Source organism: Panthera leo, chromosome A1, assembly GCF_018350215.1.
Source record: "Panthera leo isolate Ple1 chromosome A1, P.leo_Ple1_pat1.1, whole genome shotgun sequence".
NCBI lineage: Eukaryota > Metazoa > Chordata > Mammalia > Carnivora > Felidae > Panthera > Panthera leo.
This window is the reverse complement of record NC_056679.1, coordinates 57755205-57899383: the sequence shown is the minus strand read 5'-3', so window position 1 is coordinate 57899383 and position 144179 is coordinate 57755205. Positions and strand designations below refer to the sequence as shown.

The window sequence follows — 144179 nt, the reverse complement described above, 5'->3', positions numbered from 1 at the left end:
TATACCTTGATATTGTCTCAGGAATTATTTGCTGCCTCTAAATTCAAGAAATAATTTTTAGAATATTTATACCTCTGGATAATAACCATGTGTATGTTAACATAATATTTCAGATGTGAACACTGGGAGAAGTGATACATGACATTTACTAAAAGCTAATGTAGTGAATATTTACTATGGGTCAGGAACTGTCCTAAGTGCTTCACATATTTTAACTCATCTACTATGCACTTCATTCTGTTATTATACTGATATGAGCACTCTGGCCCTTAGGACCGACCTCCTATACACCCAGAATATGGTTCACATATTGGGACTGTTGACATTACATACACATGAAGAGGGTGTGGAATACTTTATTATATATGTAACTGAAGTCTCTGGGGAGAGCAAGGCAGTTCTCTCGAGCAGACCCAAAATGTCCTGAGAGAGCACATGGAGGAGATGGCCTCAAGGTTTTTATTATGCTGAGGTGGCAGGGCTGAAGGTGAGAGTTCCTGACAAGAGCAGGGGCTTTGGGTCTGAAACTTCCAGCAATGCCAAAGGATGCAGGACATGGCTAGGCTTTCTTAGCTTGTGTACCTGTGGGCCTCAAGGCAGGGAACAGTTGTAGGAGGCCATCGGATATATTTCTTTTAAACTTAAGAGAGAGAGATCATCAACAAATAACTAAATGGAGTTGGTACTCCCTGTAATTCCATTATATAAAATCACTCAAGAAGAATATACAAATCAAAGAGTTAAAGAAAGGGTTACAGGGAGGGATCAAAAGGATGTTAAAGGGAGAAAGCTGGGAGATACTAAAAGGGAAGCAAAGACAGGGAAAATGATTCATCATAAACAAAACTGGGAAGAAAGGAAAGGCAGGATAATAAAAATTGAACGTTGTAAAAAAATATTTTATGAAATACCATTTAGTGCAGACAGGCCTAGGAAGATAATGTTCAACATTAGTAATTTTACTGGAATGATAGATGTAGAAATAAATTTTAATTTTAGGAGTCAATGATTAACAAGCAGTTTGAAAAGGAAAAGACAAATCAAATTATATTTAAGGAGGACATGAGTTTGAGAGAGAGATTTCCTGTTTCTACCTCCCCCTTTGGTATATCTTTGTACTTTGAATAAGTAATTCATGGTTGTTTCAAATATTAGAACATACAAATTAGCAATCATTCTAAATTCTATACTCAAACCTAAGCACTAGTAATAATTTGTCTTTCCTCCCATCCAAGTACTAACCAGGCCCGACCCTGCTTAGTTTCCGAGATCAGACGAGATCGGGCGCGATCAGGGTGGTATGTCCGTAGACTAATTTGTCTTTCCTGATACACATTCTCATTCATGGAATCCTGTTCCACATAACTGCTCTGAAATTAGACACTTGTGTCAATGTTTCAAGGTCAATAGGTATTGATACATTATTATTTTAATAGGAGTCATATTATTACATTGTATTATGGATACATTAACATTTATTCTGAATTATGTCTATGTATTATTCTCCTGAAATGTACCAGTTCTACATATACACTGGTACAGAATGTGTTATTTTAAAAATAATTTTTCTATTATATATTATGATTATATTAACAATAATTATTAGTTTATTTTCCAAGAAGGCTGCCAAATAATACTAGCTGAGATTTCCAAAGTGTTATGTATTAAGGTAGGTTTTAAAAATATACCATTCTGGGGCCCCTAGGTGGCTCAGTCAGTTAAGTGTCTGACTTTGGCTCAGCTCATGATCTCATGGTTCATGAGTTCGAGCCCCACGTCAGGCTCTGTGCTGACAGCTCAGAGCCTACAGCCTGCTTCAGATTCTGTGTCTCTCTCTCCCTCTGCCCCTACCCTACTAACTCTCTCTCTCTCTCTGTCTCTCAATAATAAATAAACGTTAAAAAGTTAAAAAAGATGTATATAATTCTGTAAGATATTATTTCCTTTGCCAAAGGTTATTCCAAATTCTCTTTTTACATTTTCAAATTGTCTTTTTGCCCACTTTTGTGTATTTTCAAAACTGTGCTGAATTTTCCAGATACTGTTTGTTTTGGCAGAAGCTGGAAAATCTAAGCAACTTCACTCTTGACACAGAGATGTTGATCAGCCACAAGAAGTACAAAGAGAGCCAGTCACAAGTAGACCAGTGAGGATCACTTGAGAAGTAAAGGAGAAATGACTATCTGTGCTCAGAAGGCACCACAAGAAGAATGCTGGGTTTGGGACTGGAAAAATATGACCCTGGTATCTTAGAAAAATTGGTATCAACCTACTTTTGATTTATCAATGTAACAGTTTTTCCTGAAATAATTACTTTCTTAATTTTAGTCAAATAGAATTTATTTTGAGATTTCTTTAATTCATGGATTTTTTAAGGTTTCTTTTTATTTATTTACTTTTTGAGAGAAAGAGAGTGAGTGAGAGTGAGAGAAGAGAGAGAGAGAATCCAGTGCAGACTCTGCACTGTCAGTGTGGAGCCCAATGTAGGGCTCAAACTCATGAATGTTAAGATCATGACTTGAACCAAAATCAAGTCAGCCACCTAACCAAATGAGCCTCCAAGGTGCCCCTGAATATTTTTTAATGTTTCTTTATTTTGATTTTGGGAGGGGGAAAGAGATAGAAAATACCAAGCAGGCTCTGCATTGTCAGCACAGAGCCCAAAGTGGGGCTCAACCCAAGACCATGAGATGGTGACCTGAGCCTAAATCAAGAGTGGAACACTCAACCAACTGAGCCACCCAGGCGTCCCTCATTCTGAATATTTTTACCATAGAGATGATTGTAGCCAAATGTGACAACTTTAAGTTTTAGATGTTGCTAATCCTCATTAATTAACCAGATACAAAGCTTAAATATTATATTTGTTAAACAAAGTGTTTCAATGAACCTAGTTCTAAAGTCTTTTTCCCCCTATTTTCTCAGGAGAAAAAAAATCAACTTATTCTCAAAATGGAAACAGTCTTTTATATTATAGGTAAAAACAAAACGAAACAAAAATGATTTGCAAATACTCTCAAGTAAACTCAGCATTTCCAAGTAAAAATCATCAGACAAGATTTCAAAAGACCAAGTATATACTCAATAGTTTGTTATCTAATATATACAATGAATCCTATATCAACTAGAATTGAGTGGATATAATTTCTTTTGTTCTCATGGCACAGACATTTTAAAAATTAAGCAGAGGGCAAACTGCTGGCTAATTTGCATTGAAAGCCAAAATAAAACTATTGTTTTAGTGTCTTTTTGTGTGAAGTAAAAAGTAACCTGATAATTTCATGGATAAACAAAGGTATGAATAAAATATGTATTTCTATAAAAGCGAACATAGTTTTGTTTTAAATGTTACTATAATTATCGAATTTATATTTTTTTCTTAAAAAAGATAACAGTTTCTCATGGTTTTAAACTACCTTGAATATTATAAATCTCTATATTAAACAAATTAACAATGTATGAACGCAAAGCAGTCATGACAGTTTTGGAGAGGATCTAAAAGATTTGACTTTTATCAATAGGGCATCTGGGACTTGGAAGGACGCCAAGACATGCTAGCTACATCTTGACTTCAAAGTAATTATTCATTTTTAACAACCCAGTGCCAATCAGGCATCAATGAAGAAAATAAAATCCTGCTGTTTTACCAATTTATAATCTTTCTAATTTCAATTTTAATAAGAAATTGATGTTAAATGTGAGAAAAGAAGTGTCTTCTTCATAATGAAGTCTGTTTGAAATACTGTTTGAAAATTCTTTGTGTCTTTTTTTACGTATTTACTTCAACAAGATGCAATGACTTTCAAGTCTTGATAAACTGTCCATTTCCCTATGGTTGTTTAAGAAATCAAAAATCAAATTTGTGAAAGGTACAAGACATCTCATGATAATGGATGTAACAAACAAATGAAAAAGCCACACTTCTACCTTCTTGATAGCAACTTAGAAGCTTTTTTTAGGATAAGTTTTAAAAATTCCAATACAAGTTATGCTGCCATGATCAATGTCTGAATAGGTAGTTGTGTTTCTTTAAGCTGAAAATGCTCCCTGCACAACATGAAAATCAAGTGTGTAAGAACATTAAAATGCATCAGCTTAATCAACTTTGGATAATTTTCCCTGAAAAGATAGCATAAAAATATATTTAAGTTGACTGAATCTTTAATCTTCTGTACTGTCCTGATCTTTAAAAAGCATCAAAAATAGACTCCATATGACTTCCTCTGACCTTTAAGTAGCATGAGTTGGTGAAAAAAATACTATTTTATTTGCACTTTACATATATAAGAAAACATAAATTGACATCTGGCTAGCAAAATTGAGAAAAAGAGAGTGTAAAAATAGAACACATTTTAACAAAGAAAACTAAACATCTTCTGAGTACCTTAGCATTTTGGATCACATGCAGGATTTTATTACCTGTCCAGAAAAATATCACCATATAATTTTTTAACAACCACATCATTATTATTTAAAAGTAACTGTCACAATATTACTACCCAATTAAATATTATACTTCTGCATACAACCACAAAAATCTGTGAACTGGGTAATATTTTATTCTTATTTTACTAAAAAGGAAAAATGTATCACAAGGAAGTTATGAAGGTCACATGAAGTAACAGAGCTAGGATTCTAGAATCCATGGTTTTATGTGCTACCTTTCAGATTAAATCATGCTTTTTCTTTCTTTTTTTTTTTTTAATTTTTTTTAACGTTTATTTATTTTTGAGACAGAGAGAGACAGAGCATGAACAGGGGAGGGGCAGAGAGAGAGGGAGACACAGAATCTGAAGCAGGCTCCTGGCTCTGAGCTGTCAGCACAGAGCCCGACACGGGGCTCAAAGCCACAAACTGTGAGATCACGACCTGAGCCGAAGTCGGACGCTTAACCGACCAAGCCACCCAGGTGCCCCAAATCATGCTTTTTCTTAAAATGAAAACAAAACATACCAACATGACTTCGGAGCCTAGAGTGATCTTGTTTCTGTCCCCCAACCTCCTTATCTTCATCTCACATGGCACCCTCTAGTTATCCAACTTGGTTGGTCATTTAGTTTCTCCAATCTCTCGTATTCCTCCCACCTTGAGGAGGTGAACACGCTGTTCCTTCTTTCCATTGCATTCTTCTCAAAGCCTCTTTAAATTAATTATTTCTACTGCCCTGTCTTTCCAATCCAGGATTAAAAATCACTTCCAAATAATAGCCTTTCAAGAAATGCTCTGATCCTCATTCTAATTAAGTTTTATTTCTATGAATTTACATGAATAGTTTCCTTATCTTAATAGTGCAAATTTAAATTGCAGTTATGCATTGATTAACATGATCAATGTATAATTACATTGAAGAACCGCTCAATAGAATGAGACCTTTATGAAAGTAATAATTTTTGCCTATTCATATATATCAATATAGTTGGCATATTGTAGGCACTCAATTGGTATATAATGGTGAAAAAACATTGAATATTTTGATGCTATATACAATTTATTAATAGAAAATATGAATGTAAATATGCATTTAATGATTTATTCAATAAAAATCAAATAATACACTAATTTCATTTTTTAGATTTCTTATGTGATGTTGCAAGTCCTAACTCTGTATCTAAATTTTTTTCTCAAGGCTTTATGATCATTTATATAATCCTTTGATATCAATAAAGAAATTCTCTTAAAATGCTCTTGTTATTTCTCTTCTGGCATACACTAGAGGACTTACATTGTTAATTAGAATTTTACTTATAAAGAGAACGAAACAATACCCACAAGAATTTTTTCAATAAATTTAAAACATCCTTGCTTCTGAATATTTGGAATATATGTTCAGAAAACTTTATTAAAGGGCACTGATCCTTTAGATATACAAAAGTACATAAATAAACATATCAGATACTTAAAAATATTTAACACACAATAATTTTTCTGATTTGGTATGTTTGTCAACTTGCTTTAATATCAAACACTCCAAATAGTAGAATCTGCTTGTACCTAAAAATCTGTTTTCCCCCTTTTCCATAGTACTGAATTTATATGGGCACATAACCTATCCAGAATACAGATCATATGCCTCAGGTCTTTCTGTTTGTATTGCGGCAAGGTGTGACTATATTCTGGCAAGGGATATAAATGGGATTAATGTGTGTAATTTCCTGGTTGTTTCCTTACTAGGTAGAATTCTGCCTTTTATTTCCTCTTTTGCCTCCCACTGGCTGCTGTAAGCACCAGGTGGTCAGCTATCTTATACTGTGGGAATGAGAGACATTCCATCAAGATTGTGAGGTTACAATAGAAAGGGAGCTGGACTCCAGATGACTTCATGAAGCTGACTGCCTTACTAGCTCAAAATTTCACATGGCAGATGAATCATTTCTGATTTTTTTAAACCACTCTTATTTGGGTCTCTATCACACTCAGCTGATATCATATCATAACCCATTCCCCATTAATAATTTTGCAAGTTAGCAATAAAATGCACATATACATTTTATTAAATATTTCTCTTGAAGAAATTAAGATCATTCCTAGCTTGGCTTTACTGAAATCTTTATTTTCTTAGTTATTGGTAAACCTATAACTGATTGCTAGAGTACTACATTTATTCTTTTGCTTATATAAACTTCTCTCAGAATTTTTTTTCTTTATGTGTTCTATTAAATATTTTATGTTTTAATAGTGTTGGGATTTTTCTAATCCCTTAATTCAATTCAGTAGGTCATAAAATTTCAGTTCTGGCTAATAAATTCCATCCATCCTCCAATGGCATTAATTAACTTTGGAAGATGTACTCTTTTATTATATAATGAAAGTCCTGGATGTGATGTACTAGGTGGAGAAGGAGTCTGATATATGTGGATTTAGTTTCACCTTTACTCAAAATATGGTCTAGTATCTCACTTAATATCTTGTATCCCAATCTTTTTTCTTTTGTAAAATAATGTAAAGCAAGCATTTCTTGGTATAACTTCCTGAGAGAGGGGCTGTTCTTCTAGGCCCTTTGGAAAGTGTAAAATGGAATGTAAAAAAAAAAAAAAAAAAATTAATAGAAAAAAGAATATATGTAACTCTTCAAACTTTAAAACTATTGAATATTTATCTTGGATATGGAATTATAAAATAATGTATGACCAGTAAGATAAGAGATATTTAAAGATAATTTTAAAAGCTAATAGTTCCTATACAAAAAAATATTCCATTGAACTTATTGTTATATTTTTAAAATATATAACAAAAATAAATTAACATGAAATTTATATAGAAAAGAGTCACCAGTGGTGGTAGAGGTTTGAGGATAGTAGAGGTTCAAAAATAATCATTGTTGATGGATCCACATATCTATTAACAAAGGAATGTAGTAGGAATGCTGTGATTTTAAGGACTAGATATCAAGATAAATCCAAGATTTTTAAGGCAATAGGCTAGCAGAGATAATTTCAAGTGAATCAATTTCCAGAATCTCAACACTCTTTCCTAAAAGGGATCTGCCTGAAGTGTTGCCTTTATCAATTCTGCTTTCCTAAGTCTTCATTCACAATGATGCTTCTCTTTCTACAAAAAACAATACGAAAGAAAAATAAATAGAAAATACCACATACCCATTCTCAAAATTAACATGATGCATTTCTGGACCCTTCGAGGACACAAAGAAGCAATGTGCTTCCAAAAAATTTTCCAATTTTCCAAAGGGAGAAATATTGAGCGGGATAGTAATTGATTTCATAAAAAATGGCAACATCATGGCAAGACTCCATGCTTTACATAATACAGCGCTATATTATAATCAGAATTCAGAAGTTAACATGCTTATCACTCAAGTGTGTATTAACATTTCTATTTGAACTGAAAAATTAAGTAAGATGTTTTCTGACAGAAAGGAAGTCTGATTTAGCTAATTTGTTTGATTATGGAAGCTGGCCTTGCCAATTAGTTCTTATGTGAGACATTTTCTGAACATTGAACAAGATAAATCGGCAACACTAAAGTATTAATAAAATTTTATTTAATACATCATTTACTATACAATATGCAGATATTACATCTTCATAATTTATAAATGTGGGAAAAATGTTAGTCATTCACTTAAAGATGTGTGAGGGTTTTTATGCTTATTCATGATTCTATTGTGGAGCATGAAAGTAAAAATTCATGAAAGCCCTTAGTATAGATTTCCCTTTTATCATTTTGGTGTTAGTGATGGTGTTGGTAATAGTAGTGCCTGTTTGTCAAACATCATGATTTATTCCAACAAAATTCAGCTATTAAGTTGCAAGCAGGGAAAAACAGAAGAGTGTGCCTACCCATGTTTGGATTTTTACCATAGAGGGCAGTGAAAAGAGGAGCAAGTAAGGTCAGGATACTGAGAATGACTAAAATGACTAACAGTTGTACATAAATTTGATAGGCAGAATGGATACGGTGAAATCTGGGATCAAGTGGATATATTTATTTTTTTAAATAATTTTTCAATACTTATTTATTTTTGAGAGAGAGAGAGCGTGAGTGGGGGAAGGGCAGAGAGAGAGAAGGAGACACAGAATCTAAAACCAGGCTCCAGGCTCTGGGCTATCAGCACAGAACCCGACTCGGGGCTTGAACTCAAGAATGGCAAGATCATGACCTAAGCCGAAATCGAACGCTTAATCAACTGAGCCACCAAGGTGCCCCAAAAGTGAATAGATTCCTGATGCTATTACATAATGTTCATGGTGAGGAAAGGGGAAAGTTAACAGAAAGCTGCTTTTAACCCTTAAAGGGCTATTTCTGTCAGTGTTCTCTCAAGGTGTAGTTGCTGGGAACATGGTTTATTCATACATCAGGGTGTGGTAATTTAAGATCATTTGGGATTCATTGTCAGCAACAGTCATTAAGATACATTAATTCTTTTAATTATCTCATATTACAGGCTCAGAAAGGTTCAAACAGCTTATTGCCTTTTAGAAGGAGGGTTTAACTTCCTAGGATAAATCATCCTAGGTAACCACTTTACTTTGACAAAATTACAGTTTTCTTTTGAAAACAATATGCCCAATAGAGATAAAACAATAAGTAAATAGATCTCATCATTAGACCTCACCTCATCATTAGAATATAAGGAAGATTACTGTTCTCCTGGATAAGAGGAGAGTCATGGAAATTTAAGGTCCTTGAAGCTACAGTTGAAAACTTGTGAAAATAAGTAGGAATCTCAAAAGACTACCTGTGCCATAAAAGCCTATATAAATTGATGATTTCTCCAGGAAAGAGCAAATGAATATGGTTATTTTGATCCAAAGGGACACTACAGAGAGCAGATCTGCAACTGAAATATATGTAGTCATAGGTTTGAGCATATAAAACTATAATGAAGAAATACAGATTCTAAAATGACTTTCTATGTGTTGCCTGGCTGCCTCAGTCAGTAGAGCATGTGACTCTTGGTCTTGGGGCCCTGAGTTCCAACCCCTCGTTGCAGGTAGAGTTTATTTAAAAAAAAATAAACAAACTGGCTTTATTAAGGGGTCACAAATAAAGAACTTTCCTATTCAGTAACACAATACCTATAACCTTATTAGAAAAATGGGCAAATAACTTGAATAGATATTTTTCCTGAAAAGATGTACAAAGGGCAAAGACATGAAAAAAATGCTCATCATCATTAATCATTAAGGGAATGCAAATTGTACCACAATGAAATAAAATTTTACACAGATTTGAATGGATATAATCAAAAAGGCAGACCACAACAAATCTTATTGAGGGTGTAGAGAAATTGGAATGCTTATGCACTACTTCAGGAATGTAAAAGGCTTTAAACACTTTGGGAAATAGGTTTTTAGTTCTAAAGACAGTAGAGTTACCGTAAGACCCACCAAATCCACACCTAAGTATAAGCCGAAGAAATCAAAACATATGTAACATATATCTGTACAATTATACAAAAATATTCATAGCAAAATTTTACTAATAACCCAAAAGTGGAAACAACACAAATGTCCATGAGCTGACGAATGGTTACCCATACTCTGAAATATTATTCAGTGAAAAGAAATGAAGTACATGTTACAACACAGGTAAATCTAGAACACATGCTACACAAAAAGCAAATAGTAACAAGATACTGCACACTATATGATTTCATTTTTATTAAGTATCCAAAATAGGCAACTCTATTGAGATAGAAGTAGATTAGTATTTGCTTAAGGTCTAGGGGAGTATGTTTTTTTGTGGGGGAACAGGGTCAGCTACTATATGCGGGGTTTTGGGGAGGTTATAAAAATATTCTAGACTTATTTTGTGATGACCATTTTATAACTCTCTGAATCTAAAAAATATTATATTTTACAGTTTTACTTCAAATAATGCAGACCATATTAAATGGTTATATGAAATAAACTAAACACTTGCATTTAATATTTGAAAATTTTGCTCCCTAAGTTCTAAATTACCTCTTAAGAAATAGTTTGTACCCATCAAGTTTCCCAAATTGGCCGCTATAATTTTATTTTTTTAAATGCTTATTTATTTTTGAGAGAGAAAGAGAGAGAGAGAGAGAGAATGCAAGCAGGGACGGACAGAGAGAGAGGGAGAGAGAATCTCAAGCACAGAGCCTGATGTGGGGCTTGAACTCATGAAATGTGAGATCATGACCTAAGTCAAAATCAAGAGCTGACATTTAACTGAGTCACCCTGGCGCCCCTGGCGCCCCTGGCCTTTGTAATTTTAAATTATCAATGGTTCAATTAAAACATTTAAAAAGTAAGTATAGAAATATGGGTTATAGTATGAGTATATTAGTAGTTGGTTCTGAAAGGAGCATAGACTAAAACCTGGACTGAAACAGACACATTTAAACAGTCACTAAACAAGCTGGTTATGACTTTGTGTCTTGAGTCTCTTGACCTAATAGCTGGGCCATTTTCACTTTTATTTCATTTTCATTAATTGGCCTTTTCACCCAATTAATATTCATTTTCTTTCAGAAAGAAAGTATTGTTAAAGAGGTCTCTCTCAGATTCATACGTTCACAGACAAAACAAAACAAGTTTACAGGAAGTCTTTATAAATTTTGGTAAGTGACCTTAGGTAATTTCTGACTGAGGAATGCTGGTATAAAAAAAAAACAACAACAAAACTTTGACTTTTTCAGTCATCAGGTTTGAAGAGTGGGCTTGTTGGAGTCTATTTCTGTCTTCTCCCTAATGTGCTTTATTCTTATAGACTTTAATAAAAAAAGACAAGGACAGAGAAAAACAAACAATAGTGTCCTTGACAAAAAAGTAGTTTTCACATCTGATTTGATGATTAAAGAATCTTTCTTTGTAAACGGTGTTTTTTTTAACTCAACCTTTTTTTAATAGAGGATTTTTTTCTTTTTGAATTCAAAAACACAAAATTAACTTAGTATTTAAGGAGACTTGATACATACATACATACATACATACATACATACATATATATATAAAAACTTGGACACAACAAAATTAATTAGACTTATAATATTCTGAAAGATACTCAAGCCAGATGCCCATGGGCTTACAAAGGAAAGTGCTGTTTTTGTATTAAAGATTTTGGGCCATAGTGATAAAGAGAGCTTGACTGATTCTCTATGGGCTTACAAGATGTTAAAAACTGGCTTTCCAAAAATAATACTTAAGCAACTTGATAATATTTGAACAATCATACACTTAATCATGTTATACTATATATGGAAAAGTTGAACATTTTTATGTTTATTAAAATAGAGTTTGGGGAAGTTCCTGAGATGAGCAATAAAATGAGCAACACTTATGTACCTGGGCAAGAGTTTCCTGGAATAGTACAGTCATAAATCATATCGATGAAGAAAGTAGAATGGTATTTGTAAAGCCTGCTAGAGTAAACCATGTTAATGTAGATATAGGCTGAGTGGAGTACACAGTTTTGGTTCACATGATAAAAGAGAGAAAATAGTCTGGAAAGGTAAAGGTTACAATACAGAAACACAGACTATAGTAAATAGATGGGTATTTTTGAGAAACCCTATAGAAAAATGTAGAACAAAATACATTGAGTAAAATCTATGAAAACGTCCCACATTTACCTAGGCTCCTTGAGGTCCAGATATTCTTTTTTGTTAACCTTTATGACACTGCATTTAGCACATACACACACACAACACACACTAAAAATACATTTGAATCAATGAAGATTAGTTTACCTCATGGGGATGTGAGATGCACCCAGTGCCAGATAAACCACAGCAGCAGAAATTAACTGTGGGCTGTCCATTTAATTTATCATTATGGAAGCTCCATAAAAAATTACTGATTGACTAGATAACATTAAAACTGCAAGACAAAACTTTAAATGCACATTTCAGAAAATGTTTTAAAATACATTTTGGACTCTTCTCAGGTTTCTTGTATATAAAATAAAAACAAATCTTTATGGGATTATGTTCTTATTATTGTTTATAAATTCTTCAAAAGCAGATGTACACTTTTGTACTATGCTTGAGATTGGATACATGGCAAAGCTAAATAAAGCTACAATTAGTATACAAAATTCCCATCAACTCAGCACTGAGAAAATGCCTAATTTTTACCTTGAAAATCTACAAGCCATAATCTCCAAACTTCTCTCATGGTCGGTTATCTTGCCTTTTTCTTTCACTTCTCCTTTTCACATATGTGTAGGAGAGCTAATTTAATTCACATGACCAATACATTAAGCTGATATAGTGGCATCGAATATGTGGAAAACGGTGAAGTAAAAATAAAGATATTGTACATTAAGGAGGGCACTCGTTTGGATGAGCACTGGGTGTGATGAGTCACTAAATTCTACTCCTGAAACCAATACTGCACTCTATGTTAACTAACTTGAATTCAAATAAAAAAAAAGAAAAGAAAAGCAGAAAAAAAAAGATACTGTACAAACAAAGCATTCAAAAGAGAGCTGTGAATATGTGACAGCTGTCGCAGCAAAGCACTGACAGATCAGTGAGAGGTCAAGAACTGTCTTCCAGGCAGAAGTCAGAAAAACAACAACAAAAAAGAAATGCAGTTCCACAGAAACAGTGGTTGGGGAATGGGGACCATGTAACAATAAATCTGGGGAATAGGCATTTGAAACTAATGAAATGTCATAGTCATATTAAAACTTCAGAGATAAGCATTATATAATACAAGTCACTTTAAAACATATGAGATTGCATATGAAACAAAAAATTATATTTAAATTATCTCTTTATTCTTGAGCAAAATAGTTCCATTATCTTTAATTCAGCAAACTCTAAAATGCATTTTCTGCTTCATTGCAATTCACTGCAAATGGCCCAGATCAACATTCTGAAATTTTAAGTAGATTCTTTAGCCTTCTAATAGGATTTAGCTGCATGACTTCAATATCCAAATTTCTGCCTCAGTGAACAATAGCTCAGAGTTAAAATATTAAATAGACTAAATATTAAACACATAGTTTCCTGAAGGACAAATATTACAAGACAAAATGCTTTCGAAAAGAAAAAAGAAATAGAAAGATAGCCTGCTGGGTAATCAGTTTCAGTATTTTGACCTCTCCAGAGCAAAGTGTTTATTCAAATAATTTAGCTCATTGTTTATCTTTAGAAGCAATATCCTAGCAGATTTATCTTCTGATGTTCATAGAGTGATAGGTAAAAATAGATTCACTCCTTCCTCTACTTATCCAATTTATACTGTAAGTACCTTCAGCTTTAAAATGCTGTCAAACAGACATACTTTGAAAAGGCCAGGAAATAAAGCCATAGTCTCCGCAGTTTTTCTGAATGTATTGGAGGCATGCATGGGCTTTGGTATTAGAGACACCTGTTTGGCTCAAACATTTAGGAAAATACTTAAACTTTTTGAAGCTTACTGATCTCATCTTTTGAATGATGTTAAAAATTCATACCTGTCTTCCCTTTTTGCAGAATTTAATTATAGGTATCGTGAAAATCTAATAAAGCGTTTGGGATAGGCTGGGGGGGTGGTGTCAAGAATGTTACTTTTCATTATTGGATTTTACTCCATAGGTCAGATAATGAGAATTAAATTAAAGTAAATCTCAAATAAAGAAAATTCTATTCATAATTTTTGGACAAAAATATCCAAAAGAGTAATTCAAGTAATATAAAAACATTCAAAGAAAAACATTTATGACGTGGTTATAGAAGCAGATATTAGAAGGAAATAAAATTTTATATACAATAAAAGATTACACAGGAAAATAGTTATAGGGAAGGAGAAGAATCCTAACAGATTTAAAGGGATGTTCAAAAAGATATTGGTAATCAGATCTTATTAGATCTAGAAATATTCTTTTATCCTCACAACTTGCTTTCAGTCATAAACCCGAGTATTAAGTCTTATACAGCATCTGTACAAGTTTAAAGTTTACTCATCTTTTAGTGCTGCCTCATCCATGACGGTCTACCGCCTAGGATACCTCATTCTACCTGGTCTAGGAATAACATCCACACTTTACTCCTATATGGATTTATAGATCTAAACTCCTAGAGAGAGGGATCCAGGCAGGCCAGGTTGATCTCAATTCCTCCACGTTGCCTAAAATGAAGACTGGTATGCAGCTTCACAGTTGGCAGACAGTGATCCCTGTTGGTCTTTTTCTATAGCTTGTGCCGCTACCTCAGACTCACTCCTTTGCTATTTTTATTATTTTCTCCTGCTTTTGGATTTTGGTCACGGCCACGCTGAAATGTGACAAGTACCCTCACTCCAAAAGTTTCCCCGGCTCCTTATCTAAGTTGGCCCATCCTTCTGTAGTTATTTGATTTGTCTTTACTTCATATGACTCTGTTCTAGCTGTAATACTTTATATATGTACACAATAAGATCTATTTAATAAAATTTAGTGGCCTGAAGGAGTTAATAAGCATATTTGGGGAATAATAACTCACTTTTCCTGAATCATATACTCTACATCACATTGGCTTATGACTTCAGATATTCTACTGTCCAAACAATCTATGTAAGACCCACAATCACATCATTTTAAATACAATCCAGTGGCATCCTGAAGTCCTACACTATTTTGTAAAGTCAACACCCAGTTCATGATCAAATGTCTTAAGAACAGAAACATTCAAAATAAATAATTGCTTTTAAGGTTATGTAAAATAACTATAGTGCATAATAAACTATTCTAATTTTGCAATATTAATTTATATTATAATTGCTTTGAAATTTAATATATTAATTTTTAATACTTAGTTATTGGAATTTCAGTGTACATCACTTCTCATATGATATGTCATGGTGTTTAAATTATTTAAGTGATGGAGTATCAAGTTTAGTAAAATAAATGTCTTTTCTTATCATTGTTTCATTTTAGATACAAGTTTAACCATTCAAACCAAAACTATCTACTTCTTCAAAATGAAACATTTAATACTATTCTCTCTTTTACCAAAAATAATAGAATTATTATTAAATTAAAGATCCTTAAGTATGATAATATTGTATTAGGTTTTCCATCATTTGTTTTTCAGCTACATGTTTTTGGTATTGAATAGCTTTTAACCATTGAATTCTGGAAAATTGCATAATCATCTCTAATAATGTGCTCCTATTAAGATAATTTAATTTCCATTACATAAAACCAATCACAATTAGCACAAAAAGCAAAATTAAGAACTTTAAAATATCTTGTTCCATGAAAAGAGTTATGTTGATAAACAATACAGTTAAGAACAATCAGAGGGGGCAAAGCATCACATAATCCACTAAATGAGACACTGGAAATATAGCATCCATGGACATAAAGTTAGGGATCTAATGTAATCTTCATAAGAACAACAGGTTTGAACTCAAATTTAATTGTGCCTTATAGAACTCAGAGTATTAAACTAAATTGAGGGAATTGTTGATTTTTACCTAAATTAACTATACAAATTAATTTTAAGGGTTTTAGATATTCAAAAACACTTTCTTTTGTGTTGTTTTTATGAATTTATAAAAATATTCTGTGTCCTGAATTCAACTAAAGCTATAAGGGAGAAAAGTAGTGTAGAACTATAGTAATTTAAAAGTAGGATGGGACACACACATTTTGCTTTAGAGCATATAACCTAAATCTGTAATTATTCATAATAAATTTAGTGAACAATTTAATTTCTTGTATGTGACAATAACTGAAGCTACAAGTAAATTGAACTGAAATCTTCCAAGTGCAGAATGATGTAAATAAACACCCATTTGTTTATTTTACTACGCAATTTCTCTGGTCAGTGCCATGGACATATCTATTGAAAGACCAAATTTTGCATATCATGTGATTATTTTTTATTTTTTGTCATTTTTACTTTATACAGTAGCTCTGTTCCTTTCTTTTAAAAAAATATATATTCTTCTCATTCCTTATCTCTGTCTCTCTCAGTATCATTGAGGTAACTATTGAAGAATGTGTGTATGGAACAGCTACAAAAGAGCTTGGTTTGGCCACTCAAGCATGCCATTAAATAGAGGACAGAAGACCACAGTCTAGAAAAACCTGCAACTTCACAACGAGTCCATAATTATCTGAAAAATATAATGAGCCCACACAAGTGGGCCATAAGTGTATTGCAAAATAACTTTTAAAAGTTAATACCTTTTTTTCACAAATAAATAGAATGATCTTATCAAATATTAATTCCCATCATTACGACAGATTGAAGTATATGTGAAAGGTATTTTTCTGAATGATAATCAAATTATAGAAATAGAAATATATATATACTTTATTATCAATATTATATTATTTATTTATAAATTCAAAAATTTATTTTTCTCTTTTGTTAGAGTACAATATTTATAAATGAATTATCGCAGGCCATAACATCATAATCATAGTGATCATGGAAGTGACTAGTGGTTTTAAAATCCATGAGCTGATAATTCCATAAATTTGAGTTAGCTGTTGTATTTTGAATTTTTTTAAATGTTTATTTATATTTGAAGGAGAGAGAGAGAAAGACAGTGTGTGAGTGGGGGAGGGGCAGAGAGAGACAGAGACAGAGACAGAATCTGAAGCAGGTCCCAGGCTCTGAGCTGTCAGCACAGAGCCCAACACTGGGCCCGAACCCACGAGCCCTGAGATTATGACCTGAGTTAAAGTCAGGACATTTAATCGACTGATCCACCCAAGCGCCCAAGCTTTTGTATTTTGACTAAATGAAACTGAATGTTAAGATTCACAAGCATCATTCATTTTGACTCTTGAATACACAGGGCTTTCTTCTTTGCCTTATCCATCTATATTTATTTGAAGAAGAATTTATTTAGCAAAAATTTAGTTTGTATATATATCAATTGATCATTTCTACCACTATTCCATGAGCTACAATCTTCCTTGGAAAATCTCAACCTCAATATCCAACCAAAGAATGTCATCACTTGGATGCTTATTGTAAAAAACAAACAATTCCAAAGTTAGCTTTTGTATCCCTGCCCAAAACATTTCCTTCATCTTGAATTTTCTATAATAAACTGAATCTATCTTTGTCTTTCCTATAGGAAATTATTAGTCATAAAAGGAATGAGAGAATTACAACTATGTGTTAGCTGACTGGTGATAATATCTGGAATGGTGAATATGAGAAAAGTGAATGTTATTGCTGAGTAGCCAAGGATTTTCCAAAAATCACATATTTTGCTGTAGTTGGGAAAAGTAACTCCAAAAATAGGATATTCTCAAAGGATTCTCACAGGCCTTTCTACATGGGTGTGTGTGTGTGTGTGTGTGTGTGTGTGTGTGTGTGTGTGTACGCATACGCATTCCTATAAAATAAGTTAATGTACCTTTGTTTTATGGTATTTTAAACTTGTATATGTTTTCTCAATTCCATTTTCAGTTGGTCTGAATTAAATGCTTAAAAGACAGGACTAATTTCGTGAACTGTCTGGAAAAGGGCTGAACAATTTCCTATTTCTATCCATAAAGATGACATTCATTTAATTACTATTATAATTGTTTGAAATTCAGACCCACAAAGCAAGTCAAGGAATATAAACATATTAGCTAATAATTTTTGTTATCAAAATAGGCAAAATAGAAAAGAATAGATGAGTTTAAAAAATATGAATTTATTTTTAAAGCTATTAAAATATTAACTAGCTGTAATTTAAAACATCAGGGAAAAATTAAAAATAAAAATAAAAATAAACAAAATATCAGGGAGTAACACACATCTATATTTTTGAGAAATTTATACCAATTAAACTTTGATAAATAACAGAATCAAAGAGTCCAAGATAAAAGCAAATTCCATTTAAGGTTGGACTGGGAATAGACATTTTCTCAGTCTAGTACATGGCTTTTTAAAAAAGAATTGGAGGCAATTAATTTAGAACACAGAGGTTTACACACTTTTTCAGTAAAGGGCCAGAAAGGAAATATCTTAAGTTTTGAAGGCTTATGTGGTCTTTTTTGGCCACTATTCACCATTGCTATTGAAGCAGGAAAGCAGACAAAAACAATAGTAAATTGTGTGATTCCCCTCCCTGAGTGTTTTGTTTTGTTTTTTTAACAAAAACCAATTGCAAGCAAGATTTGTTCAACAGACCCATACTTTGTCAACCCTTGTAAATTATTGAGTTTTATAAATAAAGTTGCATACAACAGTGTTAATATTTACATCTCTTTAATTCCATTATATTTATAATTTTTTATAAAAAATATTTATTTATTTATTTATTCATTCATTCATTCATTTAATTCATTCAGTGTATTCATTTTTGAGAGACAGAGACAGAGTGTGAGCAGGGGAGGGGCAGAGAGAGAGGGAGACTCAGAATCTGAAGCAGGCTCCAGGCTCTGAGCTGTCAGCACAGAGCCCAACACAGGGTTGGAACTCACGAATCCTGAGATCATGACCTGAGCCAAGTCAGCCGCTTAACTGACTGAGCCACCCAGGCACCCCTAATTCCATTACATTTAAAACAACTTACTGAATGGAGACAATTCACTCTAACTTCCTCTCTCTTGGCAGACAGGAACATACACATAAACAGAGGCAATATACAGTGCACATTTGTTATGGCCACATACTGTAGAACCAGTTTGCTCAGGTTTGTAATCCTATGTCCCAGACATTACCTATGTATGACTTTGGTAAAGCACTGCAACCAAGTTTGCTTTTTATACCCTATAACTTCATGCTAGTGAAGTAAAATGAAAAACAAAAGTATTTTGAAGGGGATTCAAAATAAACAATAATTTTTGCAAATTAAAATATCAGTATTGTTGATTATCCTAAATGCCAAAATAGTATAAGAAACCCAAAGTAGTATTTTCAAAGATATATTTTTCTGTTATAGTATCCATGAACATAAATCTGTTTGAAATATAATAAATTCTGGTGACAGTTTAATATTGGCAAGGTAATACAGTAACAATTATTTCTTTCTTAATATATTTTCTAGGAAGAAGACACATGTCTTATGAATTAGCTACATGGAATTTATTAGTGGAATTAATTAGAGATGGCATTCAGTTAAAGTCAAAAAAGCTTTTAAGAAAAATCTAATATTTCATTAAAGTATTATAAAACAAAGGCAAAGTGATCCAGAAAACAGTTTCTAAATATTCTAAACACAGGAGAGATTTTAGCTAATAAAACATATGTGTGTGTGTGTATATATATACACATACATGTATATATATATATATATATATATATATATATATATATATACATACATGAATATGAATGAATGAATGAAAATAACACCAAATGATATGAATGGGAATGCACAAATCTTTAGTATAACTGTATAAGCATATCAATTATGTAGCTGTTAACTATGTTAGATATAACTAAATTTGTCGATAGTTTTAGAAATAACACCAGCAAAAATATCATAAAAGTACAAAGCAGATATAGATACAGAAAAGAAAATTTTGTGAAATCTATCTTCTGTGAGATATCAGGTTCTGACCATGTGACCGAAAATGGAACACTGTAGGACTTCCTTTGTCTATGTTTGTCAAATCTTTCTGACAAAATTTTATGTGACAAACATTACTTCTATGGGTAATATCAGAAGAAAAATCCATTCTGAGGAAACACACACACACTCACAAACACTGCTTTCCATCAAAAATAGTTGAGACTGATTCATGTATTTTTAAATTCTTCCATTTCTGTTAATCATTAATGATATTGTTGCTTAAAGAGATACTGTATCCTCACTTTGCAATTTCCTTTTCAGTTGAGTGCACAATCTATATGTTCTTTTTTTTCTTTTTAATTTTTGAAGTTTATTTATTTACCAGAGATAGAGACAGTACGAGTGGGGGAAGGGCAGAGAGAGAGGCAGACATGCAGTCTGAAGCAGGCTTCAGGCTCTGAGCTGTCAGCACAGTACCCGACATAGGACTCAAACCCAGAAACCATGAGATCATGACCTGAGCCAAAATTGGACATTTAATGACTGAGCCACCCAGGTGCCCCCGTATATTTTCAAAACATGAGAATAGGCAAACATTGGTTTAATATCAATGCAAAAAATCCAAATGGTAATAGCAAATTAATATATCATAATTGGAAGTTACAAAATGTATTAAGTTACAATTTTATTTTACCTAGTGATGCATTTTTAAAATTGTTTTACCCCTTTTAACCTAAGTTATCTCACTGTTTTGGATGGTTCGGAACAATGAGATTGATCTAAAAGGAGTGTGTGTGTGTGTGTGTGTGTGTGTGTGTGTGTGTGTGTGTGTATCTTTTAGTAAGGCATTCCCTAAAAACACAACTTAAGAGGAGCTTGAGTGGTTCAGTCAGTTAAGGGTCCCACTATCCGAATGAGCTCTGACAGCTCAGAGACTGGAGCGTGCTTCAGATTCTGTGTCTCCCTTGCTGTCTGCCCACACTGCTCACACTCTGCCTCTCAAAAATGAACAAATGTTAAAAAAATAAAAAAAAACCACACACAACTTAGGCCATTTTTACATAAGACTGAGGTCTAAAAAATTAAAGATTATTATTTCAAAAGGGTAAGAATCCATATTCTTACCCTTAAAATTTCAAAGAAACATTAAGAAATTTGTAGTTAGATCTAACATAAAGCTAACAGAAATCTTTAACTCCTATAAAAATTATTATAAATAGGATAAGAATTTTTCTATTCTTAGAAAAATTGATGTAGAATAGAGTTTGAATTGAAATGAGGAAAATGTAGACAAATACAGTTCTAACAGAGTTCTAAGATGTGTATGATAAAATATTCTGAGTCTAACAGATTGTGTATCATGAAAATTGAGGAATTTTTATACCCAGAGCGTTCGAAACAAAAATCTAGAGGAATAGTTTTGAAATTTTAGGAATTTACCTGCCAGGATTCAACATGATGGCAAAAATAAAAATAAATATAGGATAGGTCCTGCACAATGCAATATATTGTATTACAGAGCATATGTGTGATGCAGATTCATTTCCTATTTGTAAGGAACAAAACTTTTATTCAACGAAATAATTTTTAACGTCATTTTCCCCCCTGTGGTTGAAGATTGAAAATTCTTTGTGTTTTTTCAAATAAAAGAAACATGAAAATTTTCACTGTGGTAAATACATATATTTAAATATAAGCTAATAATTCATACATCCTTCTGTTTTTAAAACATTAATAATGCTTGTTATGTCACCTATGTTTATAAACTGTAATCTATTTTATTTGAACCACCTTTAAAATGTTTCTCAGACTCTTCTCGTTTATTTATTTATTTATTTACTTACTTACTTATTTATTTATTTATGTTTTAAGGTTTATTTATTTTTGAAAGAGACAAAGTGCGAGTCGGAGAGAGCAGAGAGAGAGAGAGGGAGACACAGAAATCTAAGTAGCCTCTAAGCTCCAAGCTATCACCACAGATCCTGTCGTGGGGCTCAAGCTCAATGAACCATGAGATCATGACCTGAGCTGAAGTTGAACGCTCAACTGACTGAGTCACCCAGGTGCCCAGACTCTTCTCTTTTAAAAATGAATTTATAGATACAGTTTCCTCCCTTTATCATGGAAAAATCTTAATAAGTACAAATAATTTGGTGTTCTTTTCTTTCTTATAAGAGTGATTGTATTGGGGATCTAAAATATATTCAAAATAAACAGTTTGAGAATTGAAAAGGCAAGAATACATATATCATTGTATATAAAATAGACAAATGCAATATTGACAAATATGTGGTAATGCAGCACACACACACACACACACACACACAAACACACACACACACACACACAAAAGAGTTGAATAATATTTTACCAAGCTAAAAGTGTATTGAAATATAGAAAAGTGTTCATTCTAGGAACTTGAGGATGTTATAGGTTTTTAAAAGTTCAAACACATAAATGGAAAGAATAAAAACAATTAAACAGCAGGAAATTCAAAAGACTATAATATTGGTAATATTTAGATATTTGATTAAGTGGTAATCATAGGATATTGTCTTTTCACCACTCACATGTCCATCTAATTGAATCTATTTCCACACAGTATTTTTTCTTTAGTGGAATGTCCCATTTTAAGCCAAATTATATGACCCTTCTGGATCCTGCAATTAGTCTACATTTTTGGACAATCTTCACCTTCTAAGTTATGAGAGTTCTAGATATCCAAATTTATTCTTGTATTGGTATTTTTCAGTTTCACTTCAAATCAATTTATGTGTTTGTGCTTAATACATTATTGTTTCCTCTACATGTGCCAACTTCATGTCTTTCCTGTCTTTGAAATCTTCCTTAAACTAGCTGTAAAACAGACTTGGAAAAAAGCTTAAAGGTTCAATAATATCTTCATATAAATTTACAAGAAAATGGTGTATATTTTCTAAATTGGTTGCAAAGATTTTTTATAAGATCTCTTCCTTTAGAGACTTAGTAGCAAACTCTTCCAAAATATAAGTTCATGTTAACTGAAAAGATAATTATAAGTAAATTACACCTAAGCACTGCACATGTTATATTTGTAATTCCTTCTCTTTATTATTATTAAAGAAACTAGTAATTTTTTATCCCTCCAATCACTATGTAAAATCTTTACAGGATTTTGTCTTAATTTTCCCTTGGAGATAATACAGACACTGTGTCATAATAAATTGATCATATAAAGCTGGATTTTAAAATATATATATTTTGGGGGCACCTTGGTGACTCAGTCAGTTAAGCAGCTGACTTTGGCTCAGGTCATGATCTTACAGTGTGTGAGTTTGAGCCCTGTGTTGGGCTCTGTACTGTCAGGTCAGAGCCTGGAACCTGATTCACATTCTGTGTCTCCCCCTCTCTCTCTGTCCCTCCCCGGTTCGCTCTCTGTCTCTCTCTCTCTCAAAAATAAAAAATTAAAAAACTGTATAAACATATATATTTCTTATTTTGTTTTGTTTTGTTTTAATTATGCCCTGGAGTTCGACCATACTCATCTTCATCTGTGGCCTCTAATACTTGGGATGCTAATGTGAGCAACTCCCATAGACGATGGAAATTCCTGGAATAAGACTTTTAACACTCTCTTCTCTCTCTCTCTCACACACACACACACCCCTAAGATAAAGATTGTTGTTTTTAGCAGGAAACAAGATTCTTTAGAATTCTTTTCTTTGCTTTTCATTGGGTTTAGCTCTATTAACACATTAATTTCATGTTTATAAGTCAATGTTTATAATAGTTGTTAAGGTATGAACTTCATTGTTCAACCCTGGAGATTATTGGATCTATGCTTTTCATATTTTTCCCTTGAGACTGCGGGAAATCATTCTCAGAAACTAAGAACAAACAACTCTCAAATTTCATTGGCTAAAATGGGGTGTATAAGCTTCACTGAACCTAGATACACAAAATGATGATTTACTTATTACTCAATGTATTTTGTAATATATTTACAATATAGATTTTATTTTATTTTTTTAGCTACACTTGGTATAAATGAAATACAAAAAACTGCATTCATTTAATGTATACATATTGATGAGTTACTACTCAGTGTGTTTAGTATATGCTGGCTGACGCAATTTGCTAGAACTTTATTCTGTTTTTTTTTTTTGTTATAATTCAATTATTTCTTTTAGCTTCACTGGTAGCTTCTAATAGTTAAGGTCCTATTGTGAGCAGCTCCCACAGACAATGGAAGCTCCTAGACCATGACTTTTAACACTTCCTCTCCATTAAAAAATGTAGATTGTAATAATTACATGATGAAATCATGGAAATATTTTTTCATTGCATAAGTACTAGCTGACAATTCTTATAGGAAAAGTTTTGTGTTTATGTAATTTTCAAATATGATTTACTCTTTCCATGCCCAGGATATTAGGATATATAGAATATTTAAAATATGACATATTTATTCAAAAGAAAGGAATTATAATTCATACTAACCATATAGAACACAGACCTCTTTGACTTTGTCTAAATTGATAGCACATTTTGTAATAGGCCAATGAAGTCTGTGACCCAGACATCAACCCTTCTGTGGAATCTTTTGAGGAAATAGCATAAAAGCATTGATCATAAAGTAGTATTATTGGTTTCATGATGTCAACAAAAACCTTATTGTATCCATCAAGTGTAGAGTCCACAATTGTATAAAATGATGGACTTACTACATCTTATAATGTATATACCAGTGTTTATTTTCAGAAAATAGGCAAATATAAACATTTTAATCAATAAAACAGTATTGAAAGAAAAATATTAACATACCAGTATCACATTTGAACAATTAGATAACATTACTTCAATCATATGCTTAAATGCATACCTGATACACATTTTTTAAATGTTATAAATTTGTTGTGTTCTATACAAGAGTTTATAGAAAGGTGAGAAAGATGACTGAATTAGAATTATAAGCTGATAAATTTTCAAATGTCAAAAATTTGATGAAGGAATTGCATACTATTTATGAGAAGGTAGAAAGTACATTCTTCCCTGGCATTAAATGAGGACCTGAAAATATAGGAAAGTTTAACAAGAAACAGTCTTAAAATATCACAGTGTGATGTCTCTTTATGGTTCTATTCAGTTTAAACCAAATTAAGAATGATGATAACAAATTCCCAAAAGTCCGTAACCCCCATGCCTGCCTAATTGGCTAAACCCTGTGAAAATGCGTAACTCAGAATTTGTGCAAAATAGTGACTAAATAACATGAATAATAATATAATTCAAGATACGTGTTTTTAAATTTGCATATGTCACACTTAAAAGAATAAATTATTGACTGCATTATGCTTCAGAATTCTCTTAAGTAAAATTCAGAAATGAGTCCCTAAAAATTCAATACAGGGCCTTTCTGGTAATGTTCAATGATGAAACCACCATGATTTCATTTGTTGTGAGTTAATTATTTAACTGCTTTTCCTGATTTTCTGGTTGTTTTGTTGCAGTGAATGGAATTTATGGAAAGGCAAAAGAAGACAGCTGGGAGCAAAGGGGAAAAGAAATAGAAATTTCAAGTAGAAGAAATGAGAGATTACATCATGTTTGGATACAGGACATTATTCAGATGACATAAATCCAGATTAGCTTTCCTCGCTTAAAGTATTAGGCAAGGATAAGGATTAACACTTATGACATCTGAATAAAGTTGGTTTCTTTAGAACACTGCTTTGGTAGTTTGAAAATGACATATTAAAGCTGCCTATAGTAAAGTATATACTTCAGTTATTGTAAATACATTAAGTAAGATTTCTTTACAAATATTTTTCTTTTCTTAATAAATCCTTATTACTATCTTGATCCAATGAGTTCCTTTCTTTGTTGCCAACTAGTATGTAAGAAAGGAATTTACTGTGTCTTCTTTAATCTCATCCAGCACATAAAGCTAAAGATCTGAGACTTCCTCAATTAATAATAGTCAAAGAAAGATGTTGCCAAACTGATTTATGATGTGAAAATTATGTCTAACAATACAGAGAAATTATAGCTGCAATATATGCTTCCGTTTCCATAGAAAAGCTAAAGTCTAAATCTGTAATCTCTTGATCTTTACAACTATTTTAGCTTCTGTCAATCTTGCTTAGGAATGCACACTGACCTGATTTTAGTAGTTGATTATCTTTATTTCTAATGCTAAGGTGGATCACATATCCAAACTTGACCTAGTTACATTTGGCATAGAAGGTACTTACTATATATTGGTGTAAAATAGTTAATAAAGCCATTATGACTTTTCTTCCTGGATGTTCTATATTTTATTATCATGTGCATTTTAAAATGAGAGAATGGAGAACTTAGAAGGAGAGGGTGATGGAATTCTAGTAATGTGAATATGATTTGAATTAGCGTTACAGCATGTTTTTGTTCAATTTGTAGTTGAAGAATAGAGAGAATTCTATCTTATTACTCCATAAAAGAGAAAAAATATTTCTCAATATTTCTTCCCCACCTAATCTCTGAAGTCAGTGCATCAATTTTGTGGTGCTGAAAATTATATTTTTTTCAGTCATTTTCTGAAGTGCGGCAGCAATAATAATGGGCCTAATTACTGAAGCAACACAAAATTATTAAGAGCTTGAACTGTGAACATGAATTGCAAGGGTTCAAATCCTGCTTGGCAATCTCTTATTTGTATAATGTCGTGCAATGTACTTAGCCCCTCTATATAATAATTTTATTATCTAAATCATATATTAAGAGGTTCTTCTGCTTGTAGAATCTGAATATTTTCAATATGCAAAACAAATTCACCACATTTGGAATCACTGATATTTCATTCTTTTTGTTCCTCAATGATATTTTACTATATAACTTTTTTTTTTTTTTACTTCATTGTCTTCACTAGAATCTTTATAAATATTTAAGAAAACATTCTGTTGCATGGCTAGGCTGGTAAATGCCATTTAGGCTTTCTACCACCAGTAAATGCAACACTGTTGGAGCAGTATGGGCTATTTTCAGCTCCTCCTTTCTGGGAAACCATCCAAGGAACACAGGCAGTCAAAGAGTCATTTTGAGAAGACTAAAATTTTTTTTCCCATAGAATCTGCTTCCACCTATTATTCACACAGAGTCTTTCAAGACCACTTGTTACATGAAGTCCTGCAATACCTTTTTCTTTCTCTATCTTTGTATTGCTTTTTAAAATATTCTGACCCATTAAAATAAAACATTGAAGACTGAGAAGAAGGTCTGTGGTAGTAGGAAATTATAAATAAATGCAGATACAAATAAGGCAATAAAAATTCATGTTTAAATAATTTCAATAATATTCTGTGGCAAATATAATTTTTAAAATATTTGGAGCATCAGTATATATAATACTTCATGATTCACGAGATTAACTTCATTATAACTTTGGTAAAAGATAAAACCAATAGGAGATAAATAGGACAAAAATAACGGTCTCATTCTTTGGGTTATGCATTGGTGCAAAACAAACCATTATACAACTTAGTGACTTCAAATAACCATTGCAAGAATTTATTTTTCTCACACTTCTGATTACATAGCAAACTACTAAAATAATCTCTTCATTAAGAAATTAAACAGCAAGTCATTTCAAGTGTTAAATTATGTTTGTGGAATTCCTTAAATAGTTTAGTCTGGAGTTCTTCAGATAGTTTAATAGGAAATATCTCTAACACCACAGAGCTATTTTTTCTGATAATAAGACCTCATTTTTCCTTCTTGAAGAACTCCAATGTTTAGTGTGTAAGAAAGTATATGTTCATTCCAAATAGTAATTTATTTCTTATGACATTACTTGGATTATTTTGACATTTTCTATAATATTTTCTTCACTTCCATTTTGTAAAATATCATTTGTTCTGTTAACATGATGTAATCCTATGACCTAAATCAGTTGGCTGATAGCAAGGTATATAATAATAGAATATTTCTATATTAAGGCATTTTTTCATATCCATATTTTATTTTAGAATATTTTAAAAATGCAATTAACTACCACACCCTTGTTAACTTTTTAGAGAAGACACCCCTTTCATAGATTTTGTGTATTTAATATTTGAAACGATGCATGGTTATAAGATTTGGCTCTTGACTTTAGCAAAGTTGTGATTTTGGTTTGTTTTTTTCCTCATTCCTGCTTCCTTTTCAGTAGTTTTGTCAATATTTGACCCTTTCTTCATCTGAGGTATTAATGACCTTAATGCATATCCATTTCTTTTTTAGTCACAAACTTATTTAGCATTAATAAATATTGATAGACTAATTCACACTGATTATCAGTAAGTATCAGTAATATCTGGTAAGTGTATAAATAAATGAAGCAAATAGTTGATAATGTTTAATATTTTTCCTATCAGCTATCTGTGGGGCCTGCTCCATATTACATCATCCATATAAAATTTTACTGATATTATATCTATATCTAGTGTTAAAATGTTGAAGGCATGCTGTTTGTTTTTCAGTTGCAATCATTTTCACTTTTGCAGTTTTCTTTTAATTATGGACTAAGTGATTTTTTTTAATGTCTCATAGTTTTATAAGTCATTTGACGTTTCTGTGGAACTCTTAAAAATATGTCTAACATTAAATGATAAGCTTTTGTTTTTGTTTTTGTTTTTGTCAGGTGATGTTTTAAGTAAAAGGTAGGGATATATTTTGGGGTGGACGAGTAATTATTCTGAGAACTCATAAATTATCACATATTTTGGCTTAACAAATGAGCCTTCAGCCAAAGATTAAGTCACTTACTCTAAATAGGCTAGATTTTTAGCAGAATCTGACATAAATTCTGAGAACAAACTGATGGTTGCCAGAGGAGACTGGGTGAGGGGATGGGCATAATGGGTGAAAGGGAGTGGGAGGTACAGTTATGGAATGAATAAGTCATGGTAATTAAAGTCACAGCATAGTGGTTAAGGCCAATGTTATTGTAATACAGTTGTATAATATCTGATGATAGCTAAAGTTGTGATGAGCACAGAATAACATATAAACTTGTTGAGTCATTTTGTTGTATGCATGAAACTAACATAACATTGTGTGTCAACTATAATCAAATAAAAAACAAAACAAAATAAAATAAATAAATATAGGTCAAATTATCTTCTATAAATAGGTGATTTTACCTATTTTTCACATACAGTGCAATTAACCAATGTAAACATGGGATTTCTTAGTATTAAAAATGGTATTTGTTTTTAGAAGTATTGGTGATGGGGCACCTGGGTGGCTCAGTCGGTTGAGCCTCCGTCTTCGGCTCAGGTCATGATCTCACAGTTTGTGGGTTTGAGCCCAAGCATCAGGCTCTGTGCTGACTGCTTGCTCAGAGCCTGGAGCCTGCTTCAGATTCTGTGTCTCTGTCTCTCTCTGCCCCTCCCCTGCTCACACTTTGTCTCACTCTGTTTCTCAAAAATAAATAAATGCAAAAAAATATTTAAAAAAAAGAACTATTGGTGGTAATTTTGTTTAAAAATGTTGTGTTATTATTGCATTGATTCTGATAATTAAAAGTTTAGAGAGAAGAAATATCTTGTGAAAAAATTTCCATTAAAAAGAAAGTTATTTAAAAGATGGGTATATCAATTCTATTCTAAATGTAGGGATTGGATAAGTTTATTTTTTAAAGCCTCTTCTCATATTCTAAAATTATGTCATAATAGTTAATCTTTCAAGAACAATCTACTAAAGTTTTTTTTTTTAAATCTATTTGTATATATCCCCCCCCCCAAAGAGATGTTAAACTAGATGAAATTGGGGCAATTGCAACTTTAGAAATTCACCTGTTAAATTTAAGCCTGGGAAATATATATTTCTGTTTAAGATATTGAAATAAAAACAATAATTTAATACAATAAAACATTCTTCTCCTTTGAGCACCATGCATAGAATGTGCATGGATCTTTATTTCCTTTCACTTCATCTAGCCTTCTGTGGAATTCTATTTAAAGCCAGTGTGATCTTTATGTTCAAATCAGCCCTGCAGGGCTGCTGAACAAAATGAATAATGAGCCCAGTGGGATCTGACTAGCTATGTCTCGGTTTGTCATGCTGAAAATTAATTGAGAATAAAGAATTTGCAATAAAACTACAACTTCCGAGTGTTGGTCTCTACTGGTAGGAACTGACAAATGTAAAATAATGTGCTAGCAGGATATAAACTTAAGTTTATCTTGTATATAGCTTTTCAAAAATGATATTTATATAATTTTATAAACCTTGAAATACTAGGTAAGTGAACAAAAGGTGAGTCAATTTGTTCAGCAAAGTATAACAAGGGTAACACTATTTTTAAAAACTATAATCTGCTAAGTATCCAAAGGCTATGCATTTACTATTGCCAAAATCTGAATGGAAACTGAAAACGTAAACCATTAACTATACTCTGCCAGTAGCCCAGATGGTTTCTGTCATATAAAGACAGGAAAAAAAATGTGCATATTTGACTAAAATTTTGTTTTCAATTAACTGATTTATGGTGGTTGAAACAGTAATTATATGCTTGAATTTATGCAAATTTAATTTTACCCTGATTTATTCAATACTCAGTTTTGTGTATCACAGAATTTGAAATTTTGTTTTCAATAACAATGTAATCAATTCATGGAATACAAATTATATATGCAGACCTATATACTCATAAGAAAAAATAAATCTAAGATCAATCAAAAAACATTTTCATGTGGACAAGAGAAGGGGGTAGCTACTTGTAAGTATTACTTTTAACTCATTTTCAAAAATTCATATATATTTGCTTTTTATTAGCACGTTTCTATTTTTGAAATGCAATATATGAATTATTATTTTAAAACATCAATAAAGTAACACACTATTAATGAAATAACAAACTGCTAATTCTTCTTTGCTATTAAAATAAGACCCACTGGGGTAATTTTCAAAATGTTTAAAATGTTTCATGAGTATTCATTGTTTTAAAGGAAGCCTATGTTTGTAAACACATTTTGTGTATATTCATGCTTTAGGGAATCTCATAGAGCCATAAAATAAAACAGCACTTTTTTAGAAAATTTAATATTGCTTCTAAACCTTTATTCATGTAACAGAAACATTTGCTTTGAACTACAGTTTCAGAGAACTTACTAATGTAGTCATTTTCTACCATAAATGCAACTTTCTTTCAAAGATAGAATTATATTATGGGTTATTTTCTGAAATACATTGTTCCTTTTTCCTTTCCTTTTGGTTTTAACTTTATTTACTTATATATTTATCAACAATAGCTCTACTTTTAGGTGAGCAAAGATGCACAATGTTATTTTTATATGTACATTTTACATATTTTTATTTTTAAAATTTAAAAATCCACCGATAAAAATTAGTTTTATATGTATCTGAAAGCAGAGTATTTCTGGTTATGTTGATAGTATAGAAAACTGCTCATGAATTCAGGATCAAATCTTTCTCATTATTTTAGGAATAAGTTGTCAATTCTAAACAAATGCCAAGATATGCTCAATATCTGAGCAGGCCTAGAAAATATTTAAAGTCCTACAAAATAAAAAAAAAATGTTGTATTACTCTACCAACTTCCTATCTGTAGTAGAAAATAATAAAAAATAATAAAATAGGTATATGAAAAAGCAAAAAAAAAAAACCCCTATCAGTTCTCATCATGATTAATAATCTAGTTTTATATTTTATTATGATGACCTAAGCATGTGTTTAATTAGATTATTGATCATTCAAGCTCTGTCTGCATGTCACTGGGGGAAAATATGGACCAAATGCAATATATAAGAATAGTTTTCAAGTTTAATATGTTTCCTTCACTTCCATTTAAATCTTCTTTCTTGGCCAATCCTGGATTGATATATTGGAATATAATATAATATAATATAATTGATATATTCCAATGACAAGTAGACAATAACAAGTTTGCTAGAGCTTCCTGTTCCTTTATAGCACGTAGTTGCAATATATATAAATTTGGGTAATCTTCATTGTAGTAATATAATATGAGTGTTTAGGCTAATAGCATCTATAAAATGCCTATATGGTCATTGTGAAACGTTTTTTTTCTAAATCAGCACATTTATAATTTATTTATTGATAACTACTAAGTAATAGATAACATATTTGTTGTTATAAATATAGAAGATTCAAGAAAGGGGTATATTTCTGGATTGTCAGAGGAAGGACCTACAAAAATGGTATTCTTCACGAAAGCATTAAGAACCAATAATGTCAAAACCAATTCTTCCAGAATACTATTAATCAAATGCTTACAACAATCTGAGTAACATTCATTCAAGAAAATGCTTGAACCTGAATAATAACGGCAATCTTAGTAATCTTCAATAATTACAACAAGACTTGTGATATTTTAACTTGCTCTCTCTCCATCCCACTTTCACCAGGAGTTCCATGGTATCCTTAAAAATCAGCAACCTAGGTCTCTGGAGAAGCCAAAAGGGGTTTGGAACTTTCCCCTAACGATCCACATAATATTTTCTCTATTTCCTTAAAAATTCCCTGGAATAACCCAATTAACAGAACTTGTTCTTTACTAAACCTGACTTAAAATCTATTTAGTGGGAAAAAAAACTCTATATGAGAGAATTTTTATGAAACAATCGGCAGCTATCAATAAACACTGCAGCTGTCTGAAGCAGTATTACCAGTTGTAGTGCTCAAGAGACTAGCCAAAATCAAATAAACAGAGAGGTAAAAAAGAAAAGAAAATCTGGAGAATGATATGCCCACATGGAGCTTTGAAAGCTCTGACAGATTTCTGGGAATACAGAAAGTCATGTGCATGTGCTTGGTTGTGTGCATATCTGGAAAAACCTGAGAAAGCACTACTCTCTCATTTCTGACAGACTTGGAGGTGTTGTACAAGCAGAAGGAAAAGGGGTAAGGCAGACATGGAAAATTCCAGAGCACTAAAGTGTGCCTTGATACCCAGAGCCTCTTGGCAAAGGTGGGAGACTTATTAATTGAAAGCATTCAAAGGAATCTCAGACTAACCAACTTCAGAGAGACTGTACTAACTACACATAAAAAAGAATATGAACCTTACTGAATTAATCTTGCAAAGTCAGTAAACAAGCAAAGGGCAGTAGCAGCAGTAACAACCATAACAACAGAAACAATAACAAAGCACAAGACTTGAAGGAAATCTGATTTCCAGAGTGGTCTAATTCAATTTTAAAATGGAAAAGAATAATTTTATGACACCAAATGAGATAATTTAGATTTAATAAACACATTCTGAGAAAGACGAACACTTCTGAATTGGTCTCAAAAAGAAAAAAATTGGATAGACTTATAACTAGTAGAGATTAAATTCATAATTTTTAAATTTCTCAAAAGACAATCCCAGGGTTATATTGATTCTTTGGTAAATTCTACAGGATGTTTTAAAATAAAATACTGTCAGTCCTTCACAAAATTTTCCCAAAAAAATGGAACAAAAGAGAATATTTCCTTATGCAGCCTATGAGGCCAACATTACCCCAATACCAAAGCCAAAGACATTACAAGAAAGCTGAAAAAAATACCACTTAAAAGTAGATTGTTTATATACCATGACCAAATTTTATCTATATCAAGATTGCAAGATTAATTTAACACATGAAAATCAATGTAATATGCCTTATAAATATATTAAAGGTAACTATAAGATCCACTCAATGCATACAGGAAAAAACGTTTGACAATATCAAAAAAATTTAATGAAAAATGAATTCAAGAAACTTGAAATGTAAGGGGCTTCCATCAACCTGATAATGGATATCTACTCAAAATTAACAGTTCATGTCATACTTAATGGTGACATACTAAAGGCTCTCCCACTAATACCAGGAATAAGCCAAAGATGTCTACTCTTTCCTTTCAACATTGTACTGAAGGTACTAGTCAGAGCAATTAGGCAAAATAAAGGAAAGGAAAATTTATTTCCATCTAAAACAGAAAGGAAGAAGTACATCTGTCTCTATTCGCTTTCTTTTTTTTTTTTTTAATGTTTATTTACTTTTGAGAGAGAGAGAAAGAGAGAGAGCGTGCATGTGCACAAGTGGGGGAGGGGCAAAGAAAGAGGCAGACAGATTCTGAAGCAGGCTCCAGGCTTTGAGTTGTCAGCACAGAGCCCGATGGGGGGCTTGAACCCACAAACCATGAGACCATGACCTAAGGTGATGTCGGACACTTAACTGACTGAACCATCCAGGCACCCCATCTATCTCTATTTTCAGGTGATATAATCATGTATATAGAAAATTCTAAGGAATCCACAGGAAAACTTTTATAATTAGGAAACAAGTTTGCCAAGGTTAGTCACAATATCAAAATATAAATATCAATTCTTTTTCTATATATTGGCAGTGAACATTTTGAAAATAAAATTAATAAAACATTTCCATTTGTAATAGCAGTAAACATATTAAAATACTAAGAATAAATTTAACAAAAGAATAAATTTGACAAAAGGTGTATTTGATTTCTGCACTGAAAACTCCAAATCATTGCTGTAAGAAATTACAGACCTAAATAAATGAAGAAAGAGCCATGTTCACAGATTTAAAGACTTAATATTGCTAAGACTGTAATGTCTTAAATGAATTTATAGAACCAATATAACTATCAAAAATTCAGCAGCGTATTTTGCAGAAATTGTCAAGCTGATTCTAAAATCTGTATGTAAATATAGGGGACCTAAAATAGACAATCTTAATAAAAAGAATCTTAATGAAAAAAAACAAAGATGGAGGTCCTGTACTTTGTGACTTTAAAATATTTTACAAAGCTACAGAAATTAGGAAGTGTGTAGTACTGGCATACAAATTTACATATAAATCAATGGAATAGAATGGATAATCCAAAAACCATCACATTTATAGTAAATTGATTTCATCAAGGATGGCACCATAACTCGTTGGGGAAAGTGCAGTTGACATGTGAAAAACCCAGTTTGAACTGTGTGGGTCCACCCACATGCAAAAATAGCTCAATAACTAAATTTTGGGAAAGTTAAAAGTTATAGGCAGTTTTTTGCACAGGGGGTAGGGATCAATGTCCCTAACTCCTGCATTGTTCAAGGGTCACTGTATAGTCCTTTTAACAAATATCTTTGAACAATTTGATATCTACATGCAAAAGAATGAAATTTAGTTCTTGCCTTATGACATATACTAAAATTATTGTAAAATGGAACATAGGCCTTAATGTAAGAGCTAAACTTTAAAACTCCTAGAAGAAAATATGGAAATGAATCTTTGTGATCTTATGCTATATGATTTTTTAAAAATATAACACCAAAAGCACAAGTGAGAATGTATATAAAATAGATCAATTAAAGTCCTCAAACTTAAAATATTTTGTGTTTTAAAGGTCACACCAAGAAAAAATGAAAGGACAAACTATAGAATGGGAGAAAATATTTTAAGACCTATCTCTGATAAGGTACTTATATTCAGAATATATAAAGAACTCCTACATCTCAACAATAAAAAGAAAAAGAGTTAAATGCTCAAGGGATTTGAATACTTGTATGCTACTGGTGGAAATGTAAAATAATGCAGTCTTTTAGAAAACAGTTCAGTGATTCACTAAAAGGTTAAATATGCTACCATATGACCCAACAATTCTACTATAAAGGATATACCTGAGATACCTGAAAATATATATTAACACAAAAGTTTGTACATAAATATTTACAGTGGCATTATTTATAATATTCCCAAAGTGGCAAAAGCCAAATGTCCATCAACTGGTAAATGGATAAATAAAATGTGGTATGTCCATACAAATGGGATATTATTCATCAATTAAAAGAGATATGAGGTGCTAATGAACTCAAGAATTCGTAAGATTCTTGAAAATGTTATGGTAAGTGAAAGAATCCAGTCATCAAAATTCATATCATATGATCCTATTTATATTAAATTTCCAGATTAAGCAAATCCATAAAGATAGAGAGTACACTAATGATTGCCAAGGTTTTCATATAGAGAGGAATTGAGAGTTGCTACTAATGGGTACAGGCTTCTTTTTGGAATGATGAAAGTGTTCTAAAATTCAATATTGGTGATGGATATCCAACTATGCTAACACCATCTAATTTTGTAGATATAAATCAAGGTGCAAGTAAATACAAATAAGTAACATTTCAGACAGGTAAATATTACCCAACTGTAAAGTTTTAGCAACTTTGTACTTTTAGTGCCAGATAGTGATTCATTTTTTAGTTTTTCAGTTATCAATATTAAAAATTAAGTGTTAAACACCAAAAACATAAAAAGTATATACAACTCAGAAGTCAGATGGAGGAAGATTAAAAGTATAGGGGCACTTGGGTGACTCAGCTGGTTAAGTGTCCAACTGTTGATTTCAGCTCAGGTCATGATCAAGGTTCATGGGATTGAACCCCATGTCAGAATCTGTGCTGACAGTGTGGAGCCTGCTTCTCTCCCTCTCCCGCTCCCTGCTCATACTCTCCTTCTATCTCTTAAAATAAATAAATATTTTTTAAAAGTATAAAATATTACTGCAGAAATAAATGCAACTACATTAGTGGTCTCAGTATGCATAAATACATTAAAATTGCCAGTTATATTATAAAGACTGCAAAATAGACCAAACAACAACAAAACTATCTGTAAACTATTTCCAGTGGCATACCGAAAAATAAAGAATAGAAATGATAAAAGTTTAAAAGATGGAAAAACTGGTATTAAGTAGAATTTTATTAAAAAATAGATGTAGTTAAATTAATATTAAACCAATAGATCCTTTTAAAAAGGAGTACTAGGGGAAATGTTAGTTACCACACGAAGACAAAATGAGTTACTCATTAGTAGGCTAGAACTATTACAAACTTGTATCACATAACTACATAGTCCCAGAAATTAAAGGAAAAAACATAACATAACTAAAGATAGATGTTGACAAATTCATATTAGAACTATACCATTCTCAGTAATGAATAAATTATCAAAAATTAATAAATATATTGTCCTATATTTATTTAATGAATATGTGTAATACATTTTGGTCAAAGTTAGCAAACATTCTTTTCAAAAACCAATGTAACAGTTAGGAAAGATACCTTTTACCCAGCCACAGAGCAACTCTCAAATTTCCAACAGCAAAAATAATTGTATTACTAAAGATGGTTTTCCTAATTATAAATAAATAAATTAAAAATCAAAACCATGAAAATGCCCATCAAAATAGTAGCTTTAAAATAAAAAATAAAGTTATAAATAAGTTTTGTAAAAAGAGGAAATCCATTAATTTATATAATGTTCAAAATCTTGTGGGCTTATTTTGTTTTTAACTTTTTTTATTAGTTTTCTTTATTTTTGAGAGGCAGAGAAAGACAGAGTGTGTGGGGGGGAGGGGCAGAGGGAGAGGGAGATACTGAATCCTAAGCAGGCTCCAGGCTCTGAGCTGTCAGCACAGAGCCCAATGTGGGGCCCAAACTCACGAACTGTGAGATCATGACCTGAGCCAAAGTCGGAGGCTCAACCGACTGAGCCACCCAGGCGCCTCGTGTGGGCTTATTATTAAAAGTACGAATTACTGTTAAAGCCTTTCAAATTCACTACCATACTTGATCTCCATTTGATCTTCATAACCTTGTGAACTACATTAGAATTACATTGATCTACACACAATACAAAGTAACAAGAAAAATTTAAAAACGTGTAGACAACATGAATTTAAATAATCCTGAATGTTTAATAAAAATATTTAATTAGAGTTCAGGAAAAAGCAAGTACTATGTTTAGTGACTGGACAGAGATGGACACACAGAAACATTTTCTCCATTCCTGAGTGCTAATTGTGTGTCTGGCACTATTATAACTGTTTTACCTTCATTATCACATTTGGTATTCATAAGCTACATCATGATATTTTTGGCTGTTGGCAATAGCAAAAATGAAAAACAAAACAAAACAAACCTCACATTGGCTTAAACAAGAAAAATGATTTCCTCACAAGCATGAAAACCCTGAGATTGCAGAATTGGCTTAATCCAGTCTCTCAGCTGTTTACAGATAAATGTATTTTGTCCTTTTTTTAAATATATATGTTATATATTATATATATGTGTGTGTGTATTATATGTTATATATGTTATATATATAACATTTATATGGTATATATGTTATATATACAACATATATGTGATATATATATCACATACATGTTGTATATATATGTTAGCTTGAGATGAAATTATGTGCAGCTTGATCCCAGCATCAATCTCCTGACAAAATGAAAAGGAGGAAAGAGAAATTTCCTTGTAGACCTCTACAAGTGGTAGAAGGGAGTTTCTATCTTTTTTTCTTTTCCTTCTCCCCTTCCTTCCTTCCTTCCTTCCTTCCTTCCTTCCTTCCTTCCTTCCTCCCTCCCTCCCTCCCTCCCTCCTCCCTCCCTCCCTCCCTCCCTCCCTCCCTCCCTTCCTTCCTTCCTTCCTTCCTTCCTTCCTTTCTAGAGAAAGAGAGAAAGCAAGGGAGGCGCAGAGAGAGAGGGAGACAGGATCTGAAGTGGACTCTGTCCTGACTGCAGGGAGCCCAATGTGGGGCTCAAACTCATCAACCATGAGATCATGGCCTGAGCTCAAGTCAGACTCTTAACTAGTTGAGCCACCCAGGCACCCCTAGGAGGCACTTTCTTACTCTGGAACATCCAGCAGTCTCATCAGGACAACTTGGTCCAAACTTTCAGCAAGGGAAATGAGAGTATCTCCTAAAACCAAATCAATTATCTATCCCCTCCAGGTGGGAATGACCAAATTCCCCTGATTGGCCACGGTACCAAGGACCCAAACTAAAATTTGGTTAGAAAAGTGGTAAGAATGACTGGATGGTGTATAATCATTTAAAACTACCCTCTACGGGGATTTTTTGTTATTATATTTATATTATGATATTATATTATTAGTCTTACTATCTCATTTTCCTTTATTGCTGAGACTCAGTTTTCAAACCCAGACTGTTCACACTAAAACTTTTTCTTCACCATATAAATGCGTAATACTTTCTAATTACCAGTCTTTCCTTATAGGAGGATTGATGAATTCTCATAGATAAGTAAAGGCTAATGTTGATGTTTTATTCTTCATAATTTCTTTTGTCTCTGGTTTATCCCTAGGATTCAGACTGTCTCTGAATATCCGTAGTTATCAGAAAACACTGTATCTCAAACAGAAACTTAGAATTTTTACTACGAAAAGGTTTGTGCCACAGCTGCTCTTCTGAGACCATGACAGAGCTTCAGCTTTTTGCTTAGTTTGCTTGTTCCCAGTATAATAATATGCCATGTTCAGTTTCCCTTGGGATTTCTTTTTTACCGTCTCTTTGGCAACTTCTAACAAGTTTCTCTGTGATATTTTATTACTTTCATCAGTAAAGCAACATGGCTTTCTTGCTCATATACAGCCGACCTACAGTCATATTGCTATTGACTGAATGTTTTTGTCCCTCCAAAATTATGTTGAAATCCTAATGTCCAACGTGATGGTATTAGGAAGTGGGGCTTTGTGGGAGTGATTTAGTCACAGGGAGGAACCTTCAAGAATGGATCAATGCCCTTAAAGAGAGCTCCCTTGCCCCTTCTGCTATACTATAGGAAGTATGACACCCTGCAGATGGTCCTCATCTAAGCATGTGGCAACAACTTCAGCCTCTAAAACTGTGAGTAATAAATTTCTGTTGTGAATAAGATATTCAGTCCATGGAATTTTTTTTATAGCCACCTAAACGAACTAAGATACAGTTGGTAATACAGTCAGAGATCTCATGAGTGATTCTATTGCTTCTCAAATGACCCCTGTTGCTCCCCTAAGCACAGAGTAATAGGTCTGGAGGACAATTCATTTTATGTATCTATTCAGTCTTTTTAATACCTTTTGATATTAACTATTTTTATTATTCATACCTTCTTGAAAAACCAGGATCTCCCTCAGTATATGGAATCCAGGTCTGAGAACTGGGCCTCATCTAGAAATTGGACAATAAAGCCACTTTTTCTTGGAGTAGGTTCTTTCAGCCTCCTCCTCATCTAGTGTTGATTTTGTTTTGATTGTGTAAATTAAGTAATTTTCATGTTTTGGTAGTTCAGACTCCTCTTAGATGCTAGGGTAAACTTGCTGCTCATTACAATAACTGCAGACATCTTAATTCTGATTTTTAAATACTACCTGTCTTCTGTGTTTTATAATTCTATCACTGTGTTATATAATTCTAATACTAAAAGGGTACTCGGTACCACAGCACCTGTTGCCATCAGTCCTTACCTATAAAAGACAGCTATTACTTAACTTCTCAGAGATGATGGTGACCCTCCTACTGGTGCATCCCATGATGTTTTGGTAAATGTATCTTTCCACAGAATACAGTCAGCATATGGGTTTTCTGAATATAGTATATCCCTCTAGTATGTCCATTTCTCCAAGACTTATGATCATTTCCTTCAATCTTTTCCAAGGAAATTGTTACATTTATACTTCAGTTTGTGTATACTTCAGTTTGTGGGCTTTTCCAATCTTCCAAAAGCCACTTGGTAGTTTAGCACTATCTCTCAGGATCTTCCCAGCTTTTATAATGATTCAAAGGAGAATGCTCCCATATAGATAGACTCTCTTGGTCAAATTTATCATCTGTTCTCCTTGAGTGTGAGTCCTTAATATCCAGCCCCATCATATATCCTCTTGGCTCTTTGTAAGTTCATATGTTTCCTCAGTCATGCAGGACAGGACCTTTGGAATATACTTACTTCCTCTTTTAGTAGGCCAAATACTTCCCAAATAGTATTATGTTGTGATATAATTTATTGTCCAGCAGAAACGATAAAGGAGTTCTGAAGGAGGTTGAGTGCTGCCTTGAACGTAAAGACCTCTACATTACTTTTAAACATAAAGGGACAGAATGTTTCTAAATTCTGATAGGAAGGAATAGACACTGGTGCAAATCCAGAGAGGGCACCAGGAGTTACCAAATCCCCCATCCCAAATCTCAGGGTTCCACTCTTTCTCAATCATGTCACTGATGTTTGTGTTTCAGACTTGCTGGAGTTAAAAAAGCAATCTTTGGGGGCTCTTGGGTGGCTCAATTGGCTAAGCATCTGACTTCGGCTCAGGTCATGATTTTATGGTTTGTGGGTTCAAGCTCCGCCTTTGGCTGTGTGCTGACAGCTCAGAGCCTAGAGCCTGCTTCAGATTCTGTGTCTCCCTCTCTCTCTCTGCCCCTCCCTTGCTTGTGTTCTGTTTCTGTCTCTCTCTGTCTCTCTCTCAAAAACAGATTAAAAAAAATTAAAAAGCAACTTTTTTAAAGCTTGGCCAACTTAATAATTAAATCATGGGAGTGATTCTCAATTCTTCTGCCCTTCAGAAAATTGCTATATTGTCATGGAGGCTCAATGGCTTTCCCTATCACTTTCAGTTTGTGACCAGTTTGTGAGTAGTCATCCTTAGACTTTATTTTTCTTGTAAAAGTTTTAACAATTGAACCAGGACAGCATTCCAGATGCAGTAAGTACACCAATGGCCATTATAGGACCCACAGTGCCATGCAACCAATTATGCAGCTGTAAGATTATGTTTAAAATTTTTTTTAACGTTTATTCATTTTTAAGAGACAGAACACAGCATGAGCAGGGGAGGGGCAGAGAGAGGGGGAGACAGAATCCAAAGCAGGCTCAGGGCTCTGAGCTGTCAGAACAGAGCTTGACATGGGGTTTGAACTCACTGGCCGCGAAATCATGACCTGAGCTGAAGTCAGACACTCAACCTACTGAGCCACCCAGGTGCCCCTGTAAGATTACATTTTAGAAGTGACATCTAGGATGACTCATGATATCTACTGTCATAAGTTAGGGTCTCAGAAAACACACTATAAGGAAGATATTTGCAGGCATGGGGTTATTAGGGGAATATTCCAAGAAACTACATGTGTGAAGGTTATTGTGATTGAAGCAAGAGGGCTCAGTTTTATCACTGGATATAGGCTGCCTGTAAGAGCAATTCACTTGCAAGCTGTCAGTAGTTAACACTCCAAACAGCTGGGAAAATAAGAAGGCATCTGGGCAGCCCACCACTATGCTTCCTTTTACACATAAAGGTACTTTTTAAAAAAAAAAAAAGAAAATCAGTAAGTTCTCTTAGTCTTCTTATCTCTAGGCCAAATACCGAAGTCTTTTAAACTATATTATAAGTTGTTTCAGGACAGAAAGCATTTATATTTGTTTGCTCATCACAGTTTTGAACATGGTATGTGTCCAAAACCTATTTTTATTTTGTTAAAGAATTCACAAATATTGTGACTCTTTTCACTCAAGCGTTCTCTCTGACATTCTTATATGTAAAATTCTTGACCATCTTTCACATTCTTATAAATAACACTCACTGGTCATTCTTTCCTAATTGACATCTATTTTTTGTTTGATACAGCATAACATGCTTCTTGTGTGACTGTTAATGTACTGTCTTATTATCAGTTAAAGTTGTCATTATTTGTACATATACTTGAGATATAAAATACTGTATACTTTGTGTAAAAAACACGTGTTTACTGTAATTTAAGCAATGCATAAAACCACAAAGAATGAAAGAAAAAATAAATCTTACTACTCAGAATTAACAATCTTAAACATTAAATGAACATACAATTAGAATATGTATGTTTAAAATATTGAATGCATTGGGGCACCTGGGTGACTCAGTAGGTTAAGTGTCCAACTTCACCTCAGGTCATAATCTCACAGTTCATGAGTTCAAGCCCCACATAGGGCTCTGTGCTGATAGCTCAGAGCCTGAAACCTGCTTTGGATTCTGTGCCTCCCTCTTTCTCTGGCCCTCCCCCGCTGGCGCTCTGTCTCTCTCTCTCAAACCAAAAAAAAAAAAAAAAAAAAAAAAAGTTAAAAAAATTTTTTTAAAAAAGAATGCATTTTTAAAACTTTCACATTAAGGAAAAAATATATAAAATGAAGTACAAAATCTTAAGCATACAGAAAAGTGAACTTCTTTGTCAGTATACTCCCATGTAACCATGCCCTAGATCAAGAGATAAAGCAAGAAATACTTTGTATAATGTGAGTTAGGACAAATATTACTTAAATTCCAGTGAAAAGAAATTAATGGAATAACATTGAAAAATATAGTAAATTTTTTAAAAATCTATTTTAAACACTAAAAAATCTTTAAAAATCCATTCTAGTATTAAGAATAGAGATAACAAAACAATCAGGATTAGAGTAATTATATTTCATAAATTATGTTCCAGTATTAGATGAATTCAAATACAAACATTATATAAAAGATGAGGACACTAAAACTTTCACCTGTCTCCCTAATTCTCCTGATTATCCTCTTCAATGTTGTTAGTTATATAGTAAATATTATACCATAAAATTTATAACATTTACATCTTGTATTATCATCATAAACCCAGAATTGTTCAAAAATACTTCTCTACATTAATGACATTGTTTTATAACATATAATTTTTTCTAAGAGGTGCTATGAGCGATGTTCTCCTAAATTTAATCAAGGTTCTATTATGTTTGTCTCTTTACATTGCTTGATATTCTGGAGGGTTTCTATTATACTTTCATATCACACATTCTTTACCTTAGGATTTTGTAAGCATTGTCCAATGCTTTTTGGCACTGAAGTGACTTTCAAGAAATTTCAAGACATTTTCCTGAAAATGAAACTTTTCAAGAATGCAATGAAATATAATGACTTTCCTTCTTATACTACGTGTAAAACTTTTCCTGGATGACTAAATAATATTTTCTTCATTGTTCAGTTCTAATAATTTATGTAGGCATGCCATGTGGTAGAACATTCTATGTCTAATATGTATTTTTATGATACTTATGATCAATAGGACATTCATACTTCTTCCTGAATACCTTAATCTCACTACTTTATTTATTATTATTATCTTATATATATTCATGCACACAATTTATAGATTTATTACAAACTTTATTTCTGGATCGTGTTCCTACATCGTAACTTTGGAAGTGATTTCTGTTCTATTTATCAAGTTGTCTAATTTGGTTATACCAATTATTCTTACCATTGATTATATTTTCCATTCACATGTATTATCTTCTTCCTGATATTATTTAGCATTTTATGCCTATTTATTATCACGCTTTCATTAAAAGGGTCCATAAAAACTCAACTGAATACAATAGTACATGTTTATTTTAGCTCATACTTCTGTGAGTTGGCTAGTGATTGGTGATCTGAGTTGAGTGATCTTATCTTCCTCCTGAGATTACTGGAGCATGAGACATGTTCTTCTCATGGTGAGAGAAGAAGCCCAAGGAGGTAAGTGGAAACATGGAAGACACCTTAAAATCTAGGTTTAAATCTGCCTAGGAGTCAAGGAGTAGGAAAACAATCTTGGCATCTTTAGTGGGAAAAATTGCAAATTAAAGAGTAAATATAGGACAAAGAAATCTGACCAATGTTGCAATCTGTCATGGAATATTTTCACCTATATTTCCTGTGATTTCCTTATATTCCTTTTCTGTTAGTAATCCCACTTCTATTCCTTTCTGATTTCTACTAATAGATTCATCCTTAGTAATATTAATTTCCTCTGCTTTGGGTCTTTTCATTTAATTTTATTTTCATCTTTTCTGAATCCTTATATTGATAAATCCATATCCTTAAATTGTTTTCCATCTTGAAAGTCATGTGGATAGTTTCCTCCTATTACTTTAATTTTGCTGGGTGTGGGATAGGTGGAAAGAGGCTTCATCTAATGCTTTGTGTAAGACGATAATGTCTAATAATGTCCATATTTGTCTTAAATGATCTCTACCCGTATTCCTTCTGCCTTCTTAGAGTCTGTATGTCAGTATCTCAGCCTTTTAACCACACACTCAAGTTATAACATGAAATAGGTGTGTATTCATAGAAGTACACACAAAATATTCATAGATTTTCCCAAGAATAGCAGTACTTTTATGATGTATAATTAAAACTCAAAGTAGTCTTTCCTATTTTCCATGCATTTAAATCTTTATTTACACTCTAGAAAAATGATATTGACTAGAATCTTATGAATTATATATAGAAGATATCTTTTTATATGTGTGTGTGTATTGTGTATTTCTATGTGTGTGTGTGTCTCAGGCATAAGTAATATATTTGATAATAATTTTCTGGTTTATAACAGCAATGCCATAAAGTTCCTAAACCCTTAACAGAAATCAGCAGTAGCCTAAGCCTAATTTACATTTATTTTCCATTTACTTATTTTATTATTTTGCAGTTAAGTATTATTATCATTTTTGTGCATCTACTTTTTTTTAATTCAATTTAGTTAACATGTAGTATAATAATGGTTTCAGGAGTAGAATTTAGTGATTCATCACTTACATATAATACCTAGTGCTCATCTTAGCAAGTGATCATTCTTGCATTATTATAGATTTCTTTAAGCTTTCCAACAGTTTGTGTCTAATTTGAATAGAACTTAATATCAATGTCATATTCGATTACTGAATCAGACAAGTATTAGAATAATTTTATTCTTTCTAAATTATGTATTAATATTTTATTCATTTACTTAAAATCATGCTGTCATTGAAAAATCCCAAAATTTATGATCATGTCTAACATCCTAAATAATTGGGTCAGAAAATAAAGAGACTGGGATTATCTTGTGGGTAGACATGGGAAAATCTGCCATACAACAAATATTCTTACCTATAGCCTAAAAGAAATAAGACAGTGTTTGAAGCTCCCAGTGTAAGCTTTCAGCATCAAAGACTGTCTGTTAATCCATTTTTTTTTACTTTTATAGCATTTCAAAGAAGAAAAAAATATTTTCAAATCATTCAAACTTTATTCTGTTTCAATCGTAATTAATACAACACATTTAATGTAATGATCATTACATATGTATGTATAAATCTATCATCTATATATCTATCTGTGTACCTACCTACCTACCTACCTATATACCTATCTGAATTTGACATAATTAGAAGCAACTATCAGATACTGTAAATAGATTTAAGGATAAAAGGAATAGCCTTCAAATAAGTGGTTCCTATCACTAACATAAAATAGGTGTTTCAACAAAATTAAAATCAGTATTATTGACTTATTCTTACTTGTGTTTATTGGGTTTTTTGGGTACATGGATTCATTCATTTTTATTTTTAAAAAGAGATTATTTTAATGGTTAAAAAACCAGAAAAATGTACCAACTTGTATTCTTTTTTAAGGTTATGCTTTCTGGTGCTATATTAATGTTAGAATGCATGGTAATAAGGTATAGTATAAACCATAATAGGGACAACATTAAAGGGAAAATGAACAATATATAATTCTTAAAATGATCAAGTCCACAGTACACATACAATATTTCAAAACTAGCCAGAAAACTTATAAATCAAACTATATAACAAAACCAACAAACTATATAAATCAAATATACAGGAAGACATTCCTATCCATAAAGCTTTCCTAATAGAATCCATATATTTCAAGATCTCACAGGGAAGAATATAGTAGTGGGTGTGTTCTGGATGTTAAGTTCGATGGAGGAGATTTCCAGAACTTCAAATCCAGGACCCACCAATCATCTAATTATGCATGTGAACTTGAGTAATTTTCTAATACTCTCTACTCCCCAGTTTCTATATCTGTTAAAAGGGTTAAGGGCACATGGGTGGCTCAGCTAGTTAAGCATCTGACTCTAGATTTCAGCTCAGGTGATGATTTCTTTGTTCATGGGTTCAAGCCCTGCATCAGGCTCCATGTTGGCAGTGTGGAGCTTGCTGGGGATTCTCTCTCTCTCTCTCTCTCTCTCTCTCTCTCTCTCTCTCTCTTTCTCTCTCTCTCTCTCTCTGTCTCTCTCTCTCTCCCTCTCTCTCAAAGCAAATAAATAAAACTTGAAACATTTAGGGGCACCTGGGTGGCTCAGTCAGTTAGGTGTCTGGCTTTGGCTCAGGTCATGATCTCACATTTTGTGGGTTTGAGCCCCATGTCGGGCTCTGTGCTGACCCCTCAGACCCTGGAGCCTGCTTTGGATTCTGTGTCTCCCTCTCTCTCTGCACCTCCCCTGATCTCTCTCTCTCTCTCATTAAAAAAACAAACAAACAAAAAACAACTTGAAACACTTTTTAAAAAAGGTTAATACTGGTATCCACCTCTTAATTTATGAGTGTTTATCAGGATTTGAATAGTTTTGTAGAACATTCTTAGAAAATGATCTAAGGTAGGGCTCAATAAAAATACACAAATAATAAATAGTTTATCTAGAGAATACCAGGTGGGTGGTAGAGATTACAAGGGAAATATTTTGTAAGATGATACATGTTTTTACTTGAACTTTCATGGTTTTCGCTGGCGCTAGCATTTAGCAGGTCATAGTAATACTACGTGTCATAATGAATATATGCTTAGAAGCCATGGAGAACTTTGATACAATTCAACTTTTCTCTACTTTAGACTAAACAGCATGTGATAAGGATGAGTAGTTCCTGCATTAACTTCTGGATACTGTGAAAATAATACAATATGGGGAGGATAGGAAAATGTTGAAACTGCAATTTATAAAAAACTTTTCAAGTAGACAGTTTTGAATTTAAAATAGAAGGAAGAAAATTTGTATCCTTGTTATAAAAGAGAAATGTGACATTAGTGAGAGTAAGGAAACTATATGTAAATATTATGTTCTAATTTTTGAATCTAAAAAGGACCATGAAACATAAACAATGAAGAACAGCAGCTGAATCTCAAATTATTTGGTTTATTCTCCTCCGAATTTCCATAAAGAACCAGTGGGATGCAGACTAGGACAAGTCTATCCATAATGATATCAGTGCTCAGACATATTTATAGACCAGTGGGATGAGGCATATAAAATCAAATCCTTTATTTTGTACACATTTAATTCCTATGGGCAAAGCAAATAAATAATTTATTACTTACTAATTTACTCTTTGTGCATACACAATAATAATAAATGTCATGCTACTCGCTAAATATCCCCCTCTCCTTGCTTTTACATCTCATTCCCTCACATCTACCTAAGGAAATTGTTGCACTGATTCTCTCTTTCCACCACTACCAATTCTCTCTTTTGTGTTATTCAAATCAGTGTATAAATAAATTCTTTCTTTTATATTAAAAATTCCCCTTTGATCCCATTTCTCCTCTAACTTCTGCTCCATTTATTTACTCTTTACAGGAAAGGTTCTTGAAAGTGTAGATAATTGTTAGCTTCATAATGACCCCTTGCACTAGTTTTAGTCCACAAACTCCACTAAAACTCCTCTTTTCAAAGTCACCAATGCCCTTCATGTTGTCAATTCCAACAATCAAATTGCAGTAATCTCACTTTGGCTATTTTGGAGCATTTCATAGAGCATATTACTCTATTTTTTTTCTTGAGATCCTTTCTTCACCTATACTGTTGAACACAACTCTCATCACTAAACCTGGGAATGTCAATCCTTTCACATGATTATTTTGTATTATCTATTGTCACTCTCTCAGGCATCTCACATAGTCTGACAATTTACTCACCTTCTAAATGCTAATTCCTGGATTTATATTTTATGTAGTTCTCTCCTGACCTTGAGTTCCAAATATCTTATACAAATTTGACTTTTCTACTTGTGTATCTGATAGTAATTGCAAATTTGCACATGAAAAATGAAGTTCTTAACTCCATATCTATTTGTCTTTCAGCAAATGATATTAGCTTTGCCATGATAGCACATATCACCACTCCCAGTCACCACCCTTGTCTCAGACCCAACCATCTCTCCCTGTAGAATATGATCACATCCTCCTTTACATTTTAATAGCCTCTCTATGGGTACTGTCTTAAGAGACTAAACAAATGTCCTTGTGTCCTTCTGACCAAGTGATTCTGGTAAAAGATTTTAGTCACATCATGTCTCTGTTGAACACCTGCTTGCAATAGTTTCACTTCTTGCTCAGAATGAATCTCAAAGCCTTTAGTGAATGAGTTACATGGCCCTGCGAAAACAGATTCTCCATCAATCGTTTCATGACATTTCCTACGTGGCCTCACATTTTCTTTTCCACACTCCACTCCAGTCATATTGAACTCACTGCTGTCCCTTACATATGCCAAACAAAGTCCCATATGCAGACATCTGAACAGGTGTTTCTACTGAATGCTTTCCCCTTGACACCTCCATAATCATTTAGTTCATTTACCTTCCCCCTCCCTCCATAAATGTCTTTTTAATGAGGTAAGATCAATGCATCCACTAGCCCAATAGGTACAGTACTTGGAGCACACAATACATTTAAGGTCTGAAAAATATATTTTTTATTATTTGTTTATTTATTTATTTAGAGAGACAGAAAGAGAGTGCATGCTTGAGAGCAGAAGGGAAGGGAGAGAGAATCCTAAGCAGCCCGCTGGGTGGTGGGGGGAGGGAAGAGGCTATATCTCACAACCATGAGATCATGACCTGAGCCAAAATCAAGAGTTGGATATTCAACTGACTGAGCCACCTAGGCACCCTGAGAATAATCTACTTCTTAAATGCTTTCCAATATATATTATCTTCTTCCCACTTGACAGAAATGTGCAATCTTCCTGACACTATTTCTTTAACAGCATGATCACTGTTTGCAAATATTTTTTTTTCTATAAAAAGGAATGGGTATTTCAGAAATATACATCTTGATGAGAATTTAATTAGAAACTAAATGTTTTACCACTAAATTTAATTGTTGTATTGTGTCAGCAGCAATGTTTCTGTAAAGCACTAACTATAAAGCCAATGTTATTGATGTTGCATAAACAAAAATTTTCTGCGCTGAATTTTGGTTGTTTATCATTGGTTTGGTTTCTTGCTACATGAAAAATATATTCCAACTAAGTTTCAAATATCTGCTGAGTAGAATGTGAACCACAGAACCACAGAATGTGTTTTTTATAATTAAAAAAAATGTGCCCCAATTTCAATTGAAGGAATGAGTTTTGATGAGTTAGCTAGTACTGTTTTTACATTTGGTATTTGCTTCTGTGGCAGAGGTAATTGGAATGACATTCTTGAATAAGAATTAAATTTTCTAACCTCTAAGATTCTATTCATGAATGTCTGCTGAATTAACAGAATCAAAGGTATGTGGTACTTTCATGCTACATATAGTCACCAGTCTCCCACTTGTATCTTGGCCAGTGGTGCCCTCCCAGGCTGTGGTCTTGATCTTCCTGCCCTCATAACCACTCCCTTTTGTCCACATTGGAATCTTCTATATTCTTGTGCTATCGGGTATTCCTAGGTTGATATTCTAGTTCTAGTTCATTACACAAAATCTAATGTACGATAAGGTTTAAGAGTTTAATTATGCCTCTCTATGTCAATATTTAAGAATTTCTTTGATTCAAAATCCTAAAGTTTGATAAATAGCTTCTAGAGGCTAAGAAGAAAGAAAAAAAGTAACTTCAGTGAGGAGGTAATTCACTATTCAAATCATATAATTTAATCTAAAACACATGAAATCTTTCTTTATATATACACACAAGTACCATATAAAGATATTTTGGTAAAACTTGTAATGCTCTATATCTGTAATATGATTTAACTTTAGGGATGTATACATGCATATATTTTCTATGTTAAAACATATGTTCTGTATATGACTTTAAACAGCATGAATCATAATCTTTCACTGAACTGATCAGAGTTATTAATTTAGGGATATTACTTTCAATGTAATATTTCACCTTCATTGGTGAGGTAGTCTGAGGAATATTCATTACATAAAATAGATAAGATTTATGATCTGATTCTCCCATGCAAATACAATATTCTCTGAGAAATTTAACAAATGAGGATAACATGACTATGCTTCATAAATATTAAATTTAAGTATTATATTTACATGTTATATTCCAATGCTAAAATTCTGATAAGATTCCTCTTCTCAGGTTAAAATCTCTTGGTAGAATTCTAGGCATTAAGTTAAGATGCAAAAGGAAGTTCCACAGTATTGAGATCTAGGACCTCAAAGTTGTTTGTGTTTAGGCACTTGGATCATTTCTAGTGGACACTTTATAATTACTGTATCACTAATTATCAATTTACTATTTTCCTATATATGTTCATATATATGTATATAAATATATACTTATATTCACATACTGATATTTGTATATATAATGTATGTGTGTAAACGTATATATATGTGTATGCATATATATATGTGTGTACATATATACATATGAGAGAGAGAATTTTTATACTGACTCGTTCAAGAGACTATTATAAATGTAAACTTCTTGGACTAGAAGAGTCAGCGATAGTGGATAAAATGTATCAGTTCCTCAGAATTAGAAGTCTGAATCTGGAAGTAATCAAAGGCTTTCATCAGGAATGGCTAACCTGTGTGCTATTTATCAACTACCTCGATATTCCATTATCTGGAATAACAGGATTCTTTTTTTTTTTATTTTTTAATGTTAATTTTATTTTTGACAGAGAGACAGAGCATGAGCAGGGGAGGGGCAGAGAGAGAGGGAAACGCAGAATCTGAAGCAAGCTCCAGGCTCTGAGCTGTCAGCACAGAGCCTGACGCGGGGCTCGAACTCACAGACTGCAACATCATGACCTGAGCCAAAGTCGGACGCTCAACTGACTGAGCCACCCAGACACTCCCGGATGAACAGGATTCTTAAAAGTATAGGTGATATATTTACCAGGTATCCTTACTCTCAATCAAATTATAATAATCATGGTCACCATTTAAATCTGCTTAATAACTTTAAAAAGAATTTGAGAATAATGCATTATGATAATGCTGAATAACATCTTGGGACTCCAGGGTGGGTAAGTTGGTTGAGCATCTGACTCCTAATTTCCACTCAGGTCATGATTCCAGTTCAACCCCGCTTTGGGCTCCCCTCTGAGCATTAAGTCTGCCTAGGATTCTTTCTCTCCCTCCTTCTGCCCCTCTCCACCACTTGCACATGCTCACTCTCTCTCAAAATAGACTTAAAAACTCCAAAGGGATTTGACACTTTAACCAAGAAAATGCCTCATGCATTTGGGAGCATCAACTACTGTGAGTTACCAAGCAAAATTAACCAAAACTTAGTCACAATTCAGGAGAAAAAAAAATCTGTGTGTAACTGATATAACATGAAAGTGTAGAAGACTCAAAACAACAGACTTTAGTATGCATAATTGCATACTGTAATGCAATTATCCAACTGCCATATATTTCCAGATTCTGCACAAATGTAAAATAAAATAGTGTCATTTTAACAGATAACTAAAGGTGGAGTATAGCCTGGGAACAGTTGTCTGATTCTTATCTTCACTTTAAAACATTAAGGAGGTTACCAAGCTAAAGGGGTGAATGTGCCCCCTCAGGGAGTAGACAAAATGTCTGAAGACATTTCTGATTATCATGACTGGGGGTTTGACTTTATCTAGTGGATAGAGGCCAGGGATACTGCCAGTCCATCAATGAACAGAACAACCCTCACAACAAATGTCAATAATGCTGAAGTTGATAAACCATGGTAAAGACAATAGTTAAGCAGAAAAGCACTACTTCATAGGTCTTTTTTTTTTCCTGAAAGAAAGAAGGTTACGTTTTTTTCCTTGAATCAAATATGGTGGTTACAAGAAGAGTGATTGCAACAATACATTTCCCCATCCCATTTATAGATAAAATTGAGTTAACCTAAAAAGTGTAGGTAGATGGTATTTATAACATATACTGATATTTTATAATATTAATAACTGAATTTAGATAAATAAAATAATATAAAAATTAGTACTGTCATACTATTTAAGAGAGAAATATGTTTCTTATGGTTCTTAGATAAAGAGTCATTTATTCTAAGCAAATGATGAAATTGAAAGGATATGAAATTGACAATATAGTGATAACTGATTTACTAAATGTATTTCAACTTAATATTGCAGACAATTCTAAAATTAACAGAAAACTAAAAGTGCTTGAAGCTAGCATTTTGTATACAAATCTGTATACTTATTAGTGGTGCACACACATGTTCTATTAACATTCCTGTAATAGCTGACAAAGGAAAAAATACCATACTAACAAACATGCATAGGTATTGACATAAATATGTTCATAATAATAAACTTACCCTTTGTTAGACACAGTTATGATGTCATCCGAACAGTGCTTTAGGCTGTAAGGAAAAGAAAAGGTTTGTCAAATACTGCACCTAAATAATAATTATAGCAATATTTAGATTTTTCATAATTTGAGTCATATTTGATTAATTATAATCAAAAGCCGGCATGATTTTCCCTCAAAAAAATGTAACATAGTATTTTCTATGTAATAACAAACTTCTGATGAGCAAACTTAAGATTAAAGTCACCAAACAAATTTATCCAGATAGATGTAATATTAATTTATTACTTTTTAAAGTTGTGTTTTACATGCATAAGTACGTTTTTTGAAAAAAGAATTAACTCTATACTTTTTTTTAAGTCAATGATCATAAGGTATATTTTACTAAATTAGATCTTTATTTAACCTTATATTAATTTTTAGGACCTTAAACTTAGAATATGATGGCATACTTCCAAATAATATTTTTAGTATATGTGCTGCCAAGGCGGGCTCAAATAATATTTTTAAACACTTTAGAAACTAGTATTGACACATTATTTGATAATAAATAAATTATTGTTTGTACTCCCAAATATGAGATTTTTCCATCTCCCAATAATATTCCATATTCCTTAGAATTTTGTTTCTATTTGTGCTTATGTGTATGTTCCTATGTAGATATGAATAGTCATCTGATGGATTGGATTTTAGCAGAGATGTGTGTTTGTGTATATGTACCTTTATGTGTTTGTGTGTGGATATGAAAAGAGTTTTGTGATGGATTAAATTCACTTGAGATTATGGGTTATATGAGAATATCATTTTTAATTAATGCAGTACATAGTAGCTTGAATGTATACCTAGAACTAGTTTGATGATCTATCTTCATAATTTAAAATAGAAAATAAAATTATTCCTCTTAGAAGTTTCATTTTCTAGCATACCTTTTTCCTTTGTGGAACCATACATTCTGCTATAACTACCATTATGTTGGCTGGATTATTATGAAGTTAATGCATAGAGACATTATGTCACCCAAATTTCTCAACTTTAGAGATCCCTGTCTCTCAGTTTCAGTGTCAAGCTTCCTATTCTATTAACTTTATTTTTTCCTCCTTGAAGTAAAAGAAGGTATTTGAATCTTCTATCGAGTGAGAACAGCTCACCAATCACTGCCCACATTCCAGAGAAGCATATTTTATATGAAGTTGGAAGATGTAGGAAAAAAATTAGTATTTTCTTATTATGTTTTGGGGTGGTAGAGATAATTATCCTCCTTTGATATATTTCAAATTAATTTAAAAGTCTTTTGTATATGTTTAAACCAACTGTTACTAAATATATGGGGTGGTGCATGTTAATTCCATTTAAAGTCATGCCCAATGGCAAAAAATAAATAAATAAATAAAAGTGTGCTACTATGAAATCCTTATATTTGGCAGCATTTTGTAGCTTAGACTGTAAGTCTTATGTTAGGCTTAATGGTTATTTTTTTGAGTTGCATGTTTTGAGAACATTTTTTCTATATAATATTCTACATATACATTTTTAATGCCAAAGATTGTTAAGGGAAATTATTTCTTACCCCGTAGTTGTAACAGTGGAATATTTCCCTTACGCATGCAAAATAGCTAGGTTTTAAAGAATGAAGAAACTAAGCAACAAAAATATTTCTAGAATAAAATCACCCAGAGGCTTTTCCTCTTTTTTGGTGCCTCCCATTTTAAATACTTATGCAGACATCTATGGCTGCATCTACATCTACATGTACAGCTCTATCGATCTCTACTATCTATCATAGTCCATGAGTTTTTTCTCTGAATGGTTATATTTATGCTCCAAAAAACAAATCTTTAGAATGTCCTAACACACACGCACGCACACACACACACACACACACACACCCCTATACAATGAATACAAGCTATTAACAGGTTAGTAAAATTTGCTCGTGGGGGGTAAAAAGGTTTTTTTTTTCTCAATTTTTAACGAAACCTCCTATCCTCAAGGAAAAAAAATAACATACATATAGCTGGAGAGAAAATATTTGGACAGAAAAACCATTTAAATCCCTGAATAAATATATGTTAAATAAATCTAATAGAAATTTTAAGAGTACTCTGCAAGTGAAAAAAACTTTATTAAAGTTATTCAAATTATCTAGAGTTATTTGAGTCCACATGAAGACTTTCATTTAAAACAAATACACAGACAAAGAGCTGTCTGCTGTCCTTATTTTAATAATTTTCAAAGGAAATATCTCTATTTTTTCCCATTGAATAATAATATATATTGATTTTAATAATACATAAGAAGAATACAGTAAGGTTAATCTGAGGCTACATACTAACATCATTTGTTTATACTAGTGGACACTGGCATAGATAATATATAATTCTAGAAGAATTGCTAAACTATTTCTCTGTTATGATTATATCAAAGGTAGAAGATATGAAATATAAAACGAGATTGGATCAGTGATAGTTTCATCAGGGTGATGAAGGCTTATGCCTTTTTCTAAGGTAGAGGGAGAATGCCTCTTGAATAGAGAAAAAGTATGCTAGGTTTTTTTTCTATAAGGGTATTTTGCTCAGAATAATAGCATTATGAATACCTGAATGTTCCCAATGTTTCACAGCGTTGGGGACACTATTTTGCAATTTTGACTGCACATCAGATTCAATAGAGGACTTTAAAAATCACTAATACTTTCATAATTTTTAAAGCATCCCTCATCATTTCCTGTCAGTTATGAAGAGTGCCAGATTATAGAGCTATGGGTAAAAGTATTACATGGCAAAAAATTATTGCATGGAAAATAATTTTCTTTGAAATTTAGTTTTAAAAATTAAACATCATTTTCTGTAGTGTCTACACATACCAAATATTTACTCCATGATTCATAATTTTAAAAACTCACTTATAAAAACTTAATCAACTCAGAAAATGATACCAGTGGTAACCACTTAATGGATGTCTATATGAAAATGTGTTCTCATTTTATACCATAATACACTATACCTCCTTAATCTTTGAAATATCTCTATTTCTTAATTCAATTAGAAGTTAGCATTCCAAATATAACGTTTAACATATTTTATCATTGCGTACAACTATTTAGTACTGAAGACATCAGAAAAAATAGTTCTTTTAAAATTTCGCTTCTCAGTGATTTCTTATATCTATGAAACGGTCTGAGGGTTGTTTTGGTCTCAGGTAATTTAGTGTGTGTGTGTGTGTGTGTGTGTGTGTGTGTGTGTGTGTGTGTGAATTTATTTCATTTTCTTAATCTTTAATCCCTAAACATTATTGATACAGAATTTGTATATCCACTTTTTAAATTTTGGATTGACTACTATTGTTCATCCTAGAAGACACTGTCATGTAACCTTCCTAAACTTAAAATGAGCCCATTGACCCTAAATACCAAACAAAAACCAAAAAACAAAAAACAAATTGATTCACAGCGTATCTTAATGAGTGACCTATCTTGACTTATGATACATAACAGCTTACAGATATGAAAAACATAATTTACCATGAAGATACATCACTATATATATAAGTGTTATATAGTTTCATGGGTACAAAAATCAGCTAGCCCATTACATTTTTATGAACATTTATTAAGATTACTATACAATATATGCAAAAGTGAAATCAGAAGTAAATGGATTATTTGCTATTTACTATTGTTCCTCAAAGATGTCTGTTCTTTCTCTGCAACTTTCTCTGCTACATTTTAATGTCTAGGCTAGTGAAATACACACTAAAGCACAACATATATATATGTGTATATATATATATATATATATATATATATATATATATATAGTTTTTTTTCTAAAGTTGTGTATATAGTATTTATCTACATTTAAGGAAATATTTTGAACAGATCTAACTTATAATAATTGAATGTAGTCTTATCTTTATGAAATTTATTCTTAAATTAACTTCCCTAATTTTCACACCATTATGAATCTTTGCTTTTTTTCTAGTAAGAATTGATATTTAACATACAGCTTTCCTGGAAATATATATGAATACCTAATTACCCCAGGTAATAATGAACAACAACTTTATGCTCTTTATATATATTTTCTTCATAACATAAAAATCATTTCAACAAGACATATTTAGACAACCAGAAAATGTCTTGGACTTTCAAAACAATAGGACATTTTTTTCTGAAGATGTTATTTTTTAATTTTAGTTTACTTTCAAATGCATAGCGAAGCAACCCATAAATTCTTATTGTTGCTTTAAATAGGAACTTTACCATGGTTTCCATTAAGTAATTTAGTTTCTAATACTGTTGATGTCACAGATCTGGAAAATGAGGACCTCAGGTGTTCTCTATACATTTTAGGATTGTTCAAGTATTTAAAACAACCCAGAAATTTGAGGTTGAGCACATCAAGGTGATGTCTGGGTTGTTTGTTTTGTTTTTGCTACATCTTCTCCCATGTGTACCTTTTAGGGTCTCGTACCTACTAGTTAATGTATATATTTTAAAAGTTCTATCCAAAAAAGTAGCACTCTTTTACCTCCAGTGGGATTAAGATAAGTATGCATGTATCCATTTCACAGACTATGTCAGCCAAAAATGTGTTTCTCAATACAAAATAAGTTCTATACTATTGAACAGTGTATTGGTCCTACTGTTCTCAATTACAATACACACATTTAAAGTTATACATCAGGATGTAACTCAATTTACACTAAACAAAAACATTGTCTTCTAAATGCTATTTATAAAAATGCATCGTGATATTCAGAAATCATCTATATTAAGTTTTTAAAAGTACTCTTAGGGGAATTTTTCATAGAATATCATTAGTAAAAGCAACCGTTAAGTATCTGTCTTTCTTATAAAATTTTGTTTCATTGTCGAGTGGCAGAGAGAAAGAGAAAGAGATGGGGAATATCACTAAACATTTTGAGTCAGATGTTTGTTTAATGTTCTAGTCCCCTTTTGTCATTAAAGAGAAGGAAGGATGAAGAATAATGTTTCAATAGTTTCTTAATTTTAATTAATATATTTGGTAACACAAATGTATTTTCTTCATAACATAAAAATCATTTCAACAAGACATAAATAGACAACCAGAAGATGTCTTGGGCTTTCAAAACAATAGGACATTTTTTTTCTGAAAATATTATTTTTTAACTTTAGTTTACTTTCAAATGCATAGCAAAGCAACCCATAATTCTTATTGTTGGTATTAAATAGGAACTTTACTATGATTTCCATTAAGTAATTTAGTTTCTAATACTGTTGATGTATTAGTATGGTCATGCAAAAGATATGTGAAGTGCCTTTAAATTTAGATAGAGATGCCATAAATAATTTTTGAAAAGTATTTATTTCACAACATTTTGTATAATTGATATTAAATTGTTCATTTATAGAAACTGTATGGCCATGTTGTCTTTGCTAAAAATAAGTTGAAACACATATTCAGGAGCATAAAAAGATAGGATGCTCTCAGTTTTATAAATGTGCCTTTTAAAAGAAAATGCTTGAAGAGCTTAGAAAACTTTAAGTTTCAATGTACCAAACTGATTGGTAATGTTTATATTTGCCTTAAACTTCACCAACCTCAATATATTTAAACCTTAAACTCCTCACTACATTGCCTTATGAAGACAAAGTCCATCACTGTAATTCCCCTGCAATCAATGAGACTTTCACATTGGAATTTCAAGTTCACCCCCTTTATTAAATATTGTTAAATTTGTATATATATATATATATATATATATATATATATATATATATATATATATACTGTTATATGTCATCAGAGAACCACTGAAGCAACCTGAATTTAATGGGACAAAATTCTGGAGAAAGTAGCACTACAGAGGATGAGTTGACATTCTGCAGTGGCTTTTTTCCTCAAGGGATTACCTGACTCTAGGAAAAAACTACCAGGCTGAAGATCCAGGCAAAGATCTGGACAGAACATGACTAAAAAGAATAAGAGAAACTAACAATGTATGTGCCTGCATGTGTGTGTTTACTCTCTCAAGGACTCGAATCTTTTCAATTACTCATAGGCTGTGCTTAATTTGTATTCACTTAATTGGACATAAGTAATAAAAAAGCATGTTTCCAAATGTGGTGATGACTGTGTGGGATGATGTAATATCCGTTAATAGTACATATGATAAATGTTCTAGTTCTTCAAAAGATTACTTCTTCATTGTGACCAGTGGATTACCAGTCCGTATTTGCTTCCAAGTAACCATGGAGTCCTAAGTTACCAAGTAACTTTTTTGATTATCAGTTTCTTGACAGCAAAATGAAAATCCCAGTGTTGTTAAATACTTTATAAATAACCCTATTTAAAAGAAAACTATTATCATTACTATTGGTGTTATTATTATCATTTGATTATTACTAAAAGAAGACTATATTTGGCAGGTATAATTCTAGATAGATAAACACATATTATTCAGATAGCCAATATTCAGCATCTATTAGGATGGAAACGTAATCTAAATAAATTTATCCTTTAGATTAAAGAATTATAAATGACAATGAATTGTACTTTATGGGCTTTTCGTTAATAATTTATTTCATTTTATTTATTTTAGGTTTTGAAATTTCTCCAATTTGCATAGGTAAACTATGAAACAATTTGATTGCTTTGTTGTCATTTTCATTGTATCACATACTTAAATTGGACTTTATTTTGCAAAACTGTTTTGCAAGAATTTATTCATACCTTTGAAAAAGCATATCATTACTACTGTGTAAATAATCTCTGCTTCCCTATTATTCCAGGATTCCTTTATTTGTTTATTTATTTACCATATGTATAAGACATTCCACCATCACATATTTATCAGGCCAGGTGTTCTTGCAGACCCACATGATGGAAGAATGAAAAAAATTCTGTTATCATAAAGTGTGTATTCTCTTCAAAAGATACTGAGAATAAAACACCTACACAAGATATGTAACAACAATCAGTAATTAAAATCGTGAGGTAAAATAAAACAAAGTAAGGTAGAGAGTAGGAGGGATTTCCCTTTTATACAAGATCATCAATGTAATACTCCTAGATACAATAGCATTTAAACAGAAGACCACGTCAAGTATGAGTACAAAGTGTTATAACTACTATAGTTTTGTAACCTGAAATAACCTTTAGTAATGTTAATTCTTTCTTACTTTTATTTAAAAATATTTACCTTTGTTTTGTTTTTTTGCTATACTGTAATTTTATTGAGTCCTCCAGAACACAGAACACACACGCATACACACACAAAATGAAATTTGCATTAGAATTATAACAATTTAGAATTTAGGGGCCAAGATGGCAAGGAGCATGGACGTTTTTTTGTTTGTTTGGTTTTTTTTGCATCTCTAGTCCCTGAAATACAGCTAGATCAACGCTAAATCATCCTGCACACCTAGAAAACTGCTTTGAGGATTAACACAACAATCTGTATAACCTGAACCAGAGAACTCAGCAGTTATGTGGGATGGGGGAGAAAGCCACGGAGGGCAGGGAGCTGTTTTTGCTTGCAGAGAGAGGACGGAGATTGGATGGAGATTCTATATCTTTTACTTTTTTGTAAATTTTTCAAATTCTATTTTTTACTCCCATAATTTCATTATATTCTATTTCATTATATTCATTTTTTCAAATTTTCAAACATTTTCTTTCTTTTTTTCTTTTCTTATTTTTCCTTTTTTTCTCTACTCTATCAATCTCCTTTCAACAACCAGACTGGAAAACCCCTAGGATCTAGCATCCTTTATTTGATTTTTTGTGTTGTTTTTAATTTTTTAATTTTAAATTTTTTACCTTATTAATTCCTTTTCTTTCTTCAAAATGAAAAAAATGAAGGAATTCACCCCAAAAGAAAGAACAGGAAGAAATGACAGCCAGGGACTTAACCAACACAGATATAAGCAAGATGTCTGAACCAGAATTTAGAATCACAATAATAAGAATATTAGTTGGTTTACTCTGGGGTTAAGAGTATAATTTAGGAAGGATAAACATTTAGATACTAAATATGGCCAACTGGGAAACCTATCAATGTATTTTGTGAACATTCACTAAAAAGGGGAAGCCCAAGAAATGGCTAAATGAAGTTACTAATGGGAAAGTAATTAATAACTAATCCTTCATAGATAACCATATTCTTAAAAAAAAAGAAGTTATTTATTGATGGACAGGCATCTTCAGTAGCATGCATAAATGGTTAAATAAAGATTTTGCCCCATTCAATTAGGTTTGGCAGATTGGGAAATTTGAGTATAGGTGACACATAATTTTACATTAGTATCAGGTATATGATATAGTGATCCAATGTCTCTATATATTATGCTATTCTCACCACAAGTATAGATATAATCAATCACCATACAACAAAATTACAAAATCATTGACTATATTTCCTATGCTGTGCCTTTTATTCCCATGATTTATTCATACCATAACTGTAAGCCTACATCTCCCACTCCCCTCCACCTATTTTTTGCCTCTCCCCACATAAATAATACCTTCTAGGACCATCCATGTTGTTGCAAATGGCAAGATCTCATCCTTTGTATGGCTGTATAATATTCCTGTGTGTGTGTGTGTGTGTGTGTGTGTGTGTGTGTGTGTGTGTGTGTCTGTGCACACAGGCGTGTGTGTGTGTGTGTGTGTGTATACACTTTCCTTATCCATTCATCTCTTGATGGACTCTTAGGTTGCTTTCATATCTTGGCTATTGTAAATAATGCTGCAATAAACAAACATAGGGATACATATATTTTTCAAGTTAGTGTTTTCATTTTATTTGTGTAAATACTCAGTTGTGAAATTATTGGATCATATGGTATTTGTCTTTAATGTTTTGAGGAACCGCTATGCTGTTTTCTGCAGTGTTGTTATAGCAGCGGAATGAACAAAGGTAGTTTTTTTTTTAAATCTTACATTCTTATTATTGTTGGCTGAAGATGTTTATATGTCTTTAAATTTTCAGTGGAATGGCTACACAAATTTGAAAACTAAGGAAGGAACAGATTCTAATAATACGTCTCTTCACATAGAATGAATTCAGTAAGCATGAGGTGCATAATAGAATAGATTCTGGTTTGTACACTTGTGAAGATTGTCAAATAAGTTTTACTGTTATTTTCAGTGTCCCTCTGATTATGGTGACACCCAATATACAATCAAAAGTTTTATGTCATTCTGATGTATTCTAATCCAGGATTTCTCAAGTAGTATATAACAGATTTTTAGAGGCACCTACAATACTGATATTCATACAAAGAGGCTGTGCCCCTTTATATGAATGTTTAAGAATACATTCAAGACCCGAAGGAAGGTCAAAAGTAAAGAACTAACTTTCCCAGCTTAACAATTTCAGAAATCCATCATCTTGACTACTGCAAAGTAACCTTATACAAGAAAGTGGACCAATTAGCCCTGTCACTCACAGACAGCTAAATACAAAATGGATTTAAGGTTAGAGCTCTGAGATAGATTTAATGCATGACTTAAACAGTATGTATTATGGTTCAGTGCTACATGAATGACTGGAATCTTTGGCACATTTCTGACAAAGTGACTGATGATTGGCAATGAGCTGTAAGGGGAATTTTGGCTTGATAGAAATGGGTCAATGTTCAGTGTTGTTCCTCTACTCAAATAGAAACAAACTCTAGAAAACTGTCAGAGCTTTATTTTATTTTATTTCTTTTTTAAAACTTAGTCTTAGTTCAGCCACATAGCAGCAGTTCGATACTGACAAACATGGAAGAATGTGGTCTTCCTGGTAAACAATGAAGAAACAATTTTTCTCAACAACTATAACGAAACAAAGCATTGAATAAGACCAGAAGACCTGGATCCTAACCATAGTTGTGACACAAACTGCCTGTGAGATAGGAAGTGAGTAACAGAGTCATTCATTTCCCACTTACAGAAATAGAAAAAGAGAAAATGACTAAATAACCATGAAGTTTCTTCATCTTAAAAAACAAAAATAAAAAAAAAACATTATTCTATGTCTTAATTGCTTGCTTTTGTAACTCCAGTTGCTACATTACAGGATGAATTTTCAACAAAATGGTTCTTTCAGTTCAGTTTTGACTTTAAGCCCATGAGAAGGAATTATATGAACAATGAAACTATGGCAAACTCAAGTGTTTGCTTTTTTTTAAAGAATGCAGTAACAAAGATATTTTTTGGAATATGAAGATTATTCATTATAAGTTTACATGAGCTATTGAATCTATAATAATGTTTCACTTCTCAGAAATATTTTAAATAAGACAATATTCTTAAAGTAAAAAAAATAAAGGCTAAAATATATGAGCAGGATATATTTGCTTTTGTTTTTCATTCACATAGCATTTTATATCATTAATTAAATCTTCAAAACAACACTAAGAATATATCAAAATGCTAGTTCACTTTGAGTTACAGTTTAATGGCTCTCTTTAATCACAAGGGATCTGAATAGTTATTTATGCAACCTAATGGCTTAGAAATCTGTTTTAGATGAGGAGGTTTGGCTATCTGTTTTCCCATAAAAGTGAAAATAATTATTTTTGAAACTTAAATGTTCAGATTTAATCAAGTTTTTAAATGAAGTGTGGCAAAGTAACAGTATTGTAAAATTTTAAATAGAATGGTATCATCTAAATATGCTGGATGATTAAGCAAAAAATATTATGATGATAATATACAAAATCTATGTCATCAGCCAACAAGAGACAGCTTCTTGAAATAAGAAATAAAATTTTTATAGAGAACAGTAATAGTCATATATACATATATAGAATGGAATTTATATGTGTGTAACTGAAAGGAATGACCATATGTCCAAACTAGGTTAAAAATTAGAAGAGATATTTAAAGGTAGAACAGAGAAAGGTTATTATTATATAATGGAATATTTTCACTTCATTATTTTATTGAAAATCACTGATTAGATCTAAAATATTATCATTTAATTTTCTTTCTTTCTTAGATTATAAACCTTACAACCATCTATATCAAATCATTTTGTTACATTGAATGGGAATTGAGTATTTTTTAGATAGTTAATAATTTGGGAGCATGTTTGCCTCTCCTATCCCCATTATTTAGTCTACTACTGGTTAAGTCATAATAGGTGCTAAATACAATTAGTTATAGATTAATGCTAGTCATTTACTACCTTCTGATATCAGTGTACTTTAGTATCATCATGCATAAAGTAAGGGGAGCTTAATGAACAAGTAGTGATGTAATGCAATACATAACATATAAGAAAATATTTTCTATTATAGATCAATGTATATTTTATTCAGATATACATGTATATGTATTAATTATATTATATTCCTTATGGTCAAACATGATTGAAACATATGTATCATACTCTAAAATGAGACAAGGTAGATCCACTGATTATCTTTATTATTTTGCTAAAACATGATTTAGCTAAACTGTATGACAGATATGCTATTCTGAGCTGATTAAAATAGTCTGAATATATAATGAAATTGTAAGTTATATTAGCAAATTTGGCCTAAAACTCAGATTCAGTTATGTAATTATTAGCATGTAAGCAAGACTCTACTTTATTATATATAAATGAGCTAGAGAGGAAGTAGGGATTTGATAACAAAAAAATTATCATATATATATAAATACGATGTTTTTAGATTTTGACCTTTAAAGTTACAACATTGTTTGCTCTATTTAATATATCTTTACTGCATTCAGAAAGGCCTACCTGATATGATCTGCTACATGTGTGTCTCCAATATGATTAAGACTATAAAAATGAACATTGCAGGATGTACAAATAACTATAAAATTACTTTATTCCCATTATATTCACATTATTGATTGGTATGAGCATTTTCCTGAAATTCAGGCCATTTGTCTCCTAAATATACAAGTAAACTTTTTTTATTTCTATTTCTAATCTTAGAAAGTGTTAATTACAGAAAATGTTAATTAAATAGCTTTTATAATTTATATCTTATCCAATAAAATGCTTGGTACATTATCTGCTTCTCATAATTTAAATTTAAAAAAAATCCCAAGTGTTTTTTTCTTGCTGTATTTATTTTTTAATGCATTAATCAAATTTTACTTGGCCTTTAGATATGTCAACTAAATAATTGTATGCCAAAATTTCAGGTAGATGTTTTGACATATTTTCTGAAGTCTAGCTTGGCTGTGTTTATTCATGCTAGCTTTTTAGTCAACATGCCTCCAAATGAGCATTCCCACGATGTCAGGGAACAGGGCATAGATATCATAAAGGTACGTTATGACTGCAGAAAGTGAAATATTGTTCTCATGCTGCTATGAAGTGACATTCAAAATATATATTATTCATCCCTCACAATGAGCAAATTTAATTATATATTTTGATTCAACATTTCAAATGGATTAAAGTGGAACAGTCTTAAGTATGGGATTTAGCCTTGAAAATCCTGATGTGATGAACTCACTTCATTATATGTGAACACATGCTTATTGCATAATCTCTAATTCTCCTGTTTAAAAACATAAATGAAAAAAGTCTAAAATAGCCCTTTGAAAATCCGCAGCAATACATACAAGTATATTTGTTAATGTGTAGTGTATAGGTTCATTCTTTTTATATCACCTTCTATCTTTAGCTAAAAGGTGAAGAGCCGGTATCTCCATTACCACTGTTTTTTCGAATTTGACTTTATAACCTTGATACTTTAGGTATACCAGTATATCTAAAAACAGATAAGAATTTTTTTCTTCTCTCTGAATGCTAGGAAAAGTTATTGGGAAGATTTTGTCTTTCTGATGAAGCACAGCATTATAAAAAGAAAGGTTTTTGGGGACTGTCACAATTGATGTCTCCTTCTTTCTCTTCTTGAAAATCGTGATTTGAAATTAAAAATGCTAGTATGTATGCACACAGTCTAACCAGAATTTTATTAAAAATATCAGAAAATCTACTGGTAAATTTTAAATTATTCAATTGACACATTTTAATATTAAACAAACTTTGAAGATTTGTGGAGACACAAAGAACTTTGAAGATGTGTGGAGACACAAAGAACTTTGAAGATGTATGGAGACACACATAAAGCAGGAGAAAAGCACTAAAATATTTTTGTTTAAAAGATTAACATAGAATTAATTAATTTGCCCACCTGAATAAAATCTACATGGAAATTTCCCTGAAGTAAGACAGATATATCACATCTTTCATTATGGGAACTGTGTTTAAAAGTATTTTATCAAGGGGAACCTGGGTGACTCAATCAATTAAGCATCCGAATCTTGATTTCGTGAGTTCAAGCCCCATAGTTAGGCTTTATACTGGCAGCACGGAGCCTGCTTGGAATTCTCACTCTCCCTCTCTCTCTTCCCCTCCCAACCTGTGCTGTCTCTGTCTTTCTCAAAATAAATAAACTTAAAAATTGTTTTATTAATAGCTTAAGACTGTTGACTTTTTCTGCATCATTATTTTAATTATTTTCTTTAATGTTTAATATATATTATTTTTGTTATTGTTATTATAATTGAATGCATACTATTTACTAGACATTATATTTTTTAAATCTTTCTAACAACTCTTTCAGACATTACCATAAGTATTTTAATATTTTTTAATGTGTGTTTGTTTGTTTGTTTGTTGAGAGAGAGAGAGAGAGAGAGAGAGACAGTGGGGAAGGAGCAGAGAGAGGAAGAGAGAGAATCCTAAGCAGGCTTTGCACTGTCAGCATGGTGAAAGCAAGAGTTTGGTGCTTAACTGACTGAGCCACCCAGGTGTCCTTACCATCACTATTTCATACATAAGTCTGAATGTTTAATGACAATTATGTTGCTATAATTACAAATATATAAGTTAATGGAGAAATAAATGAACATATATACATTTTTTGTATCATGTACCATGAATTACTGTAAGATTTTCAAAAATGTATAAATATGCCTAATTAAAAATTCAGAATTTTTCATTGCAATCTTAAAATATTTTATATATTTGCACATTCACTTAAAATGTTTTATCCAGAGAAAGCATGCAAAAAATTTGTTTAATAACATAATTTTTAAAATCATATTGCTTTTCTACTCATCATCTCTTTGGTTTGACAAGTTATTGAATTAATAGTAATATCTTGTGTCATCATAAACTTTCATTTGTATATACAGCACATTGGGGAAGTTATTTCTGGCTAAAATCTTGATCAGTATAATCCATCAGAATTATAAATAAACCAAATATACAATCAAATTTGTAACAATATTAAAAATATTAAAAAGCTAAAAAGAAATGTGAAATTGATTTTAGAAATATATTTTATTTAACCTTATTACTCAAAATGTTATAATTTATCATGTAAGTTTATAAAATTATTGAGAGTTTTTATGCTTTTTTTGTTTTTGTACTGTCTTTAAAATCGTTTATGTACTGGACAGGTGAATACATTTCAATTCAGACTAGTTACATTTCAAATGTCTGATAACCAAGTGACTACTGCTTGACATATTGGACACTACCGGTCCTGATTAATGATAAAATTCTATTTAATTGCAACGTGTTAATCCTAATATTCAAGATAATGTGACCCTAAATGTCATACCTTTGAGGTGGACTTTCTTCAACCTAGACAGCTATTGGAGCTCATTAGTATGGTTGAAAGGACAGTGAAAATAGGTCATCATCTAGTTCCCTTACATAAAGTATCTCTCTAGCCTCCTCTTCTTAGAGTGTTATAGCCACTGAGAACTGATGCAATGAGAATTGTCAATGAGAATTGATACAAACATGTTTCCCTCTTTCATTCCACAGAGCACTTTATACATCACTCTTCTCTTATTTTCTTTCTCCTGTTCTGGTTACAAGCTGCCTTCTCAGAGAATCCATACTTTCAATGTTCTGCTGTTTTCCACGAACATTCCCATGGGAATTAATTCATTTCTTTTTCTACTTTTGTCCTACAGATTTCTGATAAATAAAAACCTCTGTTAATATGGTTTTTAAAAAAAATTCTGTCAAATAACTAATTGTTTATTTTTATGAGTATATATTTCCCAGACAAATTTACGAAAATATAATAACATTAACCATTTCAAATAACATAATTTTATTAACAAATAATCTATCCTGGGTGTGTGTGTGTGTGTGTGTGTGTGTGTGTGTGTGTGTGTGAAGGATATTAATTTTAAAAAGTACACTCAGGTCCAGATATGCTTCACAGTGAATTAAAATTGTAGCCTGAATTGCTACAAACTTTCAAGTATAAAAAATATTTTTACATGCAAATTGACATTTTAATTGTAGTACAGAATTCCTTTCCAAATTAAATAAAAATAAAATAATATTCTGTGATGCTCTGTAACCAGATCTTTACAATACCTAACTGGCATAGCCATAGGCATCTGTTAACTTCTTACTCCAAAAAGTGAAATTTTTTCCATATCGTAAGTTTTGCTTGATAAGCTAAATCTTACTTTCAATTTAAGGGTAATATCAAATAAGTTTTCTTTTTTACCCTTAATCTGAAAAATTAGGAATTCTGACTAAAAAAAATAATACTAAATAGAATTGGAATCAGTATTCTCCATAAAATAGCATTTCTTTTTATCTTAGATGATTAAATTGGGTGATCCAATTATTCAAATCTGTTCAAAAGTTAATTGGGTGATCCAATTATTCAGATCCATTCAAATCACAATGAACCAACATCCATCTTCAGACAAGGTAATGAAAATATAAAAATGATGCACTTCTAAACTCGTATACTTCACATACCTCCATGTTTTGTACTTCTCAAAATATTTTAATATTTTTTACATGTGGTTATTCAATAGCTAGAAAATGAATAAATCTCCCAAAACACACATATATATACATAAAACATAGAGAAATAAATATTCACTGTAGCTCACTTAAACACTTGTATTTCTCTACCCTGCTTACCTCTAGAAAACAAGATAAATTAGTCTATGATCTAGCAATCACACTTCTGGGTATATCCAAAGGACTTGATATCAGTATATCAAAAGATATCTGCACTCTCACGTCTATTACAGCAATAGTCACAGTAGCCAAGATATGGAAGCAATCTAAGTGTCTGTCAACTGATATATGCTTTTTTTTTGTTTAAAGGCAACACACACACACACACACACTCACTCACTCACACAGAAAGGAATATTACTCAACCTTTAAAGAGAAGAAATTCTGCATTTGTGACCACATGAATAAACCTGAAGGATCTTATACTGAATAAATTAGGCCAGATACATAAAGACAAATACTGCACAATCTCACTTATATGAGGAATCTAAAGTAGTCACACTCACAGCCTTAATAACTTGAAATTACTAAATATGTAGAAGTTGACTTACTTTATTTTAGGAGTGTTATTATTGCCGTGCTGCCAACTGTTACAGACAGAAGGAAACTGAAGATCAAAATTGTTAGTTTTCCTTCCACATTGCTAGTAGCCCTGTAAGTTTGACAACTTATTATGTTTGCAGTATTTTTACTAATATTTTATATTGGAGTAAGCTTCTCATTTGGATTCTGTAGTGTATTATCTATGAATCTTTGTAAAAATAATTTTACATATAGAAGCTACATGTGCAATAATTTAATGAAAGCTAAGGATGTAAATCCTAAGGATCTAGAGATGAGTAAGACCATGCTCACGGTCCACTTCTGGAGGCCTGCAAAGTAAGCAGAAGACTATCATGCACTGTGAGTAGTTCTAAGCTGAAATCAATAGAAGGAACTAAAGATGTTCAACCTCTAAAAGGATAGGGAGTGGTTGGAGTCTAGAAAAAATTTTCCTGAAGTTAAGATTTCTCAGCTGAAGTGGGCAAAATGTTTCAAGATCCTATAGCCAGAGAGTATGAAAGTTTAAAGTTTAAGGAGTTCAGAACAGTCATGGAAAGTCACTGGCAACATAATAAGATAAGTGATAAGTAAGAAATAACACAATAATGAAAATATGATGATAAAATGTCAAAAGACATGTAATTTTGTTTCAAGGGAGAAATAATTACAATGTAATAAATGGACTATTTCTTTAAATATCTTTTCTACAAAGAATGCTAATATGTCCTTTCCTTTATCACTTACTCTAGAGAAATATGAACTATATTATTCTTTTTAGAGTTTCAATTATCCATGTTAAAGATATTTCACCTCCTTTCTGACTACATAAATGTTCCCCAGATGCTATCCATTTTTATTCCAGCAAAAGGAAGTTTCAATAATTCTTATGTAAAAATAAGTCCTGAGTAGCTTATCTAACTTCTTAGAATAATGAAATATAGGAAGAAGTTTCTGCATGGATATACTTTTTTTTTCTTTACATATTTTTCCAATAGGCAAATCTATTTTATATAGCGATGTCATTTTATTCAATTTTAATTTTTAAACAATTAACATATGAATACTGAAATATACTCATAAGGCAAAACAGAGAGGGGGCATAATAAAGATTTTCTTCTGTATTCTTTATACTAGGAATACAGAAATAGAAAAGCATGGCTTCAAAAACTCAGAGGAACTTGATAAAAACAGCTTACTGTGTTTAGCTTTTTACATTTCATAATCTGCATTAAATGAAACAATTTATTTATGTATTTGATCACATTGACATTCATCCATAGTGGAATTCAAAAACAAAATCAGGCTTGGATTTTTTTTTTTTTTTTAGTTTTCTACTGCATGTATCAAACTAGCCAAGGATAACAAATTTAGAATGTTTATAGAACTCATCATAAATGTATCTATTATTGAAGTTGATAAATGAACTTCTCAGCCCATTAAAGAAGAAAGGGATATCAGAGTATTATATTTGTTGCTTTTCATGGAATGTATTTAAAATGTTGAAAAATATCAAAGAATATCTCAATCAATGGCAAGACATACAAACAAATTTGGTGTTTTTTTATAAGAAAATTTTATCAAAACATATTATTATAAAAGTAGTACTTATTGGCTTTTTTCTAGTATATAAATTTAACACCAGAAACAAATCTATTTAAAGATATCTTCACTTATTGAAACAATGTTCTTGCAAAGTAGACTGTACTTATTGTTTTCCTAAAAATATAAGGACAAACTGCTCCCCATTCAGTTTATGAAATAAAATTAATTGTGTAGGCTTTCTCTTATCTGTGTGTATGTGTGTACATGTGTGGGTATACACATATAACTGGAAAGAGTTATTTCAGTCATTTTAAAAGATAAAAAATTAACTATGCATATTTAAAGATACTATATTTTGTGGTAAAAGTGTAGAAAACAAAACAAAAAACTTAAAATAAGTACAGTGATCATGTTGCTGGTAATAGTATCAATGTTTAAATGATTTGATAAAATTAAAAAAAAATATTTGCTTTATTGGTTACTACTGTGACATCTAGATTATGGTATAATATACCTAAAAGTCATTTGTTTAAAAATAAATTTTGGTAAAATGCTGACATCCAATCCTGTTAGATTGATTTGTTTTGTATTCTGAGGCAGTATGAACTGGACTGGTTTGAAGAGAGCCAAGGAACAATACAAACAGGATGGTGGTTTGAATATGAAGCCAGTTATATAGTTAGCTTTATGGCCTGGTATATTTTGAATTTAAGATATAATTTTAAATGGACAGAAATAGCTCCTATGCATTTAATTTCATGGAAATCCTTAATTTCATGGGTGTGCCTTAACAATGTACTATGTTCTAACTAGAGCTTGAAGCTTATTTTGGATATTGGATTGAAGATTTATTAAAGATAGATAGATTTATCCTTAAACATTACATTTTGATCCACCTGTATGTTTATGTGTATTAGAATATCATTCACTAAAGGTTTTGCGCTTATTTGCTATTACATGGCCAAAACATTTATTGGAACTATTATGATTTATTCATGTAAATGGCATGGGTCATGGAAAATTATTTTTCTGCTTAAGTGTCTGCTTAATTAAATTGCTGTTTTCCAGCACTTATTTTTTACTTCCATTTCTGTATAACAAAAATAATTTCTGTATTCATGTGGCATTTATTTGATTTTATTGTAAAAATTGGTTAAATGTAAAATAAAGAAAATGAATTGAAATATATTTTATGTATATCAATTTGGAGACTAGATTTTTGTTTTGTTTTTGGAACTTTGGAGGAATCCTCAAGTTGACTCCTATTCTTCTAACAAGATTCAAAAAATCATTGATCTCATTCTTGCTTTCTGCTATTAAGATACTACAGAATAATAATCGTTTATATTTCCTCCTCCATGTCTGGAAATGTACATTTGCTCAAGACTTCTTTTAGTAAAAAAATCACATATAGAGTCTACAATCTTGTCCCCAAGCTGGCTTGTTATTGTATTCTGGACTTTTTAGTTAACATGGATATTTTTTTAAAGATAAAATATATTATGACTTTATATTTATTAATCACATTCAATAATACATCTTATTTTTATTTATTTTTTTTTAATTTTTTTTTCAACGTTTTTTATTTATTTTTGGGACAGAGAGAGACAGAGCATGAACGGGGGAGGGGCAGAGAGAGAGGGAGACACAGAATCGGAAACAGGCTCCAGGCTCCAAGCCATCAGCCCAGAGCCTGACGCGGGGCTCGAACTCACGGACCGCGAGATCGTGACCTGGCTGAAGTTGGACGCTTAACCGACTGCGCCACCCAGGCGCCCCCATCTTATTTTTAAAATACATAATTATTATTTGTATTGACCTTTTAACTGCACATCTTTAAAACAAGTCAAAAATCGAGTTTTCAAAAACCACCAACAAAATTACTTATTTGCTTTATCCTGCAACCTGCACAATAGTATAGTATGCTTTATTGTAGCAATAGTTAGAAGTCAAGAGTATTAGGTTATGTAGTAGAAATAAAAAAAATCTCTTCATGATGATATCATAGTGTGCATCACTCTTTCAGATCACTCTAGATCTGAAAGATCTACAATGTACAATAGTCCAAGTTTCCTAAATAATTTGCCACTCTCTTGAAAACTGGAGTAAAGCAAAACTCTCAGATCATCATATCAGAGGAAAAAGAATACATTTTGAGTGTTTATATTTATTGTCACCAATGAGCATATATTGAATTTTTAGTGTATTATGTAGACTATGTGCACTTAATGAACTTAATATATTTTAATTAATACGATTAAGGTTTTTAATATGTTAAAATTTCAATTCATAAGTTCATAGGAATATTTGTGGAAGTAAAACTGTTAGTTACTGTAAGAAATATATGGAAACAATTCATTATTATAAAAAGAGGTAATTAGAAAAAATTCAAGTGATTATCCTGTCCCTGCTTTATAGATTGTACCTCAGTGTAAACCCATGTGATTAGGACACAATCTCTTTATAAAAGTATTAAAGTATTACCGAAAACAAGAATGCTAACATTTTGCAAGCCCTCATGAATTAATGGAATAAAGAAATAATTGTCAGTGGTTTTGAATATCACTAAAAGAGAGACAACCAGACATTATGATCACTTTAATGGTCAAAATAATTTTTGAACAAAATTATTGCCAAAATATTAAGCCTGAATTTATCTAGAAACTGGATTAAACTATTAATTTACATGCAATTCAGGAAAAGAATATGCAAAATGACCACTGGTATGTAAATATCAAAAGCCAGACTGCTTATGTTATTAAAAGAAAATTATTTCTTCCATAAACATACATTTAGAAAAATATGTGGGTGAGGAAAATTATACAAAATAAAGGATACGTGAGAAGCCATAATAACCAATTAAAATTTATAACCTTTGTCTGTTTGCCAATGACTATATATGGAGTGATAAGAAAGTCTCTATGTTAAAATTTTTAGGTTTGTTAATGTTATTGTGGCAATAGATGAAAAAAACCTTCATTAAAAATGCCTTCTGGGGGCGCCTGGGTGGCTCAGTTGGTTAAGCGTCCGACTTGGACTCAGGTCATGATCTCGCGGTTCGTGGGTTTGAGCCCCACACTGGGCTCTGTGCTGACAGCTCAGAGCCTGGAGCCTGCTGAGGATTCTGTGTCTCCCCCTCTCTCTGCCCCTCCCATGCTCATGCTCTGATGTTCTGTGTCTCTCTGTCTCTCAGTAATAAATAAATGTTAATTTTTTTTTTTAAATGCCTTCTGAAGTACAATTACATAGTGTTAAAATTTGTTTGAAAATTATCTGGGATGGGGAGTGAATAGGCAGAGACATAGATGAAACAAAATTGTATCTTGATAATTACTGAGGCTGAAAGATTGACATATGAAGATTCATCATGCCAATCTATTTCATATATATTTGAGATATACCATAATATATATAAAAAATCTAGAAACATAAATATTTCTATACCACTAATAAGAACCCATTCAATGATAAATGCATTTTGCATTGCCTCTCTTATCCCAGCAGTTATAAACACATTTATTTGTATTTTAAAGTTAAAGAATATGTTAATTAAATCAAAAGTAAAAGTTCACAATTTAGAGAATCTATTAAATTGTGGATTTAGCTGACATAAAAGCAATCGAAAGTGTCAATTGAACTTGGTTCCACTACCAGCTGCACTGTCTTTGGGGAAAAGAAGAAGGTGGCTGTTTGGAAGGGTAATTGTATCAAATTTCAGGATGCTCAGTCAGATATAACTCTTGGGCTTAGGACAATCATCATTCAGATCTCTCTTTTTAATTTCTATTTTTGTGTCTGTTTTCATTTTAATCCATTGTAAGTCTAACATTTTTGTTTATTAAGATACTTCTCTCTTTATTTTGTTTCACTCAAATAGCAATTGCTTTGACTTATTCTAATTCATAAATAGAAAAATCACACTGTCTGTAATCATTTTTAAAAATGTTCCATTGCTTTGCTTATTACTGAACATTATTTTCTTCAATTTATCTGGAAATATATAGAGTAAATGTTAAGCTAAGAAAATTATCATAATTTACATACATAATCTAAAATATAGGTGATGGAGTGCTGGGGCTCATTTGTACCTTTTAGACCATTAGAATTGTATCATTTTTTCTTTTATAGTTAAAGCCCATTTCCAGATCTTCATGGAAAAAGAGAAGCCAAGTATTAAATATTCTGCCTCATAATTCTAGTGAGCAATGACTACAATCTAGTTAAGAATATTAAATTTAACTGTCTTTGAGACTACTGAAGTAATATATATGATATATTATTTGGTCACATTAATGAACTTCTTATAATGAAATAAAAGTCACTTTAATTTATTTGCAAGACAATATTAAAGCAAGATCCACATGCAATTAGGTGTGCATTGGAAGTCTAAATTTTGACCCTGTCAAACAAACAAAATGGAAAAGTTTCTCTGTGAAACACTCTTCAAGAGCAATAAAAACATAAAATTCACAAAACCCAACTTAACCAAATAAATGGGAGTACTATGTTAGATAAACATGGGAAAAGTTATTATTGCATGATAATGACTGATTGATTCCCTATCTCCTAATATGCATAGATATGTGTATGTCTTAACCTATTTGATAGTTAAAATACTGGAAGCTTTTTGACTTTCAAATAGTTGCTAAAATTAAATACATAAAAGAGTTCCAATGAGTGCATTAGCATTTATGAGCTTTGCAGAGGGTAAAACTATTTAATCCCTTCCCAGAATTATGATCAGAATGAGAAATTTAAATTCTCTGCTATTATATGTTTAATGATATTTGAGTGTATAGGAAATAAGTTTACAGAAAAATTTAACAGATATATGGAAGACCAACGAATGGTTACATTTTATAAAGAAAATGGCTGTGCAGATCTTTTGACAACCCTTTCAAATTTACGTAGTCCTTTTTTTCAAAGCCTACTCTAAATACTGAAATTAGCACATAATGTGGAATCTTAGAGATTAAAAAAAACATCAGAACATGAGAAACATCTCATATTTAATAGAATGTGTGGTATAGTATTCCAAAATGAATGTATGTTTTAGAATATTAATGAAAAATTTTGTTTGGAACAATGTCAATAAGGAACTAGGTACACAAAAAGAATTCTATATTCCTATTTTAGAATAATAAATGACATGATACCTGTTCTGAAGTTGCCACCATGAACTATTTAATTTTGTTATGTTTATGATGTAATCAAATGTGGCCATGTTAAGAATTTCAAGAACTTGTGGCATAGAATAAAACCAGTTATTAGGTATATTCCTTTCCAAGAGTAGACAGATCATTATAATAGTAATTAACATACAATAAACACAATAAAAAAGAGAAAATATTTATTATGATAATAACAGGTAGCAGCAGCAGTAGTAGTAGTAATATATCTCAGCTGCAACTATTCTGTGAAGTGTAAATTCATCATCCTACCTTAAATTTTAACATTTAATATTCAGAGGGGAAAATTAACAAGATTCTGGGAATCAACAAATAGATGCTCTACTACAGTAAATGAAATAGAAGGTGGGCCCTTGTGATACCAGCATTTTGTTGTTCACGCTTTGGGCTTTTTTGTGTAATTCCTTTCCTTTCCAATGAGAAAGATTCAAGACTTGCTTCTAAATGATAGACTATGGCAAAGGTATGCCACTCCTGTGACTACATTAAATAAGATTCAATTTTGCTAGCAGAATCACCCTAGTTTTTATCTGTGTGTGTTTGGCTTAAGAAGCAAATTGCCAGGATTCTTACTACTGTAAGGAAATGAATTCTACCAATGACCTAACATCTCTGGGAAGTAGATCTTTCCCAGTTTGAGCCTCTGGATTGTAAACCAGCCTCGAAGACCTTTGATTTCAGCCTTGTGAGACTTTTAGAAATGATCCATCTAATTCAGGCTTGGATTTCTGACTTATAATAACTGTGAGATAACAAATATGATTTATTTTAAGCTATTAAGATTTTCATAATGTGTTATGCAATGTATAAAACTAATAGAGATGATTGAAAATAAAACCAGTAAATAGGCTTCAGGGAAAAAAATATCATCGTTGCTTGCCTGGCAAGGAATAGGTATATCACTCAGTTATATGATCAGCAGGTTTCCCTGGGGAGATACTGTAAGCCCTCTGTGAGGGCTTTTTGAACATGAATGCTCATTTAAAGATTAGTCACTTTTGGGGCGCCTGGGTGGCTCAGTCGGTTGAGTGGCCGACTTCGGCTCAGGTCACGATCTCACGGTCCGTGGTACGAGCCCTGTGTCGGGCTCTGTGCTGACCGCTCGGAGCCTGGAGCCTGTTTCAGATTCTGTGTCTCCCTCTCTCTCTGACCCTCCCCCGTTCATGCTCTGTCTCTCTCTGTCTCAAAAATAAATAAACGTTAAAAAAATTAAAAAAAAGATTAGTCACTTTTTATAACTGATAGTTTTATTTTAAATGAATTATTCAAAATTAAAGAGAGTACACAGGTAAAGATATTAAATAAAGAATACATTTTTACTTTCAGAAAAATTCTACCTGTGTAAATTGGGCAGTTAAGCCAGAGCAAAATAATTGGAACTTATAACTAAACAATAACAGTTTTATAGAAGTTGCAGATTCTGAAAAGACCAGAAACAGGACAAAACCCTAAGAGAAGGGCATGGTAGGAAGAAGGTCAACAGGAAAAATATGGCATTTTATGAATATGAAGTAGTGTTGTTCTGGCACCATTTTTATATAGTTTGGATCTATTAAATCAATAGAAAAAGAGTAAAATAAAGATTACAAAAGCTATATTAATTTTAGGAGTATAGAACATCCGCACAAAAGAACACTCTTGAAAAAAGAGACAAACAAAAACCAGACCCTTGAATCAGAGAACAAACCGCTGATTGCCAGAGAGTGGTGGGGAGTGGGTGAAATATGAAAAGGGCATAAAAGTACACTTACTGTGATGAGCACTGAATAACGTACAGAATTGTAGGATCATTATATATCACACCTGACACTAATATCACACTGAATGCTAACTATACTTGAAAAAAAGACTTTTCGAGAGTTATCATTTCTAAGATATGACAAAATTCATATATCGAGACTCAAAAAGAGAGGCTATCCCAAATCTAAACCTAAGTCAGCCTGTACTTATGGGAAACCTAACAAACACCAGTGTTAGCTAGCTTATCCTTCCCTAGAAAATAAGACCTGCTAACCTTTTAAGGAAATCCCTGCCCTCCTAGCCATTCATGCCCTGTTTCTGCATTCACTCTTGTAACACTCTATAATCCCCACATCCCTCATGAAGAGTGCTCCACTGCTCACGAGGCACTGTAGTTCCATGCGTTGTTTCCCCGTGAATGAAGCACATTACAATTGTTGCTACCTTGTCTATTTTGTCATTTGACAGACATAATATGTGTCTCATCATTAAAACTGAAGAAATATAATGCATCTATTGAGTTTTCATCTAATCTGTAGGAATTAAACCCTAAACCTGGGCAGCAGGGCCATTAGAGAAGAGTGGGTAAGAGCTCTAGAGTTAGAAGATCATGATCTGAAATTCTCTCAAAATCCCTGATTACATCAGAATGACTGAGGAACTGAAACGCAGGTAATGATACGGACTCCTAAAGTCTTCATGGCTTTTAAATGGCAAATGGATAATAAATTCAAATACAAATCTTCAAATATTTAAGAACAATATAATAGAGTCACAGATAAATGGAATTCACCTCTTCTCTATATTTACAAATTGAAGAATTGGCAAATACATAGTACTTTTTGCCCCAAAACTGACCATTGCAGAAAAGCGTCAAAGACCAAAGAGAATCTAAAATACTAGGCTCAGTCAAAATTCTGACTTTTTTCTTATCTAAAAGGAAAAAGCATCACTGTGACTACACTGTCCCTTTTCACCTGAAAGAATATTTTCTTATGTCTAAAAAGAGAAAAAAAGTAAAAGGAGGAAATCCAAATGCAAATCGTGTGTTCATTTTAATTTCCCAATTTTTTACTATTACAGTTACTGACATAAAATTAAAGAGATACATGAGAAAGCCAAATTGATCACTTTCATTATTGTTAAGTCTATTAAGTCTTGACATTCTGAAGAATAATATCCACTGTGGCTATCACTGGTTGCCAGTATGATTAACTGGCATTTGCTGAGATCATTAGAAACATGATATTTTATTGACTTAGAGGTGGAAATCCTTTTGGATTTGAATTATTTAGTTCTGAGCATTTCAATACTTATCTTGTTCATGTCCATAACAATACGACATTAACACAGAAGTGAGGTCAGACGTGAGGTTACTTCTCAGTCTCTTAGCCTGTGCATGTCTCAGATTCATCTCATTCGAATATCTGTCTCACAAGTAATTTCCAGTGTCATCTCATTCCAGGTACCAAATTGCCTCTTAGTGAATGAATAATCATCAGTTTGCAGCTATAAATGAAATTAACACATGTACATTGTATTAATGCTTTTTGAAAATCAAATTAGTGTTAGAATAACTTATGTATAGACCTCCATTTAATGTATATACATTTGTTCTGTCTGGCCTTTTACACCAATATACAATTTTTAGCAGTATACTTGGAAATCAATTTCTATCTGAGGTAACTAAATTTCTTTAAAGATGAAATGGAAAAAATAGAACATAAAATGACAAAATATATTTTTTAAATTGTAAATTATCTTTTGAATCTTTTTTTTTTAATTTTTTTTAACGTTTACTTTTTATTGAGAGACAGAGAGACACAGAGCATGAGCAGGCGAGGGGCTGAGAGATGGAGAGACACAGAATCCGAAGCAGCTTCAGGCTGCGAGCTGTCAGCACAGAGCCTGATGCGGGGCTTGAACTCACAAACCGCGAGATCATGACCTGAGCCAAAGTCAGACGCTTAACCGACTGAGCCTCCCAAGCGCCCCATCTTTTGAATCTTTTGACCCCTGAGCATTTACATGATATGTTATACTCCTGATTAATGTAAGACATATTTATGGTTTCACACTGCCAGGGTTTGCTACATCCTACTAATTAGCACCATATTTTGGAAAAGAAAACTAATTTACAATCAGGTATATTAAAATAAAATGGAAAAACATGAGGTAGGACACTGCACATATCTGATATTCAAAACTACTTTAACATTGTCAAAAGCAGTTATTTAGTTTATGTTATGTTTCTGAAAATTCAAATAAATTAAAAGGTGAAATATTAAGAATATAAAACATTTCCAAGTGAGTGAGTGTGTGTGTGTCTGTTTATCCGTGTGTAATAGTTTTCTGAATAACTTGGGAGTAAATTTCGTGCACTGAGTCCTTTTCCCTAAATATTTCTATGTATATTTTTCCCCACACAAGAAATTTTCTTATATAACAACAGTACAATTTTGAAATCAGTAAACTCAATACTGATATCAGAGCTGTTCTTAAGTTGTGTAGGACTCAAGGAAAATAGTTTTATTTTTCTCTTTCCTATATACATAATTTACTTTAAAATGTATTAGAAAATTTATGGGTGCATATAGTAATTTTATGATGATTTAGAATAATGGAAAAAGAGTATTTGGGTTTTTTTGCTCAAACTGCATATGAAAATTCTTCATAGTATATGAGCATCATCTCCGCTTGGTCAGGTCTAAGAACTATCTCTTAAACTTTTAATTTGTCAAAAGTTGCATTGCTGGCTGATTTAATATCTCCCAACATGAAAAACACAATAGTAACACTGTTATTACTCACATGCATGACCCTTGAGGATCAATATACATGAACCAATAGAGATCATCTTCCTTTGCTGCTTCATAACACCACTTATTCATTCCCAGCGACATCGTTGCTCATGATGCTGCATCATACAACACACCCTCATACATACTTGTTCTCAGTGACATGCCAACTGTTGTTATCATGTTCCATAGATGATGGCCACAAAGGCAAGTCTCACCCAGAATATGTAGGCAAGTGGCTACAACCTTTAATTTCATGGTTGTAGTAAATTTGCGTTCAGAATTTTATTGTGTAAACATAGAACATGTTTTCAGCCATGGATTCTCTTGAATTCTTTAGACTATAATCATTACACTTCTGGCTTATGATTTCTTCCAATATTAATCATACCCATTCTTTATACATCACACCAGTAGTATGGAGGGTGGAAAAGTGGAAGAGTGGTCCCTTTTATGCCTTTCCCTCATAAAGTATATATTAAGTCTGACCTGGAAGGAAAGAATAATACTACATAAATCAGTAGCAAGAGAGGACATTCACTGAGAGGGAACAAGGTCACAAGGATCTTTATTATGTTCACTTAGAGATATTTTATAATTTAAAATAACTATACATTTAAATCAGTGACCATTTTGAGTTAACTTTCGTATGTGGTACAGAATATCTGTTGAAGTTCATTTTTTATGTATCCAATTTATCAAGATCACTTTTTGTAAAGATTATCCTTTATTAAATTACCTTAGCACCTTTGTAAAAATATCACTTGACCACGAATACATGGGTCTATTTCTCAAATTTATTATTTTGCATTGATCTATTTGTCTACCTCAACATATTATATTACTCCCTTGAATATTGCAGCTTTATAATAAGATTGACAACAGACAGTATAAGTCTTATAAATCTTTTTTTGTTTTAGTGTGTTTTAGCCATACTGTCTTCTGCATTTCAATATTACATTTCAAATATGTTTTCTGCTTCTATAAAAGAGCTTGATAAGATTTTAACATGATTTCATTAAGCCTATAGATCAATTTTGGAAACATATACATCTTAACGTACTGAATCTTCAAACCCATATACACAGTGTATCTCTTATACACATCTTATTTAAATTCCTTCAGCGATGTTTAGTAGTTTATGGTCTTGCACTAAACATGAATTCAGGGTTTGACTGCCAAAAGAGAAACACGACAGCCATAATGATGTTTACAAATCTATAGCTTTTTTTCTTTTAAATATTTCTTTATTTTTTAGAAAGAGAGTGTGTGAGCAGGGGAGAGGGAGACAGAGGATCTGAAAGCAAGCTCCACATTGTCAGAGCAGAGCTCAATGCTGGGCTCAAACTCACGAACCGTGAGATCATAACCTGAGCCGAAGTTGGACACTTAACTACGCAGGTGCCCCTACAGTTTTTTTTTGTTTTTTTTTTTTAAGAAAAAGAATAATATGCTAGTAAAAGACTGAAATAAACATAAGCATAAAGGGCAAAGACTCCCTCAGAGCATAAGACACAGTAAGGTGAATCTTAAGCTCCCATTATCTTCCTTTTACAAATGCTATATCAAGATATACTTATCTCTTGGGTCAGAAAACTACCGATACGTGTACAGAATACATGAGAATCAGAGAACCCAAAGTGCAATTTCAGTTGAGGATTCTCATACCCTGTTGCACATATACAGATATTTTTCCTATATAAGCAGGCCACCTGGAAGTGTCACCAGGACAGAATACAGATTTTAAATTTCCCTGTTATCAATAAGTAATGTGACAACTTTATGTAAACCGCTCCATATAAACCCAAACCCATGGTTACAAAGCAACATTATTTTTCATATTATTTCATGACTCAATGTAGTTCAATGTGTTGCAGGTTATTTAGCAAAATATTCCAGACCAATTCCATGCTTGCTGAACTAACCCTCCATAGCACATATCTGTAGACCTTGAATATCTTTGGTCACATTTATCCTAATTATTTCATGTCTTTCAATATCCAAATGTTCATCATCAGTATATAAAAGTAGAATAGATTATATTAATTTTTTACCTTGATCCATGTTAAACCTGTTTATCAGTTTAAATAATTTTTGTTGTTTGTTGTTGTTATTAAATCCCTTAGGGATTTCCTGCCAACAATCACATCATCCAAATGTAAAGGCATTTTTCTTTTTTCCTGTCTGGATGGCTTCCCCACCCCCTGCTCCCACACTGCTGTCTAAAAGTAGAGCTATAATACAGACCAAAATGAAGACAGACCAACTAGTTAAGACACTCTTATAGTAGTCTGAGCAAATAGTTAAGACTAAGGTAGTAAGAAATATGGACTTAGACAAAATATTATAGTTATAAGTAAACAATTTGCTGCTGATTGGTTGTGGGAACATGGAAGGTAATGAGAGGAATCAAGAAAACTCCTCTATCTCTGTGTGAGAACTGCTGATGTGATGCACAGAGGGAAATAACTTGATGGCAGGGTATGGGTTTAGTGGGATATATATATATATATATATATATATATATATATATATGTGTGTATATGTATATATATATGTGTGTGTGTATATATATATATATATATCCCACCCCATTATATATATAATAACCTGATAAATATATATATATATATATATGTACACACACACATATATATGTGCTTCAATTTTGATAAGTTTATTTTTAAACGTGAGATCCACATTATATATATAGATAGATACACAGATATAGATAGATATCTATATAGATAGATACAGATATAGATATAGATATAGATATAGATATAGATATCTCAGGTTATTGTGATGGGAAGAAGAGCTACAAATTCAAGTCACCAGCATAGATAAGGCTTTTAAAGACATTGAGACAGATGAAATAATGCAAGAATTGTATTTATAGAATTTGGGGCATGTTCAAATAATAAGACAAAGAAGACTCACTGCTTTCAACTGTTTTATAGAACCAGGAGTCAAATATGCATAAAACTTAAAGTTTTAAAAACCAAAGGTCAAAATATTGATTAATTATGGTCATTAATATTCCTTTATTGTAAGCCATACTTGACAGTTGAATGGATGTTCAAGTTAGATCAAAAGTAATAGCCTTATAATGAGAACTACAGTTTCTAAGGTAGAGATATTTTCACAAAGGATGAAATAATATCAATATTCAATATGAGAAGTCCAATTATACAGACTTACAGCTTAGTCTTTATTAAGCCAATTCTCAAAATCTCAATAATAATAAAAATAAATTTAGCAAGTATACCATAGGTAAGATAGAAATTGAGATTAATAGTTCAAATTATTAAAACACTCTGACAGTGGTGTTAGAATAGATAAATTCATGGGCTGAAAAGAGAGGACAGAAGCACTTCCAATAATGTAATAATATTCATTACATTGTATTGCAATTAAACTGTGTAATTTTAAGATAGAGATGTACTTATGTATGGCAGTTCTACATCAAAATAAATATATACACAAAAAGTTATAAAAAGTTATATTAAACTATAAATAAACAGAAATTTTCCATATGCAATAAAAACTGAAGAGGTTTGCATGGATACAAGTTGCTGAAAAGGTTTCATAAGCTTGTCAGTCTTGCTCACTGGAAAAAATGACTCACAATGATGCCCTTGTTAGGTCTGTGTAGTATAATTGGCCTAAGAAAATATTCTTTATTTCTTTAACGCTGATGTTGTTTTCACATAAGATCCATGTAAAATTACCTGTATTTGAAATGCTTTTTTTTCTACTTTCAAATGTCAGGTTATTAAATTTCTTTTTTATTTCTCTATGGAACAGGCTGATTTTCCATTGTGTAAAAATGTCACAGAACAGCTGTGACCTTATGTTTGGAGATGACTGCCACAATGAAGTGTCAAAGCAAGTGAAAATGCCATTCTGTGATGAAATGAGCTACTTCTATCACATTAATCATGTTTATAATGACTGGCACAGGTGTAGATTGCTGAATATAAGATAACTAATAAAATGACTATTTACTATAATATTCTTCATTAGCAGTGAATTAGAAAAAAAAATTAAAGAGAGAGTTAGGTCACCATATGTCACATAAATGAGACCTAGGCTATTCACATGGGCAGCACTATGGGCATATTCTAAGGCAGAATCTATTTTTATCATGCTATGGAACATTGGGACATTTTTATTTCTTAATATTTTATATTTGTTGTCATGTTAGAAACAGAAGTAAAATGTTTAACATCCAAATATTATCGCCCTTACAGACAAAAGCACTGAGACTTTCCTTTCAATTTAACAGAAAATAGAACACTTTTAACTTTTTAATAGCATAGGTATTTAGGAAGGCACATTGGAACATACTACCACAAGAATATTTGTTTTTCCTTTTATCTCACATTCTATTGAGTAATGAACCTACTTTAAAAAAAACTATGTATTCAAGCTTGCCAACTTTTCTCTTACTTCTAAGAGCATGTATCCACAACTTCTCATAGTTTTATATTACTTACAATTCTCATTTTTAATGAGCCTATGAAGAAAATGTAGGCAGTAAATAAATAGATGATCACTAGAATTCTACTTTGGATTCACTCTACACCTGCTTTATAAATGGATTCCTATTATGACTGTTTTTCAACAAAATTAAAGTGAACTGTATCAATAATGTACTATATCCATTATTCTTATTACTTCTAAAGAATGACAAATAATACTTGTCAAGGGGCGCCTGCGTGGCTTAGTTAATTCAGCCTCTAACTCTTGATTTCTGCTCGGTTGTGATCTCACAGTTAGAGGGTTCAAGCTCCACATCAGGTTCTGCGCTGATGGGGCAGAGCCTGTTTGGAATTTTTTCTCTCTCCTTCTTTCTCTGCACCTCCCCATTCACATGCTCTTTTCTTCTCTCAAAATAGATAAACTGTAATATATAGATATATTTGTCAAAAATAATGACATTAGAAAAAAGTATAGATGAGAGCATACATAAAGAGTATGAAGTCATACTTAAGGATTCGGAAATATGTTTAGTCAACATATTAAACGTGATTACATAATTTCTATAGTGTACATGTTATACTTTCCATTCTTTTCTCATTGGAAAGAGCAAATCTAAAAACATTTAAAAATATAGTTGTAAGTAAATGTTTCACCTAAAAGAAAAATTCACCAAAATTCAAATATTTTCAAGAAAGCTTAATTAGAGTGAGCTCAATATGTGTTTATTAATCATTGACATCACCTTCAAAACACACACACACACACACACACACACAACACACGGACACAAAGACACATCCTATATGCCCATGAGCACAAACTCTGCCAATTATATATATATACATATATATATATATATGTGTATATATATATATACGTATATATATATACATATATGTATATATATGTATATATATATATAAACACACACACACATATAAAGTATCTCTCTGATATTAATTTATTAGTTGTGTAAAAATCTGGTGTTCAGATCTCTGATTTGAGACTTTTATCCCTTCTGAGATAGCATGGGCTGGAACAACTGAACATTCATGTGGTGGAAAAAAGCTAGAGCTCAATATAATTGTTCTACCATAAAAACAAACAAGTATATGTGACAATTTACCTATAATTTTTACAAAAATATTTTTTTAAATAGGAAAATTATTTCTTTAGGATATGCAAAATTTTCCAAAAACACAATTTACCAAAGATAAATATGATAAATTGGACCTTATCAAATTGAAAACTTCTGCTTGCCAAATGACACTGTAAGAAGAATAAAACAGTAAACAAAAGGCAATTATAAGATATTTTCAAAATAGATAACTAATAAAAGACTTGCATCCAGAATGTATAAAGAACTCTCAAAACTCACTAAATATACAAGCAACTCAAAAAATCAGCAGAAGATTTTAAAAAGATTTTAAACTTCATTATGAAAACAAAGGCAAATTAGACCATGGAAAGATGCTTAATATCATTAGTCCCTAGTGAAACCAATTTAAAACCACAGTGATACACCTCTAAACACTTCCTAGAATGGCTATGATCCCACTCTTGCCATTATTAGGTGTTGATCAGGGAGTACAGAAAGCAAAACTCTCATATATTTCTCATATATTTCTGTTGCAGAGGCAACAGCTAGTATGGAACACAATTCCACTGTTTCTAATAAAGCTAATGTGCACTTACCATAAGACACAGCAATTGCCAGCAAACACTTTTGGTATTTACCCAAAGATGTGAATATTGTATTCAATCAAATATCCCGTGTGAATATTTATAACAACTTTATTCAGACCTGCCAGAAACTGAAACCCACCCAAACTTTCCTTCGTGAACTGGTAAACAATGAAGGGCAGATCCATACAATGAAATACTACTCCACATTTAAAAGTCAGAAAACTACCTACACAGGCATCAGCATAGATTAATTTCACATTCATAATACTAAGGGAATGAAGACAGACCCAAAAGTCTACATACTGTCTGAACCTATTTCAAGGACCATCGTGGATTAGGTGAAAGTTGTACTGACAGGTCAGACCATGTGTTTCCAGGAGATCAAGTGAGGACAATGCTTGTTTACAAGTGGGTATGAGGGAATTTGGGATAGTGATGCTATATCTTGACTGTGGTTGCAGTTACACAACTCTGTGTTGTTCGAATCTCACATAACTGCACATTAAAAAGGGTGACTTTTACTGTAGGCAATTTTACCTAATCAAATTATAACAAAAATACAGGAGGAAATGTTACTGTTTGATGAGAGAGGTTATGTATCTCTTTGAAAATAAAACAGGATGGTAGCAGAATAAAGTTAACCTTGCTTGAAAATTATAACCTGGAAAATTCTATCTCAGAATAAGAAGTATTTTTCCTATAATTGTTTTCTAACAATGTTTTCTTTCTTTTCATTTCTACCTTACATGAAAACAGGATTTTAATAAATAGTGAAAATAAAATCTAAAATCTTATAGGAAGTTTGCTACTATTTGTTTTACCAAAACAATACATATTCTTGCCTGGTATGTGTAAAACTGATCAATGCAAATCATTATCCTTTCTAAGAAGGTATTTGACCCTTAAGAAGTAATAGATACAGAAGTAATCTACTGAAGTCACATACTTTCTCTATACTGGTGCAATCTACCATCCCCTTTGTGTTTATAATTAATTTATTTAAAATTAAAGCATTTCTCATGATTGATTTTAGAACACTGGGTTCTTTTTTTTTAAGGTTTATTTATTTAATTTGAAGGAGAGAGAGAGAGAGAGAGAGAGAGAGAGAGAGAAAGAGAGAGAGAGAGAGAGAGAGAGAACAAGAGCAGGGGAGGGGCAGAGAAAAGGAGAAAGAGAGAATCTCAAGCAGGCTCTGCACTGTCACAAGAGAGCCCAACATGGGGCTCAAACTCACGATCCACGAGATCATGACCAAAGCTGATACCAAGAGTCAGATGCTTAACCACCTGAGCCACCCTCGTGCCCCAGAACACAGGGTTCTGATAATGTTCTTACCCAAGCAACAGATTCAAACAATAGACGGAGAGAACAACTCAACATAATAGAAGACATGTAGTATCCAACATATATAAAGAAAAGACAACCTGTAAGTTTTAGAACAAAGTCCACGAACAGAAATTAGGCAGTCACAGAACCCAAAATATTTATAGCAATTAAAGATACTGAAAAGGAGCTCAATCTTACAAGCTACCAGATAACTATAAACTAAAGCAATTAAAGCCATTATTTCAAACCACAATGTTGGGAAAAATAAAGTAGAATGATAGATTCAAATGTTGGCAAGAATAAGGATACATTTATTTCCCTTAACTGATTCTGAGAGGGTAAATTGATATTATGATCTTCAGAGCAATTTGTCACTAGCTAATAGGTATCTATTCACAAATTTGAGTACTTTACAGTTAAAACTTATATTAAAGTTAAATTAGACCATAAAATGTATTTATAAGCGAAAAATAAAAGGAATAAGCAGATAATGTATATATTTTTCATAATTCACATAAAATGACATATATGCAATGTTCTATATGGTAGGTAGATGTTTGTCCTGTATGTAAGTAAAAATATAAGAAATTAGATTAAAGGAATAAGGTCAGGCACAAGACACTGAATGCCTTTTGAACTTGCATAAAGTTTAGTCATACTTACAATATTTTGTTTCTAAAAGTAACAAAAATAAAATATATTGTCATATTTTTTTAGAAATTTGTTTCTTTTAATAATTTATCACACCTTAACATTTACATTTCTGAAAATAAAGAAAAGTAGATTGTAATGACAGTTTATTTTTTTAGTTAAATTTCCATACTGGGTCTCTGTGTAAAATGAGGCAAGCCAAGATATTCCTTTCATGCTATTTTTGGTATCTCAAGTAGAAATAATAACTTATATAACTAATTGTTCAGTATGTTTATTTGACAAAATGTGGCTTGGAAGTAGATTTTTTACTTGTGCAATATTGGCCTTTTTTTTTTTATATTTTCCCTTTAAAACAGAATTTCACCAACCGCAGAGACTGGAAAAAGTATTCATCATTAGGTCTTTGTGTTAAAGGCTTTAAAAATCTTAGTTTCTAACAAAGAGCATACATTTTATTATCCTGCTGAGATCTACCAAGCAGCAAATATGTGCAGAGACCCCATGATAGCCACAGTAGTTACAATGTTTAAAAGCTAAGCAGCACTCTGCATTTTGGATAGACTAAATGAAGAACACAGTCTTCCAGTCATTAATTCTGCTTATATGTGTAGCTTTTGAGACTTTAGTACTTTAGGTTGAACAGTATTTTTAGTAATATAAAAGTAAAAGTAACTTAACCTTGTAAAAGGCATTGAAGACAGAGTATCAAATCATTAAAAATAAATAGGCTACTTTGAAACATCCAACTGAGAAAAAGTCCTAGGGAAGTAAAAATTGTTATGATGTCCTACTTCCAAAGAAAGTAAGACTTACAGCCAAGGATAAGATCAGCTGAATGTCTGTTTGTGACCTAAATGAATATATGTGTTTAAGAGCTAATATATTATATTACCATATTAAATAAGTTTATGAATGATATATCTGAATTTATCATTGCTTTAATTTGTGCTGTGATTATGATTCTTTCAAATATCTATACACATGCGTAAGCACACACCCCTTTATTTTATTGTGTAGTATTTTGGTTCACTGCATAATAAGTCTCAGCTTCCTTTGGTGTTCCAGCAATGAGATTCACATAAAGAATTAAAACAAGTCAGGAGGACCTGCACAATTTCACTTAAATACAGACAGAACTGTGAAAATACATTCAAGTATTTTAAAGTCTGACAAGTAACCTTTGACTCGTAGCAACTGAAAACATTAAATATGATGCAGACATAGGACTAAATCAACAAAAACTACAGACTTGGATTGGAAACCTTTCCCCTCAGAACTCTTTGTCAGATCACTAAGATGACTCAACTAGGAGAAAGATGCAACAGAGACCTTAAATTTGGACAGAGATTATTTATCACAATTGGTAAGAAATACATTCCCTTAAGTAACTAAGTTAGTATTTTCTTTGATATACAAAAGAGATTTCGTGTCTCTAAGCAAGAACATGAAAATACTTAGATATAGTCATCAAGTTAGCCCACCTAACAAACATTTATTCTCATTTTAGTAGTCTGCTTTGAATTTTTTCCACTTTTTTGCTCCTTGTCTAATTGCTCTGTAATATATAACAGGCAGATGACAATATAGTTGCATGAATGACAGAAAAATTACATATTTTTAGAATGCCTCGCCTCACCTCCATCAGGTCATAAAATATTATGACAATTAGGAAAATTTTTGAATATGCACTGACAGGTCTTACAATAAGCCTGAATACAGGATATGAGCAAAACAAACTAATAAAAGAAGTGTCCTAGGTTTTTGGTTTAGGTAACCAAATAAAAGACTGTGTCGCTTAATAGTTAGAGAAGTGGTCAGTCATGAGTCTAGAAGTGTGTATGAGGAGAAACAAACCTTTATTTTAAAATTGGATTAGGTTAGATGGCTCTTGGATACTAAAGCAAAGATACAAAGTAGGCAGTTTGACATTGGGGAAAACACTGTTGGTGCACCGCCCAACTGTCTTAGGTTCCCATTGACTGCTTTAGTGCTATCACTCACCCAACTGCCGCATGCACTGCCTGTGCTGCTGCCTATACCTGCGCATACATTGCATTTGGGCCATTGTCAACATCTCACATTAAACAGTTTCTTCCAGGGCAATAGCAAGTGAAGAACAAAAGGCAATATTCTTGTCCTCATGGTTCAATGTACATCATCACCATGGGGTTAGACTTATATCTGAAAGCAAGTCTTCATTGGGCTTCTTCTGTTTCCTATTCTGTTTCCTTAGGCTCTTTTACATTACCCATGACAATACAGTAAAATCTTGGATTGTAACTTGTTCTGCAATTGTTCTGCAAGACGAGAAAACATTTTTAATAAATTTTCACTTGATTAATGAGTAATGTCTTGCAATACAAGTAGTATGTAATGCCGAATGTCACATGATCACAAATGAGCCAATGATTCTTCTCCCCTCTCTCTCTCTCTCTCTCTCTGTCTGTCTCTTTGCAGGATTATGAGTGATTGTCTCCCATGCTCGGACGCTCAGTCTCAGACCACAGTGTTTGGCAGAAATCAGTGATTTTTCGGAAGGTTGGAAGGTGCCCACAACAGCCATTAGTGTATTTTTGTCACCTCAAAGCACCTATGGACAGTCCTTTGCTTTTCCATACAAGAGTAAGCTTAGGAATGCTTTGCTTCATTCTAGGTCAGGCTGCCTGCAGATATAGACCCTTTCTTCTGCTCCTTATTTCCAGTTACATTCAATACGTATATGACAAGAGTTTATCAACACTGTACTGTAGTCAATATCTGTGCAAGTGTATACAATGGCCCCCATGCAGAAAAAGATTCCATTGAGCCAACAGATAGCAATCATTCCATTAGTAATAGTGAAAGTCATCCTATATCCTCCTCTTTCTTGTCTCCCTCACACTAGCCATGAAAGTTTTGAAAGGTAAGTGCAGGTTGATTTATTTTTCTTTATATTTTATATTTTCTTTATTATTTTGTATTATATCACAGCATTGTAATCATTTTACTTGAATATTTTGGTTTGTGTAATGACTCCTCTGAGTGCACTATTTCTCATAAGGAAATTCTCTTTGATATACAAGTGCTTTGGTTTACAGGCATGTTTCCAGAATGAATTATGTTCACAAACTAACATTTTACTTACTTTCTTGCATGTAAATTCTATTCTCAAACTCTTTTTAGGGAATCCTAATAGACCTAATATACAAGTCAAATAGAAAAATTTGGTTTAGAAATACAAATGTAGAAAATATCAGTATAAATGACATTTAACACAGAGCCTTGCATATAATTATGAAGCTAATTAATGTAGATATAGGTAAACAGTGGGTGTAAAGCCTCGGTCCTGGGAAGCTTCAGTATTCAGAGGTGCATATGGGAAGAACAGTCAACAAAAGTAACTTAGAATATCTTGTGAGAAAAAAAAGAATAATAAAGTGATGATAATGCACCAAGATGCTCATATGATCAAATATGCCAAAGTGCTATAGAATCAATAAGCTGAAGAAACTGAATTGATCACAAAAAAAATCTTTAGAAAAAAGCGAATGTAGAAATATATTGAATAATTACAGCAAAAGCTTCACTCTCAATATTTCATTTTATAAATGACATGAAATGATTTGGCATCTTCAGCAGGACACAAAGGCCAGTGCCTCCTGAGAAATTGGGACAGAGAACATTAAGGAAAGAGGCTGACAAGAAGCAGCAGAGGGATGAAATTTTGAAGAACTGCTGTGAAGCCCTAGACATAATGCCAAAATTAAAATTTATACTGGAAGAGCAGCAGAACATAATTTTATTCATATAATATAGAAAACAAAATCTGTGATTGTAGGTTTGAGAAACTCTAGTAGAATGTAGAAAAGAATAGAGAGATTTAGTACAACATGCAACGAGAAGAAAAGCTGGATCATAGAAGAAACAGTAATAGTCAATACATTAAAAAATAAAATCTCCATATGTAAACGGTAACCATAAAATGATATAATAATATCACATATGATTTTCACTCATCAAATGTTAGCAAGAATGTGATGAGGGATTTCTGGAAGTACACCAGTATTTAAAGCTTTCTGACAATCTATTTGTCCCTCATACATTGGGACCCAATAATTTCATTAATAGAAATCAATCCTAGGTACATTTATGTTCTAAATTTTTTATACAAGAATAATTTATTATTTCCTTTAGCAATATTAAAAGCAATGAAAATTTCAAAAAGTTAGTTATTAAATAAATACTGGTATATTCTCAGAGTAAATATAGGTGAACATTAAGGTTAATGATTTTTTCCTTTTTAATATCTTCTGATTAGTTTTTTTTTAATAAATTATTTAATGTTTACTTATTTTTGAGAGAGAGAGAGTGAGAACGGGGGAGAGGTAGAGAGGGAGGCAAGTATTGGAAGCAGGCTCCAGGCTCCGAGCTATCAGCACAGAGCCCATGGTGGGGCTCAAACTCACTAGCTATGAGATCATGACCTGAGCCGAAGTCAGACGCTTAAGTGACTGAGCCACCCAGGAGCCCTCTTCTGATTAGTCACAATATGATTAAAAACACAATTTAATATAGTCAAACTGAGATATCTGTATGCCAGCCAGACCTACAGCTACCATGCACATACGCCTATCATATGGAATTAGCAACTTCCTTCTCTCCTTTATCCAGATAGCCATAGTATCAACTATGGCCTAAGAAGAATGTGAATTATAACATCACAATTGTTCTGAAGTATTAACATGCCTTGTACACTTTTGGGTAACATATGGACCAGAATTCATATGTAGAATGAAAAATATGCCTCTGATAGTAAATCCGTAATTCATTAGGAGCCAACAATTATGAAGAGTTAAACTTTGGAGGGAACCCTGGTTCCAAATGAAAAGTATGGTACTTAGAATGAGTCCAGGCACAGCTACCAAGAAAGTTGGAGACCACCTGATGTGGAAAGAATTGTGCATGCCTATAATAGCTATATCATAAGGGATCACATAGACAGTGGTTTTTAAACAAATGGGGAAAACAAACAAACAAGACCAGATCTTGTCAGCAAGTTAAAATGAACAAAATAATTTTAGAGCAATGGTGAGAGCAAGAATTTAAGGAACTGTGAGCAGTCTGGGTTGAACAAACAACATTATTCCTAAGGAAGTTTTGAATACATTCAAAGTATGCCCCTGATGATTCCAAATGATACTAAAGAAGCAAGGAAACTTCAACATGAGGCAGAGAGTATATAGGTTTAAAACAGTGTACTTGATACTTATTGTAATACTCCTATGATCTCACTCATATTCTTGAACTTCTAATGAAGTATCTGTGGAGTTAGAATGAATACTTTGTATTTTTCCAAAGATCCTGAATTGAGAACATGTCTCACTTATAATAAATACATTACAGAACTGTATCAATTGCTCTTCATTTCAACCAAGGACAAAATGTATAATCTGTAGTACGAAGACAGATTGTAAAAGTAGTAAATGTAAATGGATTCTAAAATATATTTTTACCAGGGGCGCCTGGGTAGTTCAGTCAGTTAAGCATCTGACTTCGGCTCAGGTCATGATCTCGCAGTTTTTGAGTTCGAGCCCCACGTCGGGCTCTGTGCTGACAGCTCAGAGCCTGGAGCCTGCTTCAGATTCTGTGTCTCCCCTCTCTGTGCCCCTCCCATGCTCATGCTCTGTCTCCCTCTGTCTCTCAATAATAAATAGACATCTAAAAAGTAAAATAAAATATATTTTCACCAAATGAAATAAATAACAACAGATGTTAATGATAAAAATTTTCCTGTAATAAATGATTCTGTTTTCATTGGATATCAGCTACTAAATAAAAGAATATATGTGTAAAGGTTTGGAAGTAAATATTGGTTAATCTTTGTTGAGTTATCTATTTATGCAAATTTTTTACCTTCGTAAATTTTGTGAACTCGTAACTTTGTGTACTCATATAAGTTTTAATACTTTCAGTTTTTTTCTTAAAATATAAATGCTATGAAAATGTAGAGCTGTACTCTACCTTTCCAGTATCTTTCTAGATAATTAAAATTGATTTACAAAACAATCAATGGGATTAGTGGCAAACATTGCCATTCACTATTAGTAATAGCATACAAATTTTATTACATTTTGAGTGTTCTGTTCACAGAAATAACTAATTTAAACATAATATATACTTCTAATTTCCTCAAGTAATGTGTAGACAAGTAAAATTAATAAAGTATATGTGTGCAAATCATTTGCCCAACAATCTATTTTTTGATAAAGGTAAATAGTTACAACACTTGATTCTGAAACTGCATATTATTTTGTCTAGTCATTGGTCACTTAAGATGAAGGAAATACGCTGCAATTAGAAAGAAAACAAGAATTCCCCTATCATCATTTTTATGTAACATTACACTAGAGGTTGTACCTGGGGTCAATTTGAGAATAAATATATATAAACATAAAGCACCCAGACTGGAAAGGTAAAAGTAAAACTAGCTCTATTCAAAGATGATGTAATCTTGTATACAGAAAATCTTAGGAATCCACTAAAACTGTAAGAACTAACAAACTTGTTCAGCAAGTTACAGGAGAAAAAATCAACATAAAAATAAATTTTATTTCTATATACTAAGCAAAGAAATAAAGTAATAATTCAATTTACAGTAACTAAAAATAATAAACTTGTTACAAAAATTAACAATAGTGCAAGACTTTTACACAGAAAGCTATAAAACACTGCTGGAAAAAAATTTAAAAATAAATGCAAAGACTACCTGTATTCATGGAACAGAAGACTAACATTGTTAAGATGGCAATGTTCCACAAATTGATCTACCGATTCAATATGATCCTTATGAAAAACTTAGCTGTACAATTTTCTTTTGTAGAAGTTGAAAATCACATTCTTAAAACTAAATGGAAATGCAAGGGATCCAGATCAGCCCACCCCCAAAAAAAATCTTGAAAAAAAATCACATTGCCCTATTTCAAAGCTTACTACATAGCTGTAACTACTTTGGAATAGTGTTAGGCAGTTCTTCAAAATGCTAAACAGAATTATCATATGATCCAGTAATCCTATTCCTTGTTATATAACCAAGAGTAATAAGAATATATATCTCCAGGGGTGCCTTGGTGGCTCAGTCAATTGAGCGTCTGACTCTTGGGTTTCAGCTCAGGTCATGTTCTCAAACATTGGGCTCTGCACTGCCAGTGTGGAGCCTGCTTGGGATTCTCTCTCTCCCTCTCTTTGCCTCTCCCTTGCTCTTGTTCTGTCTCTCTCTCTCTAAATAGCTAAATAAACTTTTTTAAAAGTTTTAAAAAAGAACACATATATCCAGGAAAAATGTATATAAATGATCATGACAGCTTTATTCCTAATAGCCAAAACATGGAAATAATTCAAATATCTTTCATTAAATGAATGGGTAAATGAAATGTTGTTCATTCGTACAATGAGATATGGTTTGGTAATAAAAATAATAAAGTACTGATACATACCACAACATGTATGAAAATTGAAAACTTTATGCTCAGTGGCAGAAGCCAGATACAAGACCACATATTTTATGATCCCATTTATATGATATGCACCGGTTGTCAAATTCATAAAGATAGAAAGTAGATTGGTGGTTGCCAGTGCTGGGAAGGAAGGGTTGTGACTGCTAATGTGTATAGAGTTTCATTTAGGTGTGATGAAATTTTCTACAACTAAGTAGTGGTGATACCTACTCTACGAATATACTAAGAAACATGTAATTGTTCACTTTTAAAGGGTGAATTTTATGATATGTGAATAATCTTAATAAAGCTATTTTTTAAAGAGATGGTTTTAAGAAAGACCAAGAAAACAAATAAAAACATACATATATTTAGTACTTCTATCATTCTAAAGACCTTAAGAGATTCTGTCTTTATTTTTCATTAAATTGGTAACGATTATATAGATTTTCATCAAGAACTTATTTTTTAATTTTTAAAAATTTTATTGATAATAAATATTTTCAGTTACATTGCTCAGTTAAACATGAGTTTAATAATATTAATTATAAAATATCTTGACTTAAGTCTTTCAACCACAATTTACTTATTTATTTTCAATATAATTTCCCAGGGATCTCTTTCATTCCAGGCTGTGGAGATCTTAAAATAGTGTCTTAACAAACTGGAATCACTTTTGGAGGATGAGCAAGGACTTTGCTCCTTTTCCTTTACTATCTATATCAAAAAGACATAAACTTGTTATTCCTTTCAGGTTAGATTACTTTAATTACTGGATACATGGGTGACACTTTGAATTTCAGTTGGGCAATTATGCAATATACACAGATGAAATAAAGGCATGAATATATTCGGATAAAGGGACCTCATGGCTTTCTTTGCTTCTTTCTGGTTTTTTTTTTTTTTTTTTGATAAACAAACCTAAGCAAGCATTAAGAAGAGAAATTTGTGATTTCCTAACATTTTATAAAATCCTAGAAAATTCTATAAACATAATGTCAGTAACTTTCAATTTCTTTAAACTTAATTCCACACAAATTACAGTCATCTACATAATAAGTACTTAAGAATACAATATCTTTGAAGTCTGTCAGGGTGATCTCTAAAAAGCTTTGTTACTCATTTTAGACCCTAGCATTACTGCCCATCAACTAACCTTTTTGTCTTTCTTTTACTTACCTTGTATTACAAAACTAACCCAAATTTAGGTGAAAGTTGTAGTTTAAATGGTAAATAATTAAAAAGCAACCTGCCAGCTCATCAGCAGCAGTATATTATTTTGTCAAGATTTTAAGAACAAATCAATTGTTTCTTTAACCAAAAAAAATAATAACTGTTATTGCAATCAGAGGTAAGGTATTCTATTAAAAGTAAATTCCACAGAAAAGCAATGGTGCTCACTCCAACTGATAAAAGAGAATAGCTGGCATGGCATATTTTGTAGGAGTGATGTCAACAAAAAGCTTTTAGAATAAGAAGTATGTGATACAATAGTTTATAAGCCTATAAACCTCAGTGTGATTTATCTTTCTGTAATGTGAATGGGATAGATTTATAAGCCATCCCTACCATCCACTGATGATTCATTGAGTGAGTATGTTTTCAGGCTGCTGTATACAGAACCTTCAACCATAAAGTCATGCAAGTGGTGACTCACATACCATATATTCAAGAAGCTTTTAAAATCAAACTTTTTAAAATTGTAATTCACCAATTACAAGTGGTTCTTATGTTTGCTTTGTAACCGACACTGACAAGGGAAAGCACTTTTCTGAGTGTCTCTTCAGCTGTTTATCAGACATTTGTGTGCCCTCACTTCTAAATGGGTGGGATCAAGTAGTTGATTAATACTATTATTCAACTTCTCAGTTTGTTCTTCTTAGAATTTATTTCTATACTTTTGTTACCACAATAAAGGTTATCAGAGACCACTGTAATTCCAATTTTCTGTGGTAATGAACAATAAATCTCAGTGTAACTCCATTGATTGAAAAATAATAATAACTGATGAATCTCAACCATTTTTAAAGTTGAGAAGATTTGAAGAATAAGATTTTAGTCCTATGGGTCAAGTCTCTCAACACTTGCTCAGACCCAATTAACAAAATCTAAAGAGGAATAAGCAATTCATGCAGAAAACTCTAGTTTTTGAAATTAGAAACAATTCTTTCAAGTAGATGTACCTTAACAACATGCCATTAAATCCATTAAATAACTCAGATGCAGCATCAATGATTTTTGCTTACATATGTACAAAGTTTTAATTTTGTTAGAAATGTCACTTCCTAATAAAGATGGCTACCATAGAATAAAACTCTGTGTGTGTGTGCGTGTGTGTGTGTGTGTGTGTGTGTGTGTTAATTTCTCTAATGCCAAACGGCTTTTTTTAATGATCTTCCTAACTGGTAATAGTGACTGACTTTTAAAATAGAGAAAAAGACTGCGAAATAACATACAAATCACTAAAACTGTTTCAAACGCATTCATTGTAGATTTTATAAGTTAACATAAACATAGAACTGTTTTACGCATTAAATTAATGTCAAGAGGGCACAGCAAGTATCAACTGACTAAATTTGATGGTCTTGCCTTCTATAATTTTAAGATTATAATCTAGAATATTAAACTACTTTAAAATATATAATATAAATATATGTATTATTTTTTGAAAGAGAGACAAAGAGTGCAAGTGGGGGAGAGGGAGTAGAGGGAGAGAGGGATAGAATCTTAAATGTGGAGCTGGCCACAGTGTTTGATCTCATGATCATGGAGATCATGACCTAAGCAGAAATCCAGAGTCGGAAGCTCAACCAACTAAGCCACCCAGGGGCCCCTTAAACTATTTTTAAACCTTCATCATATATGCTAAATGGATGTCACTGTGAGTCAGGACACTAGGAGTTAATAAAAGTAATGGAAATTATCTTGCTTTATACCAATGATAGAACTAGAAAGAAAAATATGAGTTCAGCCATTTATAAAAAGTCAGAAATGGCTTTATGCCAATCTTCATAAATTTATAATTTAATCAACACTTCAGGAAAAAAAAAAAAGTGAGCCAAGTACATTTTTGTGAGTAATAGACAACTCTCCTTAACCCTCTTGCATTACCAAGTTCAGTTTTACTTTTTTAAGAGCAGTCATTTCTACTCTGATAATGTAAGTCCAGTATTACATAGTTAACATATTGGTGCTCAGTAATATTTGAATTCAAATGAGGAAATAAGTATCAAAAATATCAGATACTCAGATAAGAGCAACTAGAAGAACTTCAATCCAATAAGTCTAAGTTACTAAACTCAGTTAAATTACGCACATTGTGCCAGTTACATTTTCTTGAAATTATTCACTTTCCAACGGAAGTTGTGAATGTCTACCTATGATGGCTCTTCTCATATTATTTATTATCCATTTTATGCGAGATATATAATAACAGCTAGGCACCAAATATGTAAAGACACAGTCCCTGTTTCAAGAAACTGATAACCAAAAGGGAAACAAAAAAAGTAAATTGACATTTGTTGTTTTGTGATAAAAAATGATGATAAATCTAGGTATTTATTATGGAACACCACCTGGCATATCATTATACCACAATGCCATTTGAATTTGAGATTGAGAATTTTGCATTAACATCCATATTAACAAATAATGTCATTAATATATTCTTCCCAGGCAATTATTATTCATATTTAAATGAAGAAATTTTTATTTTGCACCATATCCCTGGACTTTTATGAAAGTTCTGAAAGCACTTCTGTTATAAATCTATTCATTTTATATCTAGCATTTTAGGAAAATTTCAGTTTTGTCCAGTTTTTCCAAAACAGAACAAGATGTTTTCAGAGATGTTTATAAACAATGTATTAGATCAGCAGTGTATTAAAAAAAAAACCAGGAAGTACTAAATCCATGGTATTTGTAATATATACATTGACTATTTGCTTGCCCTTTTGAAAGTTGCAATTTAATTTATGGCTTCTGGGTTGGAGACTAAGATATAGCATTAGCCACTGGGGCTCCGTGATATGTAATTTTGTGATATGTGTTGATGAGCAAAAGTGGGGCTCATGACGGAATGGTTCAGGCTTGACTGCTTTATCTTTGGAATAAATATGCAAGGGAATTGTAAGAAATTATTAAGATCCCTGCAAATTCTTTGTTTCTAGGGATGATTTATAAATCTTTTATAACAACCTGCCATTTTGCATCATATAATCAATAATTATCATCCTTAGCTAAGGTAAATATCTATTGGACAACATTGATAACTAGATCTCTTCTATTCCTGGATTACTTGATCTTTACTGAAATGAGAACTTCAGAATCTTAAAATAGTATATATTTTTTAATCTTCTCATGATTATTTTCCCATGATAGATAAATATATCCATGTGTGCTCTGTTACTTGTTATGTTTTAAGTTCAGACTGATTCTCAAAATAAATCATAACAATAACAAAATATGAAGGCAAACTATTTAATCATTTTAAACTATTTTTGTAATTATTTACCAAAGGTCCGGAAAAGCTTTTATTAAGCATGAGTTAACTGGTATCCTCTATTAACTTTTGAGATAAAATGTGTATAAGACAGAAATCAATCATGAGGGTTTTATTCTTTTTAAAATTACTTTCGCTATTCTAGTTCTTTTGCCTTTTCATATAAATTTTAGAATTGTTCATTGCCAGTAATTAGAAATACAATTGATAGCTATATATTGACCTTGTATCCAGAAATCTTGCTGAAATCACTTTATGTCTAGAATATTTTGTGTTGCTCTCATTGGAATTTTAACATAAACAAATATTAGAAAAATTTTCACTTTCTGTGTTTTTTTTTTTTTTTTTTTTTTTTTTTTTTACTTACTACAATGACTGCGACTTCCAGTATAATGGTCTATGGATGGGTGAGACTAGACATGTTTGCCTTGCTCCTGATTTCTCAGGGAAACTGTTTCAGCCTTTCACTATTTATAATGATGTTATCTGTAGGGTTTTTGCAAATTTGCATTACCAGGTTAAAGAATTTACCCTCTATTCTTAATGTGCTAAGAGTTTCTTATGATCAGATGTTGGGCAAAGGCTTTTCTAAATCTGTTAAAGTGATCACATGACTATTCTGTCTTTTGTAAATACAGTGAATTACAATGAATTTTATATATTGAATTGCTGTTTCATAACTTATATATACTCTACCTATCTAAGATGCCTTGCGTATGTGTGTGTGTGTGTGTGTGTGTGTGTGTGTGTTATTTTATTGTTACAAAGAACTTGTGCAACTCTACTCATAAAGAACATTGTTTTGTGGTTTACATACAATTTGTTGGGTTTAGGTATCAAGAAATGCTGATTGCATAAAATGAGTTGGAAAATGTTTCCTCCTCTCCTCGTTTTTTAAAGATTAATAAATGATATTATTTAATCCTTAAATATTTATAAAATTTAACAGTGAAACTTTCTGGGTATCTTTTTTTTTTAATTTTTTTTTTTTAACATTTATTCATTTCTGAGACAGAGAGAGACAGAGCATGAACGGACGAGGGTCAGAGAGAGAGGGAGACACAGAATCTGAAACAGGCTCCAAGCTCTGAGCAGTCAGCACAGAGCCCGACGCGGGGCTCGAACTCACATACCGCGAGATCGTGACCTGAGCCGAAGTCGGACGCTTAACCGACTGAGCCACCCAGGCGCCCCTGGGCATCTTTCTTTATTGGAAGATTTTGGCTGAGAATTCAAGTTGATATTATATTATCATGTTATATATTTCTTCCTGAGTATATTTTGGTAGTATGAGAATTTCAAGGGCTTTCTCTTTTTCATTTAAATTACCAACTTTACAATCATAGAGTTTTTCAGAGCATTTACTTATTATCCTCTAGTTTCTATGTAGTATGCAGGGATATTCTCTCTTTCATTCCTGATATGAGTAATTTGTGTTTGGGGGTTATTCTGTGGTGAATTTTGCTAAAGGTTTAATACTTTTTTCAAAGAACCAAATTTTGTTTCACCACTTTTCTCTTGCTTTCTTTTATTCTGTGAGGTATGAGCTCAACTTATTCTTTTTTATCTATTTTCCTAAGATGTACCTTAGATCTATTTCAGATTTGCCTTACAGTGTAATAAACACATTTAATGTTATAAGTTTCTGTTTAAGCATTGAAGAAATTTTTCATATATTGCATTTTCATTTATCTAAAAATATCTTCTATTTCTCTTGAGACTTTCTCTTTGACCTATGAGTTATTTAGAAATATTTTGTTTAATTTCTAAATATTTGAGAAATATATATATATAATATACTCATATATACACATATATATGTATACCTACATACACTGTATACCATTTTGTTACTGATTATCGCATGGTAAAAATGTACTTTCCTACATCCAAAAAAAAGGCCGGTAAGGAAATATTAGTGACAAGGAAGAATATCCTTCCTTCTCTGGGGACCTGATTCTGATAAGTAAGGAGGTTTCAATGATTATTTTGATATCAATGATAGTAGGTGAAGATGTTATAGCTGTTCATGTAGAGATACCTATAGCTGGAGATATTCATGTAGAGATAGCTATAGCTGGAGATGTATAGGTGGAGATGTTATAGCTGTTCATATAGAGATAGACTATAAAAAAAACAACAACTGTAATGTCAATACTTTCTCTATGTTAGTAACAGCAATGTCAGCAACAGTCTCCATAGTATCAATAGGGCCAGAATGAATTGTAGCAGTGAAGACTCAAGGCAGAAATTGTAATTACTTAACAATTCCAAAGGGTGATTTCAAAATATGTTATCACTGGTGAACACTGAGAAGAATGAGAACCTTCCCAAGGTCAGGATGTTATTTGGCAAGTTATGTATATATACAACAGGATTATAACTACTCTAATCAGAGGTCAAATTTATCAATGTCATTTGCAAAAGGACATGTAGCAGACACTTCAAGTAGAACTAACTACTGATAAGTGGACTGACAACAGCTCATGCATTAACAATTTCATTTTAGGAAAAAAAAAAAAAAAAAAGAAGTGCAATCACGTATTATATCCAAAACCTGCTAAGGGTAATGACCTACACATACAGTTGTTTTACACTTCACTTGATTGATTAGCTTCTGAAAGTTTATTCAGCTCTAATCAGGTTAGATGTGAATTAGAGTGCATTTATATTCATGATTATAATCACACCTAAATCGGTAGACCCAAGAAATGTGGTATTTCCCCTTCAGATACTGGCATTCTCATAATCCTTTGTCTATTTATACTTTTAAAAAGACATCTTATGCCCTATCCTCAATAGCAGTACTCATACGAAAACAACTTAATCTAAATTAAAAAAAATTATCTGTCTGTAGATACCATAGTTTAAACTAGATGTGCTTAAAAAAAGTTAGTCGTAATAAGAATAAAACATACTCTAAAAAACCCACAGAAGATTGTGAAGTTATGTAATTTTTTAAAAATATGAAATTAAAACTTGTAATGTCTCTCACACACATACACACATGCACATACACACACACACACACACACACACACATCTCTAAAAAAAAGGTTATTAAAATAAGGTTTCTATTGACACCCAGATGAGTATGAAAGAGTAGTTCAATATCTTGGTTCTAAAGAAAAAAAAAATTCTTCTCAAAACCTGCTTGGAAAAACAAAAACAAAAACGACACTCTATATGCAGACACAAACGCACTTTCAACAGTGTTTCCTCATTCGAACTCACTTGCTATAATTAAAATACATATGGACCAACATCCTTTGGTTTCAGCTAATATATTGATTCTTTCAAACACAAATTACTATTCAGTTCTCTGTATATCCTGGGTTCAGGAAACATGTATTTGGACAAGACACAAAAGGTCTTCCTCTTCTGAAGCTTAAATTCTAGTAGGATATGACAGATAATAAATAGCAAAGTTATGGAGTTATTTGAAGTAAAAGTTTCCTGGGCAGAAAGAACAACTGGTACAAATGAATAAAAGTACATATGACACTGATATGATTCTAGAACTCTCCAAAATTGGGCCAGTGTGCAGTGGACTCAGTGTGAACACAGAAAGATGATAGCACATTAGTTCAGGGCGGTTGGCAGGTCCAGGAAGAACAGAGCCATCTTAGGAAAGAGGGAAAAGTTTATGGTCAGTGAATCATATAAAGTGTAAAATAAAGGACAAAGCCATTTTCCTTCATACATTATTTTTAAAATAACTTCTACAGCTAAATCCTAAGGAAAATTAAAACAAAACAAAACAAGAACAACAAAAACAAGATCCTCTTTGATCTAAAAGGCCTGATTTTCTTCCATACCAATTATAAACATTTGCCTTTTTTTCTTTTTAGGGGATATTGCATCTCATTTAATAATGGTGTTTAAATACTGAGTACAGTAATTAAATTTTTTGCTATGCAATGTCATATTAGCCAGCATCCTAGAAGTTTTCTAATTTGGATATATCAGAAAAGAATGGTTTACTGACACAGGCTTAAAATGTACTTACTTATTTTTACAAGGTAACTATTATGTTTCTGTCATTTTCAGAGTTCCGTTTGACCTCTTTGACAGAGATCTCAATAAGTTTTGCCTGATAACACCTGTGATATGTAATTTAAAAGGAATTGCCTGCATTTTTTTATGGCTCATCAGATCCACTCTGAATGGTCAATTAGTGTACATCAATAATTACTACACATTCTAGAAAAGAAGATTTATATGGAATTTATAAATTATAACTCAATTATCCATCAAAAATAGAGATATGAAAACACAGAAGGTGAGTGTGAACCATGACAAATTGGATAAGCTCTCACACACCATTAAACAGCCTCAATAGTCATGTTAGGGGGAAGACTTCTGCACTTTTTCATTTTGCCTTCTCATCACCTGTTCCAATTATGTCTCTCCATAAATGAGGTCCATAAATGCCATTAAAAACAGAGTCATCTAATGCCAGTTTCCTGTTTAATAGTCATAAATATAATAAAATGATAATAAAAGATAGTTCATTAAAATGAACTATCCTTTACTGAACATAAAATTTATTATATTTAATACATAGCACCATCTAGTGAAATTTGAGGGGAATGTGTAATATATTGAATATGATGCAAAACAACTTTGCAAATATTAGAGATTAGTCCTTGTGCACTAGGTATACATTTAATTTTCTCCAAGAAATTTCCTTAAGAATAAATAAAATGTTATATCACACACATTTATATATATCACATTTGTAAATGTATGTTTTTTTATATTAATGTTTATACAACCAGGAAAATGATCTTCTACTCAAACATACAAGCAATCCTATGCAAGAATTTATTATTTAAGTGGGTATTCCTTCAAAATTAAGAAAATACAACCTAAAATAAGTCAACTAGAATATATGAAAGTAAAATGATACATGTAGTATGTGTTGTCTCTCAAAACTATTCAAAAGTCTGTAACTCCTCTCTGTAAGAGGAGAGTAATCAGGGTATCCACAAATGTACTTCAATTTTTTAATTTATTTATTTTGAGAGAAAGGGAGAGAGAAAGTCTTCCCACACAGGAGAGGGGCAAAGAGAGAGAGGGAGAGAGAGAACCTCAAGCAGGTCTAGCTGTCAGGCTGTCAGCACAGAGCCTGACACAAGGCTTGACCCCACAATCCTGAGATCATGACCTGAGCTGAGATCAAGAGTTGGATGCTGGGGGCACCTGTACAGCTCAGTCAGTTAAACATCTGACTCTTGATATTGACTCTAGTCATGATCTTACAGTTGGTGCCCCGTGTGGGGGTCCATGCCGGCAGTGCAGAACTTGCTTGATATTCTGTCTCCCTCTCTCTCTGCCTCTCCTCTGCTTGCCTTCTGTCTCTCTCTCTCAAAATAAATAAACAAACATTAAAAACAAAAGAGTTGGACAGTCAACCAGCTGAGCCACCCAGGCATCCCAACTTCAATTTTCTTTTCTTCAAAGAATGTCCCTAATAACTTTTCATGATACTATTTGATGGTATTTTTTTTTTATAAAATGCAGGCTGAAAGTTTATGAAAGTTGTTGTAATAAATTTATTTATTTTTGATACTAAATTGTCATTTTTTTACATTGTAATTCATTTTTTATTATTTTTTAAATAAAAAAAAAATGTGGGGCTTGAACTCATGATCCTAATAAGACTGAGCTGCGATCAAGAGTCGGACGCTTAACCAACTAAGCTACCCAGGTGCCCCAGTTGTCATAATAAATTTAACGTGTTTGTTCACAAAATATACTCTGGCTTGTTTTACATATTAAATACTAAAATATCAGTTTATTAAAATAATATGTATAGAATTACATGAACATCATATCTTACTCCTTGTGTTGATTTCTTGCCATTTTAACATAGAGTTCATCTATGCGTAGCATTTATATTTCTATACACATAGTTTACACATAAATTTGATCTTCAATGATAAGAATGTATCATCCTTTGTGAATACATTATTCTTAAAATTTTAAGTGTTTAATGATTCATTTAAAAATTACAATAACAAACCCATTACATGTTAAGTAACATTTTTTATGTTACTTATGTTATGAAAAACATTTTTCAAAATAAGAGAAATTTTATGAAAACAGTAGGACTAATTTACCTTTTTTGCAGGTGAATACATTGTTTTGAAATAACAACAATGTTTTAAAAACACTCTGGCAATAAAAGTTGTATCAGGACTTAATAATACTTTTTAACTAAAAAGGATAAGTTATAATGCAATCAAGTGTAGATTTCTTTTGCATTTCATAACTGGACTTTAAAGGCAATTCTAAAGAGATAAATTCAAATGACCTTTGTAACAATTTTAACTAAATCAATTGTATTATTTAGCTATTAAGTATTGACTAACTATCATGAACTATCAACTTAATGAATAAGAAGTACATCAATGATGAGAACATACTGTCTGATTTTCCAACTATGAGAGGATAATTGACCAGAAGCCCTAGGTGCTATGCTCTGAAATGCGTTTCCATGTGTGCTTAAAGGCTATGCTTTTCCACAGTCTCCTCCCAACCAGTGACTAAGTAAGACATAGATAAAAAGGCAGACCCGTTCTGGGTGACATGGGACTCTAATGACAGTCATCTTTGAATTAGGAACTCCACAGCCTGGATGAGCTTCCTGTAAATTGTTACACTCTGTAAAGCTTCCACCGACCTTCTTTCCCCCTCTCTTTTACTGGGATCAGACCTGCACTGCAATTCAATGGTTCTCCTTGATTGTTCCAGCTCCCAGATCTTACCCCATACTTTTCTCATGGGTATTTCCCCTAATAAAATTCTTGCACACTTAATTACATTTAATTTCATTTGCCTTTACTTCTAGGAGAATTCCAAAGTGGGATCCTGGAAGACCAGATTTTTTTTCCTCAGAGTGATAGATATTTACTCCAGATACTGGTTTGCTTTTGTTACACACAAAGCTTTGGCCAGGACAACAACACAGAAACTAACAATACTTAATCCAGAGGCTTGGAATCCCACACAGAGTAGCACTGGGTAGGGGACAGAAGGGTAAAATTTAACTATCAGTTATGCCCACCAGCAGGTCACTTCAGAATCCATGTACTTGGGGATTGCAAGTCAAGCACAAAGAACTATAATGTCAGATGTAATTGACCTTGATGAGTAGGAGAAAGAATTCTGTTCTTAGACAATAGAATAGGGAGGAAGATGTATAGAACCCAGTTGATCTACTTGGATAACCTCTGTTCCATCTGTATTCCCATGCCCCATTTTAACTGTGAATAGACAAATGCAGAAACCTTGAGCTGAGAAGGAAGTTTAGATTATCAAGGGATCAGGCCCATCTGGAATGAAGTTTTGGGTCATACTACTAAGTAAGCCAGCATGACTCTGAAGAGATAACTGAGAGTGGGAGGGGTTTAGAATGGATGATGGTGTTTGGGGAGGATATCAGTTGTAATTTCAAGATCAATTGCATCAATGGGTGCTAAAATTCATAGCAGTAACCCTTTTCTAAATTTTTCCTTTAAAAAAAAACAGGCTACAGAAAACCACCAAAGAGCTACCCTGATCCTATGTGGAGAGGCTGATCTGTTTAGCACAAGAGGTATACTCTTGTGGGCATGAGAATGGGAGCACAATTGACCAAGAGCCCTAGCTTCTGTGCACTGAAATTCATCAACTGTGTTTGCATCGAAGCCAAGGTTTTCACTATCTGCTCCCAGCTAATGACTGAGAATGGCAAGGATCCTAAAGCTGGCCTATTCCTGGAAGATAGGACTCATTGGATTGCCCAATTTGGCTCCAGAACTCTCCAGTCACTGTGCCCAACATTTCTAAGACTGAAAAACATTCTAGGAGTCTTTCACACACATTCCTAGTCTCTCTCCATCATCTGGAATCAAATTTGCATGGCAGCATAGTGGATCTTCCAGCTATACCAGCCTCCTGCCCATTTTCTCTCATGGCACATTTCAGGAATTTTCTCTAATAAAATTTATGAATGTTTAATTCTGACAGTGCAAAGATAAGCAGCTCAACACTAAGTTATGCTCCAGGTTAGGAATTACTAAATATACTAAATTGACGCTTTTGCTGATCCACAGCCAGTAACTTAGTAGGAAAAAAAATTCTTCCCACCTTTGAATTAAAATTCTCCCTGCATTTAGGAAGGCTAAAATAAAAATAGAAGGTAAAAATGAGGTAAAAAGGAAAAAGAAAACAAACAATTCTGTTATAGGACATAAGACAGGCAAAATAGAATAGAAAGTCTGTTTCCCAAATCACAGCTCAAAGAAACATGGAAAGAAGCTCAAAAGAAGTTCATATTAGGAGATTCTGCTCAGAAAGGGCCAGTGACCACATAAATAAATTGCATTATTTATGTTTAAATCCCTGTGAATAAGAGAAAATTATATACTGGCCACCATTTAAAATATCATCCGGACAGAGTTTTGTAACACAGCCTGTCCTCATTTCTTTGCAAAATATTTATGAATAGTGTATTCCTATAAAAGCTCTGGATACTAAATTCTGAAGCAATCAAACTGTTATTTTAAGGTAGAAATCACAATTTCTGCTTAGGGCATTCTCTTTGGTATGGTACATTTTTGTGCATAGTTTAAACATAGATAAATAGGGGAAGTTTCTAATTATTGTTCTTGGCAAAATCTAAAACAGTAAGTTAAAATACATTCAGTTTATACTGCACAGGGGTGCTGCATAGGAGGATCTCCTTAGGTGTGATGGAAGCTGGACTGCACAAGGGGTATGTGGTTATAAGTACATGCACAATAGAAGTTAGGCTAGTTGCTTTCTGCAATATGGTGATTGACCCTCGAAGAGAGGAAAGAGCAGAATGAGTGTCCTTGCGCTGGTCTGTGGAACACTAATAGTTGTAATGTTTCAGGAACTTAAGAGAGGATCATGTGCCTCTATTTTTCATGGTTAGAAACATGAAGTCAGGTACAAGACCTCAGGAAGTAATAAAGAAGGGTAGCAATGATGCAGAACAAGGAATGATTTACATGACAAACAGATCTCGGGAGATATTTATGCAATATAGAGAAATGTACTGGTACTGCCAGAATATGTCCCCTCTGGTGATGTCAGGGATTTTATTTTGGGGACAATGAAGTAGAAATAAACAACCTCCTTGTACTAAAAATTGATGTGAATAAAACCATATATCTAGACAGTCTCCATTCACAAGCTGAGATATTCAATCTTTTTATTTGGCTTATAACTACATATCTGATTCTACTTTTCACTAACCTTTGGCAGACAAACATAAGCTTTAAAATTGGGCACTAAAGAAGTCTTGTCACAGTCAAGAGAAAGTATGACTTTGGTATCTATTGTCTACCACTTTCATCATGAGAGAGGGTGCCAAAAACCAGCCACTAAAATCCTTTTATCTGTATGGTAATTTAGACAGTTGGGGATTATGAATGTACATTTTGTTCTGTTTTTATAGGTGACCTAAAGAAGGAGAAAGTTGTGTTTCTCATATTAAAATAGCCTTTCCATTAGCCTATCACCACACCTAGGAATGTAGATCCAGATATACTTTCCTAGAAAGTTCATTTGTGTGATCTCTTATTGCAACACAAAAGAAGGAACCTGGGATATCCATACCACTAGTATTTTGAATTATGAGTCTATTTCTAGGAAAGGCATGCAGAAAAATTTCTTCAATACGTATTTGGAGACATAGCCTTTCTATATTAACATACCCTTGAGCTTTATTTTTTTACTTTTGACTCTAGTAAATTCATGCAGTCTGCGATATAAAATAAGACACATTATTCATTACTGACAAGTTTTGCGTTTTATTTAAAGTTCTCCCTTACACAATTCTAAGACCATTGAAAATAGGCTGAGATTATTTTACTAACTTTTTAAAATTCCAATGCCTCCCTAAAGGGCACCCAGGGGTACAGTGCCTGGTACAATTTTTATCTTGAGGGAAAATATGTAAGAAAAATGTAAAAAAAAAAAATTAAAAATAAAAATAAACAGGTATATATTTTTATGTATTACAGACAATAGTTTAGTAAAAGTTGCTTTTTTTCTCCATTATAATAGTACATTTTTATTGACATAAACGAAATATAAGACAAAAGAAAATACAGAAAATAATAGTGTTGTCACTATTAAAATTCTTAAGGACATCATGCCTGATATCATTATATTCATTATCCCTGTTTATGTAAATCACCCCTACAGGTCCCAGAATTCCAGGTCTCAACACATCTCCCATTTGCAATTATTCCTCATCATTGTCTCCTTCTCTGCATAGATTTTATTTCCTCATGTATTATGCTCCCTAACTATGAAAATTCTTCCAATATGCAATCTAGAATTCAACATTCATTATCAAAAAAATTCCTAAATCATTAACCTCATTTCTGAACATTCCCAAGTCTCCCCCAAAGACAGTGAATGATACCTCTAAATTTTTATTATGTGGCAGAGTTTCTTTCTTTTTTTTTCTCCCAGCCCTTATACAAATAGGCCCATAATTATTCTGCACACACTTTTTGGCCCCTCATTCTATATTTTAAAATAAATTCCATTATTTCTCCATAATTATCCCAATTTTTAATTTCATGTAATCAGATTTTATACTATACAATTTCTCTCTTGATTGTGGTCATTTACTAACGTGGATTTTATTTCCCTCTAGTTTTCAGACTGAGGGCCAGACACAATGAATAAAGCATACTCTCATCAAGAAACATTGATACAAAATGTATTAGGTATTAAGAGACATTTCTAAAGCATTTAAAAGAAAAAAAACTCGGGAAAAGTTCAATAAATGATCAAATATCAGAATGGTAAAGAAATTTTCAACAGCAGAACTGGAAGCTATATTGAAAACATTAAAATTCTATAGGGGATGTGTGTGTGTGTGTGTGTGTGTGTGTGAGAACATATACAGTTAGAACTCTGTATATGGCCAAACTATTAATCAAATACAGATTAAATATGCACTCTCAGAAATGACTCCCATTTGCCATGCCATGGAACTACCAGAGGATGTTTTCAATGAAATCATGAAAAATGAAAATATTGAATGCAGAAGTTAGAGAGTTCATGACAAAAGACACATAAAGATAATCACCAAGAAGACAGTAAAACAAAATTGAAAGATACCACTTAAGTGAGCAGTACCAGTAACAAAAAGTTCATATCAAAGCAGGTAAACAAAAACACCCAGGGGGTACAGTTGATAAATAACAGAGGATTCCAGTGAGATTTCAATTTCAGATAAACTACTTTTTTAGTATAAAATGTCCCAAATAATTCATTGGACATATTTATACTGAAAAATAGCTACTCATTTGACATACAAGTTCAACTGAGTATCTTTTATTTTTATTTGCTAAACCTAAGTTACCTTATCTATGAAAGATAACTCCAAGAAATAAAACACCTAGATGATTTTATATTTAAACATATTTATATGTATTGACATTATTTTAGAAATTTTAGAAGAAAACGATCTGTTACCTAATAAATTAAGCAAGTGGAGAAATACATAAGTTTGGAAATTAAAATTAACTTAAAGAAAAAAAGGAGATGTAACTATAAAGAATTAATTCTGCCAACTATTATGTATTTGTAAATGTGAAAATAAATAACAATTTCATGAAATGATTGGGAAAGAGCATTGTGTATACCTGTGCAGGTGCACATATGTGTCTATTTGTTTGAAATGCTAAAAAGTGTTAAAAAGATAAACCATTATTTTCTATGATATGAAAATAAGTAGTGCTTACTTTTTAAATTAAAAAAAATAGCAAGATTGGGGTGCCCGAGTAGCTCAGTCAGTTAAGCATCTGACTTTGGTTGAGGTCATGATCTCGCAGTTATTGAGTTTGAGCCCTGCGTTGGGCTCTGTGCTGACAGCTCAGAGCCTGGAGCCTGGTTCAGACACTCTCTCTCTCTCTCTCTCTCTCTCTCTCTCTCTCTCTCTCTTTCTCTGTCCCTTCCCCCCCACACTCTGTCTCTCTCTCTCAAAAATAAATAAACATTATTTTTTTTAAATAGCAAAATAAAATTGTATTTACAATTATAGAGTTAAATACTAAGTGACTGGAGAGTTGCTGTTTCTGGTGTATTAGTCTCAGGAACAACTAGATTTGGGACAGACAAATGCTTTTTTCCCTTCCTAATACCTGTTAGTGCCATTTGAGGTCTTAAAATATGTTTAAGTACCAATTTGATAAAATTTCACACTAACTTAAATATTTAATTAAACCTTGCCTTTTAGCTTTATGCAGAGATTAGAGACAGCCAGAAACTGACACTGCATCCAGCCTACAATTTCAATTATATGTATTTGGTACTATATTCAACAGAGTACTATATTATGTTATTTTTTTACTTCACAGAGGTTATGTTTTAGGTCACTTACAAATTTACAGAAAAAAATCAATGAGGAATACCATGAGTTCCCATATACATGCTCCTCCCCATTCGGAATTTCCCCTGTTATCATAACTTTCCTTCATGTAGTACATTTGTTTTGATTAATAAACCAATTTTGATACATTATTTTTTTAAATTTTAGCATTTTTTAAAAATCGAAGTATAATTGACATACAATATTATATTAGGTTCAGGGGTACAGCATAATGATTTGATATCTGTACACACTGTAAAATAATCACCACAATAAGTATGGTTAACATCCATCACCGTAAATAGTAACAAAACAAATTATTGTGATTAAGAACTTTTAAAATCAACTCTCTTAGCATCATTAACTATAGTTACCATGCTGTACGTTCCATCCCCATGAATTATTTATTTTATAATTGGAAATTTGAACCTTTTGCTCCCCTTCATCCATTTTTCCTACCCTGCCATCCAGTCCCCACTGCTGGCAACTAGCAACTCTGTTCTCTGCATCCATGAACTTCTATTTTTGTTTGCTGTTTGTTTTGTTTACAGATTCCACGTATAAGTGAGATCATATAGTATTTACCTTTCCCTGACTCGCTTCACTTTAGCATTATGCCCTCAAAGTCCATCCTTGTCACAAATAACAAGATTTCATTTTTTTTATGACTGACTTGATTATCATTAAATAAAATCCATAGGTTACCTTTGGTTTACTCTTTGTTTTGTACATTCTATGTGTTTTAGCAAATGACTAATGACATATATTCACCATTACAGTATTATACGAAAAAGTTTCATTGTCCTAAAATTCCTCTTTGCCCCATCTATTCATCATACCTTCCTCACAGAACCTCCCAACCACCAATGTTTTTACTGTCTCCAAAGTGTTGCCTATTCCAGAATGCCATATAGATAGAATTATACAACATACAGCATTTTCATACTGGCTTTTTATACTAAGAGATATGCATTTAAGGTTCCTACAGGTGTTTCTGTGCTTTTGGAGCTCATTTCTTTTTATCACTGAAGAACATTCCTTTGTATAGGTGTGCTGTAGTTTGTTTATCCACTCACTTCCTGAAGGACATCTTGATTGGTTACAAATTTTGGTAATTATGAATAAAATTGACATAAATATTTGTGTGCACATTTTAGCATACATATGTTTCAACTCATTTTAGTAACTGCTATGGGGCACAACTTCTGGATTGAACATGAAGAATATATTTAGCTTTGTAAGAAACTGCCACTGTCTTGCAAAGTGTCTATGCCATTTTACATTCCACCAGCAATGAACGAGAGTTCCCGCAGTTCCACATCCTCACCAGCATTTGGTGTGAGTACATATTAGTAACCAAAATATTAGGAGCCTTTAATTATACAGCAGCATCCATAAAAGGTGGCAAATCCTTTGGTTAGGAGGCAGCAAGAGTACTTTGTTTCGTGTCACTTTTTGCCTACCAGATTTAAAACACAGAATGCTATAAATGATTTCAGAAGCTAATGGTTATAAAATACATATCCACGAGTGAAATACAAATAACTGTTTTCTACTGACTTTTAATCCAATGATTGGCTATTTGTTGATTAATTAAGTATATCTGTGGCAATTTTTCCCTGAGTAAGAATTTTTCTTTCCTTTTTCTTACCTTTTCTCTATTTTTTCTTCTTTGGTTTTGAGATTTACCACTGTATTATTTTTAATTTTGTTTGGAATTTTACTTAGAAATGAATAATATGTGTATATACATGTACATAACCCCAATAGTTTTTATTATTTAGGGCTCTAATAGATTCACTAAACTTTTAATAACATGAAGCTTGATATCTAAACTCAGGTTTAATGCACTATGTTGGACTCACTGACAAAATGGCCAAGAAATGCAAATATGAATAAAAAAATTCAGTAATTAGGCTCTCACTCCTTTTATTACTCCTGTGACTTAGGACAAGTTACTTAACCTCTTTTCAATTACCATGCATGGCATGAAATGAGGAACATACCATATAAACATTAGGTGGTTTGATGAAAGAACAGAATAGCATAATGTGCTTTGAAAATAAGCATCTTATTTAACATGTTTATATTTGCTTATTTTATATTTATGATTTTTAAAAGCATAACCCCATGGATCTGTCATCAATTAGTATACTTGATTATATATTTAAATGTTTCATTTTCAATAGCTTGAAAATTTCATGTGATACATTGTTAAGACGTGGATATGATTTTTAAAGATGCATTTTTTTCAAATTTATTTATTTATTAAAGAGAAAGAGAGAGAGAATGTGAGCGATGGAGGGGCAGGGAGAGAGGGAGACAGAGAATCCCAAGCAGGCTCCACAATGTCAGCCAAGAGCCCTTCACGGGGCTCGATCTCATGAACCATGAGATCATGACCTGAGCCAAAATCAAGAGTTGGATGCTTAACTGACTGAGCCACCCAGGTGCCCCTAAAGATGAATTTCTAATAAACAAACTGCTTCTCTAAGTTATGGTTTTCGAAAAAAGATACTCATGAAACACAGCAAAACATAAATATGAATAGTAGTACAGAGATCCTTCTCTGCTGAGGAAAGATAAGTACTCCAGTCAAAACCAAAATAATTTTTGTAAAGTATCAGTAAATGGGATAGATCTATGGGAACTGACTTAAAAAGTTATAATAGAAACATTTTTATTCTTCCCATTATGAAGGGTATAGATAAAGATACAAAATACCAATAGATTTTTGTCTAGAACGGCCTGAATCTAAAGTACTCCAGGATATGCGGATTGTGTAAAAATGTCTGTTCTCACCTAGGTTATACTGAGCCCATTTTCACATACTTTCAAATCAGAGAAAGTTGTGGAAGCTCTCTTTAAGATTCAGTAGAGATTAATTTCATCAATATCAATATTTGAAGTAAAGATAGAAGAAGGAAGACTGATGGCTACAATATCAATTTTCAATATGGGTAAACCACGCTTACTAAGAGAGATATAATTTGAACTGTTTCAAAATTATCTAATAAAAACTGTATGTTATGTATATTATATGTTAGGTTCACATCTCCCCCCAACCCCCTTGTTTTGGCTTCAGATAGATAATTCTGACAGGGTACTGGTGGGGTGAACAGTCAGGCAAAAACAGAGTTGTCCTAAAACAATAAATTATTATTAAAATGAAAACCTTACTCACTTCCTCGTAAATTTCTATTGCTATTTGACAGATGATAAGTTGGCCTTGTCAACTCATTCTAAAAAAAAAAAAAATGGCAACATCTAGAACTGTAGTTTTTCACATAGCGTAGCAATTGAAAATTCCAGTTGTTGAATTACTTTTGAAAACCTAGATTATTATTATTTCAGCTATTTTAGGCTTGTGTAATATATAAAATAATAGAATATAAACATGGAGGATTGTTAATTTATATTTTCATCTGAAAAACTAATAAATGCAAATACTTTTGATAAACTGTACCATTAGAAAAAAATTGGTTATCTGTATCTGTTAATATCTATATATTACCTATATTATTGTTATGTTATTATATATATATATATATATATATATATATATATATATACACACCAGTTATAATATATACATTTTTTCAGTACCTATAAAAACATTTATATGTAGCCATGGAAGACTACTGTCTGCGTAATGTGGTTTGAAGAAACTGGGAATTGAACTGTGGTGAAAATATTTCTGAATTCTGTCACGTAAGCAAATGTTAGAGTTTCATTAGAAATCAGGATATGTTATTATATTTGACCACATCTTCAATGGATTTCCTGTAAAATATAACTATCCTTTGAGTGAAGTAGCAGATTAAGCTCATGATAATGAAAAATTGTCCTAAATTACTTGTTAAATGAAACATAATTCTGCCTGCTAAATATAAGTGAGTAACGGTGTTACCTAAGGGTTTATTGGACAGCTCACAGGACCTCCAGGAAGACAAGAGAAGTTGGCTTGAATACCTTATAGTCCAGAAGAGTAATCTCAGTCAAGTAAAGGACTGGTTAGTGAAAATCTCACTGCCACTGCTACCAGGCACGGACACTGTAGACTATGCTGACCTCATTCTCTTGACCCAAGATGCCCCCATATGAACCTGTTGTCACTGCTAATCCCGTAAACTGGATATGGATTCTACTGATTCCATGACCCTCACCATAAATCCCACGTGACACTGCTCTTTATTTTATTTGGTTTTGCCTCAGTGTCCAGAATAGGTGCATGGGATTGATCGGTCTGGTTTCCAAGTAAGTGCACATGCTACCTACAAGACAGATTTGGAAAGCAAGAATCTGAAAATATCAAATTCTGCTGTTTAAAGCAGGGACTTCTTTGTAGCATAAAAGATTCTTCAAACATATATATGCCATTAATTTACTGAGGAACAAAAAGTAATTACAAAAACCTTCAACAACAACACCTTCGGTTGTCCAATATCAGTATAATTATCTCTTCCCTTATCTTCATTTCTAAAGTAACCCCCCCCAAATTATCCATTTTCCCAACATAATATAATTATATTTTATACAATCAAATACATTTAAACATTCCCATCAAAAAGCTTAAACCAAATTATCATGAACTATGGCATACAAATTTAAGACCACAATCAATCATATGCATTAAAATTTTATTCTGTCAAAATTCTCATTTTGATATTGCCAATTACACACACCCTTTATCAATAACAGAAAAAAAGAAATATATAATGAAAGGAAATTATTTACATTGTACACATATGCATATGCCAGAGCAAGTAAGGGAACATGGGTAGATGCTAGAGTACCCATTTTTTAACATGTCAACAAATCACAGTTGGTTTTGACAAATCCTCTACTTCATTAATCATATCATGTGTCTGGTAATTTAGGCAAGCAACTTAAGTGTTAAGAGTTCCTGCCCTGTAAAGTAACCCATATCTTCATTTTTAGGGGATCTGAGTCTTTGTTGGTCCTACCTGTATAAAATGGCCACGTTTTTCCTTAAGGTATACCCTTTGATATAACATCACAAGTGTCTCCATTTGCATTAACTAAGAACAAGGCTCAGAGTCTTTCAAGTGAAATCCTTTAGTTGTAAAATTAAATTATTCAAGAAGTAGGAGATTGATAAGACAAGGAATAATTATCAATAATGAGTGTGGTATTAAGCCAGCTACCATAAAATGCTATTCAGGCTTAATCTTCTGGGAAAATTCTGGGAGAGAGTGCAAATGCACATTTCCATCTTATTTATTCTACTCATGGGATAAGCATCATTGGTTGAGTGCTGCTCCAGGGTGCTATAATCACTTGGCATGTCCAGCCTGCTGCCAGCACTGTGTAGAAAGCTAGCCTTTCCAAAACCCAAGATAAAAGGACCTTCAGTGTCAGGGATATAGATACTACCTGGTGGAAATCACCTGGAGCATATAAAAGGTCCAAGAGGTATGGGTTAGGTATTGCCACTGCATGCTACACTTTGGTGTTCTCTTGTGTTTAAATTATTTTCCTTCTCATTTCTACTGAAACAGACAATACAGATTGCATCACTGAATCCACAATGAGCGCTGATGCTGTCATTACAAACAGCTACAACTCTAATAACTGCAGTTACAGGACCTAGATATAACTATTGATGTCCTATTGCAGTCCTTGATTCCTCATATTATTAGACACTAACTCAAGTCTATGGTAGGTGTTCTTGACCAGTGAAGTCTAGATCATGGACCTCGCTGTATATGGAAAGGAGATTAAAATAGAAAATATCAGGAATTTTCATATTTTTATATGATGCTAGAAAGAACTCAAATAAAAAGCATAAATGCAAGAGGAGATCTTACAACTGATGTCACAGAAATACAAAGGCTCATAGGAGACTACCATGAACAACTATATGCCAACAAATTGGTAACCCTGATGAAATAGACAAATTCCTGGAAACATACAACCTACTAAGACTGAATCATGAAGAAACAGAAAATTGGTTCAACCAGTAATGATTAAGGAGATTGAATCAGGCCTTAAAAATCACCATTCACTTACCTCCATGTTTATCTTTTATTCTCCTATCTCTGTTCAAATACAGTCTAGAATCTCCTCAGTGTGTATGGGATAACAGAGAACCCCCAGACAGTTCCATGGTCTCCAAACACTCTACTTTCTCATTCTTTCTTCTCTTCCACCTTGATCTTATCATCTACCTAAAAACAAATGTCATTTCTGAGGGAAAATTTCTGTGGTCATATCCTTATATTTTATGTTCCCATAATATCCTGTATTTTTCTAACACTATCAAAACACAATTTTTTCAAATCACGATTTTATTTTTTAATTTTTTTAATGTTTATTTATTTTTGAAACAGAGAGAGAGAGAGAGAGAGTGCGCACAAACAGGGGAGGAACAGAGAGAGAAGGAGACACAGAATCGGAAGCAGGCTCCAGGCTCTGAGCTGTCAGCACAGAGCCTTACACGGGGCTCATGAGTGGTGAGGTCATGACCTGAGTGGAAGTAGGATGCTTAACTGACTGAGCCACCCAGACGCCCCTCAAGTCATGATTTTAATGTTATTTATTTTCTATTTATTTTCTCTGAAATATTCAAACTCCATATTTGAAAGATAATTTCTCTTTTATTTAGTACTTAATCTCAACCACCTAACGGGTTTCTCTTCATTTGTTGTATTATACATATCGGAGGAAGGAGAAACCTTTAAATGAATATTAAAAAGTTATGGTATATTGCAATTTGTGTCTAAGAGATTTTTCTCACGCTGATACCTAGTAACCGTGGATCTTGAGTCTGGTAGGTATTTTATAAGGCTTGTGGGGTTATCTAGGTGAATGGTGGCTCAGACCAGGGAAATGATGGGAACTGAGAGGATTGGACAGATCCCATAAATATTTAAGTGGTAAATTGGTAAGACAGAATAAGAGTTGATGCATGGAATAAGGTAAAATGAGATGGCCAGCTTGAAAAAATTGACTTTACTGGATTGATAAACTCAGTTGGACAGTGATGACATTAAGTTAGAAAACAGAGAACAGCCAGTTTGGATGATAGGAATATTTTCTTTGCCCTTATGCTGCACAGAAATAGACATTCTAGAGAGAGTTCTAATGCCATGTTTCATTCTTTAAATTCTTTAAATGTTCATATAGTTTTTAGAATTATATTCAATAAATAATCTATGTCTCACTAATTAATTAAGACAGATTTCTAGAGCATATTTTATTTTTTATTAAACAGTAGGGACATCTGGGTGGCTCAGTCGGTTAAGCGTCTGACTTCAGCTCAGGTCATGACCTCACCGAACATGAGCCCCTTGTAAGGTTCTGAGCTCACAGTTCATGAGTTTGAGCCCCATATCAGGATTTGTGTCTCCCTCTCTCTGCCCCTCCCCCGCTTGCACTCGGTCTCTCTCAAAAATAAATAAATAAACATTAAAAAATTTATTAAATAGTAATAATTTATTAAACAGTAATAATATTCTCTCAAAGAAAATTATTATATGCTGAAGATGATTCTGGGAAAAGTTATAATTTGAAGGGTAACTAACCACAAATTTTGAATTTTATCTTTCCTAAACTTAAATATAATTTACAGTCATAAATAACAATGAGCTTTTGTTATAATACTCCTCATGAAGAAAGATATTTTACACCCCCCAGAAAATGTTTCTAAAATATTCTATGTTCTTGTGTTTTTACCATTTAGGTTGGCTACTTAAAAGTGCAAATGGAGATTCAAATAGTGACCCTATGCTGCCACCCAATGGAAGATATGGGAAATTATCTGTTTTAAACGTACTTCAGTGATGTTTATACCACATTAAGTAAGAACACTCCCATGACATTTGGAGAATTTTTCTATTAAAAGAATATCCACGATGTACAAAGGTGTGCGTCAATATCTGTTAAAATTTCTTTAGTTGTAATTAAACTTGTTTTATGTCTTCTTATCCTCACTATGGCCCAACTCTAGTTTTATTTTGTAGAAGCATACCCATTCAGGAAATGAAAATTTGATGTTAAAAATCAATACATAAAGTTATTAAATATTTAAATTCATTAAAACAAAAGACAATATTTAACCACACCTGTACAGTCAAAAAGGAGTGTGCAGGAGGAAGAAAATAATAAAGTGATTCAACATGGAAAATGGGGTTGGGGTTTGCATATAGTATATTAATTTAGGACAGAGGTGTAGGCTTCATCTAGATTTTATTACAACTCTGAAGCTTAGCAAAGGTGAATTTTGAAACTTAAGTAAAGCATTTTATCTCAGATTCTATTTAAAATGGGAATCATATAATTTATATCACAGGACTTTTGCAAGGATTAAATTAAGTAATATCTGAAGAGTACTTACATACATTAGTCATCAAAAAATAATATCTAGCAATAAGATTTTCTGTACAGTAAAAACATTTCACAAGTTTTATAATGCTTTAAAAATAATAACCCCACAATCAGCTGTGGACTTCTTGGTTGACACATATTTATATCTGAAGTCATATAAGCTTTTAATATTCTGATTAGAATGCATCACTAAGAAAAATCACTTAAAATCAGGTTTAATAGATACATTAACCCAGCTTGTAAGTAAGGCTTACTTTTGCTTACACTGCAGTAATGATGACGGTAAATAAAAGCATGATGTTTTTGTCGACTTGAGTGGATGAACTCAAGTATTTTTTAATTTTAATGATTGTCCTACTTCTATTTCATTAGACCTTGCTAAAATGACCGTCTCTAATGGTTCTGATTGCTGTCAAAATTTAAGACCTTTCCAGTGTTCTGCAAAGTTTGGTCTATAGGTCACTCACTAGTGGTTCATGTTTACAATATTTCCTCATGTTATTTAGTCCTCCACTGCTGGTGTAATAAATTACCATAAACGTAGTTGCTTAATACACACACATTAATTATCTTGTAGTTGTATAGGCTAGAAATCTGATGTAAGTCTCTCTGGCTTAAAATCAGTAAAAGCAGGCTGTTTGCAGGACTGCCTTTATCCCTGGAGGCTTTAAAATAAAATCCTTTTTTTCTTTTCTTTCTTTTTTTTTTTTTTTTGCCAGCTTCCATAGGCAGCTTGATCCCTCACTTGCAGCCTCTCTATCTTCAAAATCAACACCATTGCATCTCTCTGACCATTCTTTTGTGGTCACAGTTCCCTGTCTCTCTCACTTGCCTGTGTCTTCTTCCACTTCTATGAATCCTAATGATGTCACAGGACACACCCACATAATCCCCTTAAATTAATCAAATCTGCAAAGTCTCTTCTACTACGTAAAGTAACATTCATAAATCCTAGGAATTAGGACATACATTTATTTGGAGACATGATTCTATCATATCTATCAGTGATATCAAGTGGTTTGGCAGTTTTGTTTTTTAAAACGATATTTTGTTTTGACATGTATTTCACAATTTTGAAATGTTGAGTCATAATTTTTATAGAAATCACATTACAGTCTTAATCATTACTTCTGAAATTAATTTTTAGTGAAAATGTTATTAGAAATTTATTTTCTATTTCTTGATCAACAATCAAGCTGCAAATACACCAAACAAAAACAGCATTTTGAATATTAACTTACACAAATGACAATTTAAGTTTGAAACACGTATTTGTGTAATAACACAGTTCAAAGATGGAATGAAACAAAGTCTGCTTTGAGGTCTGTGGGGGGGGGGTATGTCAGTCAATAAAGTTTACACATGAAGAAAAATGCATACAACAAGCCAGGTATGCCTTTTTATCTTGAAAATTGTGCTATACCACTACAGACTTTTAAAGATCAGATTACATTGGAAACTTCTTTATTTTTCTATAAAATTCAGTATTTTTTCAAGAATTATAAAACAATAAACTGCATAACAAATAGGAAGATAAAAATTAAATTCAACCAGATTTTGATGTTATGCCAAATGGTATTTATCAAACATTTGCTTGACTGTACAAAGTATGGGTTAACACATAGTTTTTACTTGGAACAATAATAAAAAGAAACTATACTGATCTGCACAGATATCAGTGTTATACGGTCCTCTTAGAACAGTGTTCACTAAGAGTATTTAAGACCACTACATCAGAATCACCTGAAATTACTGATAGGAGCTGAGTCAGAATTTGTCAACGTTTTTTATTTATTTTTGGGACAGAGAGAGACAGAGCATGAACGGGGGAGGGGCAGAGAGAGAGGGAGACACAGAATCGGAAACAGGCTCCAGGCTCCGAGCCATCAGCCCAGAGCCTGACGCGGGGCTCGAACTCACAGACCGCGAGATCGTGACCCGGCCGAAGTCGGACGCTTAACCGACTGCGCCACCCAGGCGCCCCAGTGAGTCAGAATTTGTGCAGACCCCATGGTTCTTAAAAATCTGCAGTTTGAGAAACAATATCTTTTTTTTTTTTTTAGTTTTATTCATTTATTTTATTTATTTATTTATTTATTTATTTATTTATTTATTTATTTATTTTTATTTATGAGAGAGAAGGCATGGAGGGTCAGAGAGAGAGAATCCCAAGCAGGCTCCATCCTATCAGCACAGAGCCCGATGTGGGGCTTGAACTCAAGAACTGTAATAACATGCCCTGAGCCGAAACCAAGAGTTGGACACTTAACCTACTGAGTCACCCTGGCACCCCAAGAAACATTATCTTATGCCACATATGAGAATATGTCATATGCTATACATTACATATAACATACGGGATAGTAGTACAATGTTAGGGTTGAAGTGTGAATTGCCATTAAAATTAAGATGGCTGCTAAAATTCTAAGAATCCTTTATGTAGTAAGAAATTTTTTTTTTTTTGAGAGAGAGTGTGTGCAATTGAGTGAGGGCAGAGAAAGAGAGACAGAATCCCAGGATTGGCAGAGGGAGAGAGAAAGAGAGGGAAAGGAAGAGAGAACTGGGGCTCATCTGAAGTGATAAGCATGTTCACCTGAAGCAGGGCTCAAGCACACCTGATGTGGGACTTGAACTCAAGAACTGTGAGATCATGACCTGAGCTGAAGTCAGATGCTTAATGACTGAGCCTCCAGGTACCCTGTAGTGAGATACTCTTAAATATCAGAGTTGTTTTTTCTAATTTTTTCTGTATCATTTACCTAATTTATTTTAAAGCAGAATGAAAGGTTAAGTGTAACTGAATGAGTAAATAGGTTATTAGTATACCTTCAGAAATATAAACAGTGAGATAAAATTTTAAAAATAGAAATCTCCCTTGAATTACATGAAGATAAAGAACTTCTCTGTATGGTATTAAAAGCATCTCCTTTTCATATCATGCACTCATTATGAATTTTTCTAATAGCAGTGTAAGGGAAACATATATTCAGTGTAGATGGTCATTACAATTCAATTTATAGAAATTAAAGAGAGCACCTCTATAGATCCTCAGATGTTAAAATAATTATAAAGAAATATTATGAATAGCTGTATGCTACAGAATAAGACAAATGAGATGAAATCAACAAATTCCTAGAAAGACAAAAATCACCAAAATTGAATTAAGAATCAATCAAATTTGTAAATAGATCATGTAGTAAAGGTGAACTAATTAAAAAATCTTCCCATAAATGAAACTGAGTTAACTTTATCAAACACCTAAGGTAAAGATATCCTAATCCTACCCTAACTTTCCAACTCTTTATATTACCCCAACATGGATATAGGATGAAGACATAAGAAAGAAAGAAAGAAAGAAAGAAAGAAAGAAAGAAAGAGAGGAAGGAAGGAAGGAAGGAAGGAAGGAAAGAAGGAAGGAAGGAAAAAAAAAAAAACCACAGAAAAATATCTTACATGAATATACACACAATTTTTTTTTTAATATTAACAAACTGAATCTGTAAACATAGAAACCTTTATACACCATGACCAAGTAGGGTTTATCTAAGGAAAATTTGGTAGTTTAAAAACCATAAATCAATGAACATAAATAACATTACCTACTTCTACATATACTAGGATAGGAAAGACAAAACAAGCAAACAAATCTAAAATTTACACATGATAATATCAATAAATGCAGGAAAAGCATTTGACAAAATGCAACATCCATTCCTGTTATAAGCGTTTAGGAAACTACCAACAGAACTGAATTTTCTCAAACTAGTAATAGACAGTTACAAAACACCTACAGCTAACGTCATAGTTAATAATAAGTGAGTGTCTCTCCTCCCCACATTGGGAAAAAGACCATGATACCTCTTCTTAACAACCTCTATTCAACATAGTACTAGAAGGGTCTAGCTAGTCAAATAAAATTTTTTAAAAATGCACAAAGATATAAAATAATGAATAAAACTGTCCTCATTTGTTGAACACCGCAAAAAAGAGCTGGCAATAATACAAAATAAAACAAACAATAGACAACAAATTCTGAACAGCTGGAAGTATAGTTTTTCATGACTTCATTTTCTATTCTCTCAGCATGTTAATTATACTTCCTTTTTTGTTGTTAGTGTTTGCTTGAGAGTTGGAAATATAATTTACAATTAATGTAAATCTTCCTTCATATTGCACTGTACCACTTGATGTGTAGTGCACACACCTTATAACAGAATATTCCCAAATTTTCCCACCTGTCTAACATATCTGTCATTTACTTTATCTACACACTATAGCCACCTAATACATTATTTTAAATAAAATTTTAGCTGATAAATTAAAAAGGAGAAAATAAAATATTTTATTTTACCTATAATATTCCCTTTATAACACTACTGTTTTCTTTACATAGACCCATATTTCTGAACTGTATCATTTTCCTTTTCTATAAAGAACTTCTTTTAAAATTTCTTTTAAGACAGGTCTACTGGGAAATAATGTCCTCAATTTTTATTTGTCTTAATATTTACTCATTATTTAAATGATAATTTCACTAGATACAGACTTTTAGGTTGGCCTTTGTTTCTTTTCCTTTTAACATTTAACATATTTCACTAGACTTTTATCTTATTTCAAGAGTGACTATTAGACCATACTATTTATCATAAGGTTGAGTTGCTAGCAAAGTAGAAGAATAAATATCTTCTGTAAGAATTTTAATCTCAATGGATACTGAAGATGTGTTTATCTAAAATTAATAAAAAATTCAGAATTTATTTTTAAATAAAGACTTTATGTTGAAATATTCATACCAGTCAATTCTAGTTTTAAGGGAAGAAAACAAAACACTCAATGTTTAAAATAAGTGAAAATATTTTCTATTCAAAATTAAATAAAAACACTACAAGCCCTCTAGAGAGATACTTATATTTGACTTTTCAAAGTGACCTACTTTAACCAGTTAATCATCTTTCTATTCAATTTATGAAATGAAGGCTTTGCTTTTTAATGGGTAATCTGCATTTTATTAAAGATTGAAAGCAATGCCCATAGCTTAGTTATTCTTCACTGAAGCAAACTCTTTTTTGGAACTCAATGCTTATCATATAGTTAAAATGCACATTTCAAGTAGTTAATTTCAGGCTTGAAAAAGAAGAAGCATACATATAACTGCTATGGTTACAACATAAAAAAAAAAATGCAACTTTGATTTCTCAAGTACTAAATGTCATGTTCTGGAACTCCACTGAGATAACGTAAGTTAGAGCTTAATTTTCAATGAAGTCTATATAGAAATAATAAGCACAGAATAACAGTTCCAGTATGTGTGTTTGATGTAATTAGAATGCTAATAGGAAATGCTTCAGTGAACAAAAGTCAAGAGTCCACATCAAATTTAAATTCAAGCACTGTGAACAATGAAGTTTTTTTAAATGCTTTATAAGAAAAAAGAACTATATTTTCTTACTCAAATTTCTTTACGTCTGAAGTAGTTAAATCTCATACTTACATAAATGGAAATTTGATAGTGTGTCATTTTTTTCTTCTTATCAGGTCTGCTGTGTGAATAGGTAATGGTCTGGGAAGAGTTGTATGGTTTTTTTTGGAGTTCAGTCCAGTGTTCTTTGAGTTCTGTTTTGGTGCTATTTTGACTTTATGAAAAGCAGGATATTAAACTTGAATCTCTGAGCCACTGTTTTCTCCTCTGTAAAATGAAGATGATACTTAGCTTGGTATCAATACATATGTAATTGTTTTGAACATGAATAATACATGTAATGAAACAATCCAATCTATTTATATACTAACTGAATGATGTTAAGTTCCAAAACTTGCAGTTAAGTGAAATATTAGTAAGCAACTTCATACATGCGCGCGCGCACACACACACACACACACACACACACACACACACACACAAATTCTTACAATATGCTTTCCTTCAGGCTTTAAAAGTCAATACAATGACCTGAAATAGCATATTTATCTCAGTCAAGATTTCTTCAACAATAAAGTTTTACAAATGAGTTATCCTAAAGGATGATGATTGTTTCAATAATGTAATATAAATTAATAGAATAATTATTTGATTTGTTTGCTATTTTACTCAATTCACTAATAAAAAATAAAGTTTCAAAAAAATGAAGATAAGTATACAGCTATTTAATTTCAAAGTAGATATTTACCACAGGTTTTCTTAACTTTAAAGTCAGTATGTGTATATTTTGTTTTGATTTCCAGTAGACCATCCCAGTTCTATTTTTTTTTTTTTTTAACATTTTGGTACTCTTGCCAAGTCTTGGAAGGTTACTTAATTCCTCAAGGAGTTCTAGTTCTATATTTCCCTTTTCAGGATAATAAAGAATTTGATGGATGCTTGGATTTTCTCTTAAGTGCACTTAAGTATATGTAAGGTTTTTTGGAGAAAATTTCAAATTCGCAGTCTTCCTTATTTCTTCATCACCTTGCACCCATGTGGAAGCTTAAAACAGCAATTTCTAATATAAAGTATGATTGACATTATTTTTAAAAACCGTAAGAAGTATGAAAAACTTGAATTTCTTGGGGGTCAGTGAGGTATTTGAGTTCAAGCATCACTTTTCAGGTGACTTGCTACTTGACTGATTAGTTTATAAGTAATATGTTTCTACTTTATATCTAAGAAGTTAACTACTTTTATGTATCAAATGCTTACTTAGCTCACATCTTTGATCTTTTATCCTTGGAAATTATGAAAAAGGAGAATGGTCTAAAATAATTTGATTTGTAGATAAGAGCTTGCTAAGCAAGGAAGTTATGAGCTTTTAGGGAACCTTAATTATCAAGGACAAAATATAACACCAAAAAGTAACTGTAGTCCTAGGACAGAAGATCACACCCTGAACAAAATGTTTATTATTCCTGCAACCTTTAGACTTAGTATTACTTTTCCAAGCAGATTTTATTCTAAGAGATCTAAGGGGATCCAAGAATGACAGGTTTGCCAGATGTCTGTTTATTGGCCAGCATAATATTTTTTTTAATGTTTTTACGTATTTTTGAGAGAGACAGAACACAAGCAGGGGAAGGGCAGAGAGAAAGAGGGAGACACAGAATGCAAAGCAGGCTCCAGGCTCTGAGCTGTCAGGGGCTTTAACTCATGAACAGCGAGATCATGAGCTGAGCCAAAGTCGAAGCTCAATTGACTGAGCCACCCAGGTGCCCTTGGCCAGCAAAATATTTTCACAAATAAGCCAACATCTCAAATCTTGGAGGGGCGCCTAGCTGGCTCAGTTGATACAGCATGCAACTCTTATCTCGGGGTTGTAAATTTGAGCCCCATGTTGGGTTTAGAGATCACTTAAAAATATTTTTAAGAATAAAATAAAATCTTGGACATAAAATCCAGGATTGATGAATTATCTATTTTTAAAAAAAGAGTAAGAGGGAGGGACCAAGAGGGTGACATCAAAGACTCTTGAACTTCCCCTCTACTCCAAGAATAAACTGAATGTACAGCTACACAGGGAGCAATCTGAAATCCAGGAACTAGATGAATGAGCCCTTCACATCAGGCAAGTGCGAACATACCCACTTGGCAACCGGTAGGAAAGGTTTACCACAAACTCCACCTGGACACAGTGTCATAAAACCGGTAGGGAGGTCCCAACTCCCAGCTTCTTCCTGGGAAGCAAAATGTTTGAACCACACAGCTAGTGCCCCAATTTGTAAGACTTATTTGAGGGATGAGACCCCAAAATGCCACGCGGTGAAAGCCAACATGGCTGGCATTTGACGAGTTGCACAGCACTATACCTATCAAGGAAACAGGTTTTGTTTGTGGGGTTTTTTTTAGGAAGTATTTTCTAGCAACCTTTTGTCTCCTTTCTGTTTAAAAGTCTGGCTGCGGGTGAGGGGTGGCACCTGGGTGACTCAGTCCCTTAGGCGTCTGACTCTTGGCTTGGGTCAGGTCATGATCTCACGGTTCCGGAGCTGGAGCCCCATGTTGAGCTCCGTGCTACCTACCAGTACAGAGTCTGCTTAGGTTTCTCTCTCTCCCTCTCTCTCCCTCTCTCTCTCTCTCTCTCTCTCTGGCCCTCCCCACCTCTCTCTCTCTCTCAAAATAAAAAAATTACCCCCTCCAACCCCCAGAAAAAAAGTCTTTAAAGTCTGTGGGGGCGAAAGGAGGCTTAGTCATTTAAGCCTCTAACTGACTCTTTACCTCAGCTCAGGTCTTGATCTCAGGGTCGTGAGTTTAAGCCGGGAGCTGGGCGTGAAGCCAACTTTAAAAATAAACAAAAACAAACAGACAAATATCTGTTTTAAAAACTCTGTGTAACAGATTTAGTTGCAGTAAACTCGGGAGCTGAAGCAGTCCACTTACCCTGAAATTCCTCCTTTGTCACAGCCCCATCACCTGGATCCTGCTTTTCCTTTTGCAATCCTCAGAATTTCTGGCGAACGAAAGAGAAGGCGTGACCTCCCGAGGGAGCTCACGGGAGACGGTGTTGCGCATGTGCACAACTTCCGAGGTGGCATCCATCACAACAGACCCGCCTGGGGAGCTCCCTTGTTGCGCGGGAGAGCTCTGTTCAAATAATGCAGAGGAGAGTCCCTGTTACCCAGAACAGTGATAGGCAGATTAACGTAAGAAGCCTCTCTGAGAGGATAGCGGTCAGCCCTTAGATATGTAACCATCAGAAGTCGCAGCACAGGAGGCTCCCTGGAACTGGTTACTGAAGTTTCCAGAAGTGAAGCGGCTAAATGATACGACTGGCTCGAGTGGTAGCAGCAAACTCCAGCTCACCTCGCTGGCAAGTATTTCTTGAGAATGTGACACTAACATCAGCCCAGTTTTCAGCGACAGCGATGGCACCAGTTGCCACCGTGAGCTGCTCTCAGGTTCTCTTCAGACTTAAAATATAGACGCCTTTACGTTTACTTTTGTAGATTATTGTTCTCTTTCGGAGTCAAGGTTGGTGCTACGTAAGTGGGTGTCTGCTGCAAGGAATTTGAGGACATCCTCCTCCATTTGCAGGATATTAAGGACTCCAGATATTGTAAATGTTTCTCTTTAAGTTAGGACGGGAATCCAAAACAACTCCATACAGACCTTGTGCGTATGGATGATAGGTTATTGCTTTGTGGTTACCACAAAGCTTACATAAAACTTAAATGCCTGAAGTCTTGGCATTTAATAAAGCCTTCCAGAGGAATGCTGGCGATTCAGGAGAAGGCAAAGGCCTTCTTTTGGAACTTCTATTGCCTTTCATAATTACTAAAATATTGTCTTGTATTTTTATACTGTAGACAATTCCCAAGCTCAAGTTATCACGATATGCATGTGATGAGGGCGTCGTTATTATCTCTGCTATAGAAAAGAATATTCAAAGGGTAATGGTCAGTTCAAGGTTATAACTGAACTAGCAAGAGTAGGAAATAGGACCCAAGTCTCCCAAGTTATAATCTGGTATGTTTGTACTAATAAAGCCCATGTAATAATAAATGCATTAGTGATACATGCTGTACAGTATAAAATTCTACCCAAGAAGTATGTGCGTGTATGCACGTGTGTGTTGTTTCTAAAGCCCCTAAACTCCCCAGTACATGGAGTTTTAAAACTATAAGGCCAGCCTCTCAAATGTTTTTTTGAAACTAAATTACCCCTATATTTTATGAAACTAATCTACACAGTAACCAAAGGTTTTATTTTTCAGTTTCTGGATTTTTTTTTTTTATTCTAGTAACAGTAAAGTATTTTTATGTACTTTATGTATGTACTATAAGGTATTTTACATACTTTTTATGATGTAATATTTAAAAAAGTAAAAATAACTGTTTGGTAACAAACTTATTTTCTTGGCCAATCAACTTTCCTATATTCAGAATAGCTGATAGGGTGCTTAGGTGGCTCAGTCAGTTATGGGTGCGACTCTTGATTTCAGCTCAGGCCCTGATCTCATGGTTCATGTGTTCAAGCCCTGTGTCAGGCTCTATGATGACAGTGTGGAACCTGCTTGGATTCTCTTTCACCATCTCTCTCTCTGCTCCTCCAGGGCTTACGCTCTCTCTCTCTCTCTCTCTCAAAATAAATAAATAAACATTTAAAAAAATAACTGAAGTGAACCCCCTAAATTGAATTAAGATACATTGAGTAGCTTGGTTCCTATACCCCAATACTGCAATGTTTATGAAAAGGTATAGAATCAAAAATATTTTAAACAGGAACACATGGTTCTATTCATTTTTCTTATAATATTGTTTCATACTTACTTGACCCTTGTTGCACTTTCACCAGTCATATTAAATCCGTCTCTTTTATAAGTTATTTATGTAGCAAAAGCTATGATGCTAATTTAATAAATAATTATTTTAATACTATTTCACTTAAATTGAAATTTTATTTAGACTCATATCCTCAAAAATATCCTTTATCTTCTATTTCATGCTCTATAAAATTTTCACGCATCCCTACTCTTGTTTACAAGAGGAACTGGGAACAGAAAAGCTATCATATTTGAAAATAAATTAACCTGTCACATTCCTAGCTTGGCCGAGCTAGTAACTGTTTTTATTCTACCAAGAACAGTTTGCTGTAGTATTTCCAAATCAATTATTTGTAAAACATTTCATTTGAATGGCTTTCAGATAAATTTTAAATTTGGTCCAACTTCTATTGCTTTTCCATTTGATATCCTTCCACACATTTCTCTTTTCCTAAATATTGAAACTTTTCAACCACTTTTTTTAAAAAAAAATCTGAATTCTTACTAGATAAACACAAACTTCTTTGATTTATTTATACTAAAGTAATAATCATAAAATTTTGAGTTTCTGAAAAAAAAAAAGAAGTAAAAGGAATACATACTTGTTTTAAAAATTGTCCAGGTGATTGAGAAGAGTAAAAAGTTAGTGCAAAAAAATACTTTCCTAGGCAATGAAAGATATTTGATAAGTTCAATCCTTCACTTATGAATGTTCAATAATTTTGAAATTTTTGTTTTGCATTTTTAGTTGTTTGGTTCCCCCAAAGGACGACATGTCTATACCATCGGGATATCTCTGAAATAATGGATCAGTGAGTATTCAAGGTTATTTTTACATTCAAAAATATTAATAAAAATAACATGCAGCCATGACATAACACCATGTCATATATAATACTAGCTTAAGAAAGACTTGTCATTACGCTTTGTTCTGTTAAATAATTGATGGGGTGGCATGAGTTGTCATTGCTTTCATTCAAGTTCTAGCATTTACTCTAAGCCTCTTCATTTCTTGCCTTCCTTCATATAGTAAGATAGCATGGTTGAACTAAGACCCAGAGAACTCCTTATGTTCCTGCTGAGACTTACACTTTCCTTTACTTCCACTTAAATGTTCTGCCTAAGAGCCACTGCCATAAAGGAAACTATAAAGGGCAGTGTTACCCATATGAACATGATCAACATGACTAAGTCTCTAATTTAGCAAGAGAGTTAGACTCATTATGCCCTACATTCTAGGTTATCTGAGTTCCCACAAACACCTCAACGTCCCCAAATTCCTTAATATCTGGGCACTTAAAATGACCCAACACGTTGATCTCTATGCCTTCACGTAATATAACGTGATCTATCCCTATCTGCAGTCGTCTACTTCCTTCATATTTCTCTTCATTCAGTGAGGATTTTAGTGCATTTCATTGTATTTCACCAATTGTATATTTTATCATTTATGATCATTCAATGTTAAATAGGTAAATATATTAATAGATAAATAATAGGGGGGCACAGAATACAAAGCAGACTCCAGGCTGATCTGTCAGCACAGAGCCTGATGCAGGGCTCAAACTCATAAGCTATGAGATCATGACCTGAGCCAAAGTCAGATGCTCAACTGACTGAGCCAAACAGGCAACCCTTGACTTCCTGTCTTCTAACGAACTTTTCTTCTATCTTACCTCAGACATTCTAATTGTCATACCTAGATTTTTAATTAACAACAATAGAACCACCTGCTGAATTTCGATTTCAGTTATCTCCCTGTCACCTTCTCTTTTTATAGTTTAATCATTCAAATACCTTGACTCTAAAATCTTCATAGACTTTTCCATGACCTACAAACTACTGACTTTTTCACTTTTCATCAACCTCTCACATCCTCACTTCTCTGCAGAGAGGTCCTAGAACCAATTGTCCACGTGTTTAATTATACCCTTGCATATATCCTCCAGTTTGCTCTATCTCGTGATTAAACTCTTCAAACTGGGGTATGTGGACTACAACTACACTTGAATTAAACATTCTCCTCTGTAAAGCAGCATGTAGATACAACTGGGGGCGCACACACACACACACACACACACACACACACACACACACCTTTTTTTAACCGATGTAACTCTCAAATGGGCACTCCTATACTTGTCCTATGAATTCATTTTTCTACTTTTCTGTGAAACTAATTCTCCAAATCTACTTCCCAGTCATAAATCAGTTGACAATTTTGTTTCTTTTACCAGTGAGCTAATTCAAGCAATCAAGAACTTTCCCACATCTACCCAGTGCCAAATGCATTAAACTTCTTTTTTCTATCTTTTTCCCTATTACAGTGGATGAATCATAAATGTTTCCATCCAAGGTTAGGCTGTCCACATGTGCATTGAATCCCACTGGTGCATCTATACAAAAAATTCCCATTTTCAAGTTTCCCTTTCTTCCTGAACAGCAATTCATATCAACATTAGGAAACACTGTATTATATATCACACAAAACAAATGAACAAATGTCACTTTTAACTCAACATCTTCCTCCAGTTACCACTGTATCCTTTTCTGTGCTTCTATGTTGTAGTACATCATCAAAAAGAATGCTCTACTCATGTAGTCTTTCTTTTTCTTCTATTGAAATGTATTGAATCCAGGCCAGATCCTTGAGGAGTTTATCATACAGTAGAAAGAAGCCCAGTGATCTCCACTATGCTAATTTAATAACAAGTTTCACTCTACAGTTCATTCAGTATATTATCTGCATTTAACACATATTGGTTTTCTGTGATAACCACTTTCTCTTTGCTGCCATATTACTACACTGATCATTTTAAATAGTTTAATATATTTTTTATGCCTTCCACAAATCTAAATTTTATAATAAACCAAGAAGATTAGCCTCCTGTTTATATATATTCTCTTCCTATTTATTTTAATAAACTTTATTTTTAAAGTAGTTTTAGGTTCATTATAAAATTAAAAGGAAATTATAGAGTTTTCCCACATATCCCCTGCCCTTACACGCATAGTCTTCTCCATTATCAACATCCCCCCACCAGTGTAGTACATTTGTTACAATTAACGAATCTACATTGATACATCGTTATCACTTCAGACTACCTCTGGGTTTGGTACAGGCTATGGATATAGATATGGAGCTATATATTTTTTTCAACATTCTTTATTACAATATCATACAGAGTAATTTCATTGCTGTAAAATTTTTCTGCACCACAGCTATTTACCTCTTAAACCCCACCCAGTCCCTAGCAATCACTGATCTTTTTATTGTCTCTATGTGTTACATAGTTGGAATCATACAGTATGTAGCCTTTCTACATAAGCTTCTCCCAATCACTAATGTGCATTTAAGTTTTCTACATATCACTTCAAGGCTTGATAGCTCATTTCTTTTTAATTCTGGATAATATTCCATTGTCTGGATATACCACAGCTTATCTACTCACCTACTGAAGGACATCTTGATATTCTTGTGTGAGCATAAGTTTTTAATTCTTTGGGTAAATATCAAGAGATCAATAGATGGATCTTATGGTAAGAGTATGTTTAGTTTGGTAGGAAACCTCCAAACAGTTTTCCAAAGTGGCTATACCATTTTGTTTTCCTGTTACTAATGAATGAGAGTTCCTGTTGTTCTACATCCTTGCCAGCATTTGATATTGTCATTATTTTGGATTTTGGCCATTCTAATAGGTTATTTCATAGTTATTTTAATTTATATTTCTTGGTAGTATATGATGTGGAATATCTTTTCATATACTTATTTACCATCTCTATGTCTTCTTTGGTAAGTGTCTGTTAAGGTCTTTGGTCCATTTTTAATCAGGTTGTTTTCTTTTTGTGGTGTTTTATGGATTCACTGTATATTTTGAATAACAGTCCTTTATAAGATTTGTCTCTTACAAATATTTTCTTCTAGTCTTTAGCTTGTCTCCCAAATCTCTTGATATTTTCTTTTGTAGACTAGAGGTTTTAATTTTAATAAATTCCAGCTTATCAATTGTTTCTTTCATGGATTATGTCTTTAATGTTATATACCCAATGTCATCCAGGTTTTCTCCTTTGTTATCTTCTAGGACTTTTATAGTTTGATATTTTTCATTTAGGTCTGTTGATTGATTTGGAGTTAATTTTATGAAGGATGTTAAGTTTGTGTCTAGTTTGTTTGTTTGTTTCTTTCTTTCTTTCTTCCTTTCCTTTCCTTTCTTTTTTTTTTTTTCTTTGCATGTAGATGTCGAGTTGTTTCAGTGACTTTTGTTGAAAAGATGATCTTTGATCCACTGTATGTTGCTTTGTCAAAGATCAGTTGACCCTATTGATGTGGACCTATTTCTGGGCTCTCTATTATGTACTATTGATCTTTTTGTCTATTCTCTTGCCAGTACCACTTGGTCTTGATTACTGTGTATTTATAGTATAACCTGAAGTTGGGCATTGTCAGCCCTCCAACTTTGTTCTTTAGTATTGTTTTGGATACTCTGGTTTTTTGCCTCTCCATGTAAACTTTAGAATCATTTTTTTTTTATATCCTCAAAATAACTTGCTGAGATTTTTACTGGAATTGCATTGAATTAATACATCAAGCTGAAAGGACTGACATATTGACAGCATTAAATCTTTCTATACATGAATGTGCAATACCTCTTCATTTATATAGTTCTTCTTTGATCTCTTTTATTAAAGTTATATCTTTTTTCTCATATAAATTATGCCCAAATGTTGTTAGATTTATACCTAAGTGCTTTGGTTTTTTAGGCTATTAATGTAAATGGTATTGTGTTTTTCATTTCAAATTCCACCAGCTTACTGCTGATATATAGGAAAGCAATTAACTTTTTGGATTAGCCTTGTATCCTGCAACCTTGTTATAATCAATTAGTTCCAGGAGATTTTTTGTAGATTCTTTTGGATTTTACACACTGAGCATTATGTTATCTAGAAATACTGTTGTATTTCTTCCTTCCCAAATCTTTCTTACTATATTAGCTAGGACTTCTAATATGATGTTGAAAAGCAGGGGTAAGAGGGAACATTTTTGCCTTCTTCCTGATTTTAGTGGGAAAGCTTCAAGTTTTCACAATTACATTTGGTATTAGCTGAAGGTTTTTAGAATATTATTTATCAAGTTGAGAAAAGAGTTTACTGACAGTTTTTTATTATGGATAGGTGTTGGATATTGTCAAATGCTATTTTTACATTATTGACTAATACTTAGGTTTCTAAAACATAATGGATTTTATTACAGTCATAAAATTAACTCAAGAGATGTTTCTTCTAAACACACAAAAAAATGCGATAGTTAACACTCAATCTTTCACTGCACGGGATATACCGAAAGACTTCCTTAGCTTCAGATGAATAATTGTATATATAAATTTGGGGTTACTTGAGTTGGTGCATAGATGTTACTTCCCTGAAATATTTGCTCTCTCAGAGATATTCAGACATTGCCATAGCTCTGAAGCATGTGCACCAATGTCTATTCAGTCCTAAAGGAAATGACAGCAGTCTGGAGAAATATAATTGCTTATGTAAGGAAGTGAATGAGAAAACCCAAAGAGCTTTAACCCAGGAAGCTGTCCTATTTGACTAGAAGGATTTTATTTAAATGTGATAATGTTAAATAAGACTGCTCACTTTAGAGGGGGGGAAAAAAAACTTTGTTAAGTCAGTTATTTTCTAGAAGTAGATCCTGAGGCAGGGGTTCTAGTTCAAATATTATTTGGGGAATGCTTTCAGGAGAAGGGGAATTGAAAAAGCAAGAAAGGATACAAGAAGAAAGTTGAACAAGAATGTGTTTTTAGCTATAGAAACATACAAATTCTGGAACACAAATTGTAACATTTTTCCCACCTTGAGGCAAGGGACTGCCCTTTGGGATCCCTCTGTCAATCAGGCATTAGGGAAGGTCTGGGTAAGGTAGCTCCCATTTGACCATGCTCCATTCTTAAGTAGGAAACCTAAGTATGTATTAGGCAACATTAACAGTGGGAGGAGGGAAATCACACTAGCATCTCCTTTTAGAGCTGATACTTACTAGCTTATATATGTGTCAATTTCCCTACAAAGAGATGTTTTTCTCCCAGTTTTTTTTTTTTTATTTTGGACATGGCCCACCATTTTGTTTGTTTGTTTGTTGCTTAGCAGTCAGTATACCTCAGTAAAAGTGAGCTCAGCTAAATTAAGTCCCAACAGGTCCCGAGAGACCTCCGTTACACTTGAGCATCCCTCAGTGCATGTAAGATAGAGATTACATTTTAGGAAGATAAGAGACTCAAAGAGTTTCATTTCTGTTGTCACTGCCTAGAACATGGAATTAGTACTGCTAAACTTTGCAAAGAAGTGGTAACCAAGGTGTATACACAGCCTCCAAAACCCTAAATCATTTTCCTTGGTGGTTTCTGTGTGAGTGAATTATTTGAAATGATGCTAAATAAAAAATTTTAAAGCTATATTTGTCACAGGACATCTGTAGAGAAGAAAATAATTTTTAATTATTTGATTGTTTTCTTTCTATGAAATATTCTATCTTATATCATGCCATCATTAAAATGTTAAAAATAAAAACATAAAAAAATATCATTACTATGTTTAGATTTTGCCAAGATTGTATGTATGTATAGCAGAAAAGGAAACTTTGAGCTCTCAGTGGTTTTAATAAGAATACAAACCTAATGAGGCTTTACTTTGTCAAATTACTGTTATTCAGACTCTTGCTGTCATTGTGCTTTTTGCATAAAACAATTAGCCTTTTATGCTCTATGATATATACATTTGGTGCTTGTCATTTTTACCGCAAAACACAGGGATCATATCATTTCTTTTTATATGCTCACCCCTTAAAACAGGAAAGCATTTTCCCCATTCCTATTCAACCATCCCACATTGTTTTTCCTTTTGGTTAATTCCTACCACAATAAATTTGATTAATATCCTCTCAGACACTCAAGCCAAATGAATGACATTATATTTTCCTCCTTTTTTTTCTTTACAAATTGATTCACAGAACTTTACTTTTTCAACTTTATAAAGTTTTCATGCCCACTTCCATTATTCTTGATCAGGATTTTTTTTTTTTTTTTTGAAAGTTTCCTTTGCATGGGTATTTGCTTCCCCTTACAATCTATCCATAAAATTGCTACAGTACCTGCTGTAATATTATATTTTGTTAACAACCTGGATGTCAGAATTCTATTTAAGAGCTTTTCCTACCTGTCCATCACCTGGTTAATAATAGTACACCTTCCTGAACAACATGTAAGACATTGTAATATGGCTGCTATGTTGCTCTTGATCCTGAATCTACATATATCCTCTAGGTCTGCCCTATGATCCCATTTCTCAACCTCAGGATAAACCTTTCGTATATCTGAAATATGATTTTTTTCATGCCTTCTCTATTCCTCATTGTCTTTCCACCTGACTAATCTGATCTTTTATTCATACACCCCTCAACTGTTACTTGTAAAGGGAGCATTTATTACTTAGTAGTTCTGTATGCTGTCTTTTCTTTCTCTGCCTGCACACTTCTTGCTAGTTCTTAAAATAAGATTCTGTCAGTGCTAAACCTTCTATTTTGGTATTAATTTCCTCTTAATTAGAGTTGATATTTATATAGAAATGTGAGATAGCATTGATTATCTTCCAGGAATTTTAAGAGATTTTTTTATTGTATTTTAGCTGCTTATTTTGCTTGTTCAAGAAAGTTGTCAGCCAAGCTGTCATTCTTTGGAGATAATATGTATTATTATTTTTTTTTACTTGCATACCATTTGGTCTTTTATTCCATTTGTGTTTCTGTAATTTAATTATGAGGATGTCTAGGTGCTAGTTTATTTTTAAGATGCTCATACTTAACTGTGCTTCCTGAATCTGAAAATACATGCTTTCATTGTATCTAGAATATGTTTAGCTCAGTTTAAAGATGGTTTTACTCATTCTTTTGATGGAACTTCTATTACATACTACATTTCTCATAATATTTTCTTATACTATTTCATAATGTTTCTGTGAGGTTTCTGCATTTGACCAATTCTCTATTGAATTATACCTGATTTGCTATTTAGTGCACTATTGCACATTTAATTTTGATTTGGTCTTTTTCAAATCCATATTATTTATTTATTTTTATTTATTTATTTATTTATTTACTTATTTATTTACTGAGGCACTTTTTTGTTTATATTCTAGTTTTTAAATTAATTTAAATATTTTAGAAATACATACTTTATTTCTTGGATGTCTAAACCTGTGTACTTTGTTTCCTTTATTTTGTTTATTTTTACATATGTATGTAAAGTTTTTTTCCAAGTTTTTATTTAATTTAAGTTAGTTAACATACAGTGTGATATTAGTTTTAAGTATAGAATTTAGTGATTCATCCCTAACATATAACATCTGGTTCTCATCACAAGTGCCCTCCTTAATACCCAACACCTATGTATGTATGTATTTGTCAGGCTGACAGATGGATTCTTGTATCATGAGATGCTTAACATTTTACTTAAGTGCATTTGTGACAGCTTCTGCTATCAAATTCATCACTTGCAACATCTAGTGTATCACTAGGATATCACTACTTTGTATGTTAATTGCTCCATTACAAGGTTCTGAATAGGCATGCCTGCTTAGTCATGATTTCTTGTTTTCTCCCATGGAATCAAGGCAGACAGGCAAGTTTCCTTTCCCTAGATGACTCCTTAATTGAGGGATATATATTTTGTTATTATTTCTTATAATTCCCACCCTTGTTACACAATTCCCTATAATAGATTGTCCCAAGGCTTTATGTCTTGCCTTGCATCCCCACCCCTGGCACACATAGGTATTCAATACAAGCTTTTTTTGTTAATAAGATGGGCAAACTCTCCTAAGTGCCACATCATAAAATTATGCATTTGAAGCTTGTACTTATTTTCTTGCAAACTAACCTGGATATTTAAAGACTGCTTGGTTACTTAACCCCCAGATTTTAGGTTCTTGAAAGAGGAATTTCAGATTAGCTACTTTGTTGTGGTGTTAGAACCAGAGCCCCTCATACTCTCAATAGCACTTTGCATTTTTTTATGATGTATTCTATTATTAACTATATTGTGCACTCGTTTTGTCCCGATCTATAGTGAAAGAGAGAAAACTGTATAATGCAATTTGTTACAAGGTAGAACTAAAGGGTCAATTTAAAGTGCCCAATATTATATTTTATACTTTAGCTTTGGTCATTAGCCCATTTATACAATAACCATTTGTATAGAGCACAATTCTTTATTATTATTTTATTTCTTAAATAGAAAACTAAAAAATATTTGTTCTGTATCACATACTAAAGGCTAGATTTGTAAATTTACTAGGATTAAATAAAGAAACTCCAAAATTACAGTAATGTAACATAACTAAGGGCATATTATTCACACTACTGCTGTGTATATATTAGCAAGAGCCTCTGTTCATAGTAGTCAGTCCAAGATCTAGGCTGGTGAACACTCATTAATCTGCTTTCCCTGTAAACAATTTACCCACAAATTTCCCAAGTAAGACAAATTTCCTATTCAGTTTTGAGACTGAACTCAGAGTCCAGAATCTCTGAATGATGCTTTGTGTCTTCATGAGAGAAGAGGGATGCTTGATAAAAACTTAGTTCTGCTTTCTGAAAGAAGCTCACATGTCTATTATTCTCCAGAATCACTGTTTCTACTTACTGTGATATCCTTCACTTATAGTTTTGGCCTTAGTATCTTGATAAGGAAAAAGCCATATTGATCCTGTTTCCTGCCACTAGATTATGGGGGGCCCTAGGCAGCTTCAAATCTCAAAAATTCTTAACCTCTTCATTAATACAGACTGATCAGTATAACTTTCCTTAAAACTTATTTGAATTTATGTTTACTTTTTGATTATAGATAGCACCCAAGATAATAGCTATATGTTTCTTTGTCACTGTATTGCTTGAATCACTATTTTTTCATGCTGCAATAACAATTTCTCCCATTTTGCTCACTGTAGGACTTTTAGAATATGTCCCACATTGTACTTATCTATAACACCAGCATCTCCTTCTGTTACCACCTATTTCTGTTCCATATCAGGATGGGGTTACTTTCACTGAGTTAGCAAACTGCTTCCACATTTCAGTGACTTAGTAAAACAAGTTATTACATATTCACACCCATTTTTCCAAAACGAGTTGCTTTATTCAATATTAGCCTTATGAGGGGACATAAACCAACTCCCATTTTCATCTTGACGATGCTTCAAAGATCACCAAGGCAGGAGAAAGGGACAAGATAAATAGTTCTTTGCTGGGGCGCCTGGGTGGCCTCAGTTGGTTAAGCATCCGACTTCGGCTCAGGTCATGATCTCACGGTCCGTGAGTTCGAGCCCCGCGTCAGGCTCTGGACTGATGGCTCAGAGCCTGTAACCTGCTTCCGATTCTGTGTCTCCCTCTCTCTCTGCCCCTCCCCCGTTCATGCTCTGTCTCTCTCTGTCTCAAAAATAAATAAATGTTAAAAAAAAAAAAAATAGTGCTTTGCTAAGGCTATTGATGCTTCTGTCCAGAATTGTCTCCCATCTAAACTACTGTACCATTGGCCAAAACAAGTCACAGGTCGATTCCTAACTTTAAAAGGACAGAGAAACACTATCATATGTTTCGATGAAGTGATGATCCAGAAATTTTGGTGAACAGCACTAATGTCTAACACATTGTTTATATACAAATGGCACAAAGGAAAGTATGAAGATCTATACATAAAAAATAATGTCTAGAATTTATTCAGCATCGTTTTTTGACAATAGATATTCTCTTTCACTGAGAATGTTTTTAATAAAGCTTTTCAAATATTTTAATTTTGTGATATTATTTTGAGTATTTAGTCAAAAAGTGAGGAATAAGATTTATAAATTTGCAGGAGTTTCATTTTATCACATCCATAAAGTTTAGAACACATATTCTTACAAATTTTAAAAACACAAATAATTAAATATTTTCTCCTGGGATATAAAGTTAAACCAGGTCAATACAATTATATTTTGATTTACTTGGAATACAGTAATCAAGTTTCCTTTGAAATCATTGATATGTTTCCATTTTCATTTGCATAGTTCTTGTATTTTGAGATATATCCCACCAATAGACTTTTTAGCACTCTTAATGTTTTAAAAAGTCTGTTATATGAGCTATTTGAAGTAAAGGAGAAATAAATACTCCTTTTATTCTTTCAGACATTTTTCAAGTCAGCATCACCTCAAGAATCCCTCCAGGTAGATTTGATATGCCCTGTTTTTCTTTAGTTCTGCCAGATGAATCAATTTAGATTCTTACTATAGGCTCAAAATGCCATTGCACATGTGAAGATTTTTTTTTTCCACACAGTGATTCTGCTTATGTTTTTGTTTGCTGTTGTTGTTGTTGTTGCTTCCCCTCTCTCCTTCAGTATTAATTCAGATTCAGTGAGTGCCTGGCTTCCAGGCATTTGCATCGCAATAACTCCAAGTGGCAAGCTAGTAGGCTCTGGCCTGGAGCCAAAGGGGCTGAGCTGCCCTGAGCTTCCTTGTGCTTTCACTACTTCTTCAATGGATCTTTGGTATTAGCTTAAAAAGGTGCAATAAATCCGGCTGTTTCCTCAGTTGGAATGCTATGATTGAATTAAAGAACATTTTAATATTTTACAGGAATCTCAGAACATCTGTTAAAATCTAGCTGAATATGTTGTGGTCTAATGGACTGGAAAAGCATTTTGTGACTGTCCACTCTAGTAATTTTCCCAGCTGCCTTTCTTATTGTTAATATTTCAGCAATTGCATTCTGTGTCACTGAGTGGTCAGAGCAATTTCCACTCACAAGTCAAAGCCAGTCAGTTATCCTCTTTTTCTTTACCTTTTTTTTTTTTTTTGGTGGTGAATTGTGGCAGATATCTTCATCTAAAACTCCTGAAGACTCAAAGGTGTTTGACTGTAGCTAAAGAAAGTTTGAATTCTAAATAGAAATTATTAACCTACTTTAATAATCCACTTAAGAATTTACATGACACATATGTAAGGGGTAGACTTGTTTTTTTTTTTCCAGAATTGAAGTCTAGAGAAAATAAAAAAAATAGTTTTGATGTTTTCTCTTTCACATATACACAGAATTCAAAAGGAACAACTTTTCATTATTTCACGATTTCAAAATGAAATGTGAGGAAGATTCCTCAAAACCCTAGTTTCATATATCACTAATATAAATTTGTTCATCGGTTTGTCTATCGATTTAGTAACTTCTTTCTATTCTTTGCTACATTTCAGAAATGATACTAGGTTCTGTCCCTAAAAATCATTTGTAACATCCCATTAAGCGAAACTAAAAACCAGATAATTAAATAGGATAAGTATAAACAGAGCACATGGGAATGTTTGGTTGGGTCAAATACCAATTTACAGCAAATGATTTTGTGTTGTCTCTCTTTCAATTTCAATTTTTATATCCTGTAGGCAAATAATCTAT

The 144179-nt window shown here is 32.5% G+C and overlaps 1 long non-coding RNA gene and 1 pseudogene across 3 annotated transcripts; both read right to left on the bottom strand.

Moving 5' to 3' along the window:
- Positions 1-47642: 47642 nt before the first annotated feature.
- Positions 47643-129886, bottom strand: LOC122214113. 3 transcript variants are annotated; one of them, XR_006199742.1, is made up of 5 exons: positions 129814-129886; positions 126961-127155; positions 119154-119311; positions 52991-53035; positions 47643-47773 (listed from the first exon to the last, which is right to left on the bottom strand). It is a non-coding gene; the product is annotated as an uncharacterized LOC122214113 (long non-coding RNA). The 3 variants fall into 3 exon arrangements; XR_006199743.1 differs by lacking the exons at positions 47643-47773; positions 52991-53035 and adding an exon at positions 78773-79301; XR_006199744.1 differs by lacking the exons at positions 47643-47773; positions 52991-53035 and adding an exon at positions 116308-116362.
- Positions 129887-129891: 5 nt separating this feature from the next.
- LOC122229402 lies at positions 129892-131731 on the bottom strand (annotated as a pseudogene).
- Positions 131732-144179: the final 12448 nt, after the last annotated feature.